This window comes from Leuciscus leuciscus (assembly GCF_965113295.1).
Source record: "Leuciscus leuciscus genome assembly, chromosome: 22".
NCBI classification, from domain to species: Eukaryota; Metazoa; Chordata; class Actinopteri; order Cypriniformes; family Leuciscidae; genus Leuciscus; species Leuciscus leuciscus.
This window is the reverse complement of record NC_138746.1, coordinates 18,300,838-18,445,016: the sequence shown is the minus strand read 5'-3', so window position 1 is coordinate 18,445,016 and position 144,179 is coordinate 18,300,838. Positions and strand designations below refer to the sequence as shown.

At 38.6% G+C, this 144,179-nt stretch overlaps 3 protein-coding genes and 2 long non-coding RNA genes across 7 annotated transcripts in view; 4 read left to right on the top strand and 1 right to left on the bottom strand.

Annotated features, from left to right (window-relative positions):
• Window positions 1-19,970: 19,970 nt before the first annotated feature.
• Window positions 19,971-26,172, bottom strand: osr1 (odd-skipped related transcription factor 1). Its single transcript, XM_082153165.1, has 3 exons — window positions 25,913-26,172; window positions 21,786-22,466; window positions 19,971-21,024 (listed from the first exon to the last, which is right to left on the bottom strand). The coding sequence occupies exons 2-3, from the start codon at window positions 22,445-22,447 to the stop codon at window positions 20,892-20,894; spliced, it is 795 nt and encodes a 264-aa protein (XP_082009291.1). The 5' UTR covers window positions 22,448-22,466; window positions 25,913-26,172; the 3' UTR covers window positions 19,971-20,891.
• Window positions 26,173-56,030: 29,858 nt separating this feature from the next.
• Window positions 56,031-62,014, top strand: LOC309487297. Of its 2 annotated transcripts, none has more exons than XR_014201817.1 (2): window positions 56,031-56,189; window positions 56,505-62,014. It is a non-coding gene; the product is annotated as an uncharacterized lncRNA (long non-coding RNA). The 2 variants fall into 2 exon arrangements; XR_014201818.1 differs by lacking the exon at window positions 56,031-56,189 and adding an exon at window positions 56,213-56,306.
• A 1,984-nt stretch (window positions 62,015-63,998) lies between these two features.
• On the top strand, window positions 63,999-90,088 carry LOC309486398. Its single transcript, XR_014201522.1, has 4 exons — window positions 63,999-64,396; window positions 64,532-64,682; window positions 74,561-74,678; window positions 86,989-90,088. It is a non-coding gene; the product is annotated as an uncharacterized lncRNA (long non-coding RNA).
• Window positions 90,089-117,427: 27,339 nt separating this feature from the next.
• Window positions 117,428-130,451, top strand: utp25 (UTP25 small subunit processor component). Of its 2 annotated transcripts, none has more exons than XM_082153728.1 (14): window positions 117,428-117,609; window positions 121,154-121,345; window positions 121,451-121,490; window positions 122,297-122,483; window positions 122,578-122,835; window positions 123,014-123,102; window positions 125,149-125,347; window positions 125,451-125,644; window positions 126,026-126,242; window positions 127,496-127,698; window positions 127,935-128,117; window positions 128,377-128,486; window positions 128,683-128,928; window positions 129,391-130,451. In XM_082153728.1, exons 1-14 carry the CDS (start codon window positions 117,443-117,445, stop codon window positions 129,647-129,649), a joined length of 2,544 nt encoding a protein of 847 aa, XP_082009854.1. In that variant the 5' UTR covers window positions 117,428-117,442; the 3' UTR covers window positions 129,650-130,451. The 2 variants fall into 2 exon arrangements, with proteins under 2 accessions (XP_082009854.1, XP_082009853.1); XM_082153727.1 differs by having other exon boundaries at window positions 122,575-122,835.
• An 8,004-nt stretch (window positions 130,452-138,455) lies between these two features.
• Window positions 138,456-144,179, top strand: part of syt14a (synaptotagmin XIVa) — a 44,894-nt gene continuing 39,170 nt past the window's right edge. Inside the window, exon 1 of the mRNA XM_082153082.1 lies at window positions 138,456-138,471. Coding sequence (XP_082009208.1) covers window positions 138,459-138,471 — 13 coding nt within the window. The 5' untranslated portion in view covers window positions 138,456-138,458. The remainder of the gene's footprint in view (window positions 138,472-144,179) is intronic.

The window sequence follows — 144,179 nt, the reverse complement described above, 5'->3', positions numbered from 1 at the left end:
TCAATTAAACATTTCTGTATTCAAATAGTCTGTGGGAGACCCCTCCTTGTGACCCTGCCAGAGTGTGTGTGTGTGTGTGTGTGTGTGTGTGTGTGTGTGTGTGTGTGTGTGTGTGTGTGTGTGTGTGTGTGTGTGTGTGTGTGTGTGTGTGTGTGTGTGTGTGTGTGTGTGTGTGTGTGTGTGTGGAATGAAATATCAGTGCTTTGATACCGAATCTCTGTTAACTTTGGCCAAGCTGAAGGATTCTGGGGATGCTTGCCCGTATGTTCCTGTACCCCTCTCTCATATCCACCCACAGACATGGGTACACAGACACACGAATATTTATTGACATATATAGGAATGCACACTTACACAGTAGAGTATATGAACCCCCACCTAGTTCCAGGTCACTCAGTTCTAAGTCAATGGGGTTTCTTTTCTTTTGAACGAGATGGTGGAGAGAGTGAGAAAGAGAAAGAGAAAGAAAGAGAGATTCCAAGTGAAGACAGTGTGAAGGGCTCTTGTGGTGAGCAGATATCTCATGTATCTGAGAGAAAAGAAGGAAAACACAGCTCCCACTCTCCTCTTTTTCTCTTTCTCTCACTTTTTCTGATGGGGAATTAAATCTACTTAAAGGGATAGTTCACCCGAAAGAGAAAATTCTGTCATCGTTTGTTCACCTTCTTGTTGTTCCAAACCTGGGGTGCATTTCCCAAAAGCAACTATGGTCGCAAGTTCCAACGTTACCAACTGAGTTCAACAGAACTTGCAACCATAGTTGGCTAACAATGCTTTTGGGAAACGCACCCCGTATCACTTTCTTCTGTGAAACACAAAAGTTTAAAATAATGTGGTCAACATGCTTTTACATGCAATTACAGTCAATGAGGACTGACACTTTTAATCTTCAAAAGGACACAAAAGTACCATAGAAATTTTATTAAAGTATACCATTTGACTTCATCGGAATAATTCGCTTTCATTATAATAAAAAGAGTGGCCACTGGCCAGTATATTATTAAAACAACTTTTTTTGTACTTTTAAATACAGTTTTTCTGACTCTAACTTAATATGCAGAGACTTCTATAATTAAATCATTTGTTGGTTGATTTCCCCCAAGAAGTGTAAATACTGAATCTATTGACCATTGCTTGGCTCAACCAATGGCAAGGGCTTGTGGCGGGCCTATCGTTCGGCCAACCAGTGGACGATGGGGATCTGTTTGGACACTAGTTGTGACACACATTAGTTGTGTTCGACTTTATGCGGCAGAGACTGTGCATTTGACTTGAAGCAGTGCATGCTGGGATCTGAGACCAGACTTGAGACTTGGCTCCAACAGCAAGTCACTGTGACGTATGCCATCAAAGTACCCCAAGAGAGATTCCCGTGCCAGTCGGCTTGCTCATTCTGCACAGTTTCTCCGGAGCGGCTGTACACGCTGTGATGACAACACGTTTCACGTGTTTTTATAACGGTAAAAACTCTTTTCACATAATCCCAATGTTATATTTTGTCATGTTTTATCAAAATGGAATCGAAAAATATAAACCGACATTATTGATATTTAAATAGGATAGGCTAAATGTTGATCTTTTGCATCTAATCCATTTCATATGTGATAAAGTATGCAAACACCCATGTGGGTCACTGGGGGAAGTGGACATGAAATTAAAATTCACCCTATCTATTTTCTAAATGCATATTATTTATCTTATTGTGAACAATTCATTCATTTTTTTTTTTTACAATTCAATTCTTAATCAAAATGTCATTAGTTTGCTATAGACATATGAACGCAAAGTGAGATAAACGCACCAAACTAGAAATCATTTCAGACACAAATGAAGCTAAATAAAAAATTTAAAAACAAGAAAAGTCTGCCATTTCTGGTCCACTCCAAAGATTTTGTCTGCATAAGCCAAGTTAGTCCCTTTATTACAGTCGACCTCAAGCTAGCATTCATATCTGCCATCAACAACAGATTGATAGAACCAAGTCCCCATAGTCACAATATAAACAACAACAAAAAAATCTGTTGCTACAGAAAATTTCATTGTAACTGTAACTATATGTTTAAACACAATGTGTGTTAGTGTGTGTGTGTATGTGAGAGTGTTGGATGTGTGCGTGCGTGCGTGCGTGCGTGCGTGTGTGTGTGTGTGTGTGTGTGTGTGTGTGTGTGTGTGTGTGTGTGTGTGTGTGTGTGTGTGTGTTCAACTAGAGGTTATTCATTTCTTTGGTTTAAAATTTTCATTTAGCTTCATTTGTGTCTGAAATGATTTCTAGTTTGGTTGCGTGTATCTCACTTTGCGTTCATATGTCTATAGCAAACTAATTAGATCTGACGCAGTGTTAACAGCGAGAGAGAACAATCAGAAACAGCAGCAGTAATACGAGTACATAGGTTGCAGGGGGGGTAAGTGGATTGTAGGACATTCATTTGTTTTCGGGGGATGGAGGGACGGTCCTGTAATGAAAGTTGTATAAACAAACACCTCCTCCTTTCTTGAGGAACCATCAGGGGGTCCAGAGCCAGACTACGATCCCCTGGGACCTCACACCTCTCCAGGTCAGCACTTAACAAACTACCCCTAATTTACACCGCCAAACCCCCATATTAGCTTTACCCAGCAGCTACAGTGTACACTGACTCAAATTAACACACAAATTACGTTCACTAATTGCTTTCATACTAAACTTTGCCTCTCCGAACTGCCCTGAGTTTGTTTCCAGCAATTTGTTGTGCTGTAATAGAATAATTGAATCCTTTGGTAAAGAGATCAGTTATGGATGTGTTGTCCGGGCTACAGGATTATTGTGTTTGTATATGTGTTTGTGTGTGTTTATGCTCATGCCAGGTTGGGTCGACCCACCTTGTCTCTCACGGACCCCTGGAGGGGCATGTGGTTTTGCTGGACTCATGTGTGGATATTGGGGTGGTCTGTACCAAACGCTTTGAGTCTGGCTGACTCTTCCCTCACCTCTGCCTTATCAGTTGAAACTGACTGCTGAAGGGAGAGAGGGCACGCTTCTCAAGTAACAGTAAATACCGCACACACACATGTATGGACTCTTACAAGCTGACAGAACCAATAAATAGGAAGTGTGGATCAGAAGTGGACATGTGGAGAAACTTCCTGTGCGTATGCTCATGGTCACTGAAGCATGGTAACCCCTGAAGTTATGAAAGGATTGCATTCCATTGGTCAAAGAGCTATGGAGGGAAACATTTAGTCCACCTTAATAGTGTGCAAAGTTATCCAAAACTTTTTTTTTTTTTAATGATTAGTCTGCTTTTCATTACTGGCATAAAAACATGAAATTTTGAGCAAAACTACGCTCAAAAAAAATATTTTTTTTCAAAGTTGTAATTAAAACAAAGATTATTTAAGTATTTTTTACATTTAAAAAATGTATTATTATTTGTGAAATGCACTAGCAATTTCTTTTTTAAAGTTGTTTCAAAGGAAATCCTTCCAGTTTATTTTCAGTGAACATGATGTAAAGAGATCTGATGTTTGTATCCCATGTCTCAGTGTCTGAAATCTGAAAGTGATATTAAGACAAAATCACAAAACAACTGTCCTTGTCTTGTGTCCTTGTTACAGTGTAACGATACATTTGAGTACTGAGTAATATTAATTATCTAGATGTATTTACTATTTGGTTAGGGTTAGGATTTTGTTTAGGGTTAGTTATATGTAGTCATGCATAATTCATAGTTATAACTATAGTAACTACATGTAACATTATTGCTGCCAAATAAGTAAATAATTAAATTAATATGCTGCTTAATCAAAATAATTGCAATAATCGCATATCGCCCAATATAATGCAAATTCAAGATCATTACAAGATCATTGTGGCAGATGAGTAGCATTGCAAGTACAAAAAGTGGTTTTAGAAGTCAATAGATACGTAGAACTTAAGTCTATCACTGGTCTGTAATCAAGTTTGTCAATCTGTAAAAGGAAAATTTGTATTCTTGCATTTCGTCAGTGCTACTTTTTAAATGTTGGTCTATGTAGGACTTCAGACGAACATCTGTAGTCACTGCATCATACACTGGCTTTTCAGTGTCTTGCAGTATTATTACAAACACATCTTGAGACGTTTTTGTTTTGCTCCCTTCAGTTGTGGTCTGTCTAGCTATTTTGTATTCAAAAACACATCCGATGTGAACAGCTCCATATTCATTCTGTGTGAATTCTGTTTATATAATTTATATGAATATATATATATATATATATATATATATATATATATATATATATATATATATAGTTGTAATCACTGAAAAGAAATGTTTCAAGTATGTGTGAATGGTCAGACTCATTCATGCAGAGAACTACCCTTTTGGCTGAATCGTTTTAGTATTGTAGCCATAGATTTGACAAGGAAAATAACCCCCACCCTTGTGTCTTGTTATCTGAATGGTACCAATCCAGAGCAGAGCAGGAACTTGTGAACTCTGCTGACATCAAAGTGTTTCATCTTTACCATCATCAGAACATCATCTCATTGGTTTTGCTTATCAGCTCACCTGCTGGGCTACAGGACCCCTGTCATTGCAATTTCACACTCTGGAAAAATACAACAAAAACCCTACAGATTACTCTCTTGTTGTTGTTGTTTTGTGCTGTAAAGTTATTTTAAACAAAATTATCTATCTATCTATCTATCTGTCTGTCTGTCCGTCCGTCCGTCCGTCCGTCCGTCCGTCCGTCCGTCCAATTTTTGGGATTTCGTTATTGTGACTCTATTGTGGTTAGGGATTCAAAAATATCTATAAAATTGTTTAATTATATTACTATATGAATAATTATGTTTGCTTAAGTGTACTTTTGCATATTTAAAACAGGTGATCCTATCCAAAGTTTTCAGAGGATTTAACATAATGCTTCAAACTGAGGAGAGAATGTCACAAGAGCGACATTTCTGTAGTACAGAATAAAAGACGCTGCATCAATGTTTCCCTGCTCATTTAAAGGCCTTGAACTAAACCAGTGGTATTTCCTCTGATCAGGAGCAGTGGGGACAGGTTCGCCTCGACAGCGGCTATTTTTAGTCCAGCAGGAGAAGAGCTCTGAGATGACTCAAAATTAGGGCAGCGTCCAACATTCTGATCAAAACGGAGGAAATCCAAAACCATCTCGAGCATGTCCATAACTGGAGCGACCATTCGCCTGAGGAACGGCCTTTTAAAATTACAAAGCACCGAATCAGAAACAGGCAACATGGATGCCAGGTCTTCAACCAGCAGCCGTACTTGATCTCTGTCACTGCTAGTAGCCAATGGGGCTTCTCTGTTTGTATGTCTGGAAGGGTAATTCTCACTAAGCAGTGAAGATTACGGAGAAGCCATTATTCCATTCTGAAAGAAACAGCATTAAGATTTTCCTGCACGTAAACTCCAGGTATTAACTGAAGAGTTTAGTCTGGTAGCATTTGGACAGCTATTAGAATAATGGAAGAGCATTAGCATTGAAGTTAGATGGCTAATCAGTAGCCAGACATGTTGGTAGCATTCAGAAGTGTATGGCAAGCCGTCCCACAAGCCAATTGTCAACCTTCCTTGATTCAGATACAACATTAGCATCCGAAGAAAAAAGCCATTTGTCCATTGTCCAAATTTCCATTTGTTTAATAATGTTTAAAAAGTCCAGTATTCAAATATTTTGGAAAGAAAAATCTTTTTTCTTACCTGTACATGAGAGAAAAATCGAAAATTAGATCTCTTCAAGAACTCTTTGACATCATGATTGTTTTTCCTAGTAATTTGATTTGTCACAGATTTGATTAGATAATTAGCCTGCAATTCAGTTCAATTTCAATTTGAACACAAACATTTCTTAGCCAATTCTTAAAGGCTAAATGATCAGTGCCTTGCTGTCTATTTTTTTTTTTTATTCTCCTTAGAAATTGTTGGAGAAGTGTCTGAGCCAATGTTGACTCTTAATCAAAACATTTCTAAGGACTCTATTCAGTTCCCTGAGCTCTGAAAGACCAATTGCATTTTCCTCTGGCCTACTATTTTTTTAAGTTTGGATGAACTTAAAGTTGAAACCTTTATCTAATGCAGTCTGTTTCCCTAAAGCATGTTGACTCTACAGGTCTCTATTTACTTTATTGAGGGGTGAAGACGACCCCAGGTCAAACCAACCTAAACATCTGAACTTAGATTAGAACGACTGATACTGCCGCACTTTATGGGACATCCTGAGAACACTTTCCCAACTCTGCCCCCATCTTACAAATCACTGTCTCCACTCAAGCAACAGAAATAAGGCTCGGCTTCCTGCATGCGCTGCAGTCCCAGAGGCCTTTCTCCTGTAACAAATGTTTCCTCTTTAAAATAGCATTTGTTTGTATCGGGTGTCTGATGGAGGAAGATATTCATATGGTTTCTTCTCAGAACTCATTACTGTGAACAACATCACCTGCACCACAAAAAGAGGTAAAAAAAAAAAAAAAAACTCACAAGCCAAAGAAATCTGAAGCTAAATCTTCATTAGTATATATTTTTGTGTGTGTGTGTAATAAAGCTTATATGTTAACAAAAGAGATCAGTAAATGTTAGTCAACTGAAAGCTGGTTTTCATATACAGCAAGAGAGCAGCAGTAACTGTTTATAGAGAACTTGCCACATGAGGTGTTATATCTCAGAAATGTAGGTTTTGATAACATTTTCCAGCTACACACATGGTTGGGGCAAGTTGTCACATATTCATTTGATGCAACTGACTACATAAGCATATTGTATAATAGGCTCTTTAGCACCAGGTTCCGAATTCCTTCATGTAGTAGAGAATGTCACTTAGAAAGGGTTGTAAATATGTAACTTTAAGGGCAAAATGGTGTAAAAAAAAAAAAAATACAGTTAAAATTATACAGTAACACTACAAGAGCACTCCCAGAAGTCCTTGTGCGATGAATCATATTTCATTATAGTTTATTTTCCATGTTGTGTTGCATGTTTATTATTGGAATATCTGCTAACACTTTATTTTGATGCTCCCCCATCAGACAATGTACTGACTATAAATAACTTTGCAAGTATGTCAACTTATTCTACTAACCTGAACCCTAACACTTAAACCTATAGCCTAACAGTCTACTACAGTCTACTAATACTCCAATGAGAGTTATAGTTGATATGTAGTTGTAAAGTTACTTAGTTAGTAGAATGTCTAAAGTGGACCATCGGAATAAAATGTAACCCAAAGGCCTTTTTATGGTGATTATAAGTGTGTTTTTAATAGGTACAAATGTAAATAGTAGTTTGGTATATTAATAGGATATAAGTTAATTAAAAGCAATTTTATGAAATATAAAATAAAAAATAAATACAGGCACCAAACTGCCATCCCATAATGGCTGAAAAAATACTATAATTTTTTTCTGTAAAAAAAAGAAAAGAAAAAAAGTGATGTTGTTGGTTTTTTGCCAGAAATGTTACTAGTTTTTTTTTTTTATACATCGAATACAAAAATGCTTTTCATCTGAACCTTTTTTTTTTTAAAGCACTTTATAAAGGTTGTTATTTTTTTTTACTATTCCTCATGCACTATGTGTCCAGAATATGTGATGCATTTACATTCAAGACATTTAGAGGACTTGCAAAAAGTTATTTATCATCAAATGCAAAAGCAGTTTGAGAAGAATGCTTTTAGATACACTTTTTTTTTTTCGTCCGCAAAAGAGCTTTCCGACTTTCTCTGTCTCTTCATCCAAGATGTCCAAACTAAAGGCATCTTTGCTCGGCAAGTGTCCTCCACCCAAAGTGCCCTGCTTGCTATTATGTGTGTAACCCCATCCAGCTGTCTTGCATTCACACAACACAAACTGGACGTCTCAGCACGAATAGCGTAGGCCCATGGCGTTTAACAGCGGAGAGGAAAAGAGACATACGGAACAGTTTCAGAGCTCTGATGAACAGAGAAATATAAAAGCTGCGGAGATTTATGGGCTGAAGAACGCCAGAGCAGCTTCTGATGGGAGCAGCCTGCCTGTGACTTCTCAGATCTCGGGAAGTTCTGGGTGGATGATCAATTGCAAAGTTTGAAATCGCTAAACAGAAACTGATGGTTGGAGCGATTGAAATCGTCCCTTTTCTCTGTGTCGCAAGACTGTTAGCATGTAAGGTATGTTCTGGCTAAACGCAGATCCTGTCTTCTATCTCTGGTAGACCTGTCCAGACCTTTTCCCACACTCTTTTTTTGTCTTTCTATCTCTAGTTCCTGTTGTTGGGAAGTGTGCCAGCTTGACCAGTGTGGTGCCAGAAAGACTTCACTGAAGAGAGAGAAGGGTGAGAATGTTTGAGATTGTAAGGGGAGTTCACTAGGAAAAAAGGATAACTTGTAGTAATAATAATAAAAATTATAATAGCAATTATGTGGTTATTAAAATCTGATTTGTGTTCTGCTGCATGGATCATACTCTCTCTCTCTCTGTTTAATCTATCTCTAGCTACATGATCTTCTTTAGCTCTCTCGGTCCTTCTGTTCTGTGGTCTACATTTTGCTGTTTTTGCAGTCTTTGATCTTTTACTGCGCTCTCTTTTCTACACATTCCCTCTCTCAATCTCTCTCCCTCAATAAGTAAACTGTTTTTATCTCCCTTCCACCTTTTTTTATTCCCATCTTCCTTCTTTTAATGGGTCTCTCCCTTCCTGCTCTTTGGTTTGTTCTAGAGCTGAGATTTGGCAAAGCGGTGAAGCTATAACTCTAACAAAAATGGAACACTTTATCATCTTTCTCATTGAATAGATGACGCCATAATCTCTGTGTGTCCCAAAAAAAGTGTTCATGAGAATGTGGCGCTTTCCTAACGGTTTCTCAATTTTAATATCAGTAGTGGTTACTATAGGGCTAGTTGTCACACTTTTTAGGTCAATTTCTGAAAGTCTGGGCTATGAAAAGCTTCTTTTTTTTAAATCACCATTTCCTCCATTATTGCCCAAAAAAGGTAGTGTTGTTCGCCACTTTACGTTGTCGCAATGGAAACCTGCCATTAAACAGCCTATTATAGACTTTTCAGCAAGCAATTATGAAACACACAAAAACGAATTAATGTAACAGCAAAAATGTCAAATGTAACAAAATTAGCAAGAATTTTTTTTCTAAATCTGACAATTGTATTATTATTGTTGTAAATATAATAACATATAATATAATATTTCTTATAAATAAAAGTTATTGCAATTTTAGTTTGGCTGTTGTTTAGTATGGCTGTTGTATTCTTCTTTTTCTTTAGTGTTCGTCGGCTTGATCGGAGTATGTAAACTGGTAAGCTTGAGATCATTGTGCAGCGTGTCGAGCCACGGCTGCTTCGGTCGTCCCTTCGGTTGCTTTCCACTGACTTCCAGCTGGAAGCCCATTTTGGCAAGATTCATGTAGCTTGTCAGATATTAAGGCAACACCACACCGTTGCCGAATGTCATCATTACAGTCGTGGTCGAAGCACGTGATGCCGGAGATCCATTGCAGAATTTTTGTTTCCATGACACAGAGACTGCATTCTACATCTTTCGTCACGGGCCAACACTCAGCACCATAAAGAGCAACAGTACGACAGTACAGTACAGAATGACAGTATGGTCGATTTTCGACTTGAGACGATCACTGGTCTTCGATCTTACCCTGCTCGTTCGGGTCTGTTGTCATGTACTATATCGTTTTAACAAGTTGCCAGCCGATTGCTCCATGCCTGGACATTCTGCCCGAGGCTGGCTTTCACTTCAGCAAAAAGTATTACGTTGTCTGCATAGAGAAGTGTCCATGGCGCTGGCAGCTGTTGGTCGACCGTCTCGTGTGACGACGTCCATCACAAGAATGAATTGGAGCGGTGATAAAGCCAATCCTTGGTGGACGCCCACAGTAATATGGAACTCCTTCGTTGTTCCGGCAGTTGCCCGCACTCGGCTTTTTGGTTCATTGTACAGCAGCTTTACCCCTTCGATGAGTTCTTCAGGAACTTCATGGGTTCTTAGTGCGTGCCAGATGGCTTTTTGGGGAACACGGTCGAAAGCCTTTTCAAGGTCGAGAAAGGCAGCGTGCAGGGGCTTTTGTTTCTCTCCATGTGTCTCAAACAGGAGCCTGGTGGCATGAATTGCGTCAACTGTCCCACAGTTCCCAGTTCCTCACAAATCCGGCTTGATAGACTGTGAGACGAACAATGTTATGAATTCGCTTATCCAGGACCCGTGCAAAGATCTGCATGGTGTGTGAGAGCAATCGAGGCGATAGATGTCACGTTCGTCTAATATAATATAATAATTGTGAAATATATGCTATTGCAGTTTTAGTTTGGTTGACTTTTTTTTTCTTTTTTTTTATCTACATGTAAATTGCTGTTTATTTACTGGAAGGATCTTTGGTAATCCAGGCTTTAGTTGAGAGATAATCAGACAGTAATTGCTCACACCTTTGCTCCCTCAATCTCTCTTTAAACTCTACAGGAGCAGAGGCGGATGGGGGGGGCTGTCAGTGGGGAAGCATCCCTACCGCTGACCCTCATCAGGCAAATCACAGAGAAGCCCTAAATCATACACACACACAGAAGCAGACACTCGGAGCCAGAGGTATCGCTCAAACATTAGGGGTCATATTTACATTTGAGCTGTACCTACAAAAACATGCAAACACGTCCCTCTAGGAGGGAGAACTCTCACGCTGTGAATAGGAGAAAAGAAAACATTCCCCTGTGGTTCAATGGGGCGGCCGGGTCTGTTCACTGAATCTGCTTCTAATTTGAAAATGAAAATGCAATCCGTTCTGTACATACATGATTTTACAAGAGAAACACCAACAGATCATTAACTATCCATTTTGACGGTAGTTATAGAGTCAGTATGTTTGATTTGTATAGGTGCAGCTTTAGTAAAAGTATTTCCACCAGCGCCAGTGCTCAGAAAGCGTTGATGGAAATCTTCGTTACGGCTCTGAGATCGAGCATGCTGACTCACATAGACACAGGCACACCCATTTGCACGTACGTACACACACACACACACACACACACACACAGCTTCTGCAGATGAGGGATGCGCTGAGATCTTGTATTACTGAGCATCAGCTGCTTTCAGGGGAAAGTATTTATTTGTTGGTAGTTTTTTTTCCCTTCTTCTTTAGTTTCAAAAACAGCACATATTCCTGGCAAAGATTGCCTTCCTGTACTTTTAAACATAATTAAACAAACGTGTCGGTATTGCAGTAATCTGTCCGCTGCTAGCCAACTTCTAAACCTGCAGAATGTCAGGCTCAATCCTGTTCATATCACCCCGCAGGACTCCAACAGCTCACCGTGTTCAGTGGAAACATTTCAATAGAGCCGTTTCAGGACGACCCTTTTTGACCCCCGCTTTCAAACCCACCTGTTTGACAGTCTGCAAAGAAACAAACCCAACAATCTTACATTTTTAAACCGTTCTTTCTAAAGTAAATATGTGTCCGTTTTGTCCGTTCAAGATATTGAAATGAAAGCGTTTGCATAAAATTTGCATATAAGACGGAGAACACTGTGATACTTACACCACTAAAACGGCAGAAAGATTTAAATTCTTTCATGTCACAGTCAAAAACATATTCCAGCAAAATGACTTGTTTCATATTGTTTTATTATGATAGACGGATTGCTGCTCACAGCTTGGTCTAATATCTTTGCGTATTAGGGCAAACACATGCCAACAAGTGTTGATACAAAAAGAGAAAAAAATAGAGAGTAAGAAAATCTCCGGCCTCTCTGCTGTCTTGTAAAATGCATGAACGCCTACATTATTGTGCAACCACTCTGATTTATTTTGGCTTTTATTTTTATGGCTCCATATGTACTTCCTCTCTGCATTAGAGGGCCAAAATATGAACCATCAGTGGCAGCCAAGCCGAAGTTTGAATTCTTCAGCAATGTGCTAAACATTCGGCGGGCCCAGAAAGCCTAAACAACAAGGACGGTTAAATGCTACCCACACTGGTATCAGTTATTTACGGGCTGATGCAGAACAAGAAACTCCAAGTGTTAGAATACAGCAGGATGTGTCATGTTAACACTCTTGCAAATACCCTGAGGATTTTAATCACGCATATGCCTTATACGCTACTGTTCAAAAGTTTGGGCTCAGTAAGATTTATTTTTTATTTTTAAAGAAATCAATATTTGTATTCAGCAAGGATGCATTAAACTGATCGAAAGTGACAGTAAATACATTTATAATGTTACAAAATATTTACATCTCAAATCAATGCTGTTCTTTTGACATTTCTATTAATCAAAGAATCCTGAAAAAAATGTATCAGGGTTTAAAAATAAATAAATAAGCAGCACAACTGATTTCAATAATAATAATAAATTTTTCTTGAGCAGCAAATAAGCATATTATAATGATTTCTGAAGGATCGTGTGACACTGAAGACTGGAGTAATGATGCTGAAAATTCAGATTTGCCACCACAGGAATACATTACATTTTAAAATATATTACAATAGAAAACGTTTCTTTTAAAACTATTTCACAATGTCTAGAAGGCAGACAGACAGATAGACAGATAGATAGATAGATAGATAGATAGATAGATAGATAGATAGATAGATAGATAGATAGATAGATAGATAGATAGATAGATAGATAGATAGATAGATAGATAGATAGATAGATAGATAGATAGATAGATAGATAGATAGATAGATAGATAGATAGATAGATAGATATGGTCTTAATTCCTTTGCTTTGCTCTCACACTTTAGTTAATTATATGGATGTGATGCATGAAATGGAGAACAAGTACAGATATGATAATTGTATCCGTCTTCATGAGTTTGTGAGAGCGTAACCATCAATCACAATAACTTTGGATCATCTTCACCTCCACCATGTGTGTAGTCTGTGTTCAGCCAGGCCTCTGATTAGTACGGTGAGAGTGATTGTGTTCAGGTTTAATGAACAGATCGCAGTACGGTAGACGGCACACACCATCTCTACCATGTAACAGAATCCACTGTGACAAATTGACCCAACTGCTCAACAAGAGGCCAGCAGAGTTCTGTAATTCTCTCTGAGACCTGAACGGTGGAATATGTGCTTTTTTTTCTTTCTTTCTTTTGACTCCATTACTACTGAACACAAACTGATACTGGCAAAATTGTTTATTCCTCTTTTTTTCTTGTAATATGCTTGTCTACTCGATCAGTTATAGACAAACATTTGATTTCTGGCCTATTTTACTTTTCTTTCTTTCTCTGTGTATTAACATTTTACATACGTAACGTTACAACAGAGCATCTCTTTACACATGACCATCAGATAAAGAGTTCACATACATCAAAGCAATACAAATCTGAAATTTATCTGAAGATCTGGACAGGCCAGAGAGAATCTGCTGAACCTTTTTGTCACATTTTATGTAGGGAAAATCGGTTATTATATCGGTAATTATGCTGAACTAATTTAAATGAAAGAGTAAGAGTAATATAATCCCATTGGCTCTTGAAAGCATATAATTTAGCCCAAATACCTAATATTTAGCAAACAAGGGTGTGGAGCATATGTACAATGTTGTAAATTAAGTGATTTCCCTAAGATCTCATTTTGGTTCGAAAAGATCTCTTTATCTGTTTGCAGATGAAATACTGTTCTGATCTCAGTCCAGCCCTGTTCTCAGTTCTCATGCCCCTCTCAGCTGGATTCTTGTCCCCTAGATTTGTTTTAAGATGGAGGTATTTACCATTTGCGTCTCATACACAAGTAATGATTATTTTAAACATGAATCCAGCCACTTTAGAGGCAATAAAAAGTAATGTTTCTCTTGTTTGCAGAGCAAATTTACAGGTGGAGTTTCAACATGTGACACCGGTGAGCCAGGGTTCATGTTAGAGTGTCCCTAATGACCAATTAAGCGATTTATTTAATCGTTTGCCTTATTTCAACTCAACCTGCCAAACAGTAATGTGTTGAGCCAGAGAGTACGGGGGTGTAATAACTTGTTTGAGGCTGCGCATACAGCGAAGGGTCCTTCCAAAGGTCTGTGAAGCTGGCGCACTAGTGCTTCAAATATCAGACTGAACTAGAGTAAGACTCGTTCTGCCCATTTGTCCCGGTGGGGAAAAAAAAAGTTTTATGAGAGGACTCAATGTGCTTATGCTATTTGTCTTTTCTTCCATTAAAAACGCAGGGTAAATAGCACCACACAATACAACAGCTAATATAAGATGTTGGTCATGAGGAATTCGTCATCGCTTATTGAAAATGACACTTTTCCTTTTCAACAAGGGCTTTTTATTAATGAAGCACATTGTGTGCTGTCAATAGCCCATGAGTTAGAAAAACCTTTCTTCAGTGGGTGTTATGAAGTTGTTGTGGTGTGTATCCACAGAATATGGTTTTGTTTGCAAAGCAGATACATGTGCTTTGTGTGAACTATTGGGTTGCCGTAAGACATCAGCTTGTGCTTTTAAACGGGAACAAACCGAAACGGGAATCACGGGGTCACACTGATTTCAAGTATATGAAACTTTATACCTACAGGACACTAAGGACATATGCTTAATAAAAACAAACTGCACACAAGTTTTGCGTTTGATAATATCGACGGTTAAATTTAATCAAACGGCAATGATTAACTGCAAACAGTTTGTGCCGTAGCGCAAAAATCTAACTATTTATTCACTCTATTTTTGCATTGTGAAATGAGAGGTTCTTGGTTGAATAGGGGTGAGCTCCATTAGGGGATTTAAAACTGGAACCAAATAGCCTCTGATTGTCCAAATGTACAATATCTGCCCTTCAGCTTTGATATGGAGGCTTGATAAATTAAAGGCCCGACGCAATGGTCTTTAAACGAGCTGAAATTACCAAGCAAACTGCAAACAGGGCTGTTTTACCCTGCAGTCTTTGACCAATAATGCCTTGGATTTCGCTCCAGGGGTAATTGCTTTCCTTCTTTCTGGCACGCTTTAACTTTTCTCAAGGCTCCGCACCCAGTCAAATCATACTTCAATTATATTCCCCCTTGTTTCTTGAAATTATATCATAAACCGGTTTTATTGCTGTAAATTTGTATTTCATCAAATAAAAGCGAACCTCGGGCATGGGAACACTTCTGTGTCGGGATCAGACAGGTCTGAGGTAATGTGCGGTGTTGGACAAACATCCTCCACCATCACTGCAAATTTGATATACACTTTATGAGAGTTTATTGATAAAATGAGGCATTTTAAGCTTTTTCATCTTTAATTTGATCCGCTATTGTTGGTCTGTTTTCTGTGTTTTACGGTTTTGTTACACTGACCCACTGCTTCAGTTCAGCTGGAGCCGCTTTACTCACTGTTTTCTCTGCCCATGTACCTCTCACATGGGATCCAAAAGCATTTTCCTGCTTATTATTGGTAATTTCACTTTCAAACACACATTTACAAATGCACATTTGAAACCAGTTCCGGCTGATTTGTAATTTTAGTCTCTCTATTGATAGCTCAGTAATTAAAGGGCCGCATTCGAATTTCTGCAGGTGAAACATTCTGCTGGCTTTACCGCAGTAGTGTAAGGAACTTTAGAGGTTTACAATATGGTCATGATCATGTGGTTGCCCTTACAGAAGCCACACACTCGGTGTATATCATTATTGGAGTGCTGTTCTGCAATTACACTTGCCTTTCCTGCCTGATCTTTAACTAGATGAAATGTCTCTGGTTAATAAAAGTTTCAGATTCGGTCTACATTTACTTATATACTCCCATTAAGCCGTTTCGTGCATCTCGGAGCCACAAACCTCATTTCAGAGTGGAGTAATTTGTCTTAATTTAGACGATTGCTTCTCCAATAAACATCACCCTCAGAAGACACTCTCCGAATGAAATCAGCTCCGAACTGCATATGACACCCAATCGAAATACTGTTGTTTAAATTTTTACCTCAGACATGACCCCGAATCCGCGCCGAGTTAAATTATGTCTGTAACCAAAAACAAAGATGTTGAGGTTTGTTCTGAAATCGTTGGGCTATTACGGGGCCTGAACGTTTCCCAGCCCGGTCAGCTCTAATGAGAGCTAAGCTTTCACTTGCGCCTCTGCATAAAATAAAAGTCACATCAAATTTAAGAGAAATATCTGACCGAGCTGAGGTGCATTACAGCAGCTGGCACTTACACAGTCAGATTTTTATTTTACTCAGCAATGTTAATAGTATTATTATGATATATGGCTTATTTAAGCTTTAAAGCTTTATAATGTGTGAATGTGTGTGTCACTGATTCTTTGGGTCATTCCAGGGGGTGTAGGAACAATTTGAAAAGTGGGCTGGACATATTAAGGCCTTTGAAAAGCACTGATTGTCTCCCAAAACTCAACAATTTATGGATTATTCCATTGTCATTCAATTTGCTTTTAACTAATATACATCATAACTTACACTCTCTTTCACAGCATCCTCTTTCTCTCATAAACTCACGCAATGATTTACCCCAAATTCACCTCTTGCACTGGCACTCTTTCCTGTTGTACTGCTGAAAGATTCATCATGTGTATAGTGTGCAGTTGACAGTGACATTGTGTCTATTTGTGTGTAAAGGTGACATGACGTGAAGGCCAAGCACGGTAACTCATACTTGGAATTTTTCCTCTTTGTTTAACCCATCCAAGTTAGTGGATAGTGAACACACACACACACACACACACACACACACACACACACACACACACACACTGCAAGCCGTGGACACACACACACCTCAAAGTTGTGTTCATTTAAAGTGAATATTCTAATGCATTATTTGTGTTTTATGAATTATGTGTGCCTTAATTTGTTGTAAATGTATACATTTATAGGGGAGAGCATGGGTAATGCTCAATAAATTTAATAATAACTTAGACAATTAAATTATTTAAGCTTCTTTAAGAAACCAACCCTGTTTCAATACAAATATCCTACTTACATGTATTTCTCAGGTGTATATGAGCATAATTTTTACTTGGATAAAATGATACATAGTCTACACAGTTATCTTTCCTAAAAATGTCATATTGGCTTCTGGTCTGATTTTGTCGCAGTATTACAAAAAACTAAAAGTTAAAAGTCTTCTGCTTGAATGTAACAGCTCAGAAATGAGCATGAATACATAACAATATAATGTCTTTATTAAAGCATGAGCTTCATAGTCTTAAGATATGTCTAGTGTTTTGAGAATGTTTTCTGTACTTCAAGCTCAATTTAAACTGACTCAATTGAAAGTTATAAATTTGACACTGGCAATGACTGATAGGTCAAAGTTTAACGATATTTTCAGAATAAATGAGCAAAATGAGTCAAATTTATCGGTATAAACTTTGCAAATGTGTGTGTGTTTGCATTTGTGTGTGTTTTTAATGGCCACATCTTGCAGGCTTCACTTCCTCTTCCTCCAGTCTGAGGAAGCCATGGACACAGGAGGCCTGTGTGTGTCCGTCTGTCTGTCAGTGTGTCCTCTCTCCATCCTGTTGGCCTGCGCTTCACCCTATCCTGTGCATGTGCACTGTGGCCCACTCATGTGTGTGTGTGTGGGTGTGGGTGTGTGTGTGTCACCTGCTCCTGAGTTTTAAATGTGTCATCGTAGAGCCACTGTCTGTCACAGCAGTTGACCTCCTCGAACATCTCACTAAATCATACATCGACCAACAACATTTGCTGAGAATGTTCTCACCGCTTGTGTGTCCAGCTGATGTATTCGGTGTTGCAACACTGCGTGAGCAATGTTTAGACTTACAGGAATATGGTGGTGGTGTTATTATTTGATTCAGTTGCATCAGCGCTCACTCATGGGGTGTAAAATGTTTTGAAGTCGAAGCAACGGGGCAAGTCTGAATGTGCGTGTGTTCCTGGCTCTCTTTCGGCAGAGGGTCAGTTAGAGATGCTGATGGACTGATGTGTTCCGGGCAGGGAGAAGAATGAAGGACGGGGCACACCTCCATCCTGTAACCTCCCTCTCTCTCTCTCCTCCTCCTCCTCCTCCTCCTTCTGTCCTTCTTTCTAACCCTTTGTTGACTTGCTCTAAAAAGTGATTGAAGCAAATCTAACAAACTGATGTTGCTGTAATAGATACCATATCTGAAGCAGCATAGAGAGTGTTTGTTTAAAAAAAATGATAAATACTTCTGTCAGAACTTATTTTATGCTCCAGACTGATCTTCCTTTAAACTTTAATGAGTTTTTATGGATATGTCTTGATTTTCCAAAGCTTATGACACCAAAAGTACCTGAGAATTAATCCTGATAGGTCATGAAATGTTTTTGGCGGTTAAACCACCTCATATTTAAATAGTGCTCGTCCTCAGAATTTTGGGGGGAAAGGGGGATTTTAGGTGAACGTTTACTGTTACAGTGGTTTTGAGATTGCAGTCAACTTGGGAAGTATATAATTATAAAGAAAAACATATTGACTTTTCCTTTGGAGGAATGTTTTTTTCCTCAGGCTTAGCTCTTCAGTTTCAGTCTCTCTTTTGGTGCGCTGGATTTTAGTTTAGAATTTTAATTTTTAATTCATACACAGTGCGCTCTTTCTCTTCATATCTTCCTTTTTCCTGCTGTCAGAAAGATTGAACTTTAAGGTGTGATATTTTCACACATAATGAAACATTTTCCCATGTCTCCCATCTGATGATGATATTTTCTTTTCTTTTTCTAAAACACTCAATGAGTTTTGTATAAAATTAGTAATATATTGAAGATTTTTATTTAATTTTAATATTTTCTATTTTTTTTTTTTAAATCATAAAGTTTGTCATGGATAATCCTTCCTCAGAAAGATGAATGCATTTGTGTGTTATCATTGGTAAAAAAAATATTTTCAGGGGCCATTTGCACGAGGCCGTTTTAATCTAAAAACGGAAAACTTTTTATGCGGTTTGGCCGTTCATTTACACGAAAACAGCGTTTTGGGGGCCTGAAAACGCAGACTTTTGAAAACTTGTTTCAAAGTGCTAGTTTACGATACCAATACTGTTATTGTCCTCGTGTAAACTACAAAAACGCAAATTTGTGAACACGGTGACGTCATGCGCATGCGTATTACGTGTTCAGTCTATAGGCGCGTATAGTGTTTCTTTACAAAGTGACATCGTCAACTACTGGCCTGGCAGTATAATACCGTGTTTTTACATATAATACTATTATTATTAATATTATTATTTTTATATTATTATTTTATGCTAAATATATATTCATAATTATTATAATTTTTTTGTTGTTTGAGAATTACTTCATAACACAGCATTTCAGTTCTCATCATGCTGTAAGATGATTCTGAGAAGAATTCTGATTCCTCTGCCCATTGACCACTTCTTGCAAGCCAAGGGCGATGATGTCAGGGCGAAAGTAATCATGACTGTGCACGGAAACTCACATCATACACAAACCCACACATATGCTACACACTCACAATTCCTGTGAACAAACCCAAGAGACCAGCTCTGGGTGTAGAGCAAGAACTGTATCACAGATGTTGTGAAAGTGTTTGGCACTTTGCTCATCATAGCAGAGGCAATAAATCTGATGTTGTGGTCTGAATTTGGAATGGTGAGTTTTTAAAGATTCTTCCCCATTTGTGTTTTTAAATTGTGCGTGGGTCCGAGCGCCGCTTGAGAAACGCTGTTTCTGTAATGAGCCAATTCATCTGGGCCTGTAAGAATGACTGGCTCTGATGATCCTTGTTCTTTGAAGCTTTCTGCAGCTAATTCTGGAGTTTAAAAATAGATCCGCCCAAGTTCACCTTGTTTAGTTAGAGTGTGTGCCGAGTAAAGGATCTAACACTGCTGATAATTCTAGAACAAGTCTCTTTTTTTGTCTCTCTAAACTCCCCATTTAACCTCTGAATTGTGTTTGCAGGTGTGTCTGTTTACACTGATTTCTTTATGAAACATGAACTTTCATGCCCTATGATCTAAAGCTCAGAGAAAGAATAGGGATGCTCATGAGGACAGCAGCAGATGTCATCCCCCAGGCCATTGTGAAGTCAATCCATGTCTACAAACCGCAGATCATTATTTATTGATTTATTCAGTCGAGTGTAGAGCACATTGTTTATCCCTGCTTTTTGTTTAATGTTGAATTAGTCTGTGAAGACAAATCCCCTTTATTTGTGCCCGTTGTACCCATGTATCACCAGATTTAACATTTCAAAAAATGTGCTGAGAAGGATTTTATATATGGTTAGGATTTGCATTACGACAAACATGCATTTGATACAGAAATGACTATTTATTTTCAAAAATAAGTTTAAGGAATCCAGTGATACATGTAAATAAACAATAATCAGATTAAAGTGCCAAATATCAGTTATACAAAAAGGAATCTGTACAAAAGGAGGAATTACATGATTGAAGGTCTTTGGTGAGAAGGAATGATTGTTCGACTGACTTTGGGTTTTAAATGCGAGAGCTTTGGTGGGCTCTCAGTAACTGCATAGGTCCGAAGAGTCTGCCTTCATCAACGACAATGTCAACAATATCTAGAAAAATCACTGTGTACAAAAATAAAACAACAGATCATTCGGAATGGAGCAGTGCAGATTAAAATCACAGATCTCACTATAGCTGTTCTCTTTGGTGTCGGCGCTCTTCTTGCTTATTTGTTCTTTCTTAAACAAATCAATCAGTTTGATTGTCTTAAATCCATGTTAAAGCTTCTGCTCAGTCCCGTGATTTCTCATTCGGGTTCTCCATTCCTTTGTTTCAGTCAAACTTTAAGGCATCATGGCTGTAGGTTATGGAAGGATGCCTTTTCAGGAAGCTCTTAGGTCAAGCCTAATCCATCTTTGGTGCGTGAAGCCGTGCGCAGAGGTCCACGGCCCTCAGATGGAGTCTCCGTGGCCTTGGAATGACAATGTTTTTGGCTGGAGTCACTAGGTTTTGTTTTATAGTGTCCCCATTGATTGAAGAAGATGCCCTCACTTTATCTTGGCTGGTTTGAGCTCCTTGACCTGCATGTGTAATGTTTTGTGGACAGCAAGAGTTCTGGACTGACAGAAACCCTTTCCACACTCCTGGCATTTAAATGGCTTCTCTTTGGAATGGATGTACCTTTAGAAATGAGAGAGAGAGAGAATAGTTGCGGTTTGTTAATGGCTGTAAGCATGTTTACATCTTAAACAACAGATTTTAAAGTGGTCTGAGCATTTTTCTAAGATTGCATATCCTGCGTTTCAGTATTCTGCCAAAAATGTGAACTATTGAAATGATGGCAATTTTAAATTGAAGCTAGTGCAGTAGTTATATCTGCCTTGTCATGACAAATCTTTGGGTCTGCAAATGTTAATTAAATCTCATACATGATGCATATCTAGCGATAATTGTCAGTGAGGAAAAGAGCCAAGATCATTACTGAAGAACTGAAGGAGATTGTTCAGCATGTCTCAACTAATTTAGATCATTCTTATAGTACTGGAATATCGAATGCCATAAATCACCAGAGCAGGTGTGGTTTAAAACAAAACTGATTTTTTTGCATCTGTTGTGCTTGAGGCTTAACTTTAACCACATCAACTCTAAGCTCAAATTGTCATTTTATATAAAAATCTGCATAACATTTAATATTTGCATTTATATGTGTGCATATAAACTTTTAATAACAAGTATTTAACATTATACCCTGTTATTTTCTAACTGGAATGATGGGAGAGTATTACCAGGTGTGGTAATGCATGATGAGGTCATGATTGGAACAGAATCTGCAGGAGGTTGGGAGTTTGTGGGTGGGCAGGAGTTTACGTTACTGTACGCTTTATGTATGAATGGGCAGGTATAAGCAGGAATGTGTTTCTAGATCAGCTGTAAACCCTTACCTGTGGTCTCTCAGGTGGTCCTGCCTCCTGAAGGCCTTGTGACAGATGTCACAAGTGTACGGCCGTTCGTCTGTGTGCGTGCGCTCGTGGATCAACAGGTTGTAGGACTTAGTGAAGTGGCGGCCACAGAACTTGCACACAAACTCCTTTTTCGTCTTGGACGGAAGTCGTCCCCGGCTGGGTTTTCTTTCCGGCGAGGAGAGCTTGGCCACATCCAGCAGACAGCCCAACGAGGGCGAGCGAACGTGCCCATTGTTAATGCTCAGATCTTCCGCCTTCAGGGCGTCGTCCTGCGTGGCGGCCGCTGCCAGGTTGGCAAAGTCAAAACGAGGTTTGCTTTTGCTGGATGCTCCAGAACCAGGCCCGGGGGATTCCTGCTTGGTGGGCTGGACGAGATGGGGGAACAGAGGGATCGAGGGTAGAGGGAAGCGGGCGTCCACCAGGCCAGGCAGCTTGGAGAAGGTACAGCGGGGCAAAGTGAACGGTGGGTAGCCCAGAGTCCACTGGTGCAGGTGGACGGCATGCAGGGCACTGAAACTATATATGCTGGGCATGTGGTCGGCGGGCAAATGCAACCCGTTGGAGGTCTGAAGGAAGGAATAGTTCGCCAGCTGCAGAGAGGGATGAAGAGGCACGGGTGCTGGGAGCGTCTTACTGCCCATGTCTGATTCCAGAAAGTTTCTGTTAGAGACAAAGACAGAAAGAGAAATGAGTAAAGTAAGAGCAAATAACATAATATCTCAAAAATAATACACCTGCAGACATCCATTGAGAATATGCTCACTATGTTTACATTTTCTGTTATAGTATAGGCCTGTATTATGCGTTACTTGGAAACAGTTTGTTTTAGGTCCTTACAGGCTGAAGGGACTTCCCTAAAAAGAAAAAGAAAAACACGCGCGCACACTCACGTCAAGACATAAACTGCACATGTCAAGTGAGACACCTTGTCTGACATATTGAAAGAGCACACTTCAACATGAGCACAAAGCAATGCTCAAGCCTGCCAGATGAGTGTATGTGCGTACATTTTGGTGTGGGCGTCTTCTGAAAACCGAAAATATGCCTATGGCCATGAAGACGAAAGACAGTAGGTGACATATCTGCCTCAACTGTTTAATCAGGTTGGATGAGAACAGACACAAAGCACAATAACTCCTCTTTGTCTCATCAGGAACTACAAGCACACACACTCAAACAAACAGGCTTGGTGTGTGTATACAGTGTTACTCATATTGTCTGGAGATTTTTTTTTTTTTTTTCACACAGTTTTATAAGTAGGCTACCACGTGAAACTAAACAGTGTGTTGTGTGTTATATTACTGTGAAAACAAAACGAGACTATGCCAGATATGGTTTTAGTTATGATGGATGAGGTCAAAGCGCTGCAAATGTTGTACAACATTTTAAGTCATAGCCTATACGTCATGTTTCTAAAGGTCAAGAAAGTAAAAAAAAAAAAAAATTTAAAATTTAAGAAGGAAGGTAGGAAGTCATCTCTAGCATTTTATTTTTTTATTTTTTGCAAAAAATTCTGAAATGTAAGTGACGACGCTTATCTTGTGTGTATTTCTGTCTTGAATACTCATCATGAAGCGGAGAGGGTCTGATCTGCGGTAAATAAAAAGTGAAATAGCTCTAATTAGTCTTTCTGAAGCTCAAAGCTCCCCCGGGGATTTGGACGCTCTGATCATGGCGCAGAAGTAATTGACTTTTACTTACGGGGGTCATTAGAGGAGATCAGGACTCGCTCCCGAGAACAGGCTCGTACCCTTAACCCTTTGAAGTCTACATACCTTTAAAACGAGTGAAGGAGGGGAATGTGTTAGGGAACTATCTGCTTAACCGCTAAATCTAACGCCAGTTGAAAGTTTTGGGGGGGACTAGACATTTCTGAATTGTGGGATTTCACAAGTGCTTGGACATTTTTTTCCGGTACATTGTTGGCTAATTAGTCGGATTTGCGCGCTGTGTCTGGATAAATCTCCCAGATTCTGTCCCCCACGCCAGGCAGAATCAGTGTTGTGGGGCTAAAGACGTTTATCCCAGACAAGGTGGTGAAAGAGTCTCAAAAATCACACCGCAATTTGCTGAGCTCGTGGTCGGCTACCCCCATCCACCCTGGGATACAGATCTCAAATGTGACACGTCCCCCTCAAAATGTGGTGAAACTTTATATATATATATATATATATATCAAAACATATTGTAGGCCTAAAGTAAAATCTGATTTGTTAAGCCTAATTTGAAACATCCATGCATTTGTAAACACCCATCAGTGTGTAAATACTACAAGAATATTGTCAGACGCATGGCAAGTGCCTCTGTCTATCAGTGACCCTCCTTATCAATAACTGTGATTGCTCAGCTTTCATCAGTTGCGCGTTGAGCGCGCGGAGGTCATAAGTGTTTTATCTCTCGGTAGGTGTGAATGTGCGCCTGTCGCGAGTATGGAGATCTGAGAAATCTCGACGTGTATTACAGGATTTAATCACGGTCTCGAGGCTCATGCGTTAACGACGAATCTTTGGTCAATTGTCCAACGATTATCAAGTAAGTGTATGTTTTCCTTTTTCCGCGCAGCCCCCTGAGAGGATGTGATCACTTAACCCTGGAGAGAGGGAAACACACCATTCATTAAGCACCGCCAAACAGTTGACTAAATATACAGATATATGTAAGTATTGTGGAGAAGGCCTAGTGCTTTATTGTGTTTTCAGTTTAATGTAATACGCATGTGTCTGTACTATATCATAAGGAAAATAATTGACAGTGTAATATTTGAAAGCACTGAATAATGGCTAGAGCATATTGTCAGATGCATACTGATGCACTTTGTGTAATCATATCAACACATGTAACAGTTAAAGCTGAAAAGGTCACAGTACAAAATACTTATTAATTTTAAATGCCTAATCTTTGAACTGATGCAATATCGAAATTCGTTGCATTTTCTCTCTAGAAATTAAACAAATTGTGCAGCCTATACCTTAAATGTTTTTATAGGAGTCATTTCTGACAGGGGGCATCCAACAGATGTGGTCATTAATTTATGACAAAACCATTTTAATATTAATATTTAAGGCTAAAATGCCAATCGTTATTAATATCTAAAATATTTCAATTGTTGGGTAGATTTAGATTATGTTTTGTAGAACACTTTAAATGCAAAAGAAAATCATTCTGGGACAAGAAAAACATTTATTTATACATTGGCATATTTTAAAATATGCCCGTATTATTTAAAACAAAACAAAACAAATATAGGCTTAGTACATATTATTTTAAAAGGAATGACGTTTCGTTTTTATTAAATATTAAAAAGGTCGCAGCCGTTTATGATTAATTGTACCTACTGGATTTTTCTGGGAGACAAAATATATTTTGTTTTATTTATGACCATTTTGATGCTTCCGGAAGACGTTAGGTGAACGAATAGCGCTTAAAATAAACCGAAACAAACGAATAACTGCTAATTTTCTCAACACCGAGCATCACTGTAAAACCATTCAAACCACACGCGAACCACGACTCGAGATCACCGACCACAAGGCCTCGCATGGCTTCGAAAAAATCAAGTTTTCTACATATGCATAATACAATCTAAAGATTACAATTTACGTGAACGAATTTGTTACAGTTTTTGAACGAAAAACATTTGGTGACATGAGAGCTGCTTCAAGGCTTTCCACAGACGACATTTGTAAATCTTAATTTTGTTTGAGTAACATGTATGTATTGTAAACAAATTATTTTATTCCCACAACAATATTTAAACGTATTGACACAATTTATAATCAATAAGAATTTGCAATGCGCATCCCACCTGTTGATCACTGACCCGATCCCGATTAAAGACCATCATTTACACATTAGTTACTTTGCTATGACTTTTATCTGCATTAAGCAACAAATTACTTAGACATTGCAATGAAATTAATTCAACAACTGTTCAAAGAATTTTCTTTAAACAGCTGAAGTGTTACAAGTTGTACCCGTCATGCTTTACAAGCAATTTCTCGCTTTACTAATTCATTCTTAAATGTTTACGTCTTGTGCAGGAAATCATTGACAGTGCAATAGTAAAAGCTTGTCAGAAATATTCCAAAAAGCCAGAAAATATTTACCAGGTCTTGGTGAAGCAGGGCGATCCAAAATAAGTTTTAGAGTCACTTAGTTTTCCCACAGCGTTTTTAAATTCAGTGCAAAACTCTCAGGCGCATCGGAGAAATGTTCGTCTTCCTCAGCATGTTCTCGCAGCAGAGACACGGGAAAACCCTGAAGTTCGCACAGCTGTGGTCCAGCGGTTGTGCGCTGTAAGTATTTGGTTACTCGGGGTAGAAACTCTCTCTCTCTGTGTCTTACTCTAGCTCTGTCTTGTGGTCCCAAAGTCAAACCGCCTCTTTATTGTAACCCAACCCGCGACGTCACACAGCCAAACCCCCAAAATACTGAAGTGAAGTTTCCTCCACTGGTACAGCAGCCCTCAACGCTGAAGGACCAAACACATGCAGACTTTTATCCCAGGCATACATGCTCGAGGACTGAACTGAACGCCACAGCAACTTTTGAAACTTTTACGTTGGCAATAAAGGTTTTCCACCACTTGCGCGCTGAAAAATAGAAATAATTAAAATGTGAACATTTTGCATTAAATATGCTACAATGACAAACAGCCTACTTTTTCCACATTATTATAATAATAATTATTATTATAAAGAAGTTTTCACTTATAAGCTGAGCTTAGAAAAGTCTAATTAAATAAACGCTCTCATCAATAAAGCATAAAGTCGAAGCATTCTTGTTTAAAGTGAGCTTCTGTGCGAGGTGGGGGCGGCAACAAATCAAGCTTCACTTTGTATTAATTAAGGTAAATATACAACTGTCACCTTTAACTTGTGCTCTCTGCGAGAAAGAAATGAGAGACCAGTTTTAAACCTCCCAAAACCATTAGTCAATTTGTCACCCCGACCCCAGTGAAGACAGATTAAGAGCACGAGTTTCATTTTAGTTACACGGGAAAGGTGAATTCAAGAAGTTCGAGCACTTCTCTTTGATACTAACTGAAGCGCGGTGGAAATTCTTGGTATAAACGTTTCATCTTGGGGTCAAACACACCTAGGTTAGCGTAAACTGCGAATGAGAAAAAATGCACGTAATCTCACAGTTGTGTATATAAGAGAGAAAGAAAAAATAATTTAGTTTAAAATGAAAATAGACAAAATGGTTTAAATTACATGCGTAGCCTACTTCGATTTCAACTGTTCTGCACGCATGTGACTTTTTAAGATTTAGGCTAAATGTTAAAAATACATAAAATTCTCAGTTCCCCTCTATTATTATTTTTTAATGGAAATAAACAGTACATTTTCACTAACTCTAATTTGTTGACTCGGGAACTCTGTTGTGACGTCACCCCACACAAGATAAGATGAGATGCAGGTTGCAGGTTCCTTAGAGTGAGACGCACAGAAACACTCAGTGGATCAGAGCTGGACAAGGACGCTGGTGCGCATCTGTTGCGCGCTCAATACGCGCCACCTGGTGGCGAGAGCGCGTAAAATTGCAATCCAGCTACTGCAGAGGCGTTCAGCCTTACTCCTACCTTCGTGCAGAATCAATCATGTTCTACCTGTAATTTTCAAGTGATCCATAGACTTAGATTAGCGGGTTCAGGTGTTTTTGCTGAGAGCTGTAAGTAAATTTGGCACCCTTTATATTCTGAGTCATTGTTTTTAACTTGTTTGAAAAACCTGGAGCAAAAAACAGAGAGTAAACAATCGATTGATTTAATGGGAGTGTGTATTCATGTGTGAGGTGTTTGGAAGGTGTTGTGTAAGCTTAGACGTTGGCTTAATTCCCCATCTCACACAAGAAGGGAATGTTATTGTAAAAAAAAAAAAAAAAACTATTGTTGGTTTAACTTTAAAAATTAAGTTACCTGCATGGTTGCCTTAACATTTTGAATTCATTGAAATTAAAAGTGTGAGTTAATGCAACAAAGGAGATTGGTTTAATAAATAGAAACTCAAAATATTATGTTATCTGAACCACATTAATTATCTAAGTTGATTTGACAAAAGATAAAAAGTTGTGATAAGAAATCGTTTTAGTGTAGGCTAATGAATAACAAATTATCCTTAGGCCCATTTTCCTGATCATCTACACAGAGATACGTTAAATGCTGAGTGCAAATGCCCATGCAGTTTATTCGGCCGATTTTGCTCTGTTGGTTTAATCAGAATATTCTGGCTGTCTGTGAGTCCATGTTGCATCACTGCACAGCGCAATAGCCCTGACCTCAGGAAATTAATCAGCAAAACCTGCCACGGAAGCCGTGCGCCCACTCTTCGGCTGCATATAATAAAAAACAGCAGCTAGACATCATTTACATTTTTGGAGGGAAAAAGAAAACAAACTGTAAAGAATAGATTTGGTGCGAGCGCGAGCTGCGCATGTTTAATGCGCGGCTCACACAAATACGCTCTGCACATGCACATGAACGCACACACGGCTGCCTGAAGATAAAAAGAACTGTTTACAGCTCACTTACATATTTCATCACGTCTATTTACATCACTTTCGCTAATCTAAACACTTCAGCCACTGAAAGTTTAACATTTCAAAGTCTGTGAAGTCAGAGAGCTGCTCTCAAATTCTGAACTACTGACGGCTGTCTAAATACAGGCCCCCTGCCTGCGTCTATCACGCTCTTTAAAGTCCTGATAGATAGGCTACACATTAACGTATTTTTTCAAAGCAAACCTGAGTTGTAAGCTAAAGGCAAAACAGCCTGCAGTCTGACCAGTTCCATTTCAATTTTACATAATGCTTTACTGATTTTCCAGCCAATCGCAAGAAATTCGGCATGGATCTCAATTCAGATTCCAATTGGAAGTGAACATCTCTATGCCCTACTCACTCAATGACAAAACATGACCATCAATTATTAATTTATTTCCTTGAAGTGACCATTGCATGTTCCCTTCGCGAACGGACCTGTGGAAGGGCCCTTCGTGAAGGGATTCAGTTTGTTCACTTTCGTTTGGAATGCTCCTATGGCGTCCCCTTCCCGAAATTCCCTTCAAGGGTGCAAAAACGCAGTTCTCTCTTGCCTCCTCTGAGCCCATTGAGTTTTAACAGCCTAAAGTGGGGTGGGATTGGTGGGGGGGTAATAGAGAATAAATGGGAGAAAGTCACGTGAGAGGAGGCAATGCCTCCATCGCGTTATGATTGGATGATTGAATATGATTGGTTATGATTGGTTTGGGTGATAAATTCCACCTTTGGTTTTCTCTTCTTGTTGTTTTTCTGGGGGGTGGTGGTGGTGGATGTGTTAGTGAGCAATCAATCTGCTTGGTGAAATCAAAGTTACATCTTCATGTTTGTAACCAGTGTTTGCAGAGCTTTATGACTGATGATCCGGAAATAAGTTGGTAGGCCTATATAAGGTGTATCACGCTACGCTACATCAAACTCTACTGAACGAATTTCCCAAAAAACGAATTTCAGAAAAATATGTCACCTGACCAAGTAAGTAGCCTATCATATCTGCCGCTGTGGTTTGTATTTTGTTTTGACAAGGCTTGGTCACATTCCCTTTTTCACTCTTCACTGTTCAAGGTTACTTTTTGCTTTGACAATGTGATTCCTGTTGTTAACAAGAACTGTCAATGTTAAAGGGATACTTCAGGATTTAGCATTAAGCTTTGTATTAGTAGAAAACCTGTAGTATTTTCGAATTACCGTGCTTTCCATCCTCATATCCCCCTGAGACGAGAGATGTATGTATTTTTTGTCTGGAAAAAGTCCTCCGATGACGCAAAAATCGTCATTTTGCGTCATCGAAGGATTTTTTGGCCAGAGACTAAAGACTACAGCCAGTAGGAGGGGCTGTCCCGCATGTTTTCAACCCGCCCATAGGAGGTGGGATCTCACTCACAGAATGTACACATAGTGTCAGCCGTCTTTTTTTGGAAGCTAAGCTAGAAGGCTCTTGTTCTGTGGAGAAAGCTGAGTAGTAGGAGAAAGCTGAGGTAGGGGTTACCATACTCTTTTTCCCGGACATGTCCGGCCGTCGAGATCGTCCAAAATGTCCGGGATTCGGCTTTTGCTTTCTGCAGTCGCCATTCATTGTTTACATGCACACCTTTTGTTTCAATCTAACTGAATTCATTTCGATTGGTGAATCTGAATGTAGTGTTTACATGAACACTAAACAAGTGATCGGTTGATGTGCGTTTTAACATTGCTAAGAAAATTCCCGCTCCTCTGTGAGAGATAGCCTACGAGACCGGCTCATCAGTAATCACGCCACCGGCCTCGCGCCATTCTCCCGCGGCCCCCAGCCTCGTCCTGCTCGCCACAGTAACATTATGAATGGCGACTGTAGAATGCAAAAGCCGAATCCCGGACATTTTGGGCGATCTCGAAATCCCAGGCAAACTCGTCACGGAGACTCACTAGTAGCCTAGCCTTGTTGTTTTCAACTGCGCTCTCTTACCGGTAGGCGTGGCCTCCTAGGGCAGCGAAGCAAGTGCATTCTGGGAGTTGTTGTCTTTCATCCACATAAGCCAAAAATACATTTTCTGGCTTTTCTCAGTCTAGAAAGCTCCAAATTCAAAAATAATTTCACATTTCTTCTACATAAATGACCTATTTTAAATACACATTCATCTTTCCAGAGGTGAAGTATCCCTTTAAATTCTAGCTCGCTGAATAGTTAAAATTCTACTGACCACAAACTGTAGTAGCAAGCCTTGTTTTCTGTATTTACGGACATGACGTAACCACGCAAGAATGAATAGAGTGGTGCAGGGATGACGTCAGAACCCGGATGACTAATATGCCGATGGTTCCTTCGTGATTTTCCAATATACTGTAAAAAATTGTTTTCATGATTTGTTATCGTAACTTTTTTCTTTTGTCAAATCAACTTAGATAATGAATGTGGTTCAGATAACATAATATTTTGAGTTTCTATTTATTAAACCAATCTCCTTCATTGTATTAATGAACTCAAAATTTCAAGGCAACCAGGTAACTTACTTTTTTAAGTTAAACCAACAATAATTTTTTACAGTGTATGGGGTTTTATAATGGGTTTTTTTTCGGTTTGTGTAAAATAAAGCCTGTGGTAGACATAACTTGAATATTTGATGTTTAGTTCTAATTACTGACACCCATACCGAAAACGCGAATTTTAAAGCAGTTACAGTACGTTCATTTTTAAAAACATACACTCTAAAAAATTATTTGATCAATAAGTTATGACAACATAACATGTTACATTGCTGTTACATTGCTTTAACTCATCGAAATAAGTTAAGCAATTTTCAACTGTTTAGAAGTTATACAAGATTCAACTCATATTTTAAGTCAGTTTAATGTAATTTAAGTTTAAATGAAAAGTTAATTGCACTTAAAATGTGAGGCAGCAACTTTCTTTTTTTTTTTTTTTGACAGTGTATGTTTTTAATAAATTACTAGATAAGACAGCTTGGGGTGTGAGTGTGTGCACTGTACGTTGTAGAACAAACCCCCTATAGGAAAATGTTGAAGGAACCAACGGCGAATTAGACTTCCAGGTTCTGACGTCATATTCATATCATATTTCTCCGCGAAATATATATATAATAATCATAATTACAGTAATAGGCTTCATCCATTTAATATTGTTTAACACAAGTTATTAAATAGCTCAATAACAAAATTTCTGTATTTTTAGGCAAAACTTTCATAGTTTAGGCAAATTTGTATTTAGCTATGTTTTATTTAATTGTGGTCTGATAATTTTTTCCTTTCTGTAAACTTTTCTGGTTTCATTTTTTATTTTTTATTTTTTTGTCCCCAGTAATGATCTTACCAGTCTCACTAGAATGCAAAAATCAGGAAGAAACTTATGCATTAGCTTATAATAAAAGCAATCACAGCTGTTCATATATTAGAGAAAGAGAGCTGGAGAGATGTATAGGGCTGGGTTGTGAGTCAGCTGGATGGAATGGGGCTTGGTGCTTCTCAGGGAGGTAATCCAGCACGGCTTTACGTTCAAACTGAAACCGCAAAGCCATAACGATGCCCCTTTAGGTCACTTATTCCCTCTACAAAAACAACAGGCTTTTAATGGCTAATGAAGAACAGAGGTGTAGCTTCTCTGAACCTCTCGTGGTTACGTGAAACTGCTGTGTTTTTAGCTCAGATGGCTTTGGAGGTGATTGAGATAATTGAAAGCGCTCAGAGGCGCTTCTAATACTTTACGGGTAAAAGGCCGTGTTTAGACTTAGGAAGGATCATCTTTTGACAGACCTCTCAATGGTGACACACGCCGGATGGTATTTATGAAGGAAATGATTATGCGTTTATAGGAAATGTTACAGCTGCTGCTGATGATGATGTTCGCAATGAATATGCACAGGTTTAGTGTTCAAATCCTTGATGAATACGGGTCAGATGTTTGTTAATTCATTTATGCTGTGTAAAGTCCACACTCTCTTTAAGAACATGTTGGCCACTTTCCCGAAGAGGGTGTGAACCGAAGGCACTTGGTTTGACCCGTTTCAACAGTATCTGCATTTACTAAGACTTGGCTAAATAATTACAAACATACACCCTGTGGTCGAATTTATGAGTCCTATGCTCTTATCCTAAGCCCGTCCTATTGAGTTTCATACCCCTGAGATAAAGCCAACATTAGAACATCGATTAAGCATGAACAAAGTCATGGAGTGTTTTAATTCGATTATGTTACATAATATCTTTAGCCTCCTTTCCACAGAAGGACTTGTTCGAGCAGACATAAATTCCTGAGGAAAATTTAGTTATTTTTGTCCTCCAACCTCATTTTATGGAATCTGTATGTTTCTTTGTGCCAACATTTACGAAACACATCATACTTTTATAATAATGCCTTTCAAGTTGCACTTAACACATAGAAATAACTAATGAATGTAAAGCCTCATTCTGTTTTTGATGATCATTTTAATCACTCATTTATGTCAGTAAACTATTTTTTGTATGTGTATTTTTGTGTTTCTATAACTGAAAAACTTCTATAAAATCAGTTTTATTGGCATAATTGAATGAGTCAGATTCATGCAAGGAATTAAAAACAAGTGAAGGTGATTTAGAGTGTTATCCTCTTAATTTTTCATATATTAGACAAACAAGTTTTAAAAAAATGTAGTTTAAATAAATGTAGTGCATTTATATATTTGTCATGATGACCAAAGTGCATGTCTGAATCGTTTTCCTATTCGACAAGTCTGTTCTTCATTTTTGCTGCAGTATGTCAGCATCCCTTTCTCACTTTCTTACTCTATGTTTCATCCTCTATCTCCGCTGACCATGTAAAGAACAGAAAAAACATCAGATGGAGCATTTGACCTTTTAAAAAAATATCCGCAGGACTTCATGAAAACAAATTCTCTTCAGCTGAGGTCTCTTTCCCTCATGTCCAGCCTGAAAGAGTGCGAGAGAGGGAGGGATAACTAGAGCAAGTGAGAGAGGGAGCTCGAAGGATAGATGTGTAACACCCGTCAGTCGCTCTTCTGACCCCTGTATGGCCAGTGATAAATGTTTTTACCATGGCTGAGCAGAAGTGTCAGCACGGGTCAAGCTCTGTGTGAGCTGAGGGAATGTTCTGCGCCAGAGAACGAGTATGGCTGAATGCAAAACATTTCAATAAAGTCGTAAAATAACAGTGTTATCAGATCTTAGGCAAACTGGAGGGAAGGAACAAAGCTGCGCTTTGATAAATTAAACAGCTGATGCTTTCAACGAAACACTCCCAGTCTCCGATTTATGCAAATGATGTTCGTAAAAGTTTCATAAAACATCACATTTCAACAGCAAATACTTTTGGCCTACATGCGGCCACACAAATCATGTTTAAAGTCACCATGAAATCAAATTTTACTCTTCTCTTATCTTCTTCCTGCCCTAAATTTCTTTCTTGTTCGAGAAGCCGTTTCACTCGGATATACAGTACGTCGCAATAGGGAAGAAAAGGGGGTGTCCAAGTCCTGCTCCTGGAGAGCCGCTGTCCTGCAGAGTTTAGCTCCAAGCCTCCAACCCCAATTAAACACACCTGAACCAACTAATCAAGGTCTTTCTAGGCATACTAGAAACTTCCAGACAGGTGTGTTGAGGCAAGCTGGATCAAAATTTTACAGGACAGTGGCCCTCCAGGATCACAACTGCCACTTCATGCCGACATTAAACATAACAATCAAAATGTACATCTTAGATTTGTGTCAGAAAGCTTTTTTTAACTGAAATGTCATATAATTTTGCCCAAAACACAAGCGTATGAAGTTTGTGATTGACTTTAGAGGTCATAACTGTGACCCACACTCCAAATTAGTCTCTCCATTCATACTCTCGTCTGTACAGTTTCGAATCCAGGGTGAATAGCTGTCAGGGGCCAGAGTTAAGATTATGAATACTGTTAATTCTTCTTTCAAACACTCAGAAATACAGAAAAATAAACATGTTTCTGCATATGTCCGTGTTTAAAGGTCAGAAACATTTTACAACTTCTGTTCTGCCCACCCACAGAGCCTCAAGAGAATTTTGGTTTGTGATTGGCCTATTTTGAAACCGAGTCTCTATATAGGCTAGAGTATGCCTGAATCTGGGAATGGGTTGGTAAGACCTGGTGGGACCTTCCACTTTAGAATGCCAGGAGTGTGTGTATGTGTGTGTACACGCTTTACTTTAGACCATCAGGGAGCTGTTGATGAGCCTTTCAGCTGTGCTTGGGAAAACATAGCAAATCCACTGCTCTCACCCCAGAGTCCCACAATCCAGTGTGTTTTGCCAGAGTCAGAGTTTATAGGTACCGATCGGCTCGGTCTTTAATCTGCTGATGATTTAAGATCTGCCGACGGACGCTCCGCCACTCTGTGGGTTCACTGCACTCATGGCAGGGCGATATAAGCGGCGGCGAAAGTTAAACAAAGCGGGCAACAGTAACACGAACATCAGAGCAAAGGTTTAAAAATTTGTATAATTAAAATTAGTCCTACCTTTTAGGAACAGCTTGAGGACTTGATGTTTTCCAGATGTCACAACTTCAAAACGCTAGTATTTGCATCTTTAGCCAGGAGCGAAACACTTTAAACTTGACCTGGTTGACTGAGACATGTTTTGAGCAGTGTAAAAAATGATTTTACAGTATTTGGCCTTTGACCTTTTAAAGATGTGAGGTCCGGTTTAAAGCTGTCAGGGTCATTTTGGTAACAGTACTGAGCATTTGGTGCCTTGTAGCACTGTAAACACTGAGCGAGATCTGATGAGACCCAGGACTCTCTCAGCATGTTTGATTTAGCTATGAGGTTTGGCTGCTTCATTTCAGCAGATTTGTTTCTCTACTTAATATTATTTTTGTTCTGATATTATGACAGTGTAATTGCCTCTAAAAATCCCTGCTGTGGGTGAGACCAGGGATAGCAGTCCAATGTCTTTTTATAATAAACCTGAATGGTTTCAACATCTCTATGGCACACAGAAAACTGTTAACAGGTTGGTTAATGTTACTTTGTCCCGTGATCCACAGTTAATAGTAAGAACATCTGGGCTAAGATGCAATATTAGAACTTCATGTCCAATCAAAAACATTAAAGGGTTAGTTCACCCAAAAATGAAAATTCTTTCATCAATTAATAACCCTCGTGTAGTTCCAAACTCGTAAGACTTTCGTTTATCTTCTAAACACAAATTAAGATATTTTAATGAAATATGAGGCATTTCTGTCCCTCCATTGACAGTCCACACAACTACCACTTTGACGCTTTAAAAAGTTCATAAAGGGATCTTTAAACTAATCTATATGAATAGAGTGGTTTAATCTACCGTGAAGAGACACGATCACTTATGATAAACAGATTTAATTTAGGCTTTTATTCACATATACACACGTTCATCAGCTCACAGATCAGTTGTGGTAAACGGAAGCTCAAGCATGTTTGCTTGACGTGCGAGAACCAATAAGATTCATTCTCGTGTTACGCAGCACGTTTGAGCTTCAGCAAGAACCAATAAGATTCATTCTCGTGTTATGTAGCACGTTTGAGCTTCAGCAAGAACCAATAAGATTCATTCTCGTGTTATGTAGCACGTTTGAGCTTCAGCAAGAACCAATAAGATTCATTCTCGTGTTATGTAGCACGTTTGAGCTTCAGCAAGAACCAATAAGATTCATTCTCGTGTTATGTAGTACGTTTGAGCTTCAGCAAGAACCAATAAGATTCATTCTCGTGTTACGCAGCACGTTTGAGCTTCAGCAAGAACCAATAAGATTCATTCTCGTGTTACGCAAGTACGATTGAGCTTCTGCAAGAACCAATGTGGTTTGTTCTCGCACGTCAAGCAAGTATGGTTGAGATTCTGTTTATGTTCGCTGATCAATATTTATATGTGAATAAAAGCCTAAATTCAATATGTTCATCATATAAAGTGATCAAATCTCTTCAGAAAATGTTGACTAAACCGCTCAATTCATATGGATTAGTTTTACAATCTCTTTGTGAACTTTTTGAAGCAACAAAGTGGTAGTTGCGTGGATTGCTCATATTTCATTTAAAATATCTTCATTTGTGTTTCGAAGATGAACGAAAGTCTTAGGGGTATGGAACGACATGAGGGTGATTCATTCATAACAATTTCTTAATTTTGGGGTGAACTAACCCTTTAAGATTTCACTGTGGATGGAGTTGCCCAGGGTTGTGGTTCCCGTACAACGACGCAACTCGCTGCTTAACTCTGTAGTGCGATGCATCGTTGAAGTAATTAACTAGCTAGTCACGACTGTTTCCCGAAACCTTATTGTCGCAAATTTGTCTTTCAACCACGTTGGTAATGATGTCACACAGGAGGTGGAGTAATTACTTCTTTTAATGAATATGTTTGAGATCAAATTAATTCTAGATGTTTTGCTATAAATTACAGACATGTCATCTGAGGACTAATTATCATTTTCTCAGTTATTTTGCTTTATTTCCAGATTCAATCATAGGCTCATTCTTAAATAGAGCACGTACGCACATGCGGACTATTCAAAAACGTTTTTTTAATATTTTTGGACAAACTTAAAGATGTTAATGACATTTGTATATATTCGAAATAAAAGATATAGATTGTACTGAATGTATTTAGCTCAAGATAATGATTTATTAAGCCCACATGTCTTGTAAACTAGAAACTCTGCTTCTAACCACAGGTCGAGAGCTGTCGTTCCAAACACACAACTCTGGATTTGCAGTTTGGATGCAGTTTGGATTGCGAATGTTCGTTGGAACTATGGTTTCGGGAAACACAGACTCGTTGAACTATGCTGAAAACGAAGGAACTTGCGACCATAGACGGCTAATGATGCTTTCGGGAAACACAACCCAGTTCAACTTTGCAGAAATAGAACAAAGCGATCAACAAAAGGTTCAAAAGAAAGAAATAGCTAAGTTGTCTTTTTATCATGTCAGCCCTGGTTAGGACACGGTTTTAGAGAGGAGGTGCTAAATACATTTATTTCGGTTGGTTTGACGACTGGCCCCTCACTTGTTCTTTCAGGTGTTGTGTTGTAGGCTGGTGGGATTAACAGACATGTGAAATACATGTTTAAAGCTCACTGAATAGATTTGTCACAGATTTGTCAAAGTTCCGTTGCTCAGAGTAGCATGTCTGTGAGCTCACGAAATGTGAGAATTCTCCTATGTACTATTGAAAACTCTCTCTTCCTCTTTGCTTTTATTTAGCAAAATGACCTACAAGCACAAGGGACTTTTAAACTCTGAACATACGTTTTATTGAGACATTACAAACATCTCTCTCTCTCTCTCTCTCTCTCGTTTTCGCTTTTCCTTCCTCTTTTACTTTGTCACATTGGCAGGGTTTCAGAGTAACCTGAGATCCATCATTTTAAATTATGTTTTATTAAATTGGTGTTTGCATCAGTTGTACTGAGGCCCTTGTGAAATGACGAAAAATGCTTCTCTGGAGGGTGTCTGAAATGGGAAATTGCAAGATATCATGAGACCTCATTAGAAACCTACATGTGCATGTTGGTGAGGGGATTCAAAGCAAATAGGATTTAATTTACCAGGAAATCAGAAACCTTATGTTAAGGAAAATATCTCAGAGTCCTTAAAGGGCCTTCTATGCTATTTAAACAGTTAAGCAGTTCTAAAATACAGAAACATGCGTGCAGAAAAGATGCATGCATGCACTCAATGGCTAGTTTGGAAAGATAACAGTTAAGTAATTTATTCCAAATAAGGAAACTTCATCTACTTAAAGTTTTATATTGTTTTAGATAGACATGACCTGATTCACTAAGTTGATGTTTCTTTAACAGGTTTCAAGCAGCAACTATTAGGTGTGTAACAATGTTTTAATAGTCGCTTAGAAAAGAATAAGACAAATCCTAACAATCTCTCTCTGAATAAATGACAGGAGCGCTGAGTTCTCACGGCATACTCTCCCATTTCCCTTTTCAGTCCTTCGTTCTCTCTGTTTTCTTTAGTTCTGTTAAACGTGACAGTTTAAAGTAATAAATACGAAAAGGAAGAGGGATAATATAAAAAAAAAAGATATAGAAACAGAGCGAGAGTTTGAGATATATTTATATTACTTCTCTGGACTTGTTGGGTAAAATCCATTTATAATCCTAATAATTATCTAACTAATTGACTTGCATATGAATATATTTGGATGTGGTTATAAGTACGTTCTCCAGCTTTTTGTTGGTTGGATTTTTAGAGCTGGGATTCAAATCTGGCGTAAATCACTGCAGCACAAACCATCCACAAAAAAAAAAAAAAAAAAGTTCAATCATATTTCATTTAATCATCATAATTATTTATGAGGGTGGTATTTCATTCGTACATCAATTGTTTACAGATATAATTCTCATCATTTTATTCTCTGTCTCATAATGACTGATCTTTATTAATCCAAAAGTGGCTTGAAAGTCTGGCTCATAGATCCAATGATGCTAGGTAATGGTAGTCCTGGGTTTAAACCTTTAGCCAGTTAGATTTGTTACTACTAGCCTACACCACCCCAAAAAAGTGTAACACTCAGATCGTCAAAGGTCTGGTGGTATATGTTCCGTGTGTGTGTGTGTGTGTGTGTGTGTGTGTGTGTGTGTGTGTGTGGAGAGAGAGAGAGAGAGGATCTTGGCAAGCATGCAGAGAATAATAAATGATTATACTGCTGGCAGTAACAGTGCTTGTAAATCATGCTGTTTGGATGCTCTTATGCATCCAGTTACCAGATGAGAAACAGGGAGCTTGGTATGGTTTTCTTATGCATTAGCAAACAGTAAAACACTGAATGATAATCTACTGGTACTACTATATATATGCATAGTTTTTTTTTTTTTTTTTTTTTTGTAGCCATACAATAAGGTTAATTTAGTTAATTACATTAACATTAGTTAATGCATTTTGTATTATGAAATAACAATGACCAATATTTACAGCATATTAATCTATAGGTTTATCAATATCCTATTCTTCATCAGTAATTCATTCTGATTCATAAAACATGAAATATTAAAATGTATGTATATATTAACATTAACCAAGATGATTAAATGCTGTAAAAGTGTTGTTCATTGTTATGTCTTGTTAGCTTTAATATAAACATATGACCTATTTGTAAAGTGTAAATATTATTTTAAATAAATATTTTCTGGAGGACTAGCCTGGCTGATTCTCTTCCTAAAAGAAAACCTCATATTTTCCTTCTTTAAAGGAGAGCACAATGAAAATATCTGCGCATGTGTGCAAGTGTGCTGGCATGCTTTAATGTTTGATGAAGAGCATATAATATGTGTGTCGTTCCATGTGATGTAGTGCACTCGGTACATATGTATGTATGCGTGTATGTTCTGCTGGTGTTTGATGTAGAGTGTGTTCTACCTGTGGAGAGTGTGTGTAGTAATCAGTCCCATCTGTACAGACTCAGCCAGTAGCCAGATTGATGTCAGGGAGTGAACACACACACACACACACACACACACACACACACACACACACACACACACACACGCACAAACACACACAAAATATGAAACCTTTAATGGTGTACATGAGAGTACTTTCAGAGCATGTGTGTATGTATTTTCGTGTGTGTGTGTGTGCAGGTGCATTGGCTGCACAAGATCCATCAGCTGCGCCAGTGTAAACAGGTCCCATGTGCAGGAGATCGGTATCAGTTATCTGAGGAAAGTGGCATTTAACTTGAAACTCAGAAACACTGAGTAATGACACAGGAGTGGAATATGTATAAAATGAAAGAGAGAGAGGCACTGGGGTGTGGAGGAACTTGTTGACAATATGTGTAAAGCACCATCAGAGGTAGCTGTGATCCTTCATTTGAATTTATTACACCATAGGTTCTAGCTATTTCTACAAAAGCACCACCTGATAATAATAAAGTCTGTACTGTGATGTCTAAAATACCAGCGTAGCATAGTGGCCCCTAAAAGTGTGGACACTTAATCAAACTTAATGTCTGAATGTCATTGCATTAGATAACAAAATGTCAAACCTAGTTTAATCTAAATAATGCACGAGGTGTTCTCAGAACTATAACTTTGCTTTTTTGAGCCATTTTTGCAATTACTTTTAATCAGCTTGTCCTTGGGTCATTTTTAGTAAAGTCAGTTTCCATTGAGTGTCCATGCAGAGTGACCTCCAGGTGTTAGCTCATCACATAAAACATGTTTCACATTTGGCAAGTCTCATTTCACCATTTTGTTGTATATTTATTAGTGTGTTTAGTGCTCTACAAGTAATGTTGAATATGCACAGTCTATTGTATAGTACATCTCTCATGTAGTACAACTTTCCAAATAGGTTTTGTTTTAATGTTATAATGATTTAAACTTTTTTTGCAAAAGTGTGCTATATTTTTTCACAATAAAATTCATTATTTGTATTGAAATTTAGTTATCTTTAATGCAGTTACATCGATAAATTTAAGTGTGGCATAAAGTAAGTTTCCAAATAATTTTGTCTTCATTGTTTTATATTTTAAAGCCTAAAATCGTATTTTTCTTAAATGTTTTTCTTGAAAAGTTTGCTATATTTCTTTACAATAAATGGCAACTGGGTGCTATAATTTGTTACACTGCCGTTCAAAATAAGTACTGTATATGCTCACAAGGCTGCTTTTATTTGATCAAAAATACAGTAAAACAGTAATATTGTGAAATGTTATTACAGTTTAAATGAACTGTTTACTATTTTGATAGATTGTAAAATGTCATTTAATCCTGTAATTTTCAGCAGTAAGTGTCACATGATCCTTCAGAAATCATTCTGATATGCTGATTTGGTGCATTATTATCATTGTTGAAAATGGTTGTGTTTTCTGGAAACTGTGTGTGCGTGCGTGCGCGTGTGTGATACAGTAAATGGGGCCACTGTATACATACCACTGGATTATACATGTAAATATTCTTTCCGTTTTCTAATACCATCAGTCTGTCTGCTTTCATCATCACTAAAGAGCTTTTTTTTACTGGTTATGGATATTCTTCCACACAGAACTCTTTATTTTCTCTTCCCTCTGATATAATTGTAGAGCTGTTGAATCGCATAGGGTATCCTTTCCCGAAGGCCGCTCTATGGGTTTTGAGTTTCATGTCCAAATGTGTGAGGAGTGAATTTATTAAGCTATAGAAGACTTTTCAGGCATTCCTTCTGGTCTGACTAGAAAGAAGGATGTGGAAAAGAAGGAGAGAAGAATTGCTTTGTGGTTAATCTGAAAGATTAGTGAATAGTTGAGGGATGATTATTGTGCAGTTGAGCAGAGGTTCGAGCAGCTTTACGGTGGGAACGTCCACTGTAACGGGAGGCTGCTGCCCAAAAGCCCTGACCTGAGATCAGATTACGTTCCCTACATTTCCCCATCCACAATTAACTATCAGAGGGAGCAGAGCATATAAAAGGGCACTCAGAACATTCACTTTGTCTACTTTCTCAATTGATTTTCCATTGTTTTCCTCCTCAGATGTAAAACTTAAAAGCACAAACAAAAGTTTTCGGATTTTATGAAACTCAATAAGCGCATATTTCCTGAACCGACTCTGTTTTTTTGTTCTGTTCTCTCCACCGTGAGTGCTGGGAGTTTATGGGTTTACATTAGAGCAGAATTCATGGACTACAGACACTCATAAAAGTGACAGTATGCAGCACCGCCATATAAACTCTTACAAGCTCAACTGCACTGAGGCTCTCAGCTACTGGGGTCGATTTAAGAAAACCTCTTTCTCTCCCCCTCTCGTTCTCGCACTGTTTACTTTACATGCCTTGGGCTGAAATATGGGAGGGAAAATAATTGAAAGCAAAGTAATTTATTAGCTGTGTTCTCCAGTTCTCTGCTAATGCCAGTGCAATAAGTAGCAGCTAATGTAGAGGGAGGAGGCGGGTGGGCTTGCAGCGCTGACGGATGAGTGCAGCTATGCTCCGAAACATTCCTGTGTTACGGCCGAACCCTGGAGAACTGTATTCTGGTCCAATGCATTCCAATGCTGTGTCGCATTCACACATAAAACAAATGTATCCAAAAACAGCCCTCCTCCCTGACTCTGTCTCTCTCTTTCTCTTTTCCTGCCTTTTTTTGTTTGTTTTGCGTTTCTGTTTGTATCAGCATTTGTTACAGCGTCTCTCTTTGTTTACCATCACAAAAAGAGCATCTGTGTCTCTGGAAGAATATGGAATTTACTTCATATGTTATTTATAGCAGTGTTCTCTCCAGAACGTTCACATTTTCAGGTAAACAAAATATAAATATCACAAAAGTAATGTCCAAAAGTGCATGAAAATAACATCCAAGAAGCCCCAGAGAGCGATGCAGGATGCTATTAAGTACAGTTATGAGGATTGTTATCTTTTGAAAGGAACAGAGAGATAAGATTGATAAATTAGGAGAAAGAACATTGCGAACTCTCCATCTGAGTATGACACATCCTGCACATCTCAACACTGGTTGTCAAACCAAACAAACCTAAATGGATTTTTGTTGAGCTCAAGCTAGGTCTCAAATGTTGCCAGAAGAAACAGCCATTTATAAACCCTCTTTGCACTGCTAAATGTAATACTTGACTTCTGATTAGTCAGTTGTGAAATTCAGTAGTCAAATTTTTCGTCCGTATATAGTAGTTTTTCGTCAGTAGTCGTCCATATATATATACAGTAGAAGACACAGCAGACCTTGTGCTCTCTTGAAAGAAAACACAAACGCAAACACAACTGGTGCCATCTTACGTCTAAGTTATTGTTTCCTTTGGAAATATTTAATATTAATATTATTTTAATGTTGCTGCAGTGTTCACACTTTGTAATGGATTATGTTGTTTCTAGCAAATAGACAAAATATGGGTTAAATTATAAAATAATTTCAACTCAACTCAATTAATGTCCACATTTTTACTTATTTGCAGAGTAGGATAAGGATAATGTATAGTCAGCAAGTCATTATTGTGAAATAAACAACGACAGGATGACCAAGACCCTCACAGTAAGCGATTGACTGAATTAGATGAACACACTCTTCCCAAACTTTTCGCTAACTCATTTGGAAATGAGACACTTCTAATGGAGGTTTTTCAAGGAGAACAGTACTTCCTAATTTTGTATTCAACGTGTAATTTATCTTTGTGAGTTATGTAGCACACCATTTAATATTGGCCCAACCTCATGTGTAGGGTTGAATCTTCATATTCTGGACTTTTAAACCTGGGCTAAATGAAAAAATAGACACATTCTGTGATTTAGGAACAGCTGATTTTGCCAAAACTAACAGATCACATTTTGCCTTAATTCCTTCTGTGTTACAACAGACCCAGAAAGCCGAAAGCTGGACTTGGATTTCATTCAGATTTCCGAGCGGCACATAGAAAGCAAATGCAGTAAATCTAGGCCGGAGTGGAAGGCCTGTTATTCCTCCCATCTCCAAAATAAATGAGCTCACTAATTAATAGCAAGACGAGATCATGTAAATCCTCTCCCATTGTTTTGTTTCAAAGAGAGAACAGCATGTACCTAACCAACACAGAGACATGCCTTTACATGCAAAAAGAAGATGAGCTAGAGATTTGGAAAGAGAGATAAAAAGTGAAAATAAGATAGAGTAAGGAATTCTCATGCACAGAAGGACATATCCAAACACAGTAAACAAACATGTCTTTAAAATAAAAAAAATGTATCTATTAATATTACCATGAACTGCATCGGCACAACATATGCAAAATTTCCAACATGACATATGGTGAATATGAGAATTGACAATTTTAGACAAGGTTTCAAGATGTCTCTTGAATTTCGATGGTTTCATGCTTTTGGCTACCAATAACAATTGTGTGGTCATCACAAAGCATATTTATTATCTTGTTTCATGGTTTTATTAATGGTTTCTAAGCATTAGGACACATTATGCAAGCTTTCCATGTTGGCATCTGCCTAATTTAACTGGCTGAATGAAATTGCGCCAAAATACTGCAGGGTTTGTGTGGATGCACAACCTTTGAAGTCAACAATAAAAGATGTGGAAAGAGTTTTCTCCTCCCTCTTAAAAGTTGAAAAGTCTATTTATGTTGCCTGCTTATCGTACCCTTTCCTTATTATATGCTTAATTGCATTTTATGACTTACATTTTGGTTTTTTCCCCTTGCTGTCAGGAATTGGACCTGTGATCCACTTTCAGGTTGCAGCCCTCAGTTCAGAACCGTTATGTTAATAAACATCACTGGGCCCATCATGAAACTCTTTGCCTTAGAATCACAGATTTAGACTTAGGTTACATGAAGTATTATGCGAAATCTGTCATCACCAATGTTTGGCCTGGAGAACAATACATATTTACATTTACATTTACATTTATTCATTTAGCTGACGCTTTTATTCAAAGCGACTTACAATTGCTAGATATGTCAGAGGTCGCACGCCTCTGGAGCAACTAGGGGTTAAGTGTCTTGCTCAGGGACACATTGGTGTCTCACAGTGGATTCGAACCCGGGTCTCTCACACCAAAGGCATGTGTCTTATCCATTGCGCCACCACCACCCCGTTGTGAAATTCAAATTCAATTCATAATCATTATGGTAAGGGGTTGTGCATCTCCTCTTGCCTACAGGTACAAAAACATTCCCATAGTGTTCTGTGGTGAATTTGCACATATGTTTGTAAACGAAAAGTTACTGGGTGCATCTGTCAATCCAGATTCAGTGTTTACATAATGAAAATGTTAAGCAATCCAATTGTTCTTTACTGACTTTAATATTTGAGAATTTTAAGTTTTGAAGTTCCTATGGTGATGACAGAAAACCTCTCCATTCATATCCCTCATGTGGCTAGGCATGCGAATGCAAACTCCTTCACAGAACGAGAATAATTATCAGCAAAGGTGGTTCCAAAGCCAGAATGTTGGAGACCTTCAGAGCATGAAAGGTAATTCAGTGTGGGGATTGCTTCCCCACATGGTGTGAAGTATTTTGAACCAACTTTATTTGAGTCTCTCACATTTCAAAATCTCTTTGTGAGGGTTTGAATCTTTAAAGAAGAACTTAATGGAAAATAAATGTGTTCTCTTCAAGCATGTATATATTAATATAAAAACACACAAAATAAATGAAGCAAGGATGCATTAAATTGATCAAACGTGACAGCAGAGTTGTTGTTTTTTCAGGAAAGTATATTATGTTTTTCAGGATTCTTTTATTAAGAAAGAATCCTGAAAAAAATAAGGTTTTCACAAAATATTAAGCAGCCCAACTGATGATAATACTAATTAATATTTCTTGAGCACCAAACCAACATATTAGAATGATTTCTGAAGGATCGTGTGACACTGACGACTGGAGTAGGACGCTGAAAATTCAGCTTTGCCTTCACATGAATAAATGTCAAATATATTTTAAATAGTTAAAATATGTTATGATAAATATTCAGCCAATTGGTAAGCATAAATCTTACAGACCCCAAACTTTTGAACAGTATATCATTATTTTTAATTAGATAAACATCAAACATTATTATAAACATTAAAATAAAATACACTTTTTTTTTGCAATATGTATTACTCCGATTATTATTACACTCTGATCACTCTGATGTGATATTCATCTCTCGTTGTGACCACAGCTAATTGCTGCTTTGTCTTGGTTTGTTATTGCGTGTTAAGGAGTGTCGGTGGTGTTGTTCTGACCTGTGGTGAACTCTGGCTCACTCTGCTTATTCCCAGGCAGTAGCAGCTGAAGTTTGGGGTCAGACTGACATCACAAGTATCATAAAACTGTGTATGGTTTTCCTGTCTGAGGAATAGAACAGCCTGTTTACAAGTGTGTGTGTGTGTGTGTGTGTGTGTGTGTGTGTGTGTGTGTGTGTGTGTGTGTGTGTGTGTGTGTGGTCTCTGGAGCACAGTCTAAAGGGAGATTCAGAGCACTCATATTGTATATTGAGAACTCAGAAGGCAGAGATGACCAGTGCAGGTGTTTCTAAACACATAGTGACATGCACATTACAGCGATTGTGAATACACACATGCTGTGGTGGAGAGTTGATGCATCTCAGATAGTAAAGAAATATATCAAATCGTGTGTGTAATTCATAGGCTTATTGCATTGGCATGTATTATCCACAATTAAGAACATCTGGGCTAAAATTCGTGAGAAATTCACATCGGATCAAAAACATTAAAAGGGTTAGATCACCCCAAAAATCATTTACTTAACCTCATGCTATTTGATACTTGTATAACTTTCTTTCTTCTGCGGAACACAAAAGAATATATTTTAAAGAATGTTTCAACTGTTTTTGTCCATACAATGTAAGTCAACACTGAAAACAACATTGGACTTTTCAACATCATTGTATTGCATAAAAACATTTCTCAAGATATTTGTGCTCCCCTAATGATGATGAATTGAATCGGTGTCTCGTAGAACACAAATTAAATTCTGTTATATAAGAGTGCATTGATGCAATACAGTTATATTTAAAGACATTTAAATATTTACACTGACTTTTCGTCTCTTGCTGTGCGAATGGAAAGACCAACTGGTTCAAACATCATTTAAACCACTTCACATAACAAATGATCAGATGAATGACCTACAAAAACATGACATGTGCCAGAGTCTTTAAAATCTTTACCAGACACAAAGATGCAAGGTAATGTACACACTAAAGTAACATACAACACATGACATGCCTGTGTTCTCATGAGTCCTCTAAGAGTAAAAAGTGTTGACACAGATAAATGGAGGACATTCAAATCAAACTACTGTGTATATGACTAATGATCCATTAATGAGGACCTACTCTTTTGTAAACATACACAGAGCCAGCGTTTTTAAAATCTTTAACACATGTGAATGCTCTCACTGCTGCCTGGCCAGTAATGTGCTCTCTGATTGGTGTGTAACACCTTCTTTAGCCAATCACATTTTGCGGTTTTGCATCTGCACATGGCATATGTGGTTGTTATACTAAAATCATTTGTAAAATGAGCCTTGAGGAACGTTTTATTGCTCAGATGTTTCCTCCTTTCATATTTAAGGAGACTCAATGGAGTCTCGGTTATATTTCATTTCAGTATCGACTTTGTCTCAGGTGTTTCAAGGAGAAAACAACGCTCATTTGAGACAGCTGTTGACACAGTAAGAGTATAGAGATTCATGTAGATTACATATGTAATATGATCTTGGAAAATGTTGAGGAGTGTTTGAGTTTTGCATTGTTAAGGTCTCTTCTGAAAAGCTAGATGAGACACAAGTCTCCATTCTCCCCATAATCTCATTGGTCTAGAACACAAGTGTCAAATTTAGTTCCTGGGAGCCACTGTCCTGCAGAGTATAGCTCCAACCCTAATAGAACACACGAACCAGCAAATAAAGTCTCCAGGATTATTAGAAACTTGCAGGCAGGTGTTTTAGAGCTGATTGGAGCTGCAATCTCCAGTACAATGGTCCTCCAGGAGAAGAGTTTAACACATGATGTGGTCTTGGAGATAAAACTGATACACGTAATGATTTTCCTACTCAGTTTTTTTGTCTTATTTCCAGTACAAATATCTAAACATTCTTAAATCAAGATAAATTTACATATTAAGTCTTGTTTTCTGAAACGAATTTCAAAATTAAGTGAGTTTTTGCTTAAAACAAAACTCTGAACAAGAAAAAAATATCTGCCAATGGGGTAAGACAAATAAGTTTATATTTCTTATGCTGTTGGCATATACAGTATTGTGTCATGTTTTAAGCATAAACTGAATTTGAATGCATTTTTAGGAAAACAAGACTTAATATCTTAAGTCATTTACTTTTTCTAATTTACTTTTTATTTAAGATTGTTTAGATATTTGAACTGGAAAACAAGACAAAATGCCTAAGTACAAATAATCTTCTTTTTTTTTGCAGTATTAAAGATCTTATTTGTGATTTTTCTTTCCTTTAAGTTGAGCCAATGTTGTTTAGTTGTGGATTGATGGAAGACATCTTGAAGACATTTTGTGACTGTCTCTGTAGCCTAGGAGATACTTTAAGCTTCTTCTGGAAATCTTGACAAAATACAATGGTTTTGTTAAAGCGGTCCTTTAGACCAGATTTCATATGCTGATGAAGGGTCACATTCTTCCGTTCTCTTTCATTTTGAACAAGACCAGACAACAATGCATCCCTCATGTCTCGTTTTGAATAAAACATATTGAAATGACAGTGTCCGTGCCCACAGTCCCGCCTCTTTTCTACGTTTTTCCTCTTTTCTAAGTTTAGCAGCTGAGAAGCACAAAATGAAGTCATTTCTTAATTTATGAGCTTCTCCTGTCGGATCCATGTGTTTTGAGTTGTGCTTGGAAGCCATCTTGTGAATTCCTCAATGGTAATGGGGATTAGGAGGGCACAGCTAATGTAAACAATGCCTAAATTCTTCCATCTGATGTTGCAGTTTATCTCTGATAGAATAAAACATTGACCCTCTGCGAGCTTAGCAACCGATGAATACTCAGATCACAACATGGTCATTTTGCTGTCACCCTTTTCCTACTAAACTATCTGTTCTAATTGAACAAAAATGTCAATCTGGTAACGGTTCAAAACAGAGCTGTTTGTAGTGGAAACGAAGCAGCATTCTTCCATTAAATATTTGAATACACAAGCAATGAGCGCTTTGGAAACTCAACAAAATGCAACAGGGAGATAAACAGATGATGTTTCCTGCGCAATCGAGAATGAGCTCTTCCAGTCGGTGAGAAGAAGTGATGAATTGTTCGGATTTCATTTCTTCAACATGGTTTGACAGCTGCGCTCTTTTCATCTCCACACTTCTGCATCTAAACGGTGGAGTTTGATGCTCTGGCCAGGTGTTTGACTTACTGTCCAGCTCTCCGTGGGTAATTTTCCGCATTATTGTAATCAATGACATAATTGAGGAGGTTGAGATGTTTGCCCTGTCTGCAAATAGCCCCAATCAATGACTGCGCTTCAATTGGGCCAATTAAAGAAATTGTGGTAACATGAGACAGATGGAGTGGGTGCTTAGAGGCTGGGCTCCTCAGCATCCCCACGGTCCTTTTCATCCGTTTCGAGGGAAAGAGTCAAGTTTAAATTTTGACTACTTGGAGTTCTTGATCCAATCTCCCCAACGGCTGTCTTTAACTACACGTCTTTCTGTATACCTGTTATATTTGTTTTTATAACATTTTGGCTGTCTTCACTATTCATTCGTTACAGATCCCTGAAGCTCAGATGACTGATTGGATCTTTCAGTGGTGTTGGCTGAAGGTGAAGCTGTTCTCTTGTACACCCTCAGAGGGATGAGACTCCCAAAAAAAACAAAAGTAAGAGAAAGCAGTGATTGGATTATGCGAGTGTTAAATCACACCACAAACCCACAAGCACACTGTTGCAAAAGCAAGATATAATTTCTGCTTGTTGATCAGTAGTTTGAGTTTCCAGTTCATATCACCTGTTGAAATGGGCATGTATCCTTGATGTTCAGGGTTCCAACAGCGGTCTGCTTCTGTGATCCTCTGATCGGGAAATTCTGTTTGAAGTGATTTTACCACAGGAATTGCCAAGGATCTGTGGTTGGACTGGACTCATCCGCAGTGTGTAAAATAATCTGACAGTCTAAGATTCCAGAGCTGGTAGCGGTTTGGTGGGAAACGCTTAATGTTAAACACTATCATTTGAAATAGTGGACTGTAGAGGAGTACATGCTATAGGTTTACATTGTATGTGAGTAATTGGACTGGGAACTAATTATTTTTTATTATTTAATTAATTACATAATGTGCTGATTGATAAATGCAAATCATTTTTTATCTTTGACCAATACTTTGCATACACTTTTTTCTTTTCTTTTTTTACTTTGAGGTACTTAGTTATAAAACATATGTTTAGGATGAAAAAATCCTTACATCCATTCTCCAAACCACTGATCCTCTGTAGGGTCGCATGGAAGAGGAAAACAGTTCTTTTAAAAACATGTTTTGAGACTCTTGGAAAGTGTGGTTTGGCAAGGCACATATGCAGTAACGTACATGTTGTGTTAATTAGTTAATTCATTCAATAATTGTTAATTGACATCTTGCATTGATAGCTAGTTGGTAAAGAAGTATGGAAGAATTATTTTATTTTTTAAATGTGCATGAAATGGTTGTAACCAAAAACAAAGAGTGAAATATTTTAGAAGACAGTTGTGGTAATAATTCATACCATCTGTCAAACTCAGCTCATGGGCTTTTGATGAACACTTGTTAGCGCTCACTAGAGCTGTTCATAGAGGTCCTCAGGTGGTCGTGTTACCTGACATCAGTCTTTAAATTTTCTCGGATATACAGTTTCACCGTTTCATCGTGTATCAAGGTGGTGTCCATTCTTGCCCATGCGGCCTTAATTTGACTGCTGATCCCACTGAAGATTCACTGGTTAAATTCAAGGCGTTCCTACAGTTTTCATTATGACTGTTTCATAACGAAGTGCTTGCTGATTTATGTCATTCTGGGGAAACATGTGAAACGCCGCTGTGCTTCTCTTCTCCTTTGAGTGAAGATCCGCTCCATAATTTCAAACAGAGCTGAATTTATACTCTAGAAGTACACCATGAGTATATTTACAGCCTAAAATGTCTATGAACAGCTTATTTAGAACATACAGTGGCCCCAAAATATATTTTGATACATTCTGGACACTTACGTCATGCTTAAAAAAAACGTCCTTGCATTAAATTAATAAAATATCAAACCATATGGAATTTGCAAAAAGAAAAGGGAAAAAAAATGACTCAGTTTTCTGAGCCATTTTTGCAATTACTTTTAATCAGCCGGTCCCAAGGTCCCATTTCAGTGGATGTATGAAGTCAGTTCCTCTCGAGTTCACACAGGTGTCCTAGCAGAATAACCGCCGGAGTAGTTCATCACATTAACTTTGAACATGTTCCACTAACGTCTGACAATCATAAAGTGTCTTCATTTGGAATGATATATTGAAGGCTAACAAATTTCTTTTTGTGAAATATTTTTCTTGAAAATCTTTTATTCACTTATATTACATGCTTATGATATGTTTATTTAATGAATGCCACCTGGTTGAATAATTGTTAAACAACGCAAGGAGATTCATACACTTATGAATGTGGCTAAAGTGTCCAACAGTTTGTATTTACATGAATAAGACCATGAGAACGTGGACTCAAACGTGCCCTCAGCAACATGCTGCCTTTTCTCTACTGTGCTGTTTTTCATGAGGTATGCAGTTCTCCTCTTTTGAACTCTAAAGAGTTCTAATAGCCGTCTTGATCTTCCCTTTTTCAAAGAAAGAAATGTTTGAAAACTTTTCCAGCCTGAAAATACTGCTCCATGACCCTTAAAGTAGGTCTAGTCTCAAAACTAGAAGCAGCTTAACTGCTACTTGACACCCTGAGTAATAATATGAGAGAATATGGATGAGTGAATTAAACCGTTGGGGGGTTTTGCTCTAAGACTCTGGCCCAGCTGTGGTCAGAGGAATCTGCTAGTGTAAATTATTTGCCGTCCTGTCCCGAAAATGAGATAAATGCATTCATTAGACATAGCAAACTGTGCTATGTAGGGTGCCTTGGTCTGGCTTTGGGCCATAAGCTTTAGGGAGAGACAAACACAAGTTGTCCGGCCAAAACAGAAGCTTCATCACCCTAAGGCATGCTCAGAGCTCTCACAGACAGCGTGCTCCATTCACAGGACATTCTTCTGTTCGCAATCAATCTCACACCCTGTAGGAAAATTAGCAAGGCTGCATGTTGTGAGAACGGACAGCTGCAGGCAGCCGCATGGAAATGAATAAGAATGAAGATCCCATCCCAGGAAGCACGAGAGAGTTCAGATGGAAAGAGAAGGCAATCGGTCTGTGATTTTATTTATTATTTTTTTAATCCAAGCAAACACTCCAGTTTTCTGATGTTATATACACAATTTATTAGAACTGTCAAATTGAGGGATTTTTTTTCTCACACTGACCCCCGGTTTCACAAACAAGGCTTAAGCCTAGTCCTAGACTAGACTAAAATACATGTTTAAGCTGTTTTAACTGAAAACAACTTCCACTATCTTAAAATATGTCAGTGCTATTGTTTTGTCTCAAGATGTACACCAGTAATGTTTTTTCCTAAGGCATGTTTATAAAAGCTATAAATATCCTAATTGAACTAAGGCCTAATCCAAAGCCTGTCTGTGAAACCGGGCCATTGTGATACATTTGTTTGTAATATTAAAATATATGACCAGCTGAACTTTATTACTGGTAGATTAATTGATAAAAAAAGAAAATAATAATCATTTGTTGCAGCCCTACTTAGAAACCCTATAAGGTACAGCACTGGGACGTTTGAGGATTTAAAAGGTTTTACACAAAACCCAAAAGTTTTGTGGGCAAATATCTCTAAACTCATTTTCAAATGTGATGAATGAGACAGGACAGATAGCTATTACATCACTAACTGGTGTCAGTGTGGAATCCCTATGGACGTTCTGTGGAAAGCGTTTGCATTTGTTTTGTGTTGATTATCATCTTGCCTGCGCTTGCTTGGCCTCTGCAGGTGGTTGGCCCCTCTTGGCATGGCTCTGAGATGCTGGGCTCAGTTAACGTAAAGGCTGAAGCATGCGTGTGAAAATGAACTGCTGGAGAATGTGGCCAGCCCCACCGCACCAGCTGTCTGCTGCTTTAGTCTCCATCACAGTGTGGAAAGAAACGCTGTGCTGTCCGTGGGTGGAGCTTGTGAGGCTTTATTCTAAAAAGAGTGTGTTTGCTGTGGGACCTGATTGAAATTGCTTACATTTTTCTCTTTTCTTTTTAAGGCTGTCAGATTTCTCCTATAGGGGGGGGGGGGGGGGGGGGGGGGGGGGGACACTGTGTGTGTGTGTGTGTGTGTGTGTGTGTGTGTGTGTGTGTGTGTGTGTGTGTGTGTGTGTGGTTGTTGTTGTTGTTGTTGTTGTTGTTGTTTTGTGCCAATTGTTTACACGTTTATCGTATTAGTACCTGCTATTTCAAGTATGAAAGTTAAATATGATTTCTATTAATTGTATAAAGTCTACTTTTAGTACATTTATACTGTGTGTACAGTATATATAGGCCATAAATGTAATATAATTTAGCTTATTTATTTATGTAGTTTAGGCTACATTACATTATATTGTTTTAATGTGTTTGTTTTACGTTTCAGAACGATTGTGGGGTGAACTGGCATATCAGAAAGAAACAATATGGTACTATTTACAAGTTTAAGAAATTACACCATAGATTTAGGAATTTAAATGAAACTGCAGGTCTTTACCACTGTTGAACATAGATTGAGAGAATTTAGGCTCCGTTTAAAAGTTGTATTTTAAGTTTTTATTTTATTGTATTGTAAAAGATTTGTAATGTTTTTTTATTTATGAATAGAATGCTCTTATGCTCACCAACTCTCTTATGCTTACAATTTAAAATATTCTACTTGAATATATTTAAAATGTAAATTATTCCTCTGATGGCAAAGTGGAATTTTCAACAGCCATTACACCAGGTTTCCCCTCCCCCCCCCCCCCCCCCCCCCCAAAAAAAATCATACTGACCCCAAATTTTTTAATCATAGTGTATGTGCATGAGATGTTAAAACAATCCTTGGTGGTGGGCATAAAGTATGTTGTATGAAAAAAAGTCAAATAAATGTTAATAGAAGCATTTGTGTCTCAGGCCAAAAAAAGGCCAATGGCCATTGATGCATATTAGGTTTCAGCACCGCAGACAGCACTAAGTAGGACTTCTTTATTGCACATGTGGATCGAAACTCTTAGACAGGTAAGTTTCCTCTTAAGATTTGTGTTAGTCTTACACAGCGGTATTTATACTGAGAACAACATGGAGAGACTCAGAGTATAATAACAGAGGTGATTTTCCAGCTCCCATCTGGACAGCGCTTCCTGAGAAACGACCTGAACGACAACAGCAGTGATTCGTGAAGAGAAGCGAGCGCCGCTCACGACGCAATCTTGAACTTGTTTCCCGTCTCCCACGGGAAGTCCACAGTGGATTCTGCTGCTTTTCTCTCACTGATGGGGCTATCCTACGGTTAGGCAGCATGCAAAACGCCTAATTTTAACTGAAACCCCCAAGATACAGGCCCTTCTTCACAACCCGGCACTGCTCTACTGAGAATCCAGCAGTTTTATGAATTAGTCAAATAAGTGTGGAGCCAGGACTTATTGCAGTATGATATTCTTGAATTTGACTCTGGAGGACGGTTCATGTCCACTAGACTCATCTCCACTTAAGACTTACTTTGACTCTGACTTAATCTTTTGGGGGCTCATGGGGGTGTTCTCTGGTTCACCACATGAAGGATGTGTGGATCAGAATGCGGATGATGAAACACATTATCACACCGGGCTAAAAGATAGAATCCTGAAGTTTTCCAACAGCTTTCGTTGCATCGTACTTTTCTATTGACAGAGCACATCATATTTCTTCTGCCTATCCAATTACTTCACATTTGAGCATCATAAATACTGTGGAAGAGAGACCGAGGGAGGAAACTTTGAAGGCCCATTGTTCCTGTGTGCTGGCTTGGATCAAACTTCCCCTACCAAATCTTAATCTGAGCAGTTATAAGTGACAAACTGGCTTCAGATTAGCAACACGGGGCAAATTTTGCCAACAGCTCTGATGGAGGAAAGGAAACTGCTGAGCTCGTAAGTCATCCGAAGAGTATTCCAGACAAACTCTTTATCTGACACTCAGAGAAGTACTGAAACATGTGTCTCGAGCGCAGGCTAGATTTTTGACTTTAAGGGTCCCTGTACATGGAAAGTTTATTTCTGCATCGTGTGTCAATCTTTAGATTTATTACGTATGGCTAATTGATTTTATTGCAGGAAAGAGGAAAAACTGCTCACATGCATATGTTTAATGCATAACCCGGTCTTGACGTGAACGCACTTTTACTGGCAGTGACTTGTTCGTGCTAATTCTCTGAATCAGTCAGAGCTTCTGAAGCTCTCAATGGGGACTCAAAAATACCACACCAAATTGAATGAATTTTAAATTTGCCATACCGTAGTACTGAGATCCATGTGGAATATTTGAAATATGTTAAGATGAGCATGGCTCATAACTCACGGTGAAATATGGGGATGATGATCCGTGCAGGTTTAGCTGTGCTAAAGAAGCCCTTGTCTCAGAAACTGCACGTGGACAATGTGTTGAAATTGTGGGATATGCGATTAGGAAATGGATTTGAAAGGGCCTGACCGAATGGATTGGTTCTGCTGGACGTGCGTCCCACTTGCTCCTGGTCTGAAGGAGCATATGCTGTACAGCTCAGTGTATCAGATGAAACCTGTATATCACCGCAAAATACTGCCTGTGGCTGTATTTGTGTCAAAGAAGTTTACAGGGCTTTATAAATTAAACTGTAAAAATGAAATGTGAGTCTCACTATACATTCTTTAATTCAAGGAATGAATGTGCATTATGGTCTCATATGGATCATAATGATTTTAAATTTGGTTTAATTGAAAAGCATACATTTGTTTGATCATTATAACTATCCAAACAGTTTGATTTAAATGTCATATGGAAAAAAAAAATCCCCCCCTGAGGTCCATTTATAATGTTTTTAAAAGTTGTTGGTGCGTATGTACTTTAAAAGGTCAATTTATTTTTTCAACCTTTACTCATATGCTTAGAATTAAACAAGCTGTTTTGTGCTGCTGTGCCTTTGAGATGCATGTGAACTGAAATACAGTGGTTTGCTGCCAGGAACGGCACAAGTTTTGTCAGATTTTACTCATATAATTTGTTTTGTTGTTGTTGTCTCATATCTCTTTGTTCTTTCTGCAGATTATATCATTACACCAATAGGTGACAACAAGTGACTGTCTTTATGAGTGAGTCACTGAATCATTCACTGAATCAATGCTAAATAGATGTTTTTATTAGCTTAGTTTCAGTAAATGCCTCTTTTTTTGGACCATGGAGGTTGTTTTGAGATTTCAAAAGTTGCGGTATGTTTTCATGATACTTTCATCCATAAAAATCTTGATATTATTATCCATTGATATTAATATTATCCATTTTGCTGACATAAGAAAAGTCAGTCTTTTGCTGAAAACTGTTTCCCACATTGCAACTCGGCTCATATCAGATGCCACCCTGACACCTGTCAATCATGGAGTCTGATTTTGTGCTCTCTGGTTCATCAGGGCGTGACTCTCCCCCGTAAAACACACACCGTGTGATGCACAACTTCCCTTTCCTGCCGACACACAGCTGCGTGTCTGAGGCTTGGCGCTCCGCTCTCGTAAATCAAGGCTTTCTGCAGCAGCAGGATCCAATCAGGCCCAGGTGGAGGCCCAGGGGGCAGCTCGGGGGCCAGGCCTGGGGAATACAAGCTCTGTGCTGGACACCAGAAGAGACTAAAGGGCCAGTACAGGAAAAAGTGCAGAGGACCCAAGCTGGATCCCTGAGGGATGCCAACACGCTGAAAGATCTTGGGGAAGTTCCATCATCACATCCAGTACTAACCTTAAGTTTCCCTTTTACTCTTCCATACACACAAACACACATTTTTGTGTTATTTTGTGTCTTTCCCAGTGATGTGCCCATACATACTTCTTTCAACAACTTATCCCCCAAACACACAAAGACATACCAACAACCCTCTGCTGGTGTCTCCTCACAGGAGAGAGGGTTTGCAAGGGAGGGGTGAAGGAGGGATGTTGATGAAAAGTGGCACAGGCCCACGGAATGTGATCAGGCCTCCACATCTGCAGGAAAGACGAAACCGGCCTCCCAATTTTACAATGATGATGTCAGCCTGCCTACATGACAGTGTGTGGCTGAGGTGCCAAGTTTCTCCTCTTTTGCTTTGTGTTTTTTCTTTTTCTTCTCTACCCTTTTTTCACTGTCTTTTCTGCTCTCTGTGCTTTTTTGTTTGAACAAACCCCCTTCCTTTTTTCTTTCTTTTTTTGTTTTTGTCATTTTTCCTTTTTTATAGCATGTAATTCGCATGGGACAGTATTAACCATGCTTTCATATGGGGGAATTGAGAGCTGGTAATTTCTAATTTCAGAAAGGACTAAACATATACTGTGTTTGGACTGTAATCAGCTCATCTTTATGATAAGCAGCACAGCTGACCTCAATGATTGAAACAAAACTCACAGGTGTAATATGTTTCACTTTCTGTTTTTCTGTACTAAAAAATAGATATTGTGACTGGCTGAATACAAGGGCCAATTATATCCTAAATTATGTACAGTGAGTGACTAATGTGAAGATATATATTATTTGCGTTCTGTACTAGGATACATGGCTAATTTGAATGCTCTTCTCCAGGATCAATAGGAAATTGACACAAACATATTTTAATTGAAATTGCTTTTTCATGCTTTCCAAAGACAGTAAATGTGCACTGTTAATTGCAGCACTCAAATGAAACTAAGTTTTGTGAATAAGGCACTATTGAGGAATAATTTTGCATGCTGAAAAAGAATGAATATTACTTAGCCTATATTTGAAAGTTTGGAAGTCAGGATTTTATTCTTTTGAAAGAAGTCTCTTTGAAAGAAGGCTGCATTTACTTGATAATAAAATACAGTAAAAACAGTGTTATTGTAAAATACTGTAACTATTTAAAATAACTGTTTTCTGTTTTATTTTAATATAATTTAAATTGTAATGTATTCCTGTAAAGGCAAAGCAAAATTTTCAGCATCATTACTCCAGTCTTCAGTGTCACATGATCCCTCAGAAATCATTCTATACATATTTGGTGCTCAGAAAAACTTTCTTTTTTTTTATCACTATCAACGTTGAAAACAGAAATGTTTTTGTAAAAACTTCAGGATTCTTTGATGAATAGACAGCTCAAAAGAACATTTCTTTGGAATAGAAATCTTTATAAAAAAAATACATATTTTGAACAGTAGTGTATGTTTAAACTGAATTTTGGGTTAGTGAATAATATGCAGATTTTTACGTGGAAAATACAACGGGGAAAACTGGTGCTGTTGTTTAGCAAAAGCACCTTCTATTAGATATTTTGTATAGTGATGCATATTGATATTTATTTTACATGAAGGAAACAAATAGTCTAAATAAGTATTATCTAATGGAAATGGAAGATCTAACTTAAATAGTTGGTATGATTTTTATAGTCTGGTACTGAGAGCCAAGGTAGTTGCTTAGCCAGTTGGTACAGTTGTAGAAGACTCGGAAATATGAAACAGACAGTGAAGAAACTTGAATGAATGAATTATACTCTTTATGCATTTCTCCTCAAAATACACTTGTAAACACCATTGAAGCTGGTGACCGCAGATGCAGGGAAAGTCCCTCTGATTGGCATTTGGTGACACTTGCCACCCAGGGCAGGTCAACCCTGCAGAGTCTAGCTTGGTAGTGCTGATGACAATTCCCGTATGTTTTTCTTGTGTGAAGTCTCTCTTTATGAGAAACAGCTTTTCTCTTGCTCTTTTCGTGGGAAAAAGGATCCAGATTCCACTTCACCGAGAATGTGTGTGGTGAGGAAGCACGCGTTTCATCATTATTTAGATCAGTTCGCTTTCATAGAATATTATTATAATTCTTTTCTGCTCAAAGTGGTACAACACCAACATAATGAAGTCATAAATTACATGCTGTAACTTTCCTTTTTCGGGCGGGAAAAAGATGACTTTCATCTAATTTTACCTCAATGAAATAAAGATGGAAAATTTTTGCTCTCTTTGTGCCAGTAGCAATGGCTTTTAAAATAAAAGCAGAGAGCGAAACATAGTCCCTTGACAAGATGACTGGGATTTTGCCAAAAAAGAAAGTGGTGAAAAATCCATTCTGCCTACCTGGGGGTCAGATGCAGTTAGCTTGATGCTTTGATCAACAGTAAAGAAAAGTACTTTCCCTTCATTTAAAATGTCCAAGCAGCAGCTGTAGAGGGATTATATTTACATATTAAGGAAAACAGGACGAGAGGATGGAGAGAAGGAGACATGGTGAGGAAGGTTTGTGTTACAGGCCGGGGCTCCAAATGGAAGCATTTTACTGAACTGATTCTGCTGGGCTACTTTCAACACCAATCAGCATTACAGTGTTAAAAGAGCTAGAGTGTGCACACACATACTCGAACACACACTTACATGCAAAATTCTGTTCACAGTTTGATGTAGGCTACACAAACATACACAATCTGTTTGTTGTACATTCTGTACACACACTCATTCCAAACATTCCCTCTAAAAACATTCACACAACACTCTGTGCCCATTATTTCGTCCACAGTTTCATCCGGTATGTCAACAGGCTTTGGATATAGCTCTCACTGGAAAAGAATTTTCGTGGATTGACTTCTCCATAGATCCAAGAGCAGCAGCAAATGTTTTATTTTAAGGAAGGAAATAACAGGACGTGTTTCTTTTCTAATTTGAAGCAGTGACAAGGTGCACCCGACAGCTTTTGGAAGCTTTCGCAGTCCGGCTAATTCAGAAAGTGTCCTTGGCACATCTGATATGCATTATCGTGCGCTGGAGTCCCTGGCGCTGAAGGCCGCAGGTGTGAGCGGGTGTACTGTTCAAAAGAGTAAACAATATAATGTGTGGTCATAAACAGTGGATGTTATTTAATCGTGTTTAGAGCACATCTCTCATCTCTAAAGCTCAGACTGCTGGATGCATAAGGTGCCGAAACCAACAGCAGGTTGGTTAACTCTTTGATTTAGGTTTTCGTTTATGCGGCCTCGGTTGTCATTTCTCTGAATCACGAATATGACCACACACATGTTTGAGGAGGGTTGCCTCTGTGAAAACGGTTCGGGACCCTATAAGCACAGGCTGGTGACAGCTCTTCTCCGTATTTGGCTATGTCCTGCGAGGCTTCAACAGCATGATTGAGTTATTTTCTGGAACAATAGCACAGGATAATCTCTGTGTCCTTCACATTCATCTCGGAGTCTATATTCAAAGGAGGAATTCTCTTTTTCTCTCACTGGATGTGTGTATTTCACTCTCTCTCTCTTTCTTTTCCTCCTCATCTGTTCTACATTTTCTTCTAATTGCCATTTTTCAAGTTACAGTCATCTGTTATTGTTAGGGTTAAAAATGTCAATCACACAAGTACCAGAGTTCTGCATGTGTATGTGTGTGGGTAAAATGTCTTGTTTCCATCTTGTTTCTACTCAGACATGTGGAGATGTGGCAGATGTGTCCTGTTTTTGTTTCAAGGTGATGTTGGTGTAAGAAAAGGCTCTTGCTAGCTTGTGGTTTTGCATTGGTACATGGTTTGAGCAATTACATCGTTTTTTGTTTCTACATGAAGTCACACCTTTTACTAAAATCTGAAGGAAAAATGTTTTGTGTTTCATTAAAATATCTAAGAAACGGAAATGCGGATAAATAAATATACAACAACCTCTCAAACTAAGAAATTAGGTTGAGTAAACTCTGCTATATCCATATGATTCGGACGTTGATGTTATTTTTAGTAAAAGATAACAACTTATTTTTATCTTCCCGTCCATTTCTTTCTCAGCACGTTTATGCGGGTTATGGAAAGCATGTGTGGTTGAGGCAGATATGTTACTGGGATTCATTTAGCCATGTAAGTGTTACTAATCAGATCCTGACTACTTTTGTTTTTCTTTTCTTCTTCCTTTCCTCTCTCGTTTTTTTCTCCTCGGTTTTGGTGGGATGATGCCAGCTTCCTTTTCCTCTCACCATGTCAGATCATCTATAGGAGCGAAGCAGACCAGGAAAAGCTCATTAAATGGCTAAGGATATTGAGTTTATTCGGCCCAGTCGGAGCTGGTAAAAAGGGCTCGTATACTGTGGGAGTGGGAAAAGAGGGGTCTCGCACCAAATCAACCTTTTTTGTTAACCTAGAAAAGTCTGTCCACATTTCTGTGTGTTTTTCTGATTTTCTTTTAGTTGGGTGTATTAAATAGGCCTTGCAGTTTCTCATGTGTCACAGAATCCCTGTCATTTGCGGGAACAACCATCCACAGTGTTTTCTTAATAGGATGACCAGCTTCCTGGCACAGTCCTGGTTTCACAAGGTGTGTCCTGATAATTATAATATTAGTAATAAAATGCTGATGAATACGTGTAGCCTATATACATTTACATTGTTTCTGTGTTATTATTAACATTTTGTGTTAAAGTTATCTGATGAAACTGAAATAATGAAATGTTTTTAACAATGAATATGAAATACAGTTTTATGACATCCGGTTTTAAAATTAATTCATTCTGACAATACCTGCTTTTGTTCTTTTAAGTCATTTGAGCTGCAAAAAACTAAAAAACACAAAAAAAAACCCGGTGAAAACAAGAAATCTAAATGTTAATTTAAAATGGTAAAAACCATAATTATATATCTTCTCAACTGTAATGGGTCAGTAATATTACCAAAGGGGGTAGCATGTATATTGAAAATAGCAGAGGGCCTAAAACAGACCCTTGTGGCACTGTGGAAAAAAAATGGTAACGTCAGATACGTACGATTTAAACCATATTAATGTCTGTCTCTGAATACCAGTGTAATTTTGTAATCGTTCTAAGAGTACACAGCACTATGAGAGGCTTAATAATGACCAGCCTGAAGGTTTTTTGTTTTGTTTTGTTTTTTGTTGTTGTGGAAAGTAATTAATACTTTTATTCAGCAATGATGCATTATACTGATCAAAAACTGATTTTTATTTGAAATAAATGCTGTTCTGCAATGCTTTTGAACTTTCTGTTTACTAAAGGACCATTTTCTACAAAATATTAAAGGGTTCATTAACTGAGTATTAAAATTTTCCTTGTCTTTTGACAGTTAAGAGTTTGTTATACTATAAAAATACCCTGTAAGTTTCAAAACTCATAACTTCATTGTTATTCCAAAAACAGCTTTTATTGAAACCAAGGCCAGAAAACGACAGGATCTAAAATGTGGAGACTTATAACGTCACAGGGCAGCAAAAAAATGCCTTTGCAGAAGAATTTCAATGCCTATGTCCACATCACCATGTCTTTTGCGCCGCCCACTTGAGCGTTAGTGAATAGTTACATGAGAACGAGAAAAGATCGACACAGGATCAATACCATTGCCTTCCAAAGGATCCTAATGCTAGGATAGTGTTTTGTTGTTGTTGTTGTTTTTACAATGTGAATGTCTCAGCAGTGCATTATTTGTTTGTATTCTGTGCATTTCACTGATTATTTGGTAAATGCCGGCGCAGGCTTTGTAAACAGACTTAAACAAAATGGATCTGCCAGCAACGCCACAGACATGTAAGTAACCATGTTTATTCTAATGCCTGATCTGTGATCAGTGATTTCTGATGTATAATTATTCAAGTTTAGACAGATTATCTCTTAAAATCGATCAATGAATGCATCAATAAATCAGTGACTAAACTATCAACTTCATGTTGTTTCTCTAAGTAGGATGAAAATAATCTTATTTAAACTGATTAAATTACATACAGAAAGCGATCAAAGAACGCTCCCTTTCCAATCTCCCAAGCTCTCAGTCACACAGCATTTAAGTTTATCTGGACACTAGCCAAAACTCGTAATGAAATCAATGACACTGTTACACTGCACAACGAAGCTCTTACTGTATTTACATCGTGTTTGCATTACAGGTGGAAGCATTTGTGAGAGTGCAGAAACTGCGTTGCAATGATGAGATCTCTTCATTCACGCGATCAACAGACTGACTGTCATCTGCTCAATGCTCATCACTGCAACATTTTATGTGATGGGAATACATCTAACTTTTCACGATTCGTTAATATCGATAGCTGTTATAGTAAAAACGTAGTAAAAAAAGATTTTGAGAGAGTTCCACTTGTAATACTAGCTATTTCATATGCAAAGATGTCAGCCAATCACAGTAGTGGGCGTTTACACTGAAGTTTCACAGTAGACATGCCCCTTCAAACAGAGCATTCAAATCAGAGGCCAAAATCAGGCTTGGAAAAATGCCTTTTATTTCTAAATTATGAAACATTTTGATGTAAAATGATACTAACATTATAAGGGCACCCCAGGAATCATTATAAAACAGTTTAAAACTGTTTTAAACATTGATAATAATAATAATACATTTTCTTGAGCACCAAATCAACAAATTAAAATGATTTCTGAAGGATCATGTGACACTGAAGACTGAAGTAATGTAATGTCGTAATTACCGTAAATTCGAGATGACAACACATGACGTTCTTGAAGCTGTTCACGTCCTCGGACTGGGAATTATTTGTTTCTATGGCAACACTATCAACGGCCAAACAGTGATCAGGTGGTACAGCGGTCACATGGTACAAGTAGGAGCTCTCAGGAAATTCCCAGTTTACAAGCTGTAATTCTGAGTTCTACAAGGACAAACGCTTTTTACAAGTTGGAATCTCATATAATTACAGAAAATACAACATGGTGTGAATGCATCTTAATACACACACAAACATAAACACAGTAGATCTTTACCTTTTTTGCAGTTCAAATTAATTATTTTTGTCTAAAACTGCAAGTATACAAAAAATGACACAAGCTGCCACTTGACATTTCACATAACATGTGCATTTATTTATTTAGATTAATCTGGTCACCCTGTTTCTTCCATTACATATCTCTCTATAGAATGGATGGAGAATAACTGGAAAGACTGACTTTATTTATTCTAATTGCCCCACTGGTCTTATGCTACGTACATCCCATTCCAGTGTTCCAGCAACCATCAGGTGTTTCATTTGCTTCCCTCAGTGCTCCCTGGGAAATGCGGTTTGCAGGACACCCACACAATCAGGATGTTCATTTCACACTGTTCATGCAATGGGATTTATGTCATAGATTTAGAAAAAAAAAATTCCTCTCTCTCTCTTTCTCTTCTTGCATTAAAGCATGTTTCTAAACTACTAGTCAGAAATCCAGCCCTCTTTCTGTGAGTCTGCCTCCTGGAACAGTCACTGGAAATGACACCTGCGACACAGCCGCGATGGCTATAAAATGACAAATTCGAAGAGGGGAAGGAGAAAAAGCGAGAATGAAAGAAAGAGCAGGAAAAAAAAGTGTGTGATGGGAGAGCAGGGTTTTCTCAGCGCTGGTTGGAGCAGATGGTGAGCACATTTTGCACATCATTTGTGAATGATTTCAAAATCTATTTATCTATTCCAAAGAGATCGCTGGAATCCCCATCTGCCTGTCTTTTTTCTTCTCTCTTCTATAATCGTTTCCATCCCTCCATCTTACAGCGTTGCAAACGGAGAAGTTGAGGAGGCTGGCTCGAAGAAGAGCGCGAGAGAGAGAGACAGAAGACAGAGAAAGAGGGGGCCTCCATCATAAAGAATGTAATACTGCCACTGTTGAACATCGGCAGGGAGCTACAGGCAGAAGCCCTTCAGAGTGAGTGATTGACTTTAATGTAAATCACAGGTCTGACAGACCACAGCACAACAGGAATGCTCAGAACTTTGCGTGTGTCTGAGCATAAGTAAATACGCATGAAACTTGTACATAAACATGTCACTTGCTTTTAAGAATTCTGAAAGACCCCTACATAAACATACTTACCCGCAGCCCCTCTAACACGCGCCATAACCTGCTTTAGGTTTGCAAGCGTTTAAGTCTGCATTATATTTCCATGCTGCTACATGTGTCTATTGAATTAGCATCTTTAAAGACACTTCATCATTAAAATGACCTGCAGATATTCCGAGTCAGATATCGCTAAGCATCCTGAACATGAACAAATCATGGTTAGTGATTATGTTTGGACGCGTGTGTTTGTTTTGATTGGTCGCTCCAGCATGCTGGCATCCAAGCGTGACTTTTCATCTTCCTGCAGACCTACGTACAAAGTCTGTGCTTTAAAAATAATGCTTGTCTAGCACGCATCCATCAACGAGGCCTGCACTGCTGTAATGTTTTGTCCAGTCTTTTGGTCTCCTGCTGTCCCCATCAAACACATCAGCATGGAGGAAAAACTATTACCACTTAGAGGGAAACAGCGAGAGGAAAGTGCGTGCTATGCAGTCCACATAGTGAAGCGCAAGGTTATAAATCTCTCTTTTATTCAAGGGCCGACGCTTTGGTGTTAAAACCCAAAGCGTTGCATTGGGAAAGTGCAACAGATCTAAGAGGGCTCTCTAGAAACGGACAGCCATCAATTGCTTCTCTATGAGTTTGGAAGGAGAGAAACAGAGTGATCGATCAAACTCCTGTTGATCGCACTGACAGATATTTCCCGCTCTCGGGACATTAAGTGATTTGATATAGCAGATGCCAGGATTAAGACTGTTTGCAAGTTTCTCAGTGGGATCAACGGAAGCATTTTCTCTGGTCTGAAGGCAACATGTGCAGTGTTTGTATCTGTATATCCTCATCTTGACACTTTATAACCTACAACAAAATTATTACAACTCATGACACTTAATTATCCTGATTTAATATCCTGTGGTTTCTGATGATACTTGTTACTGTAACTGCCAGGGAAGCACAAGCTCATGTTGTCTTAAGCCTTTCACTATTACATCATTTCCTGTGTGGGCATCCACAGATGATGAAATGATCGTCGTTTTACCCACTCTAAAAGCGGACAGGATGATAATCCCAATGAAAGCATAAAAGTCTACATTATATCCATAAAAAGCAACTGTACATTTGAAGACTAAATGCATTTGCAACAATGCGTTTGGCGAGAATCCCATCGCAAATTCAGTGCGTCACATTAGGCTGTTTTTTTCTGTCCTGACTATTCCTAAGCTGCCAAAATATATTTTTCCAAGAGTTATATTCCTGTCCTTGAGAAAGACAACCACTACAAAGGCTAAAAATGAGTAGGAGAAAAAAAGAACGAAATGAAACGCTGAAACATACGGGAGTTCGCTGAGCACAAAAGACGCCAGCGATTTAATGGGTTCCATATCGGAATTTCTCTGACTGCCAATCACAGAACAAAATGACATCATCTTAAACTCTGTTACACAACAAACATGCATTTAAGCAAATAATCTAATAGTGGAATCATTGCTGGCGTAGACAAGACAATTGATGTGTTCCATATCAGATCTTCATTACAGTAAAGAACCAGCTTTTGATTGACAGCTGAAAATTGACTGGTGTAGGAATATTTTCACCTCATCACAGACATGTAAAAAAAAACGGGTTTGCATATTGAGGGTAAAATTGTGCAAAACAACGACTGGTAATTGTTACAGAAGATGTACAGTACTGCGCGGTCTAACAACAGATTCAAATTTCACTCTGTATGATTTATCGACTACACATTTCTTTTGGATGCTAAAGGACATTAAAGACAATAGATGCTACACTATGACTTTTTGGTACAATGTATTTTTTGTAAAGCTGCTTTGAAACAACGTGTATTGTGAAAAGTCATGTACAAACTTGAATTGACTTGACTATAGTTTGAAGATGTTTTTAGGTTTAAGCAGTATGAAAAGGGCCATCTGACATTTTCGACTTATTGGAACAAACATAATGCATTGTGAGGAATGTTTCAACTGTTTTTGTCCATATAATGAAAGTCAGTGAGGTCCCAAACAACACTATGCCCCTTTGACTTTCACTATATGGCCAAAAACATTTCTCAAAATTTCATATACAGGCATGCATGACAAATGATGAAAGTTTTAATTTTGTAGTAAACTATCCCTTTAAAATAACTTTTATTTGAAACGCCATCACCTTCATCAGCATGTCCATGTATAAAGTAATGCCACACTCTGTTGGAAAACAGCTCTTATATTCAAGTGTGTAAAGTGCAAGCGGGCTTCCAAATAACAGGTGATTTTACAGAATCGCCTGCCATAGTCTTATGCAATGAAGTGTTTATTACGTCAGCACTTTTAAGTCAGACCACTACAAACCTCCAGCCGTTCTTTTGTTTCATGCCATGGACTCAACAACTGGTTGGGAATTGCAAAGTTGATACAAATAGCATCCAAATTGGATGAAAGCATCCAAAAGTCAGTTTGAGATTTGCAGGTGGTTCAAATTGAAATGTAATCAGGCTAGACTTTATTGCAATGGGTATTAGAAACCATTCTATAAAAATATTAAATGTCATTATTTAAATCTTCCAGTTCAGTTGTGCAAATTGCAGGCGTTGAAAGCTTATATGCTTATGTAACCTTATTATTTTATTCTGAATGATTCCAAAGCCCCCACAGCCACCTGGAGTGAATAGACACCCAGCAATATTTTAATGTACAATTACTTACAGTGAATTAGAATAAAAATATATCTGCCGGACCACCCTAGCCTCTTAAATCAAACCATATGTACATATATTGCTTTAAGATCAAATGTAAAGGGCGTGATTTAGCAATCAGTCGCTTAAATTTCTCCAGAGGGCTGTTTTCACCCAATAATGCAACTGGGCTGTGGTTCAGGATGAACACCCCTCTGAGGAATGCTGGGAAATGCAGTGCACTCTGGTTAAGAAAAGAAGGAAGAATGAAGGAAGAATTTTCATTGGAAAGTTCCAAACACAATTGCATAGGTATTGTTCATACGGACTCAGACAAGTTCAGCTTCTTTCTTTTTGGCAAGTTTCAAGACTTTGGGATTGCCAAATTTTATGGGTTTTGTTCTGAGTTTTCATACCCTAAGGGACTTGAAAAACAAATTTGATTATCTAAATTGTAATGGCAGACATCAAATGAGTAAATAAATAAATGCAGGTTAAATGTTCATAGCATTGTCTCATGGTATTTAATTTTAGCCAGATGCTTTGAGAACAAGCACAATCAGTCTGACAGTGAACTTGTAAATCTCACTCAGCTGAGCCAAAATAAAATCCAATATGATTTATCTATATATTTATTCACTAATAGTACATTCAAGTTTGAATGCATTTCTTAAAAACAAAGTATGGTGAGTTTTAGTCTTAATTTCTCTGTTTGCCACTGATAAGTGGCAACAACCAGCAGCATTAGCAACTCCCGATGAACTTGAGCTAATAAGGAATGAAAGAAAACTTTATGATGGTTATTTTTGGTTAATTGCATTAGAGCAACAGTTCAGATTTAAAACGAGTAATTTAATTACATTTGCATTTAACAGTTGCCCAGGGAGTAGTAGCATGACCCTTATTGGGTTAAACGTGTGTGTGTGTGTGTGTGTGTGTGTGTGTGTGTGTGTGTGTGTGTGTGTGTGTGTGTGTGTGTGTGTGTGTGTGTGTGTGTGTGTGTGTGTGTGTGTGTGTGTGTGTGTGTGTGTGGTAAACTTGTAACAATACAGACTTTATTCAGTATGTTTATATGTACACTACCATTCAAAAGTTTGGAGTCTGTATCATTTTTTTAAAGAAATTAACATTTTTATTCAGCAAGCATACACTACATTAATCAAAAGTGACAGTAAAGATATTTATAATGTGACAAATGTTCTTTTGAACCTTTTCAAAGAATTCTGGGAAAAAAAGAAGCACTTTACTCAAAAATATTATGTGGGAATATGTGACACTGAAGACTCCAGATGTGTGGCTGAAATTTGTACAATATAAATGGGTTATTTTAAATTGTAATATTTCACAATATTACTGCAGGTTTTTGTATTTATTTTTTATAAAAGACCTTCCCCTCCCAAGTGGTCACAGGAGACACATTTGAGACATGTTGTAAGTAGCAATGTGTCTTGTTTGACCACATGTGATCAGATCACAAAAGACAGCTTTTAATACCATTTATAAACAAGGCTTTATAGTGTTTCTATCCCAATTGTTAAGACTCTTGACTGAGAGTGAGAGTGAGAGTGAGAGTGAGAGTGAAGTTCTCCATTGTCCATAGCAGAAAAACGGCCAAGAAAATGCCCCTAGCTAATTGTCCCTCTGTCCGCACTTACATCGAAAACTCACTAAACAAACACAGATGCATGTAAAACAAACAAGACTCGGTTGTGAAGAAATAGTGCTGATTTCTGCCACTGCGCTCAACGGATGGAATCACAAGCTCTGTGCTGGTCTCAGTCCTGTTAGAGACGCTCGTCGCGGCCTGATGGTTAATTTAGTCACACTAAGCTCCCGGTGTCGTGTTTGTCAGTTCATCAGAATGGTGTGCGAGTTGGAAGCTGAACTTGCTTTCCGAATGACTGCATTCCCTGGAGCTTGGCAGATGAAATCTGGAATGCTTATACATTCTTTGTCCTTTCTTAAATAATTTTTTCACCTGCAGTAAATTGCATGTTATTTCCAAAAAGTATCTCTCCTATGGTTTACGTAAGCTCACAAAATATGCTACACATTTCACAAGACAGTAGTTTGGCTGGCCGAAGCGCGCTTGGGTGGGGAGGTACAACATTGCTGCGCAGACACTAAAAGAACAATTCAGAACGGTCCAGCTGAAAACACCCACTTCACTCCCTCGGGTCTTAACCCCAATATGAGTCCAGATGCTTTTATCAACTCTACACATACATCCAAGCCCAAGCACCTAATAAATACTACGAAGAGGGACAACAGGATCACGAGGTCACTCAAAACATTAAGTGCGTGTGTTCAAGTGTGTCTGCGCAGGAGATGATGACTGATCTTTGTGTTAGTTAGTCACGGTGTGAGAATGCCCGTGAGGTTGTTTTGATTTAGATTTGTTCATGTGCGTGGGTTTGGGGTGAGGACGTCGCGAGTGTATGTTCAGTAGGTTCCCATCGAACCAGAAGCTTTGAGTGACCTGATCTCATTTTCACCAACAGCATTAATCCTGTTGCTTTGCTCCTGCTTCTGCTGCTGCCACATGTGGTTTGTGTTTCTCTCCCAAAGAACCGACCTACCTATTTCCTGATTTCCAACCCCCTGATTGATAGCCACTCTTTTTTGCCCCTTCCCTTCTTCTCTGATTCCTAGGTCTTGATCTGCGAAAGGCGAGATGGGCATAGATCTCGGGTGAGAGAGGTTGAAAAACGAGCGTCAGGCAGAAAGGTGTCCTTGGGAGACCCTGTAGCGTTTTATAAGGCGAGTTGTTTGAAACGCCATAACGTTTTATGAGGTGAAACACTGGTTTCACTTTAACCTGTTAAGAGTAAACCTATAGCAAAGGACAAGATTACATCCAGATGCATTAAACTGACCAGCGGACCCAAATCGAAACACGTGCACACACACACACACACACACACACACACACATGCACTCCTGGGCTACAAACATATCTCCTTTGACCTGGGAGGTTATGTCCCAGTTCGGTAATATATTCTCGATAAGATCCTCTCCTGTTTCAGAGCAATCTAAGACTATGATAACAGAAAAATGGAGGTCCTTGTCTGAAAAACCCCTCCCTAATTCATGAACCGGTGAGGTCATATAATTAACAGCCTAGTTATCATAATATCAACATCGTCCGTCTCCAGTAGGATTGTGTTGCATTGGCGCAAATAGAGGGGGGAAGAATGTTAACACTAATATTTATATACAAATAAGAGCTAATTCATTTATGGATTATGTTTATGCTTTATCACTACTGTTCAAACGTTTGGGGTCATTAAGATTTTATTTTTTTATGAAATATAAAAAAAAACTATAATAACAATATAATTATTAACATTTCAATAAATTCATATTTTTTTAGAAGGTATTAGTGAATGAGACCAATAGCCTCCGGTGAAATTGTAGCTAAAACTATAGATTAAAGTGTCAAGTTTAGGATGCAGAAGTGTGTGTGTGTGTGTGTGTGTGTGTGTGTGCGTGCGTGCGTGTGTGTATAAAAAAGTATAAAAATCATTATGTCTATGGAATGTCCCTATCAAAAATATGCAAACCCAATGCACGGACGTGTGTACGTGTGTTAATAATTTAGATTAATTATATCCATTTAAATATCTATTATATATTTGTCATCACTTTATAAAGTACAGTGAGCATTGCATAGACCCTGTGAGTCAGGATGCAGCTTGTGTACAGTATGCATTTGCCATTTTTAATGCAAGACTGCCTTACAAAAAAATGTGGAGATCAAATGTTGCATTAAACAAACTCTGTAAATTACCCAAACATTCTGATGTGTATTTATAACCTTGTGTGTGTTTGTGATTCTGGTTTTATTTGTGGGTTGGATTAAGGGAACGGGCATTATGTCTGCAGGGGCTGAAACACAATCAGCACAGTAAAACAAGATCAGAAACTGGGACCAATTTCAGGTTTACAAATAATGACGTTAATAAAATAGGCCTAACTGTTGGACTACTCCAAGTCTTATTCATTAAATATCATGGCAGCTATTTGAGATATGAAATACGGTAAGGAGCAGTGATACGAGCTCTTAAAGTCAATGTTGTGGAGCGCTCTATAATTGATGTCAGGCCACCGTTAGAAGTGAGCAACAAAACGTTTGCATGATAAATAAACCTCACAGGGACAATGTCCTACATGTTCCGTGGCTCAGAGAAGCATGCTAATTATTTTGGATGATTTGTTCGTTGTTATTATGGTGATTCAAAGAAATAGGTTTTGGTCTGAAAATTCATATAAAACTTTATTAGGCTTATAAAGTGCCCACTTTGAAGTCATGGGCTTCTGTATGCATAAAGTATCTGAGAGAGAGGCAGAGAGAGAGGCCAGATCTTTGTCCCATATGACCCAAGTGTGACCTCATTTCCCCATTAAAACATGCCAACTCTGGTCTCACACAGTAAGAGTCAACACTGATCACTTTTTTATAAGACAAACATTGGTTATTCATGGAAAAAATGCACTATTCCTTTGCAGACATCTGTAAACCTGCACACCGTGGAGTCAGTATGAGTGAGTGCATGTTCGAAATCAGTAATGGTGAGAGAACATTGTGCTTAATACGTTTTTCGTCTTCAAACCAAACTTGGGTCTTCAGTCGACAAAGTTTAAATCCCGTCTGGCTAGCGCGCTTCCCATAATGTTTAAAGGGATACTTCACCTCTGGAAAGATGAATGTGTATTTAAAATAGGTCATTTGTGACCCTGGACCACAAAATCAGTCTTATGTGTAATTTTTTTTTTATTGAGATTTATACATCATCTGAAAGCTGAGTACATAATCTTCCCATTGATATTAGGTTTGTTAGGATATGACAATATTTGGCCTAGATACAACTATTTGAAAATCTGGAAACTGAGGGTGCAGAAAAATCGAAATATTGAGAAAATCGCCTTTAAAGTTGTCCATTTCTATAGGCGATTGTGCTGCATCCACTCACAAAAATGTTTTTTTTTTATATATATTTAAGGTGGGAAATTTACAACTTATCTTCATGGATCATGATCTTTACTTAATATCCTGATGATTTTTGGCATAAATCGATAATTTTGACCCATACAATGTTTTGTTGGCTATTGCCACAAATATACCCGTGCGACTTAAGACTGGTTTTGTGATCCAGGGTCACTTTTATGTAGAAGAAGTGTGAAATTATTTTTGAATTTGGAGCTTTCTAGACTGAGAAAAGCCAGAAAATGTATTTTTGGCTTATGTGGATGAAAGACAACAACTCCCAGAATGCACTTGCTTCGCTGCCCTAGGAGGCCACTCCCAAGCCACGCCTACCGGTAAGAGAGCGCAGTTGAAAACAACAAGGCTACCAGTGAGTCTCCGTGACGAGTTTGCCCGGGATTTCGGGATCGCCCAAAATGTCCGGGATTCGGCTTTTGCGTTCTACAGTCGCCATTCATTATGTTTACTGTGGCGAGCAGGACGAGGCGGAGGCGCGAGGCCGGTGGTGTCATTACTGAGACGCACCGGTCTCCTATCTCTCACAGAGGAGCGGGAATTTTCTTAGCAATGTTAAAACGCACATCAACCGATCACTTGTTTAGCGTTCATGTAAACACTACATTCAGATTCACCAATCGGAATGAATTCAGTTAGATTGAAACAAAAGGTGTGCATGTAAACAATGAATGGTGACTGCAGAAAGCAAAAGCCGAATCCCGGACATTTTGGACGATCTCGACGGCCAGACATGTCCGGGAAAAAGAGTATGGTAACCCCTACCTCAGCTTTCTCCTACTACTCAGCTTTCTCCACAGAACAAGAGCCTTCTAGCTTAGCTTCCAAAGAAAGACGGCTGACACTGTGTACATTCTGTGAGTGAGATCCCACCTCCTATGGGCGGGCTGAAAACATGCGGGACAGCCCCTCCTACTGGCTGTAGTCTTCAGCCTCTGGCCAAAAAATCCTCCGATGACGCAAAATGATGTTTACACTACGAAAGCAACCGGTCGAATGCGTTTTCAACTATCTCTGGAAGTGATGGGGGTGGTGGTGGCGCAATGGATAAGACACATGCCTTTGGTGTAAGAGACCCGGGTTCGAATCCACTGTGAGACAACAATGTGTCCCTGAGCAAGACACTTAACCCCTAGTTGCTCCAGAGGCGTGCGACCTCTGACATATATAGCAATTGTAAGTCGCTTTGGATAAAAGCGTCAGCTAAATGAATAAATGTAAAAATGTAAATGTAAGTGGTGGAAAGTGGACAAGCTCAAAATGTTTTAGACCCCATTTATGCCTGTATTAAGCATTGTCCATTTGTGATCCGGTCGACGACAACACATGTCGTAATTTATAGCAAAACATTTAGCATTAATTCGATCTCAAACAGATTCATTAAAAGTAGTTATAACTCCACCACCTGTGTGACATCATTAACCAACGTGGTTGAACTACCAATTTGCGACAATACAGTTTCGGGAAACAGTCGTGACTAGCAAGTTGATTTCTTCAACGATGCATCGTACTACGGTAGTGAAGCAACAAGTTATGCTGATTAGCTTCTCTAAAAACAAAGGGTCAAAAGGTCAGTGAACACACTGTACAATACAAAGGATATCACACACAGTACAGTATATATATATATATATATATATATATATATATATATACCATATACTTAATTGAATTCCTGGTTTCAAATTGAATTTGAACTGAGATAGCAAACATAAGGAATTACAATCTAAATTTTTACATAAGGAAACTGCTCCTCCTGACTCTCCTTTAAAAGTAAAATAATGTGTAAGGGCAACACAAACCTGACCCTTTACACCTTTACAGAAAGGCCCTCGGGCTGATAATGTGTGAGCACAGAATTCTAAAAAGGGACTGTGACTCCATTTGAATAATGATACAACTGGGAAATCTGACTTGCATAAATGTTTTTGTATACAAACAGCTCCACAGAAACCGTAGTGTCAGGTTTCCAGTTCTGCAAGGTAATCAAGCGTAAATGTTTTACAGCTCAGCGCTGTCATCTTAACACTCTCCATAGAAACATTACCTTATTCTTCCACCCGCCAGGAAACTGTCCAGCTGCACCTGTGGGCAGGAGCTGATGAGATTAATATTTACACATGGAAGCAAAATCTCACTAACTTACTGCAGGCTTTCCCGTGACTTTCAGGAATACTGCTGTCCGGTAAGGTATCATGCATATTCGGTTACATCTGATGTTTTTGATTTGATTTTCGCTCTTATTTGCAACACAATGCTTATATTTAAGTTTACGTTCATGTAACATTTTAGTATATTCTTTATAGACCACTGGCAGGTTTATCATATTCAGACAAACACGTAGCGAGGAACTACATCACTTACTTCAAAATTATACATGGCTGTTAAAACCACTGTAAATCAATAAATATGCTTCAAGCGTATAATGACGTACATCCCACTCGTGAGAGGTAAATTTAACATGTTTGTCTCTGTGTGTGTATTTGTGTTGGCATGCACATATGTATGTGTGTGTGTGTGTGTGTATGGTCAATTGTTTTTCTGAAGCTGGCTCTCTCATTCTCCAGTGGAGGGCAGTTCGGGGTGAGTGCAGGTAATAATGAGTCTCTCCTGAGACTTTATTAGAGTTCAGTAAGACTCTCTGGGCGTCTTTGTGTAATGCGGACATTCCCAATATCAGAGCAGATGCCTCCCACTCTGCCTGGCTGCTCTACACATGCATCCACAAAAATACATGCGCACATATACACACAGGACCTTAGAAAAACATTAATCATTTAAACTGGGGCCTAATTCCAGCTACTTCACCCGCACGCCAATCACAGCGGACTGAAATTGATTGCAGATTTTGGCTGATTCAAAAATGAGAGGGAAAGAGGACACAATACCAGGTAATTGAGCATATAGGTGAATCCACACCATGTGCAAACACAGCACCGCCCTCCAATCAGGCCTTAAAGGAGTATTTCACCCCAAAATGACCATTCTGTCATCATTTTCTCAATTTACAATACAACGAAAAGTATAAATTATTTTCTCTTCTGCGTTCTAAAGAAGAAAGTCATATTGGTTTGGAATGATATGAGGTTCAATAAATTATGACAGAATTTTAATATTTAGGTGAAGTATCCCTTTAAAGCCAGTTTGCGATGAATTAGTAGTATATTTTTAAGAAAGTGGGGAATTTTTCTAAAAGGGTCTAAAGGGGATTTTTAATGTAGTTGATTGCGTACAGACGACACCATTGTCAAAACGATTCCCATTCACATGGATCTGCGAAAACGACTAAAAACGCTGTATTCTTCTGCCAGGCCAATAGATGGCGATGAAACAATATGGACTGAACGTAATACACGTGCATGACGTCATCATTTTCAGAGATTTGCCTTTTTGTTGTTTACACAGAGACTGTTTTCAAAAACTTGCACTATGAAACCCGTTTTCAAAAGTTTGCATTTTCAGCCACCCAAAACGCTGTTGTTGTGTAAATGAACAGCCAAAACGTATAAAAAGTTTTACGTTTTTAGTTGAAAACGGTGTTGTGTAAACAGCCCCTAAATTTATAACGATCAGCAGGGCCTTTTTTTTAGCAACATTTTGCTACCAGATCTTTCATTTATCAATTACATTTTTCAGTGAATTGTGCAATAAAAACATTCTACACATCTGACATTATTCTGTGGTTTTTAATGACTTCTCCAGGCTCCTGACATACTCATTATTCTATTTATCCTACAGCATGCTATGTATGCATTTGGGAAAAGCATCAATTCACTTAACTGGGTGCAGCTGAGACCATTTTGTCTGTTTAAAATAAATGTGGCTACCACTGAGATCACATGAACTCATTAAAAAAATTTTTAGGGCAGTTCATCAACAATTCATGTTTATGTTAAAAGCTTTATGTAGGAGGCAAATATTGCATCTTGTGACATGCATCATTTCCACCAATTATGAAATTAGCCAGAGTCCAGGAAGCCTATTTACTGAGTAGAATTGTGTGCAGTCGATTTCAAGGGGGGCGAATGCACATAAAATGCTGTTTTAAAGTGAGACCTTCCCCTGCAGGCATTCCTTTTCACCTCTGGATTTCACATGATGTGAATGCTGGACAGAGTGTCAAAAGCGCTTGAAGAGATGAAATTTTGAAAACGAGCTTTTGCATGGCACTGCATGAAATGAAGGGTTCTCATGTTAAACTGTCCAGCTGTTAAGACCATGTTTGGAATCATGAACTATATGTTTTGGTCACATCTGAATTGAAAAGAAATGTAAATGAATTTGAAACGAGTGGGCCGATGCCTGTCACCTTCTTGATTAAACCTCTGTTTATCGTGGATTTGTTGAATAAAGATACCAAAAGAAGGTGATTGTTGACTGTATAGAGTATGTGTAGATAAATAATTAATAAATTGTATATTTAAAAATGAATATAGCAAGAAAACAGGTTGCATCAGATTCTAAATGATGGAACAATAATGAATGTAGCCAAAAGAAGCAAGAATTTACATTTGTAAAACAAACATTTTTGGACCGCGCACAAAAAAATTACGATCTGTGTCAGTCAGTTTGGATACTCATGCAGTTAACAGTATCCCTCAGCCATGTCCTAGTGTTTCCTGTGGCCCCTGTTCTGTGTCACCGCTCCCTCAACATACAGTAGGCACTGTGTGGACGCAGAGAACAGACACCTGGGTTTCTCACAGAGAGTCGTCAGACTCCTTCAAGTCCATGGAAAATCTCTGGTGTTTAACTTGAGTTTGAGCTCTGTGTCCGTGAATTCTAAATCAAGTCCGTTCTGGCAGACTGTAAGGGTCTGGTTAGATCAGGTGCAGGATGTTTAAAGTGAGACACCTGCAGACACTCAAAAACATTGTTTCAATAATCTTGTAATTGTCTGATTTCTGCACAATTCTGGATTTTCACATTGTTTTTTTAGTGCATTCTAACCTCATTTTAGATGCAATTTGTAGTGCAATTTGAGAAATGCACAGCACAAGTCTGTATATGAGCCAGAATGTGACTTGGCTCCTTAATGATCAGGTTATTAAAGATGTTTTATACATACTTTGACTTGTGCTCAGCTGTGGGGGCAAATCATACCAAGCACAGTTGTAACCCCAAAACCAGAACGCAAAGTTTCTGTTTCCTTGGATCGCGTTCAAAACACACAGCCCATTCTGTCGGAGTCTGTGCTTCCAGGCTACCTTTGCATGAACGTTTTCAAGCTGGGAAAATTTGTAGCAGATGCCACCTGTCTCATCCAATCAGTCAGCCCGACGGTTAACCATCCACCTGATTTGTACAGCAGCCAAGCGTTGCCCTAAAAATGCTACACCGGGGTCAACTCGAGGTGTGTGTTTTACTGTAGCTCATGCAGAACACAAAAGGGGTCATCATGAAAGTTTAGGGAACACATGTCAAATTTTATCATGAAAACAACCTAAAAGTATTGCAATTTTAGGACAATGACAGTGTTTCTTATGGATATTATATCTGCTGTAGGCATATAGCATGGTTAGAAACCTGTTAGGTCACTAAGTTTTATCCCCAATAAGGAATTGCTTTCCTCCTGAGGGGAAAACTTTCATAATGGCTCATTATAGCATTTCTGGGTCTGAGAAAAATAGTAAATCTCAAAGAAAACACTGCTAATGTGACTGTTTTTCATTTTTCATGTTATCTGATAAGCTAGCTTTAGTAATTCATCAGGCCTGACAGGCAGAGGGAAGGTGCTGAAATGTGTATTAATGTAGCTCAGTTATGAGGAAATGAGCTGGAGTTGTAGCCAGCTCTGTGGTGGCGCACTGCGGCCTGCCAAGGGTGGAACGGACCTCTAACATGAGCTCCCCATGCTCGGCCTGTCCTCTCCAAACTGACATCGCTGACCTCTGCTTGATGACTCACTCTGGCCAACAGAGGACAGCGCTGCCTTGCGGCGAGAAAACCCTGATTATGTCAGTATACAGGCACTGTGAAATAAATACAAGGGCTGTGCAGCCGAGCCGTTATCTCTTTGTGAATCTGTACCTGTTGCAATCACAAAATGATCTGTATCTGTGTTCGGAAAGAATTGGATGTGGGCAGGGATTAAACCAGAAGTGATTCATAAAATTACTACAAGCCTTAAAGAAGAAAAAGGAACTCAAGAGGTTCTTGGAAGCTTTGAATATTAGGGGTTAATAAGGTTTAAAACATTAACGTTTCAAAATGTAACATGATATTTAAGCAATATCACACAAGCAAGACTGCTGATGTTTGGAGGGGGGAAAAGGAGGATTGCGAATATGGCATTGCTTTTATACAACAATTCAATAAACAAGAGGTTAATATTGAGCAACTTACATTTTGAGCATAATATTGCCATTGTCTGTTTTTGCTTCACCAACAAAAATAGTTCCAGGCAACACCACAGCAGAAGTGCATAGTAGTGTTTTGTTGCAGAACGTATCAGCGCTTTTGAAGGAATCGTTTTAGTGAATGATTGACTTGACTCACTAATAAATGATGACCTCATCCAAAATCGCATACTCTCTGAGAAGGTACTAGGAGTAAGTACATTGCAACCATTAAAAATGTGTGTTCTATATAAAATGAATGTCTTGACTGTCATTTGCAAATCCTCTCCTGTAAAGTGTCCAATGAATGTGCACTTCAGCATCATACTTTTTGCCTACTATTTTATGAATACTAATACTAAGGACATCCTACTCTTTCCACATAGCCTACTGTTTTTAACTTACTATATAGTAGGGAAGCATGCATATTCTGATGTAAAAAGTGATGTAACACAGCTGACATTTTCTGTAATTTTTAATTACATCTCCAGGCTCCTACTCATCGCACCATTTATCCTAAAGCATGCTATTGGATGTCCATAAAATTGTATGCATTTGGGAAAAGCACTGAATCACTGTGCCTTTCCAAATAAGGAAATAATTATAATGCTTGCTTGTATCTGCTCTAAGACAAAACACTGATATGGGCTGCCAGGAAAGTTTATTTTAAGTTTACCTCTGGATTGAACTCAAGTTCTGGAGGACCTTCCTTAACTAAAGTTGAAGAGTGTGAAACAGAGGTCTAGCTGAAGAGTGATCGCCACCAGTCAGATGAGAATTCCCACTTGAACAAGGGACTTCATGATGCACTTGTGACCTCATTCTGTCTGTGCTTAGCAAGAGTTAATCGAAGACATTTGTCTTTTGACTGACCCACTCCCCCCGTCCCCCTCTGTGGTGGCTGTTTCTGCACAAATCTCTAACCAATCATACTGGTAATACCACCGCTGTTGGATAATTATTCCTCTGGGGACCAGGGAAACCTATGCTATGTACTTTCCTTCCCTTGTTGCCCTCTGTCAGGCTGGGCCGAGCGGATGGCAGGCGGGTAAACAAGTTGCTTGAGTTTGTGCCAAAATGCCCTGGAAGCCTCATTTTGATAAGTCCCATTCAAGAACAATTTTCCTCATTTCTCATTGGAAAAGAAGAACTTGTCAAGCAGAAACTTTACAACTAAAGTAATGACACTTTAGGGATATCCCCGCAAGACAAATAGACGAATAAAAGTTTATGCTTTAGACGTAAAGCTAATCTGCGTTGGAAAGCAATGTGTCCGTGCATTTGAATGGAGGCTGCGGCTCAGCTGCCAAGCCAGATGTCAAGGCCCTGCGTGAAGGATGTTGGACGTACAGATCACGGAGAATTATTTGGATTGCCCGTCAGGCCACAGAGCAGACACACATCTGTTTTTATTCAGGGATCTTGAACAATCTGTGCACTGCGCTGGCTCTGCAGGCGTGGAGCAGCGTCCCTCTGCGGGATTCACCTACCCTGAGAACAATACTCTGGACCTGCTTCTGATAGTATTTCAAAATGCCTGAAAGATAAGGCTGAAGCTTTGCACCCTCTTTCTCTCTTCGCAGAGGCTGTAATTTACGGTGTGCTCCCTAAATTAGAAGTGCGCTGAAACGTTGGTTTCCCAAAAGGCGCATTTGTTCATTTCAGGATAAGCGAGAGAGGAACACCCGGGTCGAATGCTCTCGGGGTAGAGGCACGGCGAGAGGAGGTCTAGTTATTGTTGGGACGCCACTGTGATGAAGTGTTTAGAGTTGTTTTTCCTCTTGGCCCTTTTTGTCACAAACTATAAACTAGAGCCGTGATCAGCCAGGCGGTAAGTGTTTCCATCAGCGTTTCCTGGGTGAAAAAGCAACGACCCTTCATAACACTGTTTGGCGGCCGTTCCAGCGCTGCATGATTTTGGAACCAAAACGCCAGGAACCAAATATTTGCAGTCGGTAGGGCTTGTCTGCAGATTCACCAATTAGGAAAAAAAACACCAAACAGCTTATTTTCATTTTGATCGTTGATACTCATGTTTACTTTACAGCTCATATTAAAAGTCCCAGTAGATTTCACTCCTATTTTCACAACCCAGGACGGTATTCTTTTGCAACCCAGTCTTTCCAAATAGTCTTTCCACGATTCTACGTTAAAGGCACAATATGTAAGATTTTTGGTTTAAACAATGTTATATATTTTGTTGACTTACATGTGTATTTACATTATCCCAAATGTTTCCAACAATGTTTAAATCCAGAGAAATCAGCTATTTTAACCAGTGTAACGGCCGTGTCCTCCTGTTAATGACTTCATATCTGCGCTACCCTTGTTTTCCGGTTTTACTTGTTTTACTTCCGTCGAAACCATGGAAACACCAAAGATGCTTTAATATATTGGGCCCTATTTTAATGATCTAAGCGCATGGTCTGAAGCGCACGCCGCAAGTTCACTTAGGGCGTGTCCGAATCCACTTTTGCTAGTTTAACGATGGGAAAAATGGTCTGCGCATGGTCTAAAAGGGTTGTCCCTATTCTCATAATGAGTAATGGGTGTGTTTTGGGATTTACGTGCGTTAAACCAATCAGAGTCTCATCTCCCATTCCCTTTAAATGCCAGTTGCACTCACGCCATGGCAGATTCGCTATTTACATGACGGAATTTGATAGTGGAAAGACCGAAGTCATCTCCAGAGCGCAAACGGATCTGCTTGTGCGCGAGGTTAAAGCCCACAAGCAGACCATCTACGGGACAAGCCAGATTCCACCATATCTTTATGTACACAATAATAATCTTTTACATTGTAATCCTTTTATTTTAAATATTTGGCATGTTTGTGTGCTGCTGTGTGTCCCTGTGTGTTTAATAAACAGAGTGTACGTGCGGTGTGGACCCGCCTATAGGCGCACATTACTAACTCGCTCATTAAATAACAAAAAAAATATTTCTGTTGCCTCAAAATAGCAACGCGCCAACAATGCGCCATAACACACCTCGTTTTCAGACCAGCATGCCCATGGGCGCACAAATGGGCGCAAATGCATTTGCTATTTTAACAACGTGGTGTAGGACGTGAAAATGATAACTGCGTCGGACTGAAACTAGCAAAAAACACTTGCGTCGCGCTTGGCGCTGCATTGCACCGGGTTTATTAGACAAGTGAGCAACTGTTAACTTTATCGACAGAAAACCAACTTTTTTTAATGTTTTCATCATTTATTTTGCTACTTTTTTTACACTTTTCAAATAGAGAAGGATAAACGAGAATATCAGAATGTTCCTGTGATGTATTGTACATCCATTGTTGGAGGATAAATAAACTATAAGTTTGAAAATTGTGTTTTAAGATAATTTATTTTCTGATAAGAGTCTACAGGGCCAAAAGTGCCCATAGTTGAAGAAACACCCCTACATTTGCATTGCATTTATGTTCTAAGGAGATCTACAAATTAAATTCCAATTCGGCACACAAATCACTCTCAGCTTGCAGAAACACATTCTAAGCGCTTGCATGGTTAGTATTTCCAATCAAAATGCATTGGCACAATTTACAAACACTGGCAAGCTAAAAAGGTGAAGTAGTTCATTTAATGATTAAAGCCCCCAATCAAACATATGTTACACTACAATCACTCTGCAGTGAACCAAAGCTGAGCAACGCAACACAAACATCCTTGACAACGTTTTTTTTTTTACCAAACAGATTTCCACACGCCGTCTCTCATTCAAATAATATTCTGCATTCAAAAAAGCCCATGGGAATGTGATTATTTCATTAGATTTGAAGGCTAAAAAAAAAGCCTCTTTTGATCTTTTTTTTCTTTCTGACTGGCATATGGGACATCCTGGAATGAATTCAGCCCTTGTTGAGTTTTCACGAACCCATATTCACAAGTAGGCTACTTTATATAATTTTCTTTCTAGTCCATAATAGCTTGTTGTAGTCCAAATTGAATGTGATATGGGATGATGTACAGGAAGTAAATGGTAAGAGAATACATCTTTCTACTGAATTGTCCTCGCGGGCTGCAAACAAACAAAAAACAAATGCAGCACGAACAAATTACTCTTTGAGTCAGTTCTTTTAGTGAATCGGATATACAGCGCAACAAGTGATTCGCGAACAAATTACTTATGGTCCGGATTTCTTGGCCCAAGCAAAATCACGAGGTACAGTCTGACTAGTCCTACTGAATGACGTCTTTTTTTGCTACCAGCAATACCAATGGTCAATAAAAAATAAAAAATAAATATGGATACATTTTCAAATGTAATGAAAACTAATATGGTATGTGTTTTGATTTTTGCTTTAGATGCATGTGGTCAAAAGAGGGTTAAAAACCTGAAACGTTTAATCATATTAGTGGATTTTTAGACCTTATGCACCAAAGAAATAAGATCGATATGTCCTGCGCTGTCTTCCTGTTTCAGTGGAAATTACATCAACGCATTAAATAATGCTGCGCATTTCAAGGCACTTCAGTGGGCCTTTTAAGAGAAGGCAGAGAAGGGAATGTTGCAACAGGTATAGGACTGATTTACGGCATTACCACCACCTGCAAATGTAGTATTTAATAATAGGCATTGAGTAATATTGAGTGACATTGTATATTGTCTGAAGAAAATAAACAATATCGATGTTTTCTTTCTGTGGCTTTCAGGTTTTACAATTTGTAATAAGACTTGAATAAGTGTCCTTGTGTGGGTGATATGGGAATGAGAAAATTGTGATGCAACCGTTTGTATTCTGCCAATTCGACTTTCTCCCACATCTGTCATTGAAATAATTTCACATTTGTATTCCGTTACACATTGTTGATAGTGGTTATATGTGCTCCATGTTTCTGGTCATTTGTCAGCTAAATGAAGTCTTTCAGAGTAAGTGTAAGTAATATTATATTCTTGGGGAAAAATCAATCAATCACATTATGGGGACAGTTCTTCATGATGTGTGTTTATATATCCACCAGAGATCTTGCAATCTTCCCTCTTTCAATGACAAAATAATCATCTCTGAGTCTGAAGCATCTCCCTGTGTGTGTGTGTGTGTGTGTGTGTGTGTGTGTGTGTGTGTGTGTGTGTGTGTGTGTGTGTGTGTGTGTGTGTGTGTGTGTGTGTGTGTGTGCGTGCGTGCGTGCGTGCGTGCGTGCGTGCGTGTGTGTGTGTGTGTGTGTGTGTCTGTGTGTGTGTGTGTGTGTGTGTGTGTGTGTGTGTGTGTGTGTCTGTGTGTGTGTGTGTGTGTGTCTGTGTGTGCCTGTGTGTATGTGTATGTGTCTGTGTGCTTGTATTGCCTTACACTGGATCAGTCCTTATCACCACCAATCTCACATCAGTGCCAGATGCCTGACCGTGGTCAAAACGTCATAACAGCACTCCTGAGGGTCGTCCATCTCCAAGCTGTGGAGAAGTGTGTTTTCTGTCGCCCTCAACTCTGTGTGTGTGTAACCACGGTGATGAACTCTGATGCCTCCGCTGGGAGTTTAGAGTGAAGAAACCTTGAGGTGTTATTCCTCAGCTCTCACAGGAGGTGTGTCTTTGCTTGTGTTTAAAAAGGTGTTATTCTTTCGTTCGTTGGGGAGTTGCTAAACTTTGTTCCTGAACCATGATTTAAACCTTTGTAATCTTCCGTAATTACAGAAAAATGTGTGCACTGTCTCAGCTGGAGATGTGTGGTACTGTGTTTCTTAATCTGAACAACTTGTGGTCAAAGGGAGATATGTTGAACAGGGTGGAGTGTGATGACGAGATGTATTTAAATCCCATCACTCCTGATGACGACTAATAGCATATTATATATGTATATGAAGAGTTCAGACGCAAAAGCCTCTAAGTGCCATCTGAAATTTTCTTCTAGAATGATCATTTTTATCAAGCTCATATATTTAAGTTCAGTCATTTGACTTAAATGACAATTAATAGGTAATTTTCATTGCCATTTAAGTCAAATTACTGAACTTAAATATACGAGCTTGATAAAAATGATCATTCTAGAAGAACATTTCAGATGGCACTTAGAGGCTTTGCATCTGAACTATATATATATATATATATATAAAGTGTGTGCGTGTGCGTGTGCGTGTGCGTGTGCGTGTGTGTGTGTGCGTGTGTGTGTGTGTGCGTGTGCGTGTGCGTGCGTGTGCGTGTGCGTGCGTGTGCGTGTGTGTGTGTGTGTGTGTGTGTGTGTGTGTGTGTGTGTGTGTGTGTGTGTGTATACTGTGCATCTCCCTGCTGTTAATCGTATATTGATTAAAATAATGGGTTACACTTTATTTTGATAGTCCACTTGACATTCTACTAACTATAAGTAACTTTTCAACATGTCAACTAACTCTCATTAAAGTATTAGTAGACTGTAGCAGTAGACTGGTAGGTTATGGTAAGGTGTTAGGGTTCGGGTCAGAATAAGGTGACTTGTAGTTGCCAAGTTACTTATAGTCGGACCAACAAAATAAAGTGTTAGCAAATATTAAGCAGACAGTCTACTAATACTCTAATGACAGTTAGTTGACATGATGCTGCAAAGTTACTTATAGTTAGTAGAATGTCTAAAGTGGACAATCGAAATAAAGTGTCACCAAATATTGATTGTGAGGTCAGTTACAGTCGTGACTCAGTCAGTACACCTGTTGCACCTCATCACGGTCACACATAAACACCCATACACACATACATTCACACATACATGTCAACCACTATGGTGTGTTACGGCCCAACTGCCTTGCTACATTGAATTTACCTACGGTAATACTTCATCTTCGATTCTTCACCTTCCTCAGCCCCGAGCCTAATATTCAGCCCATCGCCAACCTGCCCAGCAAGATACCTTTCACAAGACTGTTTCTCAAGATGATGTTTTATTAACAAAGTTTGGGAGAAGCACTTCAGATAATTAATCGAATCGTTATGGGAGGAGCTCATCTAGTCAACTCAATTAACATCAAGATACAGCAGTTTTTACCACTGTTCTATGACAGTTTCCCAGCATCCCTCCACCACCCCATCTCCTCACTTAGTTCTATCCCAAACCTGGGATAGGGGAGTACTCTGGGTTCAGGCCAAATTCCGAGCTCGGAGCCCTCCCCTCGGACAGCATGCCAAATACGCATATCCTTTACTCTATCTAATTATATGTAAGTGTGAACTCGTGAATTAAGTTTCTATGCTCAGTTGTCTCTGATCGACTCTCCTGCTCAGTTTGTTTTTGAACTTCGCTATCAAATAAACCTGTTGCATTATCCACGTGAGTCTTCTCTTCTGTTCCATGACAGAGGTGTTATTAATCACATTCATTTTTCATACTGTATGTACTATGTACACTACAGTTTAAATGTTTGGGATCTGTAAGATATATATATTTTTTAAAGATATATTTCGTTTTTGTGGAAACCATGACTTTTTCAGGATTCTTTGGTAAATAAAGAACCAAAGAATTTATATATATATATTTATTTTTTTGCAGTGAAGTCTTAACTGTAACTTTTGATCAATTTCATGCATCCTTGCTGAATGAAAATATTAAGTTATTTAAAAAAAAATATGACTGACACCAAATGTTTACATAGTGCCTTAAAATCTCGGCTGATTTCAAATGGTGGAGACAAATGTTTGGACCCTAATGGGACAGTTACATACCAGCATACTAACAAGCCAAACCATGACCTTTTGACTTGCAGAAATATTTCAAAGTCCTGTAATAAACATGAACAGGTGAATCTAAAATAATATTTTGATTACCGAAGAGCTACAGTACACGTCTATGGGCTCATTCATTATGATTTAATAGGGGTGTATTTTGCCTGTGTAGCTTTTTATTTATTTTCCATTTTATTTCACTGTTTGGCATTGAACACAGACCCAACAGCGGGATTCATTCTATCCTTCTCCTTTTCTTTCTTCTCTTCTGCCTATTAATATCATTACAGCAGCTCTGATCCACATAAACTTTTACATTTGGCTCTTTTAATAGCTGCCATTTCTTTTATCCTTTTACTTTGACGTTATTTTCCAGAAACTGTAATAATTGAAAACAAGAAAAAGAGCTAATTAATTAATAATTCTGCTGGGGAACCCTAAAAAAATGCCAATTGTTTTCATGTGACACTACAGAGAGGCCTGGGTGAGCCGTAAGCTATTCTTAAGTGTTTTCATTTTAAATTACAGATCCTGTGAATAGACGCCACGGCAAAGTGAACTGTGAATAGGCGGAGAACAGTAAGGACTCCAGCTCTGACCTGAGGGGAAAAGCAAAGCCGTGCCAAGAACAAAAAGAGTGCAGGATGACAGCGACTATGCTGAGCAATCCCACATGAAAAGCGCCAGCCTGCCTGCATGGAGGGAAAATGGATTGCCTCTGTAAGATCAAAACTCCAGTCTCCTGATGCAAGAGGTGATTTTGCATTTGCACGCTGAGTGTTAGGACCTCGTTAGTCCTCAGACAGATGTGTAAAAGTAGAACACATCGGGTTAATGCTCCAACGCTGATCACTCATGCCTGTAAAATACAGCGAAATGCTTTTGATAGAACTGATGCACTTGACTCAGCTTTACCATCGTCTTTGTAATGCTTCCTTTCCTCTAGTTTAAATCAGCCTCTTTCCACCCCCTGGTAGAATGATTGTGGCATTGAGTGTCTAAATTGCATCGTAATGAGAAAGCTGGAGGTGCAGTAGATCTCTGCATTCGCTTTGGTGGAATTATTTGGCCCCATCCTCAAAGGCAGGTTCACGTTTATGAGAGACTCTGGCACAGGCCTCTGGGGTCTAGTACAGGGACTGCTGTTGTTGTTTTGTAACAGTCTGACTTCTGAGAGAGAGAGAAAAGGACTCTGTGGAGCATGCAGAGTAGTTAATGTAAGCCATGTTTGGGTGATAGTTATTTGTTTATGAGTGTGACTGTTGGTAACCTAATATTAGTGTGATTCAATCCTAGAAAAATTAGCATGTTCATTAATTCTAAGGAGACAGGAAATCCTTTACATTACATCACTAAGATCTGCTGTCATCCTCCCTCGGGCTCAGCGGACATGTGTTTTTAACGTGCATTAGAACGGTGAGACATCTCTGAGGTTTGAGAGTGCTGTGTTATGGGCGTTTGTGTGTGTGTGCCTATGATGTGTTTCGGAAGATGGTGTAAGCTTGTAAACAGCGAGTAATGGTCAAAAACAAGAGGCATTGTACAACAGCGTGTCATACACTTGCACTTTCAAATTAAGTGTGTTATCATGCACGTTAAAAGTTAGATTTAAGTCAGACTAAAGCAATTAATCGTCTTTTTATAAATGTGAATGCTTTAGCCCTACTGAAATCAGTCCTGTTTTAGTCGAAAAAACGGAGATACCACGTAAGATTTATGCCACACATTATTTTTCAATAGAAATATAGAAAATTAGTCTGTCATGCTCACACTCTCAAACTACATAAACTTTAAAAGTTTGATTTCAGTCCAGCTAAAGCAATTAATAGTTTTAGTCCGACCGAAATCGGTCTGGTTTTGGACGTAAAAAAAAAACTGACATCTCTCATCCGATTTATGTCCGACATTTTATTTTTCAATAGAAATGTCAGAAAATTCGTTTGTAAACTCCAAAACTAAACAGTTCATTCATTTGACATGTTGACATATAAAAACAACATTCAAGGTCATAAGAGGTTCTGACCTTCTGCTAAACTTCTCATGTAAAACGATAACAGCATCTGTGATGCTTTGCTGTTCAAAATATTTCAACAATCAATTTGCCAAATCCACAAGCAGTAGAGCCAGGCAGTTCTCACTACACTTCCCAAAACCACAGGAACAAGCAGGTCCCTGGACTGCTCTGCATCTCTTGTCCTGACATCTCTATCCCACCCAGGCCTCCGACCAAAGCCCAAGCGGTTACGGCAACTCTGCGCTCTCTTCTGCTGGTGGAGTGAGGAAAATAACAGTTTAGAATCGCCCACAGATCTCCGGGGAGTGACCAAATCCATGGATATCCAGATCCTAAACCAGAGAATGTGGGTGAAGAGGTCGTGAAATGCCTCAATAGAGTTGTTTTAAGCTCTTGGAAAATTCACATAATCTCTTTGCTCACCTTGTAAAACCAGGTTTGGCACCTCAGTGCTAATGAGAAGCGACGTTTTTGTTGTGTCAAATTGAAGCTGGATGCGTATAGGAGAGAAAAGAGTTTATGTAGAGATTAGAATTGATCCTTTAAGTGCAGCTGTCTGAACAGAGGTGCTTTATCACTATTGAAGCTGGCTGGCGCTAATGCTACATCCATTATCTTTCAGTAAAAGTGTAAAGACTCCAGGTCTGTCTGACAAAAGCCTGACTCTAAGTTACTCAACACGTGAGATTTTCTTCTTTAGAACTGCACCTGAGGAGGAAGGTCTTATTTGAACATTTCTTATTTTACAACTGGACATTTAAGGGCAAGATATGGAGAAGAGAGGGAAATAAGATCAGGAAATGTTTGAGTCAGATTCATATTGTCCATATGAGCAGCATGGCTCGCTGTGGGTTAACACCGCTAAGCTAAAGCTCTGGCTTTTAATAAAGATGTGTTTTGAAGATGTGATGTTGTGTTTTGTCTCTGCAATTTTTTTTTACTATTAATGCACACATGCATCAGACAGACACCTTTGGCCATTGAGTCTCATCTTGCTATTTTTAGCATCTTGCGCCATGACTGCCACATTTTTAAGATGCCATGTTCAAGTTCATGTTTTTCAACATTGTATATTGTTGATGTAAGAAATACAGTAATAAAGTAATCAAATGTGAAATAACACTGGATAGTCTTCATTGAAAAAATTTAAAACAGATTGAAGCTTAAAATTAAAGTTACATAATTTATTCAGTAAAGAGCAAATTTTGACTTTCTCTTTTTCTTTTGTTCTCTGATAGACAGAATGACAGACAGCAGGTTTATTAGGCTGCTGTCACTTTAAGAGCTTATGCACAGATCCAATATACTGTTCCACAAAATGTGTTTTCTTTCTCACAAATGTACTGTATGTTCCAAAATTGACTGTGTTTACCTAAATGCTTGCCAAGACGGCATTTTGACTTAATGTTGTGTGTATTTGACTATTTAAGCGCAATAAACCACGAAAAAGAACACAATTTGGTACTCGCGAGCTGTTTGAGAGGCCAAGGCAAAAAAAAACGTTTAAGTTTAAGGTTTTCATCTAATATTTATATTTTAACAATAACAACACTATTCTGCTTTTAGAACTGTTCTGACATTTCTGGAGCTTGACAAAACCTGATCACCATACATTAAAATGGCATTGTCCTTTAAAAACAAGCATGATCTCATGCTCCTTTCTTCAGAGAAGACCAATAGTCTAGAGTGCTGCCACTAAGACAGGATTCACTGCGGGGGGTTCAGAGGACAGCCATGAGTCACTGTAATCAACACACAACAGACTCTGCCATGATGTCACCTTAGTTCAAGGACGATATGAGAGGCGCTGATGCTCTTATTATTTGGGTTGTTATGGCGAGAAAGCGATAAACAGAGATAATTAAGGTGTGTTGTCGTTCCAAACCAATGTAACTTTTTTTTCTGTGGAGGAGAAATGTTAAAGTTAAAGCAATTACAAATTTTGACTGAAGCCACAGATGCAAAAGCACCATAAAAGTAGTAGAAAAGTAACGTGAAAGTAATGCATACAGCTTGTGCACTATATTTCAAGTATTCAAGTCAATAGCTTAACGTAAGAAACAGATAATTGAATCAGTGAGTTAAACTTGACTTGATCATTCAACGTTCACCCCAAAATGAAAATTCTGTCATCATTTACTAACCCTGATTTTGTTCCAGACCAGTTTGATTTTGTTTCTTCTGTTGAACACAAAAAGAGATATTTTAAAGAATGTTGGTAACCAAACCAACTGTTTTGGTGACCATTAACTTTCATTATATGGACAATAAAATATATACATTTTATGTTCCACAGAAGAAATTAAATGAGGGTGAGTAAATGATGGCAGAAGTTTAGATTCTGGGTGAAATCTGATTGAAAAGAAAGATTAATTCACGAATCGGAGATTCCATGAACTCTAATGAATGTTTAAAGATGGATGTCAAGACTTTCAGTGAAGATTTTCAGTTTGTTCTACACACAAAACAATCATATGGCTTTAAGATGAAGTCACGTGGACTATACTGTTATGATACTTTTATGGAGTTTTGTGTCCTTTTTCAAGCTTGGAAGTCTCGATACATTACATTATTTGCGTGGAAAGAAGTGTTTAAAAATTGTAGTTGCATGGAAAAAAATCGGGTTTGGAACGACATTATTTGGTTGAACTGTTCCTTTAAAATGCTATAGGCTAGTTAAAAGAAAAGCAGATATGTAAAACAAAAGTCTCTTTGAAAAGTGTATATTGGCTGCAGCTGCTTGGAGACAGAATGGTTTAGTAACACACACGCACTATATACAGATCCAATGCCGTCAATATGTGCTTACTTTGTATGTGAATGATCATTTTAAACACGAACAGAACAAGTAAATCAAAAGCAAGTTAGACGTTTTCCTCTACTCTGTTGACCATCATGTGTCCACTTCTCCTAAAAATTCTTTTGGGAAGTCCCTCAACAGAGACGGCACAAGAGAGAGGAAAGATTGGATCACTAAACGAGTGTGGTACTTCCCCATCTCTCTCGCTCTATATATATATATAACTGTAAATGTGTGCAGCTGTGCTTGGATGGGAAACAGCAGTATTCTGAGGAATGGAGAGATGAAGGGAAGACACATGTTAGAGTAATCTCTTCGTCTCTCTCTGTGAGTTACGAGCTCTCTTTCTTTCGTTCGTTCTCTCTTTCTTGCATTGAAGTCACAAAAATGGGAGGGTTTCTTGAGGTGAGACAGAAGAAATATGAATTCAACATCCTTCAGAGCCTTTTGGAAGGAATCAAATTTATTTATGCTTGTTACTTCCAAAATAGCATGTGATTATTATTACTATCCTTCATCTGAAGCTGTTTTGAGTGCTACTTTTAAACATCTCTGGCATTGTAGCTCGAATCCTCAACTGAGAGAAAGAAAGTGATGTTCATTCATGACATCACATCAGACATATAAATAACCTGCTTGCTGTGAAAGTATTTCTGCCGGTTTAATGTTTTTGGACACCCCTCATTTCTGCCTTCATAAAAAAGAGAGTGAGGAGGGGCAAGGGTGCTTTCACTCGCCTCTTACATCTTACAGTTAGCTCATGGTCTGCCATGTTTGATCACATCCTGGCAGGTCGTAGCGCTAAGCATGTTGCTCGCAGGTGTTTCGCATTTTTACGCGCAGTGTTGCATTTATGGCTCTCTAAGACATCTCCCTCACTCCCTCTGTCTGCCTCTCAGTGGTTTTAGTGGAAATGGATGTGTCATATAGTGATGGGCATATGGATGTTCTTCTGAGGCCTGAGCAATATCCCAGCGCCACCTAGTGGATAAAATCAAAAAATCATTCCAGGAAGATTAGATGAGGGTTAGATCTATAGATATAATGTGAGTGTGAGATACAGTTCGTATGAGTCGTCATTAAAACATCTCTTCATCTTCTTCTGTCCTGCAGTACCATCTCATCCCAGCCTGGTATTAATTACAGTCTATAGCTATTATTAAATCAGAAGAAAGGAGCAGGCCAAGTTATTCTACTCAAGTTGCCCAATGATCAATAGCATTTTGAGGTATTAAATGTCTTGATTTGATACACATGTCCAAATCAGACTGAGAGACTGTGGTAAATCACTTATGCCAGTTGGTCAGTTCTGTTCAGAGTAAGTCGAACGCTTCAATTGGGTTTCAATTCATCTAATGTCGTGTGACAGTTTGTCATCTTTTCCAAAGCATGCTTAGCGGATTCGATCGGAATTCCAAATGGCTCGGATTGAATGACAGCTGATTTGTAACCCTGCCAGAGCTTTGCATGTGTGTCAGTTGTTTGATGGGATAGTTATTTGATATGGGTGGTATTTTTTTTTTTCTGCTGGTATGACTTGGGCTGCTCCGTAAATTATTTTTGAATAATCCTTTTATCTTAAATACATTAATAAGTAATGTACAAAGTAGATAATCAAATTAATCAAAATATCATTAAAATAATCATTTGGAAAATTGAAGAAAAAAAAATATCAATCTATCTTTAATGTAATGTATATAGTTGGCTTGGGGAAGAAAAGTCAGTCAGTCTCCAGAATTTAAGGAGGCATAAAAAATCCAAACACCCATGGGGTGCAGCCAATGTTCAACATGCCCAAAAGATTTCATCCAACAGTAGCAACGAGAGGGAAAATACCCTGTTATTTCCAAATGCAGCAATGAGCGTGACGAATGGTCCATTTTCCACAAGCAGAGCTGAAGAGAGAGAGAGAAAGAGTGCATTTGGACCAGGGTCTTTGCTTTTTCTCTGCATGGGCTCTCAGCGGGTGGTGACACAGGTAAACCCCAAGTCATCTCTTCACAGTAAACCTCATTTATAATTTTATTTCCAGTAAACGCATTTCCTGTCATTTCTGCAGAACTTTCTGCTGTGCTTATTTGAGTTCCACATTAGTAACTAATGTTTGTTTTTTCCCCACAAAAAATCAATAGTGAACGGAGATTGAATTCTTAACAGATAGGAAATATGTTGTTGATTGACTGGGTATAAGGTTGCATATTGAATATGTCTTATTTGGTGAAAATATGTTATGATTTGAGTGTATGACCCTATGGAAACAGTGGAATAGAAAGCAAATCCAGTGTGTCAGGACTCCAGCTGGACCTCTCCATTTCTTCTCAAGGATGTTTATCTAATTAACATCCTCACAGCATTGTTCTCAAATTCTTGATTAGACTGTTGCAGATGAGGCCTAAGAGAGATCATCTTCAGCTCTGTGGCTGATTCATTCTTCCCCTACTTAAAAGTGAGGAGTGTTGTAACACATGGCGAATTGTAACACCATCATTTAAACCCATTAGAAATGAGCTACAGGTGTGAAATCACAAACATGAACAACCTCCTGAGGTGATTTTTGAGGTAAGGCAATTCCACGGCTGAATTATAATTTGATTTGCGATCATGTAAAAGGATGTTAAATGAAAGAACTGGTATAAATGAATCCAAGGGTTGTTTTTGCTTCATTTGATAAAACATCGAACAGGTTTTTCATCTTCATCAAAAAAAAAAAACAAAAAAAACAGTATCATGTATAACCAATGGAAGCCTGTGTGTTATGTATTTCTTAACAATTATTTTTGTTGTTTTTAATTAAGTTTCCACTATACCATTCAGAAGTTTGGGGGTAGGTAAGATTTTTTAATGTTTTTGAAAGATGTCTTTCGTTCACCAAGAATGCATGTATTTGATCAAAAATTTTTTAAAAAATACCGTAATTTTTTTTATATTGTGAATATTATTACAATTTAAAATAACTGTTTTCTATTTTAATCTATTTTAAAATATAATTTATTCCTGTGACGCCAAAGCTGAACTTGATTTCAATAAATATTTTTTAGTATATCATCAATGTTTAAAAAATGGTGTTGCTTAATATTTTTGTGGAAACTGATTTTTATCAGGATTCTTTGAATAGAAAGTTAAAAAGAACATTATCTGAAAAGAGAAATCGTTTGTAACCTTATAAATGTCTTTACTGTCATTTTTGATCAATTTAATGCATCCTTGGTGAATAAAAGTAAAAAAAAAAAAATTTAAATGGAAGTGGGGAGGTGATGCAGGAAAAGTCCTTCAACAAATTTTTTTCAACTCATTCCGTAGTGAGGTAGATTTGAACAATACATTTGACATAAATTTAAGTTTAAGCAGATCAATTTGAGAATCAGCATTTGAGAGAAATGAGAAACCACTGAGTTACAGACACTGGAAAATATGCTACTCTCATATCTGAAGCTGGGACATATGCAGCAGATACCCATCTATAAAAACTCTTTACAAGGGGAACAGCACACCTTGCTTTAATTTTCAGTTTGCACCTGTTCATTAATATGGCTGCCTTTCTCTCTCTTTTAAATGATTCTTCTATCCCACTCTTTTTTTCTCTCTCTTTCAGACAAAGACTCCTGCAGCTTTAACACCTTCTGTGGCTCTTCAGGAGAACCAGGTGCGTCTGTGTTGAGGAGAGCTGGCACCACTGGGCGGGTGATTTAGGGAGCCGAGCAGCACTCCGGCACGGCCCAGAGGTGGAAGATATACGTGAGATTGGTGTTAACAGCACTAAACAGCCTATGAGTCAGATCATGGTGTGTGGAGTTTAATAAGATGTGCATCTGCAGTTGATTAAAGGTGGATTCCATTAGATAGAGATGTGTGTGTGTGTGTGTGTGTGTGTGTGTGTGTGTGTGTGTGTGTGTGTGTGTGTGTGTGTGTGTGTGTGTGTGTGTGTGTGTGTGTGTGTGTGTGTGTGTGTGTGTGTGTGTGTGTGTGTGTGTGTGTGTGTGTGTGTGTGTGTGTGTGTGTGTGTGTGTGTGTGTGTGTGTGTGTGTGTGTGTGTGTGTGTGTGTTGCAATAAGGAGAGATTTGTGGCTAATAATAATCAGTTACAATGGAAACTTCAGTCTCACTGCTGTTGTTTAACAGGAGGTATTTTGTACCCCTGCACCTGCTGGCTGAAAGGTAAACATTGCATTTTCCATTGTGTATTTTTATTTAAGAGTCTAAATCTGCCCTTCCCTTAGCGAGTCTACACAGGATATCAGGCTATAAGCAAATGATGTGATTCACCACTTACCTATTTAAAATGATGACTGCGATCCAGACAGCCTAAAGCTGAGGAATGAATTAACTGTTTGAAGTTGGCTGATTCTTACATTTGCATTAATGTCAATCAATTAAAAAATTGCTTTCTAGCTGTCCAACATGACAAGCTCTCATGTTCAAAAACACCGCGGAATGGAAAAGAACGGAGGGTCTCTAAATGAGTTTTTAAAAGTTAACCGCTTCACTAAGAACGGGGTTTAGTGATGGATCGGTCATGAACGATTCATTAATATGACTCGGGAACATCGAGTTGTCTCTGAGAGTAATTCGTTCATTTTGTGTTGAGCGCATATGCGCAACACCCTATAGGTTCTGTACAGGAAACAGAAATGATTAGTTCATCTCTCAAGTCTTCGGGTTCGGGTCCGAGTCGTTCGTTCATCCCGTGACAGCCCCATAGAGGCTATACTGTCTGTACCGGAAAGAGAAATGATTGGTTCACCTCTCAAATCTTTGGATCTGACTCTTTTAAGTCATTCGTTCTTTTGTCACCTGACGTAACAGCATATTGAGTGGTGCTGGTGCAGGTATGACGTCACTTTGTTGGCCAACCGGTAGTTAGCATCACACTTCCCTCGAGAAAAACCCAATAGGATTTTCCCATTGGCATTTGGATTATCCCTAAAAATAAGCTCTGTGATCAACAAACGTTTATGATAATTGCATTTTTTGTCCATCAAAATAATGATCACAGATGAACACAACTTTTAAGAATTTGTAAGCCTAAATGCAGTCACCAGAAGTAAAAAGCTAAAGGTGGGCTATAATAGAACTACTACACCACGGTCCCACGAAATTCAACGTCACCACCACTAAGCTTTTTTAGATGAAAATTCAGTTTTTATCTAAAAACATTTTCTCATAACATTTTAGGTAGAATAGTTTATAAGAGCACAATTATGAGCATAACGAGGCTGTAAAAGCAGACTGAGCTTACCTTTTCGGTGTGATGAAGTTTACTCTCCGCGACAACCTTCCCATTTAGCCTCTTGTTAGCAACCACATTTTTCAAGACACGTAACAGTTTCAACAAATCACGAGTGGGGTAATATTGATGTATAATGTCGTAGAATAAAGTGTTTTGAGCTTGTGTTCTCCACAGACCTTATTTCAGCCATTTAACCAAAACCCCATTAAAAAAAAACATTGACTTCGGGGCAATGGAACCGTAAGTGCTAAAATGCTAGCTCGTTTCTGCGTTTTGGCTTACAAAGTGATGTCATACCTGAACCCCTATTGGATACAGACATTAGTCAATAATTCCCAAAATTCCTTACAAACAAGGGTGTAGTCTGTTTTTTAAACTCTTACAGCATGATGCATTTCTGGTCTCAAATTGTAGCTTTTTTTATTTCTTACAATCTATCATTTTTTGAATTTCTGTCATGATGGTTCTTTTCCATAACATTGAATGCGTTAATAAAGAGTAGGTAATGCTTTAAACTTTATCCATATGATGGGGAAAATCACTTTGATAAAGCAAAGATACCTACATATAATATCATACATATAATAACATACTGCATGTTGATACAGTTACTTAACAAAAGACCGAACGACTCAAACTCGAGAGGTGAACTAATCAATTCTGTATCCAGTACCTACTGGATAGCTTAGTTTATGGGGATGTCAAGAGATGAACGAACGGCTTAGATCAGGAGGCGAGGTAAACTAACAGACTGCATAGCCTGAAGACCCAGATAAGCAATGAATTATCGTTTCTGTTTCTCATAATTTGTCCTTGTCCTTGCATTGCAATTCTTTTCTTATTCTAAATGTGATCAACATTTGATTTGTTTGCGGAATTTGGCTATTAACATGTAACATTTTAATCCTATATTCTGCTGAAATGAATGAAATGACTTGAAAAAAGATTTGTTCATTTTGATGAACGAGATTCAAAGATCCGAGTCAGTAAAATGATCCGAACTTCCCATTACTAGTTTGCGTTTTCCACCGTGCTACTAGTTGTATGAACTTGACAAACATCTTGCTGCTTTTTTAGCATCTCATTTTTAGTTTATAGTATGGTTGGTACAGAGCCCCTAAAGGGACATGGTGATGGAAAAAAACATGAGATGGGAGGAAAATATTTGGGTCCGTCAGTAGTCAGGGCACTGATCAGAGAGTCGGACATTGTAAGGACGTCTCAGTCGCAAAATCCTTCCAGTGTACTGAAATGTTCACTCCCTAAAAAGTCCCTTAATGCGCTGTGAAAACCAGAGAGCATCGATGCTCACTATGTTCTCTTAACGGAAGTTTTGAAATGCGAAACAAAAAATCACACAAACAAGCCAACCCACCACACATAATTGATGTTTTAAAAAACAACTTTATTTTATTATATTTCAGCATAAATATACATCACTAGAGAGGTACTGACCTAGCTAACATTTATAATGAATTTACGGCTAAAATGTTGCAGATAGATGTAACAATCAATGTATTTATCATAATGTACTTTAAATAACATTAAAAAAAAATCAATGTCAGAAAAATACTAGTTCCTTTTCGTGGTCACTGCGAGTTACATTGTGAATACGAATGGGGTTTTGCTTAGAAAGCCTCTCACCTTTGAGAATACAAAACGAGCCAATGGTAAGAAATGGGTCTGCAGAATTTGCATAGCGTAACTCCGCCCCACCTCGTGGGTATATAAGGAAGTACGCTGGCAACATGCAGTTATGTGTTCGCTTCAGAGCCAAGAGTTTTCTTCACTCCCACAAGCCATTCTGAATTATCTTCACTCTACGAGACGAGCGGCTCTCCATTGTGTTGGTGCAATGGCGCATTCCAGCGAGATCACTTTGCCTGCTGCTGATCTGTGCAGTGATCTGCCGACAGGGTGTGTGCTTCTCCCTGGGCGCTTCAGCACTCTGCTGAGCTTTACCTCTCTCTAAAAGAGCTGCATGTGGCACGTCTTTTTCAAGACGGCTCTCCCTTGTGTTTTCTGAATGTGGGCGCGTGATCCATCTGCCTAACGGTCACGAGCGCTGTTCGGTGTGTTGGGCTTAATCACGCTCGGCAGCGCTCGTGGATGAGTCATGTTTTCATTGCGGGAACATGACCATCGCGATGTTTAGATCGAGTGATCTCCGTGTGGGTAGAGTCCCCTCTACCACACCCCAATCTATCTCTTCCTCGAGAGGGGATACTTTGGCTGGTGGCCAGGGTGATCTGAGGGTTACAGTGTGGCATAATAATAATAATAATAATAAATTTTATTTATAACGCACTTTTCATTCCGAAGAATCTCAAAGTGCTACAAAAAAGAACAACAATAATAACTACAGAATACTAAAAACCATAAAAACAATAAAACAATCAGCACATAAAAGCCTTTCTAAATAAAAAAGTCTTCAGTTCTGCCTTGAAAGTGTCCAAGCTCTGTACTTCTCTCAGCTCACTCGGGAGCTGGTTCCAAAGCCGCGGTGCAGCTGAACAGAAAGCTCGGTCCCCCATAGTACGAAGTCTAGTGGTCGGGACCTGAAGAAGTAGGTGGCCTGATGATCTGAGAGTGCGGGAAGAGGATTTCAAGGTGATGAGTTCTTGTAGATAAGGTGGTGCATGTCCAGTAATACATTTGTGTGTGTACAGCAGAATTTTAAAGTCGATCTGGAATGAAACAGGGAGCCAGTGGAGTGAGTGTAAGATGGGAGTTATGTGATCAAATTTTCGGACTCTCATGAGGACTCTGGCAGCGCTATTTTGGATGTATTGTAGCTTCTGCATGTTTCTGACAGAAGTCCCAATGAAGAGTCCGTTGCAATAATCGAACCGTTATATTAACCGACAAGTCTTCCTCGGGCCAAGCCTCCCTCCACATCGCAAACCGTGGAGCTTCCTTGTGTGCCAGGTTCCTCTCGGGGACCCAGTGTTTTCATTCGGGGTTCCGGCGGATGATGTCATGTCACTCACAGCATCACAAGGCGGGCTTGATTCCTCTGGAAATGAGGATTTGACTGCTTTGCCTACCTCGGGAGTGTTGCACTACCAGCACTCGCCCCCAATGCCTTTCTTCCCGGACATGCATCAGGACACCACGGGTCCGTTGACTTATCGCGGCCCGCGGGCGTGCCCTTGTCTGTATGTTCTCTGCCACTGTCGTGGGACCCGGGGGCAGGTGCCTGGAATTCGCGCCGGCCTACTCTCACGTGATCCTGAGACCCCGGCCTGGATATGTGCCCAAGGTTCCCACCACTCTGTTTAGAGATCAGGTGGTGAACCTGCAAGCGCTGCCCTTGGAGGAGGCAGACCCAGCCTTGGCACTGCTCTGTCCAGTATGCGCCTTCCGTGCCTACGTAGACAGAACGCAGTGTTTCAGGAACTCAGACCAGCTCTTTGTCTGTTATGGTGGGAAGCTGAAGGGAAAGATTCTCTCCATGCAAAGGTTATCTCACTGGACAGTGGACACCATTGCTTTGGCATATCAGCAGCAAGGTCGACCATGCCCCCTTGGTGTAAAGGCACACTCCACACGGAGTGTGGCTTCCTCTTGGGCTCTAACGCATGGCGCCCCGCTAACAGGCATCTGCAGAGCTGCACGCTGGGCAACACCTAACACATTCGCGAGATTCTACTATCTCTAAGTGAAGCCAGTATCCTCCCGTGTACTCGCTTCAACTAGCCGGTAACTAGGCTCTGCTCAGGTGTCTTCGCTTGCTTGCCATTCCACTCCTCGGACTGGATACATGCGATATTCTCCTCAGGTGAGCTTCCCCGAGAAGCCCTGAGTTCCTCCAGCAAAGTTGATGTCAACGCCAGAGTTATGCCTGCGGCAGCTTTCGCGTTGGCTAGGTGCCTCCATGTGCATGGTTCCCCCCTTGGGCAACTCCCACATGTGTATTTCCACTGTAAGACTCTCTCGAGCATGTGTCTTTCCCTTGGCAAGCCACCTTGCCACCCCTGGGGTTGAAAGATTCCACCCTGCAGGCTGGATACCCCAGTGTTCTTCCATATGCAGCCCACTCGCAGGTCATATGTGTATTCTGTAAGTCCTCCCTTCGGGCAGGCATTGTGTTGCATATTTCCACTGAGATATGCTTCCCAGTGTACCTTGGTATTCATGTGTTAAGTAGGAGTCCTTCGTCCATGCTAATCTCACGACAGGGAGCTTAGACTTATGTAGGGCACTGGAAGACAGCCGAGGTGGCGTGATTAGACTGGGAACCCCATTCGTCGTCACAACGTAAATCATGGTGACCGCGAAAGGAAACGTCTCGGTTACCTATGTAACCCTCGTTCCCTGAGTAGGGAACGGAGACGTTACGTCTCCCTGCCACTTCCGCTGTACCGCTGGAGTTCAGTCTCGGCTCCTCAGCGAGAAAACATAACTGCATGTTGCCAGCGTACTTCCTTATATACCCACGAGGTGGGGTGGAGTTAGGCTATGCAAATTCCGCAGACCCATGGCATTTTCTTGCCATTGGCTCGTTTTGTATTCTCGAAGGTTCTAATATCTAAGCGAAACCCCATTCGTCGTCACGACGTAACGTCTCCGTTCCCTACTCAGGGAATGAGGGTTACATATGCAACCGAGACGTTCTACTGTTGTTCTTCAATACAAATAGTGACATTGTACAATGAGGATGTTGTCATGTCACCATCACTGTCCTAATGTGTAGTGAGTCAGGATAATTACTGTGCTTACCAGTGGACGAATTTGTGCACACGACATACTGATTCACGAACTATAGGGAACTAAGGAGCTGATTGAGACGCACCCTTATTTTTCAATGCATTTGCGTTGAGACTAGAAAAAGCAGCACTGTGTTCTTTCTCGAGGGAAATTAATATAAAAGCATTTAAATATTATTTTGTCCCTTCCAATTTTATATAATTTCAATCACTAGAACTTCTGTGGGGTTTACCTGCACCGCTCTTACAGTACTAGCTGATATATACGTTACATTAACATAGAAAAACTATAAAAAACTGGAAGACAAAATTGCTTTCTGTGTGAACTGACCCTAAAATAGAATCTCTTTTTCCTACAATGAAGTCTTTTGGGATTTGCAGTGAGTCATTTTGTAATATGGCTCTGTTTGTTTATGCTAAGTATCAAAGAAACAATCCTATTTAATCCACTCTGAGATAAACACCTGTAGCCAAAAAGATTCTGCATTGTTAAGGCTGGTCCTGCTCAGCTCTGTATGATGTCCATCCGTATGCAAAGTTTATAAGTGACTATGTATATCCATAAAAAACAACAGCTGGGGAATGCTAACAAGAAATGGTCTAAGACAGTTGGTTGATGTCAGAAGACATTAATTAGGGCATAGCTGTGTTATTTTCTGTCTGATGCAGAACACACCACATTTTAAAAGGGGAAGATTTTTTTTGTTTTGTTTAGAGAAGTGCTGACCCATTTTCAGACGAACAGAAAGTACATTGTGTTTAATTGTTCGGCTTTGTTTGCGTTAGTTTATGTGAGAGAAACCTACAAACATCTGCCGGCCAAATGAGCTGGTGTTTCATCAGTCGAGTATGCTCTGTTCTGAGCACACTTTAAATGAGATGCTACACAACCACCGCTTGGGCACACATGTACAATTTTCTAAAACAGTGCTTATTATCAGTGTGAATGAGATTTACTGCCCATATGCTGTTGGAACAATTAAACTACAAGAAGTGATTTTTTTCAAATCTGTGTGGTAGAGGACTCATTGATACTCTTCAGAGGCTGCACTGAAAAACATTTTAATCAGTGTTCCATTAAAATATTAAAAAAATAAAATAAAATAAAAAAATATTTATTCACTTACTTTTTAATTATTTATTTATTTATTGCAGTATGTTTGGCCACTATAGTTACAACCATGCAATGTTTAAATGCCAGTAAAAATGATGATTGCATTTTCTGTGGATTGCCAGTTTTCAATAAGTCCAAACAGCCCTTAGCAGCACAAAGCCCACCTGTACAAGAGAAAGCTTCTCCTACCTGGCCAACAACGCTCCTCACGGTTATCCGCTATTCTGTTTCCCCTTAGCTTATCATATTGTGCCAGGTCTCTTCTGTGGTTAGGCCCTGGGCAGCAGTGTGTTCCCCAGCAGGGCCCGAACTAATTTATTAGCCCATAAAAGCCCGCGCAGCCTCCAGTAGAGCTTTGATATATTCATCACAATGTGCTGGCTTGTAAAAATACTCAACCCCCTGAGAGATTTCAGCACTTTGTTTACAAGGACCTGTTGCAGGAGGGGGCGGAGGGAAAAACAGAGGGATGAAAAAGACGAGAGGAGGACTGCAGAACAGGTGTTGCTGGAACAGGTAATGGCTTTCGGCTTTGAGAAATCTGAGTTTTGATGCTTCCCAAATCATTTTTACCGTCAGGCGTCTGGTCTAAAACCAGAACCTGCTGAGAAAGATAGCCTGGGTTTGATACAGACACCTTAGCTGTGTGAAGTCCAGTTCCTAGACCGGATTAATAAATCCCATTTGTTATTGACCCAGTCAGGAGACATAAAATTTCCTTGCCTTGAGACAAGAAGGCTGATGTTGGGCAGTAAATGTTACTTTCTTTCTTGAGACTACACACAAACATGCCAAACAGATGTATTAAATCTCCATATGTGGATCTGCAGTGTAATTCGCAGCATATAAGTAGAGCAGCTCAACACCACCACAGATTATTGCAGATGAAAGTTGCCTACAGCACTCGCATCGGCTGATTTTCAGAGGTTTGACTTGAGGTTAGAGTAGGTGACGCTATAGCAACCAATTTGAAAACACTACAAATGCACTGCAAATTAGAATTGACTTAAACAAGTCACCTTTGACCTTTAGGATAAGAACTGCCCTGTTTCTGTGGCTCTGACTCCACTAAGTTCTGCCCAATGATGATGGTTTTGGCATGACACGAGGAGCAGAATTGCTTCACCCCTCCCTGCAGATGTTAAGTGCCTTCACAGAACTGTACTTGCTCATGGCCCTTTATGTCCGGGGACATTAAAAGAGCGGGACCTAAATCTGGCCTGACATTACACAGGCAGTGGTGGGTACTGTATGTGTAGGCGATGTACTAAACCTCATGTGATTTTGGTGTACTTCGCCTTCCACCCACGCGGCCTTGACGAGGTCTCGCCTTTGCCGACAGTAGCTGAGCGTAATGGCAGCTCTTGGCACTGGAAGCTGCCTGATTTCGCCAGACAGCGCTGCTCCCTTCTCACTGCTGTGGTTTAGGTTTGGCTCATGGCATGTGGGGGATTTGAGACATTGGAAAGGCATTTCCCTGTGTGACCACAAAGACTTGCCCTCCTGTGTGAGAATGAGGCAGGTTCTGGCACCTAGGCTCCGCTAATGAAAGATTTAATTTCAGTTAAGGGCTATAGTAGGGTCACTCACTTTCCGTCTGACATAATGCAGATCTTGAACATGCTGTTGTTTTATTTGGTTACCTAGCTGTGTTGTCCCAACCACACAGGGAACGATTACAAAGGCTGAATCTTCCTACACTCGTAATTTCCGCTGTGTCTAATCGTCTCCACATCCACCATAAGGCCTGAATTATCCGATGTCTGAATCAGCTGCATTCTGCCACTTCGTTTGATTCGTTTGCGGCTATTTTTGCAGTCTCACACAAAATGAGAAGACTCTCTGCTTCCTCTCTGAGTTTCCCATGACTCCCACCTCAAGTTCACTGTCCATGTGTGAACACGTTTTTGATTCTCTGTTCGCTCGTTCTCTGCACCTTCACCCAAATAAACCCTCGGCGCAGATCCGAAGCCAAAGGAAATCTAGTCATATTTGAGATAGACCCATGATACATGATCCTCTCACAAATATTTTTTGGGTTACATCAGGACAAGCTCCAAGAAGTTTGTATTAATTTTGAAACTAAACAGAGCAGAAGGTATTGTGAAGGCTCTCACGTTAGCAGTAAGTATGCCGAGGGAGGAAAGGTCAGGCATAGTTGTAGCAAATCCTCATGCTAAAATGGCAAAGTCATAACCTCTATTCAGAACCTAAGGACTGTGGTCTGTTTTACGAGTGTGTGCTGTGTTCAAAAGCAGTTTGTTCCTGAGCTTTAATAGATTTAGTCTGTAGGCAGGGTCACTGGTTCCCTTGAGGGAGGTTATTGCCTTGTAAACTGTGTTAACATGTATGTTAATGTTACTGTATTTCAGTACAGGATATGAAGTCCCAAAAGTCCTGCAGCTGCTACATGAGACTCCATCTCAGACCTACAGCTTTTAATGATTTGTTTGGCACCATGCTGGAGCATAGTTAACGTTTTTATTATTATTAGAGATATTTCAAGAGTGATATCAGAAGTTAGGCCCATTTCTGGCAATGTGACAGTTAGCATTTTAACCAAAGTTTTGTCTCTACATGGTACATGTGTCTTGGTCAATGACATGACGCTTGTTTGTTTTCCTATAGACCCTTTTACTGTTTGTACACAATGATGACGTATGCGCACGCATATTGGCAACGGAAGTATGGCGAGAATCACCAGCATGTCAAGCTACGCAAGCGGATTAAACAACAGACGCAAGCATTTTTTATTATGTCCTCGCTCCAATCAACACGTTTAATCGCCTGCAGCCACTCTTCTGAAACGGCCGTGATCCTGTCGCAATAATATAAAACTTAAGCCCCTTGGTGGAATATCGATTAGTGCAACCGTAAACGAAACAACCAGACATTTTGATGCTGGGAAACCGTTTTGATAAACTTTCGGAGTTGCTAACACGATAGAGCCAGTGGAGAAAAACACCACTTCCGTTGCCAAAATGCGCGCGCAACTATTTGATCACGTGGGCTGTAAAAGGGTCTATACATTAATTTATACAAGAATAAATAAAAAATGCAATTAAGATAAATAGTGACAAGAAAACCTCTTAGATGAAGAGCATGTTATTTATTTCTGAATTAAATTGAATCTTGACATTTTTGTAAAGTAAAACAAATTTTGGGTGATACAGCCATCCTGATATCATAATGAAGAAAAAAAAAGTCAAATTAAAAGAAAGAAATTAAGTTTGATATTATCTCTGTTATTATTTCCTGAAATAATATTTTAACTCAATAGGTTTATTAATATTTGATTATTAATATTAACTTATCAAAGTAATAGTATATCAAAGTCATATCATAGAGAGGAGACAAGTCAAGTCACCCTTATTTATATAGCGCTTTATACAATACAAATTGTTTCAATGCAGTTTTACAGTGATAACAAGAAAATGATTAAATTATGCAAATAGTTCATTCGACTGTACAGCAGCTCTAAAAGAAAAGTACCATTGTTAAACTGTAGTCAGTTTAATGTTAATTCAGTTCTGTTGTAACGATCATCAATTAATAAATTAGTTATTTACTATAAAGCAGTTCTGCAGAAAACAGTGATGTCATCGTCCAGCTCAGTTCAATTCTTATTCAATAGTGTCAGTGCAGTCAAATCAATAATATTGTTGAATATTAAGGATCCCCAACTAAGCAAGACAAAAGAGACAGTGGCAAGGAACCCAAACTCCATCAGGTGACAACCTTGGGAGAAACCAGGCTCAGTCGGGGGGGGGGCAGTTCTTCTGTGCATCACAAGTCAGAAATCAGATGGTGAAAAAAATTTATATTATTAAAACGTAAATTAAAAACTTCTTAGTCATACACATTTTTGACTAAGATGTGTAAACTTCCACGTATGTGTGTATATATATATATATATATATATATATATATATATATATATATATATATATCAATCTTGGTTAAATGTTTTGACAACCTATGCAGCAGATGCACACCATATATCAAACTATAGCTTGTTAATTGACTTTGTTTAGACAAACGATAAGAAACAATCAACCAGATGCAATTAGCACATGGTCACATGAGGTCAGCCTTAGGAGGAGTTACAATCATTGTACCAAGAATTAAGGCTGCCGTAAACGTCGTTTAAGAGCATGGAGGAACCTTGGTGCTCCAGACGGCTTGATCGGCTGATAAGCGACCACAGATTGCAGCTGCTAGCAGTAGCTCTGGACTGATTTGCTGCTCGGTTAAGGGGCAAAGAAAAACACCAGCCCTGGCCTGCAAGTATGTTGGCTGTAAAATCTGGAGCATGTTTGCTTTACTGGTGCGAGCTCGGACACTGGTTCGCATTCCACTGACCCCCACTTCACTGTTTTCACAGGAAATAAACAGAGGCTTGTTGCGGCAGCGTTATCACTCCCGGTCTGTTTGGAGTGCAACCAAGAGCTACAAATCTGCAGAGCCGCCCAGTGGTGGGCGAGGGTGAAATAACTCATCAGGTAATGTGCACAGTCGTTTTCAAGGGGTGACTGAGTAAAGGTGGCTGTATTAAGTGTGAAGGGAATCAGGGCCAAGTGTGCAATCACCCTCTGATTAGACTGATCTGATTTTCCTCCACAAGTGGGGAAAAAAGCATTCTGCATTTCTGAAGCAGCATGTCATTCACCGAATGTGCAGAACTGCCTTCAAAACAGGCAAATCTAACATAGGAACGGTGGCGAGCATTTACCAAGTATGGTAAGAGCTCCGGTACAAGTTAATTTACATCTTTAAAGTCAGCATGAAATGGAAAAATTGTGAATGATTCATTCATGTTTAAGTTTGTTTTTTTGTTATTGTTTTTTACTTGTAATTTTTTATTAAAATGTCATAACTCCACTTTCCGGTGAAACAACAAAAATCTGCCAAGCTGAGATCAGCAAACTAGCTTTACTTACTTTAGGGCTTTTTTTCAGCAGAGACACAGGTTTTACGTCCTTATACCCTTATGCACTATTTTAAGGGGCAGCCATTTGTAATGTTGTAGTGGAAGTTACCATGTGTGCTCATTAAATCCCATAAAGCACTGCAATAATGAGTGTACGACCAAAGGAAAGGACCAATGTACTGAGGGTCTAGCCGAAGCTGGTGTCCACACTCCACAGTGTCTAAATTCACTCACTCGTTTTCATTCACTCCTTCAAGTGGACTTCGGTATATTAGTGAATAATAGGGAATAGTGAATGAGAGTATAGGTGGTGATTTCAGATACAGTCCTTGTTTTTCCACTGTTTCAGACAGGTATCATCATAGCGCTCACCTGAGTCTGGAATGTTCTCTGTTTGTGCCATATTTAGAGCTCTTTCTCTCTCCTTCAGTCTATCTTTCTCTGTTTTCCAGTTTCACTTTGGTATTTTGGAGGATTTTTGTGGTTAATCAAGTCAAGGAGATTTTGTTGTTGATTGTTTGGAGTTTTCGAGGTGTACGCTGCCGCTTGCCAACCCACAGTCGAATCAGCGTCCCTGGCCACATCACACACACACATACTGAGACTCTCTCATTAGGTCATTATAGTCCATGGCTCCCTGCACACTCACATTGATCTGTGTGTACACAGAGTTATGGGTCAGATTAGAGGAGAGCTGTACAGTAATATCAACCACCTCAGCTTTAACACTGTGGTAACCCAGCGAAGCTCATTAGTTCTGTCCCTTAAAGGCAGACCATTTGCATTTCAGTCTCAATGTGGGAACAATTTAGCCGTCTAATTGGACAGATCAACGAGGGTGCCGTCACCAGCTCTATAACTCCTCTCCCCTGCTTTTTTTTTTTTTTTTTTTTTTTGTATTCTGCCTTTCATTATCTCTGTTATTCAAACTCTGGATGATTTTAGCTGCAGCTTTGAAATATGTTAACTTCAGCAAAATGAATATCTAAACATTTTCTTGATTACCCTACAATGGACAAAGAGATATGCGCATGCCAACTGCTATCAGCAGAGCAACATTTCAGAAAGATAAGTCCTTGTATCTGGTTACCTTTCTAAATCATAAAGTAAACTATTTTCTGTTTGTATTTATGTAGACGGACTGGAGATGTTTTCGTAGCGGGATGGTTTGGCAACGGCGGGAATCCCAAGTGAGGGAGAAAGAAAAATGACGGGTAGCGGAGAGAGGAATGAAGTCTTATTTGGCTAGAGACTCACAACCACCCACCCACCCACACTCACCCAGAAGAACAAGGACCCAGTTGGCTGAAGTTTCTGATAAACCACTGCAGTGTGGGAAAGCTCATCACTCATCTTCAAATGGTTATCAGAAGAAGAAAAAGAACTGCATACACTGGGAGTCTGTTTCTGAAAAACTTCCAGTAGGAACCTGTGCTTGCACTTAACATGCATTACACTGCCAATCAAAGGTTTGGGGTCAATAAGATTTTTTTTTTAAGCAACACAACTTTTTTCAACATTGATCATATTAAGAAATGATACTTGAGCACCAAATCAGCATATTAGAATGATTTCTGAAGAATCATGATTCATGTGACATTGAAGACTGTAATGGCTGCAGAAAATTCAGCTTTGCCATTTGCATGAATAAATTACATTTTAAAATGTACTATTTTCATTGGTGGAGCAAAAAGTAAGCTGGTAATATTTTCTAAAACATAAGCTGCTCAATATTAACTTCTTGTTTATCAAACTCTGAGTTGGGGGTAACGCATAACAGGTAACATGAGTTACGTAATCAGATTACTTTTTTTCAAGTAACTAAAGTAACATTACTTTTTCATTTACAACAAGTTACTTTGCAACAGTTACTTTTTCAAATAAGTAATGAAAGTTACTTTGTTTTCCCATACCCTGTCCCCATGTTGAGAGAAATCAGGAGTAAGTGCAGAAGCGTTGTGTGCGCTGTGTATTCCTCAAAATTAATGCAAACTAAGAATATTACACAAACCTGCAGCAATTAAATATGATAATAATATATAATATAGTAGAACCAATGTCTGCTGACCTTCGATGATCCAATTCAACCGTATACGAAGCAAAAATGACTTTGGATAAACATCAGATTTGTGTACAATTGCCAAAAATATAACATATAATATAAATATAACTACCATAAAAAGTTACTTTTTTAGAGTAATGAAATATTGTAATGCATTACTTTTAAAAGTCACTTTCCCCAACACTGATTAAACTATTGTATAAAATCTCTCTCTTTCTATTGATTCAGCATGTCTATGTGTAAAAAACTTTGATTTAAAAAAAATGAATGAAGCAGTCAAGAATTTTATAGACAGACCCTTAGCACTTTGTCATACTATTTGTTTCAACTCTTTTTTTATTGACTGCCGAATCAGAACAAACAGTAAGACAGTTCTTGTTACTGAGCAGTTTGGGAGGAGGATGGGTTTCTTTCATTGCTCTAAGGGAGTATTTGGCTGAACATTTGGGTGTTCAGGCCTCAAGTACTGTGAAACTGTCTGAGACAACAATTTTGATCAAAAAGCTCTGATTTGAACTTAAACTGATTGGCTTTCACAGAAACCAGAGAACTCCAGCTGAAGAACTACTTGGCATCTTCTATTGAAACCCATTAAGAAGAAACTGAACGTGTTACTGTTCCTGTTTTTCTTGTCACTGCTAGACCTCTAATACTGCTGTAATCTTGTTAAATTGTTCCTTTTCTCGTTATCGTGCTCTCCTCTGGAGTTTTAGTCATAGCTTATTTTCCTGAGAGACTTAGAAATATGATTTTCAGAGGAGTGAAGCATTCAGATTGTAGTATTAATCAGACTCAATTCTGAGATTAGTGAAATCCCTTGTTAAAACAAATGACTGACCTCAGCCGAATGCAGACTCTCATTGTTTTCCATCAGACAACAGGGAGAGAGCCTCCGACCTTCGCGCCGCTTTCTCCATCTTTTCCTCTATCTATCTCTCTATCGCTGACATCACAGTGGAAGCCTTTGACTTCCTTTTCCCTGGACGGCCTCAACTTCTGGAAATCTTGCGTTGAACTTTTGATGTCTTCCGCAGTTTTGGCATAGCTGCAGGGTGTAGGTGATTGAGAAATCTCATCTCTGGTCACAAGAGACCCAGACATCATGAGTCCTGAGTTGTTTTTGTTGATAGGATCATGGAAAATGTGAATATGTACAGTTTCAGATGGAGCTCTAATCAGAAGCCTCAGAGTCATCTCAGACTCAGCCTGCCGCACTAGACTAATTTCATTGAGATTTGTTTTGATTTGTTTTGATTTTTGTTTTGAGATTTTATCCACAAAAATGTGATATGTGAGGGGAGGGGAGGAGGGAAAAGAGAGAGTGAACGAGTTAGTGAGACGGATCCAGATGGATGCTATTTTTGATTTATGGGAAAACATTTCTGCTTTTTACCTTACTGCAAAGAACCAGATTACAACGGAACAAACCCCAAGTACTCAGATAACATCACAGAGTAATCCCAATCTGGCAAGGGCACCGAACAAAAGAAAGAGGGAAAGACAGGCGTACAGAAAGAGAAGAGAGCGAAAACAAGAAGGCCAAGAGAGAATTATTGGGGGAAATGGAGAGATAGGGAAAGAGAAGTAGTTTAAAAGAAAAGAAAAAAGATGACACGCTGAAAAGATGTAATGTTGTAGGTATGCTTGTCATCACTTGGTGGGATGGATGTTCGAGCTCTCATAAAGTTATTATTCTTATGAGGACCTCTGCTGGAATAAACAGGTAATTCACCACCAAATTTGACAACAATTTTGAATAGGTTGTTTTAGAATAATAGCCAGGAAATATCTGAAGATAATTCTTCATTTTAACATTAACCTAATGTTTCACACTGTTCAATTTGTCGTGAGTAAGTAGGCCTTATTAATCCTGGATTGTCAGGTTTTCGATATTCCACACACGTTAACCCTACAGTAGGTTAACATTCTCATTTTCTTATGGATGTACAGTACGCAAAATATCTGTTCTGGTTGTTTAAATTCTTCATAACTCCAGTAAATTCAGTTGTGTCCTCTTTTTAACTTTTTCCCATAGATGCTGAATCTAAACACTGTCAACACTTTTACATAGCACATGAATGTTTAATGAGGTAATTTAACTATGGCCGTTTTTGATTGATTGGTTAAACAACTCACTGTGACATTCTAGCACTGCATTGTTTTACACTGTAAATCTTTGTAATTCAGGTACTGACCTACTTAAAGTATGTTGATTTTAACCCAGGTGGGAAAAATTGGCTTTACCTGGGGCTCAAAAAGACATTAACCTAGAGTTAGTTCACCCAAAACTGAAAATTTTGAAATTTTGAAAATTGTTCGAAACCTGTAAGACCTGTATGTTCATCTTCGGAACATAAATTAAGATATTGTTGATGAAATCCGGGAGCTTTCTGATCCCTCCATAGACAGCAATGTCATTGCAACTTTTAAGGCCCAGAAAGGTATAAAACATTGTTATGTGAGGGTGGATTTCCTACAGTGGTTCAGGCTGCAGGACTGTCGAATTATGACTAAAGAAACATTATCAGCAAGATGGTAGAAAACTGTACATTTCTGACGTTGCTGTCTATGGAGGGATCAGAAAGCTCTCGGATTTCATCAAAAATATCTTAATGTGTGTTTCGAAGATGAACGAAGGTCTTACTGGTTTGGAACGACATGAGGGTGAGTAATTAATGACAGAATTTTCATTTTTGGGTGAACTATTCCTTTAAGTAATGTTGGGGAAAGTTACTTTTAAAAGTAATGCATTACATTATTGTGTTACTCCCTAGAAAAGTAGCTAATTGCAATACTTAGTAATGAAAGTCCAAATTCAAAGTAGTAAGGAAATACAAATGCACACTTGTAAGGTTAATAAAGTGAGATTAAATACATAAAGTATATGCGTTATTTATCATACTTTATTGGTTTGCATAATATTCTGAGTCTTTATTGATTTTGAGGAAAACTGAAAACAATCATCATTCTTACACAACACCAAATTTGCACCTCTTGATTTCTCTCAACCTGGGGACAGGAGAGCTGTCAGTCAATAAATGGGAAAACAAAGTCATTATATTAAAAAGTAGGCTAACTCAGATATTTTGCTGAGAGATTAAAAGTAATGAGTTACTTTTACTTAAAAAAGTAATCTGATCATCTAACTTGCGTTACTTGTAACGCATTACCCCCAACACTAGAGTTAAATTAAATTTGGAATGAAATAAAATTTCAAAGTGTTAATAAATCAAAGTTTATTGGAATATATTTTACAAGAAATACTATTGTCTTTTTTCAGTCTGTGTTATTCAATGTGTTACTTGCTGTTTCTTTGTAATTAATTTACTAGTAATTTCTGAGAGAAAATTGTTTCTACTCCAATTTTTTTCAGTGAGTGAGAGTAATGGAGTTTACTTTAGATAAACTCAGGGATTTGATGGACAGCATGGCAGCGGTTTGGAGAGAGCAGAGGAGCAGGTTTCACACACTTACAGTAGAGCCTTTGTTTAAGACCTTATTATTGTTTTTACTGAAGCTCTACCACAGGGAGCTGAAACACACCCTGCCCTTCAGAGTTGTGATGAGTGTAAATTTGAGAACTGTCAATATTGATTTTGCAAAGCAGACATTGATTTGTCATGACTTTGTCAAGAACCTGATGGTGGATTTCATCATATTCTGTGTTTTTACTTTTTTCTTTGTTTTTCCATCATACATGCATGCAAGTGTACAATGACAATAACAGGTTTCTGTTTTTCATTGTCCATTCCAATTAATGTAAACTCCGGATTATGATTCCTCTTAACATTTATGTGTGCTGTGGACAGTTCCCAATGTCTTGACCAGATCAAAAATAATGACACCAAACTGGAAATACAGATTTAAGGAAAATATTTTGAACACATGTAGACTGAAGATAAAAGTTGATGGAACAGTAAGAAGGTCAGTGTTGAGTCATATAAAAGAGATGGTTGTAGAAATGAAGAAAACACACAAAAAGTTTAATCTCATGAGAAATCCAATATGAGGGGGAAATGGTTCAGGCCTGAAACCATCCACATTTTGTTCATTCCAACACGTTATGTTTGCAAGCATATTTCTGCATATAAAACACAGACGATTAAAAAAATATCACAAGATAACCGAATACCCTTTCATTACTCCTTCATAGGGCAATTGTGCAATTGGAAATTGTGTGTGTGTGTGTGTGTGTGTGTGTGTGTGTGTGTGTGTGTGTGTGTGTGTGTGTGTGTGTGTGTGTGTGTGTGTGTGTGTGTGTGTGTGTGTGTGTGTGTGTGTACTTGTACAACTATCTTTGTGAGGACCAGTTTGAGTTTTAGACCATTGGAGTGAGGACAAAGAGAGTAAAGTGAGGACATTTTGGCCGGTCCTTACTTTCTGAGACCCCTTTAAAGGCCTGTTTGAGGGTCAAGACTTGGTTTTAGGGATAAGGTTATAATTAGGTTAAGGGTAGGTTTAGGGTAAGGGTTTGGGTTAGGCACTTAGTTGTGATGGGTAAGGTTAGGGTAAGCAGCTAGAGATTGCATTGTGTCAATTAATGTCCTCATAAAGATAGATGTGCAGGAGTGTGTGTGTGTGTGTGTGTGTGTGTGTGTGCGTGCGTGCGTGCGTGCGTGCGTGCGTGCGTGCGTGCGTGCGTGCGTGCGTGCGTGTGTGTGTGTGTGAGAGAGAGAGAGAGAGAGAGAGAGAGAGAGAGAGAGAGATTAATAGACTGTAGTGGTTATAGCCTGTCTAGAGCCTTTCAATTCATGAAGATCATTGTTGATGACGTGTGCTGAAACTTCCCTTGCTTGTGCAACCACGTTCAGGGTCAAAGGGCAAAGTTTAGAAGCTGCATAGTGGGTATTAATTTACAAGATGGCTATCCTGACTCTGTTCTGTGAGGATGGTTTGATGCTGCCTTCACTGATTACACCATTGACATTCAGAGGAGATGACAGTTTATGATTGAGCTGAGAACCTCCTGTTGACCTTGTTGTGCCCTTGATGGAGTGAGTCTCCTGGGGGTCTCTACTTTAAGAACCCTTGCCCATCTCCCCCTGTACTGCAGAGCTTTGGCCCTCCTTTCTCAGCTCTAATCAGGTCTGTTTCAGTCCCGTGGCTGAGATCCCTCAGTAATGAACCACAACTAATTGGACAGATGCAATCACCGTGACAATCGGGTCGTCATGGATACCAGGTTACCAGGGCCTGATATTTGATAAATAGGTGGGAATGAAACACAGGCTGGAGCAGCGATATGTCAGACACATAATCATGTTCGTGCGATTGAAAACATATGAAAGCCTTGGACATGCATGTGGACATTTGCACACTCCTGCCTGACTCAGACTTTCCAAAAAGAGGTATGGTATTACAGAGGAATTTAACGTATGGTCCAGTTTTGTATCATGTATTGAACACCCCTTAAAATCTATAAACACAGCTTTAAGATGTGGGCTAAAAAAAGTTTTTAGAATTTGTGCCAGAATGCTGCCAGGAACTGTTCAATTTTTTTAGCAGGTGATGAAAATTGATTCTGTTGACTGGGGCCTTAAAGTATATGTTGTTCAAGCTAATCAAAAGAGCTTTTGAAAAGTTAGCACTATGCTAAGCTAGTAGTTTAAGCAGCTAGCTTGCTAACAAAGTCAAACTGACAACTAAAAGGAAGTGAAATCTTTCATTTGATCATTTTTAGATTCAGTAATATGTGATTTAAAAGACATGAATTAACATTTACAATGTTAAAAGGGACACAAAAATGAAAATGCTGTCATGCTTTGCTCACCCTCATGTCGTTTCATGTTTGACTTTTTCTTCTGTAAAGAAAATATATTTTGTTTGACTTTCAATATATGGACAAAAACACTGAAATTTTTCACAATATAATGGTAACACTTTAGAATACTATTCCTTCATTAATGAATAATTACATAGGAACAAATGAGTAACGCACTATTAACATTCTAGTATTAACTAACAAGAAACTCTGATTAACGATAATAGCGTTCAGTCGAATGTGGTAGTTCACTATTAGCTAATCAGTAACTATTTTTCATATCTCACTGAAGACTACTAAGAACTACTATGTACAGGTTCATAATTAATATTAATAATGCATAATGTATTATATAAGGTAATGGTAACCCATTAGTAATGAATTAAGTATTACTACATCCTTCTAAAGGAACTAATAATTCGGATCAGTATTCTAAAGTGAAAAGCTTGATATCTACATATTGACTGAAGTCATTATAAGCTTTTTAACACTTGAGTCATTACTCCAAAACTTACAAAAACCTACATCCTTCTAAATTATTTGGATTATTTGGATTAAAGTAAAAATTATGGGAATTAATGACTAAAGTGTACCATATCCATCGGAAGGAATTACTATTCAAAATCTTCCAAAAACCCCAAAAGTCAAAATGACTTAAGTCAACAGTCAGGTAGTTATCATGTTTTTCACTTTAGAATACTGATCCAAATAATTAGTAGTTCCTTTAGAAGGATGTAGTAACACTTGAGTCATTACTACTGGGTTACCATTACCTTTTATTATAAATTATGCATAATTCATGTTAATTATGAACCTGTAGTAGTTCTCTGGGAGGTATGAAAAAAATTGTTACTGATTAGCTAATAGTGAACTACCACATTCAACTAAGCGCTATTACTTCCTAATTTGTTGATCAGAGTTTCTTGTTAGTTAATAGTAGTTACTAGAATGTCAATAGTGCATTACTCATTTGTTCCTGTGTAGTTATTCATTAATGAAGGAACCGTATTCTAAAATGTTACCAATATAATTTGTGAGTGTGTTCCACAGAAGAAAGTATGCAGGTTTGAAACTACATGAGGGTTAGTAAATGATGACCAGTCTAATTTTCTGAGTGAACCATCCCTTTTAAAATGAGATGCACAGTAAATCATTTTTCTATCATTTATAATCAGGCACAGAACAGTCTTCGGTCTCTTGTGAACCTAGTGTACTCAAGACGAATAAGTGAACGTTTTTCTTTAACATGTCCTTCCATCTGTTCCCTCAGGCCTGCTTTCCCAGGGAAATATGATGAAGGGAACGAAAATAAAGTGAAATGAAAAACAGAAGAATAAAAGAGCTACAGCTCGGAGAGCTCAACACAAACTGTTCCTACTGCGCAGCTACACGGCCTACTGTTCTACCACCTCAGGACACTGCGAGAGAGAAAGAGGGCAAGAGAGGAGAGGAGGAAAGAGACCCCGACAAGGACATGCCGATTCCACCCAAGAGAACAACGCTGGAAGAAAGAAAAGCGAATAAGAGATTGGATGACAGAGTTCCAGCAGAGAAAATAAATGAAGAATTTAGGTAGAGTGTTGACTTTTTACTCAACAAGTTCTTGGTTAGAAATAAAGAGGGAATGGACAAAAAAAGGAGGGAGACCAGAAGCAGAGTTTATATTGATGTAGTGAAACGATACTGTGTGTGAATGCAAGAGATTAAGTATGTGGTTTCTGTGCCACTAGCGACACCAAACGGACCTGCAAAAATAATGATTGTTTTCAAACAAGTTTCCCACTCACCCACCCCTTCTGCCATTGGTCAATCAAATGGATGGCCCCACCCTAAACTCATGCCATTGGTTGAGTCATTTGCTGTGTTGGGCTGGTTGGAATTCTCTAAAAAAACAAACAAAAAAAACAGACATGTTTTGACAGAATTTAGAGAAGTCAGCCTAACTATGGTGTATTGAGTCCTCTTTGACTCCAAGGCTCCCACTGTTCACAACAATATTGAAGGATTAAAATAAGTAACTACAATAGTTATAATTAAAATTACTTGAATTCATTTTTAGAATTCCAGAAGTTTGGAGGTGAATAAAAAGACATAAAAAAGATTTTTAAGTCATTTTACTGTAGGTCATCTTGAGGCCCCCTTGGAAGTTTGCTAAGGTCCCCTAGTGGGCCCCAGACCCTGGTTGATTCCACTGCTTTAGAGTAAGGTTCACAAACAGAAATACAATAATATTTTTTTATTTTTTTATAAAAAAACCTTGGATCGGTTTGCAATTTGTTGAGTATGACTTTTTCCCGTCAACATAATTTTCTACTTGTCTTAAACAGGTGCATTCTGCTGGATGGAATAGTGATGGAATAGTGTAATGAGGTGGAGTGTATCAGGAAGCTTCAAGCCTCATTCCACAGAGTCAAGGAAACACAAACCATTAGACAACACTGTCTTTCAGAAACCAGACAATACCCTTTTCATCAGTGAACAATGTGTGTCTGCACATACAGTATTTGCTGACAGGCCGGCACGCCTCTGCAGGTAAATTGCATTTTCCTTTTCTTTTTTTTTGACATCCTGTTGGCAGCTTCTATCATTCAAGTGTCTGTCCGTTATTGCAACACTTGGCACAATTCAAATGAAAAACACTATAAAAAAAGATGCTTATATATTGGCAGGTGAAACTTGTTGATGTTCTTAATACTTGAGTTGTTGTGAGATTTCCTTCAGAGAACAAACTGACACTGTTGTAATTCTCAGAGTCGCTTTAAATGCAAGAATAATTTCAGTTTATATCTTTGTGCGAACTAGTGGGCTCCAGAGACGGTATACATGTTAACGTTAGCACTCTGAGGACAGTCCATGGTACATTCCTGCCCTTGAGATTCATTCAATGTAAAGTTTCAGAACATTTGTATGAAAGCCGCAACGCACGCAGGCACAAAGGAGTGAATTAGTTCTAATCATAAAGTTGTCATCGCTGGTTTTGGAATGTTCTGGGTTGCTGTGGGCATTAAGTGTGAACCATCACTCATTTAGACAGATTACATTCCATCTGTGGTTAACAGACTATCTAAACAAATTCTAACAGGTGAAGTAATTTAATAAAATGTGTGCACACACCAACACACACACACACACTCAATTTACTTAGCTTTAGCTAATCTAATTAGGGTCACACCATCATTTTTGTTTTTACATTTAATTTTTTGCATTCCAATTGAGGACATCCTTGACATACAATCTCTCTCTCTCTCTCTCTCTCTCTCTCTCTCTCTCTCTCTCTCTCTCCCTCTCTCCCTCTCTCCCTCTCTCTCTCTCTCTCTCTCTCTCTCTCTCTCTCTCTCTCTCTCTCTCTAGAAATGTTGCCTTGCTAAAGATGCATTAGCATTAGCCCTGAGTTCAGGTCACTGTTTACTGAAACCCCAGGTGTGGGATGTCCGTGGGATCTCAGTCGGACATTTAGGCACAGTCCCAGCGCGACTTTCTTCAACGCATGTCAGCCAACTGACTTCACAAGCGCAAAACGTCCAACAACAACAATATACAAAGATTTTATATATCACCCTATGCTTACGTTACCGTCTACATCGTCTGTTTGCTACTATCCTGCCCCTAGTCTACCCCATATCACATGTATTGCGCTGCCTTCCATCTTTAGCCCACTATCTGCCCCATGCTAACACATAAGCCACTATCTGCCCCAGGCTGAGTGTTTCTGTAAAACTAACTCTGCTGCCAATTATTGGCGAAAGGCTGTTTCATTTTGATGTGGGTAATTTAACAAGAGTCCCGTAAACGTCTGCATTTTTCTTTCAGAGTGCTGTAGTTTTGTCTCTCATTTCTTTAACAAGCTGGAAAACACTTCAAGAGGAATCAGACTCCAACACATGCAAACCAGCTGCAACAGGTCAACATAAATGATCAACAACGGGATTTGAGTGTGTTGGATCCTTTACTGAACAGAATAAAGATTTTCTGTTAAAAAAAATGAAGCCGTTCCATTAAGTTGGAAATTGGATAAATATTTGCTCAATTAAATGCAATTTGGGCAAGTAAGTGCTATTGATATGTGTGTGTAATTATCGTAATCTGAGAATGTTTCTATAATTGTGCAATTCATTTGATGCCAGTTTTGGAACAGGCAGAGAATATTCTGAACACTGCTCTTGCACTTCTAATGAAAATTAAATGCTGCTTTATCCTCCCGTCTCACCAACATAAAGTACTTGCCTGTTGGAAACAAGTGTGGGTATCTGCAGGTAGGAGTAATGGGCTTGTCGAAAGGTAGGGGCGTGGAGAAAAGCCTTTATAATTGGTTGTGAAAGCTGCTTGTATGGGGTATGGGGTAGGATTAGGGCAGGGGTGTCCAAACTGTCCTGCAGAGTTTAGCCCCAACTTGCCTCAACACCCCTGCCTGGAAGTTTCTAGTATGCCAAGTAAGAGCTTGATGAGCTGGTTCAGGTGTGTTTTATTGGGGTTGGAGGCTTGCGGGACAGCGGCCCTCCAGGAGCAGGATTGGACACCCATGGGTTAAGGGTTAGTTTCTGTATTATTCATGTCATAGACCTCAATGTGAACAATTCATCTGATATGTTCACTATCTGTTGCTACTTCCATTTCATCGCAACTTTAACTGCTGCAGCCAGATCATTGACATAGTGGCCTGGTTTCACAGACAGGGCTTAGATTAAGCCAGGATTAGGCATATAGGCCTTCAGTTAGGACATTTAGGTAGCTTATCAACATGCCGTAGAAACATTACTGGTGTACATCTTGAAACAAAACAATGGCACTGACATATTTTAAGATATGGCAGTGCAATTTGCTTTCAGTTAAACCAGCTCAAAGATGCATTTTAGTCAGGGACTAGGCTTGAGCCTTGTCTGTAAAGATGGGAGTTCAAAGTTCAAATTGAGAACTTTCAAAAAAACAATACAGAGTACTGACTGAGTACAAACCACTTTTCGACATCACATTACATGATTTAAGGGAACATTTAGCAAATAAATACAAAACAAGACAGAACTTCAGCTAAAGTGGATGAAGTAGCCTTTTGTTGCACATACAAAGCTTTATCACAGGAAGTGGTCACGAGACTCTCGGCCTACAGTAGATCGGCTGCGCTTCGTCTCTTTGGGACGGCGTTTTCGGTGGTGTTCACGGACACTCACCTCGCCTTCACGCTGGCACCCAACCATGTTTTTCTAACCTTTGGTGTGTTTATGACTCACCCCTGAGCCGAGATGTGTGTGGTTCATTTGTTTCACTCCCCTTGTTTTCACTGGCCTCCAGCCCTGCTGTTATTCATAGGCACCCTAATCACCAGCGGGGAATATGCTTTATAATCACAGACCACATGTTCTCAGAGGCTGGGGGGGGGAGGAGGGTCTCTCAGGGAGAATTAAATAAATAAATATATAAATAACTTTTAAAAAATGTCTCCGTATTTGGTAACCACACATCTGTTTTCATTGAATGTTATGGAACAATTTTCAATGATCAAATCAATTACATATATTCTTACACACGCTCCGGCCAAGATATTTTCGGCTGCAGTCGAGTTAACGCACATCAAACATCAGTTCTGCTCTGATTCTGATGAACACCCGATACGTCTGCTGCACCTGAACGGATGGTGAGATCCATTCCTCCACGCCTGCAGTGTTTGTAATTAGTTAAAGCTGTGTGACGCACAGCCGGAGGACAAGTCTGATTCGTTGACTCTTAGGGGAATGATAGAGCATTTTAAAGGCACTAATCATATTGTGGCAGAACATCTACTAACGTAACAGTGAGAAAATCTCAAAATGAGGTGAAAGATAAACCAATGATATGAATCTTTTGCTTTGACAGGTGCTCTAAAACATCATTGAATCAAGCCCATGAGTGCTTGTCTTATTCCTTTGTGTGCGCAGTAATCCGGTCTGTGTTTGTGGAAACAATTACACTTTAGAAATGATAAAACCAATTATTAAAATGTTGGTTTGAATTTTGGTTTGAATTTTTTAATTATTATTATATTATTCAACAAAGAATATTTGCAATCTTGGGGTCTTTCTCGCTCCGCTACCTTTATTCCAAGCCGACAGGTGGCGACAGAGTGTGGCGACACACTAACTATCCGTGAAGAAAACACAAGCGCGAGTCACACACGTGTGTGTAGAACAGAAAACATGGGCAAAAGAAGGCGAGGAAAACAAGAGGTTACAAATTTAACTAAGAAACAGAAGAAACATCTAAAAGAATTTGGAGAACAGCACCCTTTTCACGATAAGTAAGTATCCCAATGTGTTGTTCTAAAAAAAAGTAGACAGTACGAGTTAGCATTCAAGTTAGCTTCAAGTAACGTACTCATACTCATAATTGTTTTGCTTTTTAGTGTTGTTGATAGACCGGAGAAGACTGAGATTGTGCGCTTGGTAAGTAATGATAGACTAGTATTCTTTCTTGAGTGGTGACTGACTTGATCCTGCGAGTCAAACAACCTCCTTCATATTCCAGTTAATGAGCAGCATTTGACAGCAGATGGTGAATCTGAATGCATGTACACGACGAGTAACATTACATAAAGGAGAAAAAGGGAGAATAAAATATGTTTGGCTAGATCTGACAAGTATGAAAGCCCATTTCCGCCACGTCAAAAAAAAAAAAAAAAACATGCTTTGGTCCATCTTAAAGGGATAGTTCATCCCCAAATGAAAATGTTGTCAATACTTACCCTAGAGTTGTTCCAAACTTGTATGAGTTTCTTTCTTCTGTTGAACACAAAATATTATACTTTAAAGAATGTTGGTAACTAGATACTTGACGGTAGCCTTTGACTTCCATTGTAGAAAAAAACAACAAAAACAAAACATAAGTCAATGGGTCCATTAACTCTCTGGTTACCAACATTCTTTAAAATAGCTTATTTTGTATTCAGCGGGGGGGACGGGGGACTCAGGTTTGAAACAAAATGAGGGTGAGTAAATGATGGGTGAACTATCCCTTTAACTATGACATTACTCAAAGTCGTTATGTTTTTTTCCCCCAATATCTACTTTTTAGAAGTGTTATAATTATGTTATAAGAATTAATTCCTTTATGTGGAGAAATGGTCTTGCATAGATAAGGGAAGCTGTCCCTGGTTCAATCGTAATAGTTTGCTGCTCAGGTTGAAGTTCTGATCTTCTTGTTAAAATGGCATGTTTTGTTTGAAACCATCCAATTAAAAGAGTTTCTGCAGCCTAACAGGCCACAGCGCCGTGAACCTGACAGTGAGGAAGACAGTGATGGAGAGCAGCAGTCTGCTTATCAGAAACTGCTGTCCACCATGATCCAAGGGGCCGATGACAACAGTGAAGATGAAGAAAGTGAAGATGAGGATGACGGAGAGGAGGTTGTAGATGAGAATGACGGAGAGGAGGTTGAAGGTAAAGTCTCTTACTCCCTTATATTTGTTATCAATTGCAGTGCTTCGTCTGAAAGAGTCTAATGGGCCTGTAATTAAAAATCATTCTCAAGTAGGAGAGAGTGGTGGTGGAGAAGAAGAAGAGGAGGAGGAGGAGGATGAGGAGGAGGAAGAAGGTGATGATGCTGAGGAGGGTGAAACACCTGATGATTCACAAGATAGAGAACACCCTGAAAAGACAAATGGAGATATAGAGGAGAATAAAGAGGGAGAGATGGAGGGAGAGTTTACAGATAAGCAGAATGAAGCTGCGTTCTGTTTGGAGACCAACTTGCCTGCAGAAGAAGAGGAAAACATGGGAGAACAGGAGCAAGGTGAGACATTCCCATGATTTTTCACTGCAGGTCTTTAAATTCTGACCTGAGATCATTAATAATTGCTATTGGTGTGGGATTTCTTGTTTTGTAAACTCTTAAGTATAGTACTCAAGATGGCTTGACATGTTGAAAACCTAGGCCCAACTATGCCTCTGTGACTCTCTGGTTGTTGTAGACATGTTTGTGAAGCACCAGGAGATCGAACTGAGTGAAGAGGAAGTAGGCCGAATTTCGCAAGGATCAAAGATCAAGACTCAGGTTAAGGTATGCCAGTCATCAGTTTTTATTTGCTGCTTTGATTATATGTGTGTGTATATATATATATATATATATATATATATTAGGGGTGTAACGATACGCGTATTCGTATCGAACCGTTCGGTACGAGGCTTTCGGTTCGGTTTTCGGTACGCATTACGTACCGAACGGTTCGTTGGACCATTTTTTCTGCCGACCAAAATTTCGTTATTTCAAATGAAGGCGCGTCGCGGGTGGCAAGCGCGCTCATAGAGGCTGGCGCGACCACAACGTCAACTGGCAAATGCAATGCAAGGAACGAAACTGAGCTACTCTTATTGTGTTTGTGTGGACCGTTTATCAGTTTTGACCTGTGAAGCGGGACTCGCGAGCCCTATGCGCGAGCCTGATCAAGCAACACCACACAGCGCTAAGAGATCCAGACCAGTAAAGAAAGCATTTGAATTTCAAATGCTTTTTGAATTCGCCACTGAAGTAATAACATCGCTGCGAGATCTAGTGAGAAACATGCACATTTCTCTGTTATTAACGGATCAAACAGCGCTGACGTGGAAACCAGGAAGAAACATCGTGCCATGAATGAACTGGCCGGTGTCCACAGATCAGCAACATTCACTGTGGAATGGATTTGCTGTAGTAACACTAACTGCAAGGTATGGAAGTTTGTCAGGAATAGTGCGTGGGCTATAATGCTTTCAAGTAACATTACGTCTGTTTTATTTTGACATTATGAATACAATTACTGCCCTCAAATGTTAATCTGAACTAAAATAAACCTTTGTTTATAACTAGCCTACTACTACAATATTACATTTCATTTTGTCCAAGGAGCTGTTTTGTTTTATATGCTCATAAGAAGAGTCAAGTATAGCTCCATTATTGCTCAGTAAAAAAAAAAGCAAAAAATAAATAAATTCATACTTTATGATGTTAGTTTCATCATAAATAAAAAAAATGTAAAAAAAAAAATTTAATTCAAGGAAATTTCTCTGGCATTTATTTATTTTTGCTGTAGCCTATGGAAAACGTACCGAACCGAACCGTACCGAACCGTGACACAAGTGTATCGTATCGAACCGAACCGTGAATTTTGTGAACCGTTACACCCCTAATATATATATATATATATATACATACATACAGTACAGGCCAAAAGTTTGGAAACATTACTATTTTTAATGTTTTTGAAAGAAGTTTCTTCTGCTCATCAAGCCTGCATTGATTTGATAAAAAATACAGAAAAAAAAATGTAATATTGTGATATATTATTACAATTTAAAATAATTAGTTTTCAAATAATTAGTATACATTAAATTATCATTTATTTCTGTGATGCAAAGCTGAATTTTCAGGATCATTACTCTAGTCTATCACATGATCCTTTAGAAATCATTCTAATATGATGATTCATTATCAAAGTTGGAAACATATATTAGGCAGCAGAACTGTTTCCAACACTCATAATAAATCAGAATATTAGAATGATTTCTAAAGGATCATGTGATAGATTGGATGTCACATGTGATAGATTGGATGTCACATGTGACACTGAAGACTGGAGTAATGATCCTGAAAATTCAGCTTTGCATCACAGAAATAAATGATAATTTAAAGTATAATAAATTGAAAACCAATTATTTTAAATTGTAATAATATATCACAATATTAAAAAAAAAATCTGTATTTTTGATCAAATTAATGCAGGCTTGATGAGCAGAAGAAACTTCTTTCAAAAACATTAAAAATAGTAATGTTTCCAAACTTTTGGCCTGTATATATATTACAGTGTGTATACAGTTTGTGATTTGCTGCTCAAGAAACATTTCTTCTTATGTTTTGTTGCTTAATGTTTTTGTGAAAACCATGAAACATTCTTCTTTAGGATTCTTTGAACACAAAATTCATAAAGAACAGCATTTTTTTTTAAATAGAAATCTTTTGTAACATTATGAATATCTTTACTGTCACTTCTGATGAATTTAAAATGACCCTTACTGACCCCAAAAAGAACTGTAAAATGTCACCATTAATTCTTTCCTTCTCCCCCTCCAGTGGCCAAAGCTAGGTGTTCTGCAATGTGTGTGTCCACTGGAACGTTTCAAAGCCGTGGGGCAGCCCTCATCTGCCCCTCTTCCACCCATTCACAAAACCCTGGAGGCAAACTGGCATTTGTTAAACCAGCCCTTCGGACCTGAAGGAGGCGCTGTGACAGATGTCACAGAGCTACAGAAGGAATTGCTTGGGCTCATGGGTATTTCAGCAAAATCTAAATAATTTATATTCCATACATCCTAATTTTTTAAATTAACACTTTGCTGGGGGGGTTTTGTAATCATCTCCCATTGTTTTTACAGGTACTTACAGGGATGTGTATTTTACAAACCGCTCTCCTTTGAGGGAGGCTAAGGAAGTACGGAGTGCGTACTGTCTTCATGTGCTGAACCACGTGTTAAAGGCAAACACTCGTGTGCTTAGAAATAATGCCAAGTTGAAGGAAACTAAAGATGTGAATGAGGATTTTCGGGATCAGGGCTTAACTAGACCAAAGGTACCACTGTCTTCAGATTTATACCACCAGTGTGTTGTTTATTGATTTTTAACTCTTTCCTCGCCATTGACAATTTTCCAGCAATCCATGTTTTCACTGTTATATGATATGGCCACATTGACGAATCTTCTGAAAGAGTATAGAATTTACGGATCAAAAAATCAGGCTTTGCTTTTTCTTTTGATATATTGCATGTTTAGATATTCACATAACAAAATATTCTGGGGGACATGAAATTTTGTGACAATGATAGAAAATTGCTGTCTGGAAAAAAGTTAAAACTAGGTTGGTTTTCAATCAGTTTTAGATAACTTGTTTACATGAATAAAATAGCTTTAAATCAGCCAACCACAATCTCATAATTAACTCTCCATCTTCTAGGTTTTGATTCTGGTGCCGTTCAGAGATGGAGCGCTGCGAGTGGTCCAGACCTTCATAACACTATTGGAGCCCAAAGGCAAGAAGATGGACGCCAGTAACAAGAAGCGATTCAAAGAAGAGTTTGGAGAGGAGTCAGGTGAAAGGCCATCTAACCTGCACAGACCTGACGACTATCATGCCATCTTCTCTGGAAATGTGGATGACCATTTCAGGATAGGTACAAGAACCGAAAATCTTAAACTATAATATACCATGTTTGTTTATGTTTGAATGTTAGAGTACTAAACCCTAACCAAACATGCAGAGACGCACAAACACAATGAGTTTTTTCCTTTAAAAATGTAAGAAAAACAACTATAGTATACTTTTAAATGTCATCTATCAAGCCTGTGTAACTCTCAAACTTAAGGTTTTATTTGAATTAAACTTAGGCCTGGTTTCACAGTCAAGGTTTAGATCAAGCCAAGATTAGGCATTAGTTTGATAGGACATTTAAGTAGTTTTTACAAACATGCCTTAGAAAATAACAACTGATGTGCATCTTGAGACAAAACATTGGTACTGACATATTTTAAGATGTATTAGTGGAATTTGCTTTCAGTTAAAACAGCTCAAACCTGCATTTTAGTCTGGGACTAGCTTAAGCCTTGTCTGTGAAATCGGAGGATATGGTATTAAAAATAATGCTGGATCAAGCCAATATTTAAAGGGATAGTTCACTTTGAAATTAATTTTTGGTATGTTTTAGCTTACCTCAAGGGCATCCAAGATGTAGGTGTCTTTTTTTCCGCAGTAGTTTAAATTTTGATATTTTTAGGTCAAACCGTTCTTGTCTGTCAGTCATATAATGCAGGTCGATGGTCACTGTCTCAAAGAGCATGCACAGAGTCCAAATTAAAACAATTCCCCATCGTCCAAATTAAACAATTCCCCATCGTAAGTACACATTGATGGCCTAAGACACGAAACGAGCGGTTTGTGTGAGAAAACGAACAGTATTTATATCGTTTTTACCTCTTGAACACAGCTGCGTCCAAGTGATCTGAGAGCGCGGGCGGGTATAGATATATACACTAGATGCCGCATTGGCTACGGTTTCGCAGTAGCCAATGCGACATCTAGTGTATATATCTATACCCGCCCGAGACAGTGACCATCGACCTGCATTATATGACTGACACAAGAACGGTTTGACCTAAAAATATCAAAATTGAAACTACTGCGGAAAAAAAGACACCTACATCTTGGATGCCCTTGAGGTAAGCTAAAACATACCAAAATTTAATTTCAAAGTGAACTATCCCTTTAAAGTTTCCCTTTGGGTTCCCCTGGTGACACAACAATTACGTAATTCACTTTTATCCCTTGATGCTATTAGAATGAAGAGTTTAACTTTATTCACCTTTGGTTCACCTCTTAAATGTATCCTTTTATTGTGCATAATGTTCATTCTTCTCTCTGTGTGGGCAGGTGTGTCTATCATGAAGCGTAGCATGCGTCTCTATTCTCCGTTCTACTCCTCTGACATTATCATTGCGTCTCCACTGGGTCTGCGCACAGTTCTGGGTGTCGACGGTGATAAGAACAGAGACTTTGACTTCCTGTCTTCAATCGAACTTCTGATTGTGGATCAGGCGGATGTGTTCCTCATGCAGAACTGGGAACACTTGCTGGTGGGTTTCAGTTTTCTAAAAGTTCTTAATAGTTTTCATTTAAATGTTAGATTTAGATAATTGCATTGTTGTCTGTTTAACGAGTCATATATATATATATATATATATATATATATATATATATATATATATATATATATATATATATATATATATATATATATGCATTTTATATTTGCTGTCAAATGAGCTTTTGGCTTTACTTAATTTTCCATGATCCTTTGTGTGTGTTGCAGCATGTGTTGAAGCATTTGAATCTGCAGCCGCTGGACTCTCACGGTGTTGATTTCTCTCGTGTGCGCATGTGGAATCTGAACAACTGGGCGGCACATTACAGACAGACGCTGGTGTTCAGTGCCATACAAGAGCCTCAGATCACCAACATCCTTACCAAACACTGCCACAACTACAGGGGCCAGGTGCACAAACAAACACCCTGACAATTATTCATATTTTGAAGTATTTGTATTTTTGGGCAGCTAATCTGATTGCCTCTGGTCTTAGGGTTGTTTTACATCATTGCTGAACTCATACAATATATTTATATAAGTAGATGCATGTTCCCTTAGATGCATGAACTAATAAAATATTAGCCCTGAATGGAATGTTAGATGCTTTGGACAAAGACATCTGCATAATGCATAAATGTTAGATAAATAATGTTCTTCCTTCTCTCAGGTGTGCAGTAAAACCATTCCAAAGGTGGGCTCAATCTGTCAGGTTCTCGTGCAGCTACCGCATGTATTCCAGATGTTTCACTCTGACAGCTTCATGGACCAGGACGCCAGGTTAGAGACGGCTGCTGTTTTTCATTCTGAGCACTAGAGGGCGTCAGTTTGCAGAGGAACCTCTTAGAGAAAACTTTAGTGTTATAGTTATGATGTGAATGTTACATACACGTAACATACATTTTATTGTCGGTCAACCTATGATGTTTGAGTATTATTTGCAAATATTTTAACTACATTACCCATGATTCTTTAGGTTCCAGTTCTTTGTGGAGAAGATCCTGCCCCAGTACAGAGACTCTGTTATGTCCCACACTTTCATCTATGTGCCTTCGTACTTTGATTTTGTTCGCCTGCGAAACTACCTGAAGAAAGAAGACGTCAGTTTCGCCAGTATCAGCGAGTACTCTCAGAGATCAGAGGTGTCTCGAGCACGACATTACTTCCAGACTGGAGAAAAACAGTTTATGCTCTTCTCTGAGAGATTCCACTTCTACAAGAGGTGTGTGTTTGTATTCTCATTTGCATACTTTATACACATTATGGTTCAAAATTTTGATCAAAGATATTTTTTTTGAATAAAATTAATACTTTATTTAGCAAGGATACTTTAAATTGATCAAAAGTGATAGTACAGACATTTATAATGCTGCAAAAAATCCAATAAATACTGTTCTTTTGCATTTTTTATTCATCATAGAACAATTAGTTTCCACAAAATATTAAGCTGCACAACTGAAAATAAGAAATGTTTATTAAGCAGCAAATCAACATATTAGAATGATTTCTGAAGGATCATGTGACACTGAATTTTCAGCAGCAGTTGCTCCAGTCTTCAGCTTTGCCAACACAGAAATAAATTGCATTTCAAAATAAATTATAGAAAAATTGTTTTAGATTGTAATAATATTTCACTATATTTGTTTTTTGATGTATTTTAATTGTATTATTCTCTTTCTCTCAGGTACACTATCAAGGGCATCCATAACCTGATCTTCTACGGGTTGCCCGCATACCCTCACTTCTACACTGAAGTGTGTAATATGCTTCAGGCTGGTGTTAGAGAGGGTGGTGGTTCTGTCAGCTTCACCTGCACGGCCCTGTACTCCCGATATGACACGCACCGGCTGGCTGCCATCGCCGGGGCCGACCGCGCCGCTCAGATGCTCCAGTCCAAAAAACCAGTGCACCTTTTTATCACAGGGGAGGAGAAAAACACATGAAGGGGGACTGTGAAAATCTAATGTGACATTTTTTTACCTTTCAGAGAAAGAACATAATCAGTGTTTGCGGTAATGTACAGAAAGATGTTTTCCCTTCAATCCCCCTAAAATTAATTCATCAGATTGAATGTTATGATGATGTTCTCATGTCCTTTTGTGTTCTTTTCATTAATATAAAGTCTTCCTTTGCTGTATTCACAGCCTAGACCATTGGCTCCCAATGTGTATTAATGTGTGCCAGTATTAATGCCAGAGATTGAGACTAGTTGAAGTGTCACCTGTCCTGTTAGAAAAGTGCTTACTTTGATCACGTACTGTGCATGAGTTTTATATCTTAACATCCCAGAACTAAACGTTTGGTTTGTTGAACGTTGTGAAGCCAAGCAACTCGTGCTGACATGTGCTCTTCTAGAGAGATTAGGATTAAATCTCCTTTGAAGTTAGTACTGAATTATGGCAAATGTCATCTAAATTTTTAAATGGGGTAAACAATTAAATATCAAATATCAGCTGATACTGACACAAAAAAAAGCCAGTATCGGCTGATATGTTGCCAATATGTGACCCTGGATTACAAAACCAGTCACAAGTAGTAGCACAGGTATATTTGTGGCAATAGCCAACAATACATTGTATGGGTCAAAATGATCTATTTTTCTTTTATGCCAAAAATCATTGAGATATTAAGTAAAGATCATGTTCCATGAAGATATTTTGTACATTTCCTACCGTATATAAAACGTTTATTTTTGTGAGTGAATGCAGCACAATCATGAACATAAATGGACAACTTTAAAGGCGATTTTCTCAATGTTTCGATTTTTTTTTTTTTTGCACCCTCAGATTCCAGATTTTCAAATGGTTTTATCTCGGTCAAATATTGTCCTAACAAACCATACATCAATGGAAAGATTATTTATTCAGCTTTCAGATGATGTATAACTCTCAATTGTAAAAAAAAAAAAAAAAGTACCCATGTGACTGGTTTTGTGGTCCAGGGTCACATATATTCAATAGTAATTGCACATTATAAAGTATTTAATAAGGTTTCAGACTGTATGCAATAATATTTTTCCATAGTGTTTTTATGAATTTATAGCTGTCATGGAGTGTGACAGTTTAATGAAATTGTATTATGTTTATATGTTTGGGTCCTGTAATAAAAAAAAAAGTAAAGACTTTTTTTATTAGGGATGCTTAAAATTGAACAAAAGTGACAGTAAAGACAATTATGATGGTACAAAAGAGTTCCATTTCAGATAAATGCTGTTTTTATGACGCTTTCCACATAAATATTTAGCAGCATAACTGTTCAACATGAGTGGACTATTGGTTGCTGAAAATTATAAATGCAGCGTTTGTGAGCATAAGTGAATTCGTTCAAAACCAAAAGAAAAAATTCAGACCACAAACTTTTGAACGCTAGTGTAAACTTTTTTTTTATTAATAATACAAAAAAAGCCACTGCTTGTAATTGGGCCACTAAAATAAAAACTGCTGTTCAGCAGTGGGCAAAATGCTTAATATGAAAATTAGTGCAATCTGTATCCAGTAATTACTGTTGAGTAGCAAACACAATATATAAATATGATTTTTAAAAAAAATAATAGATCATAATCCCTGCTTTTAATTGTGGCTTGTTAAATGACATGAGCATGAGTTCACCTCTAATGATCACACTGGAAATGACTGTGATTCATCTAATTACCTCCTGATGTGATCGTTTGGTTGTCAGACATTCTAACTCCCCGGTGATCAGATGCACTCTTCTGTTTCTGCTTTCTTTACTTAGCTATTGTTCTGTTTCTCTGTCTCTTCATTTGAAAAATGGAGCAGCTGTTGGGTTGCACAAACGAGCTCTCTCTCTCTCTCTCTCTCTCTCTCTCTCTCTCTCTCTCTCTCTCTCTCTCTCTCTCTCTCTCTCTCTCTCTCTCTCTCTCTCTCTCTCTCTCTCTCTCTCTCTGTAGCTACCACACGTATATACTCACATGTCATAAATAATAAAAGAATGAGTGTGTGAGTTGTTTGGTTAAGGTCAGCATCTGACTGTATCAAACAAAACCATTGATCCGTCCTACAAATCTCCCAGTTTTTCCCCCCTGAACACACAATCCTGCTGTGATGCTTTCTGAATCCTCTCAAAACTCCATTGGGATTCATATACTGGCCTCTGACCTCTCACAGCGAAAACATTATTTCTGCTTAGCTTGCATATTAATATACTGTATCATTTTATAACTACAGAATCTGAGGAATTGTATCAGAATAAGCCCTCATGTTGCATGGATGCAAGGAAGTACTCTGTGTTAGCTTTTTCATTGAGTGGTATGTTATGAAATATTAAATGGTAAAGCTGGTGTTTTAGGTGCTTTAGCTAAGGCTGCGTATTGTTGCATACAAGCGTGGAAGAAGTGTGCGTATCTTTGTAAGTCTGGTGTGTGTGTGCCCACCTCTGCTTCTGAGCCCCATTGTTCTGTATTTAGAGTTTTTGGGATTGTTCATGGGTGTTTTTTATAAGAAAAAATATTTCATACAAGAATTCTCCATGTAGTCACATCAGAAAAGCAGTTTTCAGTTTTATTCCTCTCGCATGGTGCAATTTCAGTCATATTTTTCATTTTAACAGTAACTTTAAATATTTGTGCATCTATGCATCAGGCAGATTGTGCAAGAAGGAATAGATGACTTGTGAAAACAGACCTGACCAGTGAAGGTGAACTTTTTCTCAATTGCGCACACGCTTGATCTCCATCTGTGTGAAACACTCCATCTTTCTCCTGTGTGTCCAGCCTTTCTTGTGTTTTTTTGCAGTCAGTTGCCTTGGAAACTCCTCTGTGCTCCCATCATGACTCCTGTGTCTGTGTGTAGTGAGAGAGTAAAAGCTCTGACCTGTGTTTGGAGCTCTGCCCATCAGGTGGTAGGTATCAGGAGCACATTTTCTTTTCACCTGTACTTAGACTGGAGTGTTTAATCATGTTGCATTTTGCATTATACAACAGCTCTGGTCCTCAAATCTGATTGGCCTAGCTAGCGGTGTTCCAGAGCACTGATATAACAGACAAACAGCACTCGAATTTTTCACTGTTTATATCACTCAGCTGGTCTGTCTACAGGCTATGCGTTCCAGACCAGTGTTGGTATTGTTAACTAAAACTAAAAATAGTTTTCGTTAATGGAAATAAAGCTGAAATATAAAGTGTAAGATGAAAAACAAACTTAACAAAAGTTGAAGTACTAAAATTACTCAAACTAAAACATGAAGCTAAAAATCTGAAAAATGCTAAATTTAAATATAGAAATATAAAAATCACCTGATTTATCCATGAACATCATTATTTTTTTAATTCATGTGCACTCGTAATCATCTAGATAGATAGATAGATAGACAGATAGATAGACAGACAGATAGATATATAGACAGATAGATAGATAGACAGACAGACAGATAGACAGACAGACAGACAGATAGATAGATAGATAGATAGATAGATAGATAGATAGATAGATAGATAGATAGATAGATAGATAGATAGATAGATAGATAGATAGATAGATAGATAGATAGATAGATAGATAGATAGATAGATAGATAGATAGATAGATAGATAGATAGATAGATAGATAGATAGATAGATAGATAGATAGATAGATAGATAGATAGATAGATTGATTGATTGATTGATTGATCTGAGATCCGCGACCTGGTTTCGGACAATTTTCATTGGCGGAGCAAAAACAGTGTATAAAATGTGAGTTACTTGAATATTAACTTGTTGTTTATGGAACGGTGGTGTAAAATAAGTATAGTCTGACTCTGAATATATATGATTTTTGGAACAGAACTCGTGCTCCTCTGATTTTGTAAGCATGTAACAACGTTTAAATTAAGCTATAATCAACATAAATAGTGTACTATTTCTTGCTTTCTTGCTTATTTGACATCTAAGATCAGGTGGTAAGCTCCTGTGTAAATTGATAGTCACTTAAGGTTTTCTCCGTTAGAAAGCCGTCCAAAGTGAAGCTGGCTGGAGAGAATGTCTCTAAAACAGACCGTTCTGTTTTCTGAAAGGTTATCGTTTTCCCTGAAGAACTCAAGTAACTCGTCTCGCTGACAGAAACAGACATGGTTAGGAGGCACATCCCTTCCCGGTTTACAAGCCCTGGGTTCTGTTCCCAAAAAAGCAAACATCAGATTTTTCTTGCAGTTAAACATATATAGAATGTTGTTAATAAAGTGTATTTTAAGAAAAGATGCTGTTTGCCATTTCATCAGTAGCCTACGTTCTCATCTCTCCCAGAGAAATGACCAGAGAGCTGTATTGATTTGTCTGAAGTCAGATCAATCTTCCTCTTCATCTCTTCCTGAAACTGAAAGGGTTAATAGGTGTCTGAGTGTTTCTATGACAACACAGATGAGACTGATGAGCGCAACCATTTGGAAGAGGCTCTCAATTCAGAATCCAAAAATAACCGCACACAAAACAAACCTAAAGAGATGGCAAGGGAGGAAGAGGAGGTCAATTATTGATAGACAAAATTCTGCCCAGACATCCAAACCGTCCCAGTCTGATAACCTCTCACACTCACTGCAACTCAGCTGCTACTTTTAGACTAAAATAGATCTTGATGGTAATCTGCATCCAGCTTGGCATTTCCTTAATGCACAAAGAAGACAGGTTTCTCTCTAAAAGTTTCGCCCTGAACAGATGCTGCCTGTTTTCATTACCTGTAAAACACATTTTTGAATTTGAATTTTCCTCACTAAAATGTATTTGTATATACAATAAGATACATATTCTTTATAAAATTACTTTTATCAAAAGATGAAAAAAAAAAAAGTCTTACATATGGATGCTAGATATATCATGTTTAAACATACAGAGGATAAGATGTTGCATCCCTTTGTTAGCAAATACCCAATAACCAGTGCTGGTTGTTGAAGCAACTCCATGGAGAACAATTGAGGGGAGGATGATAGAGGAGTTCTCAAGTGGGCACCCTCCTTCTTTGACATTTCACTGATGAGCCCATGATGCCTCCAGAGGGCTCAACGGCAAATTCCGGTGTCCCAGAATCACCCCATCCGTTTACTTCCGTGCCACTAAGTTACTTTTGGCCCTAGCTAGAGTCTTGCTTTGTCATCTATAGCCACTAGCTACTTCTTTCTGCTACCCCCTACAAGGCTTTGGTGGAAAGCTGAAGCTCTGACCTCTAATCCCCAGGTCTCTGAGGAGTCTGGTGGTTGATGCCGTCACAAAGCCTCTACATCCAACCTCCACAGGGTACACTTCGTTGCTTCAGCTGTCATGCAGAGCCTCAGCAGCTAGCTCTGCATAGCACAAATGCTTGCGTTCAAAGGCTTCCTCCACCCCATCCTCCCAGTGTAAAGTAAGTTCAACAATATACACCTTCTTGAGTGACGAGGACCAGAGCACCAAGCCAGGCCTTAAGGTGGCCTCAGCAATCTTTAAAGGAAATGCCAGCTGTTTGTCGATGTCAACCAGCATCTCCCAGTCACAGGCTACAAAGAGCTGGCCTCGCTCTAGTGGTGGGGAGACACTTCTGGTTGCCTTGACCCCCTCTTGGATGAGAGCAATTGCCTGTACAGGGTTCATTACTTGAGGTTAAAGGAAATTTGTGTATTTTGTTTACTTTCCAGGATGGAGGATAGGCTCTTATAAGAGCTTGGTTGAGAACTCACCAAGTATACTGTCCCTATGTGAGACTCATATATATAAGTATATGTTTGAAGGAGGCTGGTAATCAACAAAGGTCACACTCTGGGTCTTCGCCCAGCCACTGATAATGACTGGCCGGTGTTGGATAGATGTCATATTTAGCTCTGATGGTTAAAGCTCAACTGACTGACTTCCAACATCCACAAATCCTTTCAGGTAAACTTCTTCTTCTCCACTCCTTTCCACTTTGTTCATTGCCCCTGCTTGCCAAGGGAGACACCCTTGGCCCACCGTTCAGCTTCATCATGACAGTACTTCCTCTGCCACCATCTTCTTTCGCCCTGAGGCTTGTTAAGCACCAGGTACAGTTTTGCCTGCAAATTGGTCAGGCCCGGCCCTACATCAAAATACCACGAGTGTGATTAGAGAGGGGAACGTATGCTTTCGAATCGTTCTCGCGGTACTTTGATGTCATACACCGATAGGTCTGCACAGCGCCACTTCGAGTCAAATACACCTATTTACTTCATTTATGAATGCATCAGCCATTTGAACAATTCAGATTAATGAATGACTCAATGACTTACTCACTTAGACATTTACCGCCACCAACTGACAGTTTTAGTTTCTTATTTAGAGTATCATTTTATTTAAAAAAACAACAACAAAAAAAAAAAACATATTTTGGGGATAGTTTGCCCAAAAATAAAAATTCTGTTTATTTACATTTACTCATGTCATTTCAAACCTGTATGACTTTGTTTCTTTTTCAGAATATAAAAGAAGATATTTTGAAAGAATGTTGGTAACCAAACTGTTTTGGCCTGTAGCTAAATACCAATTCAGATGCAGCTTCTGAAAAAAAAACAAAAAAACATGGCCATTGTAGCCTAAAAGTTTGTGTAATAAATTCTATAATATAATATATAAAAATAGAAAACTAAAATGTGATAATAAAACCAGATACCAGATGAAATATAGCAAATTCTAATTAAATCAATTTGTAATTCTTTTATTTTAATTCTTTTAACTATGCATTTTAGGGTTTAAAATGATATCATATTTGCCATGTTCCTACTTTCATATGTTTGTTCGAGCATTTGATCCATTGATTTTATGTGTTGGGATCATTATCTATTTTTGCAGTTAGCTAGTGGAGGTGTGTGTCTGTGTGTCCTTGCATTTGCTCTATCAATTATTAACAGTCAAATGGAGAATAAATAGAGAGATGGTAGCAGTCAAAACCCATTATTCCAATTTAAACCCAGAGAGAAAGAGGGATCCAAATTATTTAGTAATTTCTGTGTCTCTTAATTGTCAGTGACATTTCTGTGATGTTATAGCTTTGAGAATTAGAGTAGATTACCTCATACACATCATTAAACCTCAGTCCCCGGCTCCAGTTAACACTGAAAGTTTTTTGTTCCTATTTTTAGGCTGGTATTTAATGTAAAATGGACAGGAAAGACCGAGGGGTCCAATGAACAGATACAAAAGAGGGTATGAAATGATGGTATAGATGGAGAGAGACACTGATGGGGAACTGTTATTTCTAGCATGATGGCACGTTATTGTGTTCTTAACCAGAACAATGGGCACATGGCAACAGCTGGTAACCATGGCGACTTTTAAGGTAGCCGGATGGGATTATGATTACGATAACAGTGCCAATACTGTCAGGTTCATATCTTATGAAGTCCTTATTGGTATTTCAGGCACAATGTGTTTTTCTTTCCACGCTCTGAAAGGACAAAACTGATTTCCCAAATGTGTTTTTCACCCTCTCCCTTTCATCGTTTCTCCAGTAAGTGCTCTGAATGGCTTCCGGTACTTTCAGAAATCTAATGACATCCCAGTTGACAGGAAATACACAAGCACTTCTCTCAGAGCAGAGTAAAAAGCGAAGACAGAGAAAGCCCAGTTTACAACAAATAATACAGTTAGCAGTGTTGAACAATGTCTCACAAATTGGACATGGTTATATAATCATATTAGGTGCTAAAAGATAAATAAATAAATAAATATATATATATATATATATATATACATTTTTAACTTCAAAATATCTCTAAATCATTTTTAAAACAATGTGGAACAATATAGAGCCTGTGATAAAGCTGTGTATTGACATGCTTTTGAATGCAGATGCTTTCTAAAGGTCACTGTCATTAGGCGAGATGCCTGCTGTTTGGCTATGAATTTTTTAAAAGCCCTGGAGCTGGTAGGAATATTGAATATAAACCATCACTGCTAATATTTGTTGCAATTCATATTTGTTCTGTGCTCAAAGCAGAAAGAGTTAATATAGTACTAGAATCAGAGTAGCCTATGTCCTGTCCAAAACTATGATATACTGACTACATTATCCCTATTAATAGACTGGATGGATGGATGGATCAAATGGATGTTTGGATGTTGTCAAATGTGTTTGAATGAACACATTCTATATTCTTGCTATGGCCAGTGGTTATTATTTCGCTAAATACTGTGATTAACAAATCAGAATCAAGTATTTCATAGAGCCGTATTAAAAATAATCAAAAATGTTATCATAAAATATTTTTGATATTTGCTCTTACACTCACAATTAACAAGCAGAAAACGTGCACAGTATAACGTAGGCCTAATAAACGTAATAAATCTCTTGCCGTGCCGTATAAGATTTCACCATTTACTCGTTTAAACAAGACAAACTTTGACATAGGCTATAAATTAGATTGATCGAAATCAAGTTAGCTACCTGCGCGATTTGTATAGCCTATGTGCATTTCTGAAATGCAAAACTTGGACACAGTTATCAGAGTACTGTTATCAGAGTAGGGCCTACCCCTCATAACAGATCACTCTAAATTGTAATGTAGACATATGAAACGATGTGTATTGTGAATAAATAAATGTATACAAATAAATATGAATTGAATTTAAATCATATTTAGGCTAGGCTACTGTTTGAAAACAGTTCATCAGCATCCTGCTAAGGGGCACAGCAGGAACCCAACATAGACGTTTTTTATTTTTATTCCAGAATGTACCATTTGATGCGCGTCCCCATCTCCTCCCCCTGCGCACTGGAGCGGTCGAGCCCACCCCGTCTTAAGCGCGCGCCATGGTTCAGTCCAGACCAGAACATCATGGCGATAGATGGTAAGTAGGCCAATACCGCTCTCCCTCTCTCTCAAACTCTCTTCTCTTTTGAAACCTCCGCGCTCTTCTGTGCGTGCAGTGGATCAATTCGAATGTTTTCCCGCTGGTTGTGGCATTGAGTGTTTTTGAGTGTTTTTGTGTGTTGGGACGCTAGTGGTAAAGTTTGTGTGTTGTATGAAGTGAAGTGATTGTGGTGCTGAAAGAACAGCTCCCGCACTGGCGACTCCCTGATCAACTCGCATCGCTATTTGATGGTTTCTTTCACTATATAGTGCGAGAGAACCGGCGCTCTCAGCAGGTGCCCGTCTATTCATTGAGGAAATCTGATGGTTTCACTTCTACATTGGCAGAGTGCCGCCGTGTGTGATGTAACTCGGAGATATTATAGAAACCGTGCCTCTTCTAAAGTCACTGTTCAGTCTTTTAGTGTTATTTGACACACTCATACAGGTTGCTCGAAGAGTCGCGCGATGTCTGTTTAGCAGAGATTTTCTCGCTGAAGGTTTACGTCGCTCTCTAATCTTTGCACTTAAGCAGAATTGTCTGTTTGCATATGTAGGCTACTAATTGTAACGTGTTCATTTCATTGCGTTCTGTTTCTTAATTGCCTTCACATCGAGAAAAATTGAAAAAGCATTTGCTGTTTTTTTTATTATTATTATTTTTTTTATCTATGTAGTAGCCTATATATTGCATGTAGGCGGTGTTTGTAATGTCAGTTGGCTCAAGTTTATAAAAATGTTCTTTTGTATTTAAAGACTGTTTCTCTCTGTGAGACTGGCCTTTTTTCTTTTTTTTTCTTCTTTTTTCTTTTCTTTTTTGCAAGCCAGTACCAACACTCCCACACACACATCCTCCACACCAGAAGAGATGGAATTATTTCATATTGAATGTGCGGTGCTTACAGTTAATTTAAATTGTGCTGGTTAAGGGAGATTGGTAACATTTTAATAACATTTCTGATTTAAAAAATGTTAGATCTTGTTAGATAATGTTAGAATTAAGATCTGCATGCACATTAACTTAGCTCTAAATGTTTAGTAGGATTTGGAAGGAATGCAAATAGATTTTAAAAAAAAAATTTTTTTTTTTTTAATGGGTATTTTAGCTGATAAAAAAACAACAAAAAAAACATTTATAAACTGGTTTAGCTAGCAAAATGGGCCATCAGGTAAAGTGGGACAAATGGTAGTTTCATGGTTGATTGCCTTTTAAATAATGTACATTGTCAAGTTTTTATATCTAACTGATCTGAACGGGTACATGGAAAATCACATACAGTATGATCGCCTGCGAGGTAACTTTTTGAGTGCATTGACCTAATAAAAAAAAAGAATAAAAAAACACATCAGTTTTCATAGGATAAAATTGCTTTAAATATGTTATTGTAGTATTTAAATTACAGCAAACGCATTTGCTTTATTAATATGAAATCCCTGTCCCACTTTTGCTAATGATGTGTCCAAGTTAACCTGGAAAAATGAAAACACTGAAAAATGGTCACATAGAAGTTACATCAAATATTTTTGACTATTTGTTGTGCTGAGAGTAAAAAAGCTTTTATCAGTGTTCCATTGAAAGTCTATTTTACATTGTTCACCCTAAAGAAAAACAGCAAATTCGGACATTCGACAGGAACTGAACTGAACTACGCTTTTGTCTTCATTGTTGTGATGTCAGATGCATAATGTCATATCTCGACCTTACCGATATTAATGTTTGTAGCTACAATGATAAAAATACCTTAAGCTAACAGCACTGCATCCAGGGTTTGCCAGAAACCCATCTGTAAGAAAGTGTAAAGGGGAAAATGTCTACTCAGATTCTGTGTAAATGATAATGTTGAAAAAAATTGCAGATGTGTCATGTAGAGATCCCAATCCCATAAACACTGCGATGCTTACAAGGGCTGGTTATTCTGTATTGTACCGCAGGTCAGTTAACCATATTGACACATTTACCGCCGTCGGTGTATGAATGAGTGAGTGAATGGGTGAATGTGAGGCAATATTGTAAAGCGCTTTGGTGGCCATTGGGTCTGTGAAAGCGCTATATAAATGCAGTCCATTTACCATTTACATCCAATCAGACCGATTCTGCCTCAGGACAATCAGATACTTTATCTCCTCTCCTCTCCCCTCTCATCTGTTGGCACTGTCAGTCCATATCAAATGTTTACAGCACTTCACTGCTGTTCTGCCGAGCATAAAACCCAAAATCATGCTGGCATAACAAAAGAGCTGCAGATCAAGCAGGATGTACATTGCTGATAAGGAAGAATAGGATGAAAAAAGAGGCTTTTGAGTATTTGTTTAACTGTTATCACTTCAGTGAAGTGTGTTGCCCCTGAAAGAGCTCTAGCTTTTGTTCTTTTCTCTTTGGTTCCCATGAATCTCTTGAATGTAAAAACTCAACATTTTTTACACTTTTTATGGCAAACATCTGGTGTGTGTTGTTGTGAGGTTGTATTTGCAGAGGAAGTGTTTGGTGAGTTGTTTACTTTTCTAGATAAATGCTGTAAGGAAGAGAACTTGATGGCCGACATAATGAATTTTGAAAACATGGTGCATTAATTTCACATGTCACTTGCAGCCTTTTGTTTCACACGAAGGATGAATTTGGAATGTACTGGGAAGTAATTCAACCATAGCCAAAAGAAGGCACTTTATCATCAACTCTGACAGGTGAATTTCAAACTCTGATGGATCTCTGTAATAGACCTTTAAAATCCTCAAATGATGCATGCAAGATTGCTTTGTTCTGAAGTTGTTTTTATTTCATCTGAAGGTGGATGAGTCTCACTGCTCACCAGTTCATCGTCTCATCAGTTATTTGGCTCAGCATTAGAGTGTTGCCTCATTTTACCTGTACACGAGAAAATTAGCTTGTCTAAATCTGACAACACGTTTTACAAGAGATGCCATTTCAGAGCGCTGGAGGCAACTTAATCTCAGCTCCTTCAGCTCCATTGCTAATCACATTAAATAGCTGTCATTTCCCGTTAACATCAGAGTGACTGTGTCAACAAAAAACTATTGGATATAATTATTAAAATAATATGTGCATTTTTAGATCTGCTACAGTATCTGGTTTCTACTTCTCTGCAGAGGTATTTGATGGTTTTCTTTATTTACACTGGTTGGTTGAAATTAAGCGCTGGCAGCGATCTTTGATCTTTAATCAAGTTAGTCAAGCTCGCATCAGCTGACTCTCAGCTGATCCACATCTACCTATAGGAATACAACGCCTATCACTGTATACATATATAAGCTCCTTCAGTATTATCAGCAGCTATCGCGTTTCTCAGGAGCGAATTACCCTCCTCCCTCCTCAGCTCCTCCTCTCGTCAGTCAGGATTTGGCCTTCTGTGCCCTTTGAATCAGAATAAATTTACCCTAAGGGGGGTTATTGCTGCTCTCCCTGCTCTTATCCATGCTAGGCTGCATGGATGCGCATGGAGTTCTTGCCCAGAACAGAACCTATCCGCCAATCCTAACTGTATGCTAACTGTCAATCGTATTTGACGATAGCGGTCCTGACAGAAATCTGGTTTAGAACTGGTTAACAACCGTGTAGAATCAGTAGAGATGTTCTGTGTTTTCTGTTTTCCATTTAGTTCCTTTGACATTTCGATAATGTATAATATCTTTAATTTCTGCCCGTGGGATGTTGATGTCTCTGCTTGGCCAACTGTGGTTTACTTTATCCCAAAGAGAATCTTATACACTGGATTTCCAGCAGTACACGTTATGATTTGCATTTTTTGTTTCACACCAAATGCAACATCAAATTTCACCTTTTCAACACTAATTGATTAAAACTAAAAGAAATGCTAAATGAAAAACTGACAAGACTTGCCTGTACTATGCCTGTAGACGGACATTTACATACAAACCCACACGCTGGTCTTTAGGGGCATCTTTGTGCATGAAATCAACTGCGTCAACTGCAGCGCAGTCCTCAAGAGTCTGACTTCTGCAGGGTCTGTTTTCATGACTCAGATTAGTGCAGACTCTGAATCCATGAACCCGATCCAATGCTTGCATAGTGTGGAGTTGGTGAAGTCCCAGCAGAGTCCAGTCGCCAAAACACACCCACAGAGCCCCACTCCTTCTCCCAAAGGCAGCGGAGGACTCCAGAGAGCGCAGGTGTAGGGTCGTAATTTCTGTGTAGTGCTGGTCTACTGGGCGCTGATGGAGAGAGCTCTTTATATTTTATCAAGAAGAAAGCAAACAAGAAATTTAAATTTTCTCTCTTTTGATGTTTCCAGATTAGCAGAGTGAACGTCACTCACAGATTACGAGATTTAATTGTCCAATCAATAAATCATCCGTGAAATCAAGTGGACTGTAATAAGTGTTATTTAAACTAGCTGAGCTTAACGTTTGATTTAAAACTCTTCACAGGACTGTAAGCAGCCTGGAGGAGTTTGTGCGGTGGAGGCGTATGCCAGCAATCACAATCTTCTCTCTAATCGGTTTGGGACTTGAGATCTAGTGCAGATTTTAAGACGTGTTTGCAAATGCCCATTAGCTTTAATGTTTCTTGACTTAAATTGCTTCTCTCTCCCTTGAGGAAGAGAGAGACAGAGAGAGAGCAAGAGAGAGTGAGTGAGTGAGTGAGTGAGTAAGAAAGAAAAGGAGAGAAATGTAGACTGTAGTGAATAGGATCTACCTTAGAGGACCAAACTGTTAATTGCGGCGTTGTGTGTCAGACTGGTAATGTGTGTGCAGGAGAGAGAGAAAGAGTGAGACTCTCTAGGGCAAAGTTGTCTCTTCTCTGTCTGGTTATCAGTCTGGGTCACCGTTAGTCAAGACAGCTGCATGTAACCGATGCTGGAACCTTCAACACAACCACAGAACAGAAAGAGAAAAGTCTTGCAAAGAAAGATGGTTTTAATATTCAGACCAACATTGCTTTAATTGCTTTAACAGTTCAGTAAATTGCAATACTGAGTTTTATTTTATTATTATTTATTTATTTATTTATTTAACAAAATATTGCCTGTAATTTTATTTTTGTTCTTCCAATGAAAATGGTTCCAAACGAAGCCACAGCAGAATAATCGGTGTGCGTCTCTGAGGATCACACAATAGTGGCTCTCTGAATGAATCAGTAATTATGAACAAATTGGTTGTCACGAACTGGCGGTGTAGATAAACACAAAGAAGGCTAATTTAGTTCAGACAGTCTCTTTACTTGATAATTCACTAGATACATGAAGAAGGCAGGAGAAAGTACTATTCACAGAGGAGACCGAACAATGAAACACGAACAGAACAGAACTTACAGTAGGCTAAGTACAAGTGATAATGAGGGAGATTATGAGCGCACAGCTGAACATAATGAGTAACCAAGACAACAAACGACTAACTCAGGCAGAAGGTGGTGAGACACAAGAAGTCTAAACTAGCAGAACTGTGACATTGGTAGATTCATTGACTCATTTATAGAGGCATTTGCTTGCTTTGTAATAGCTCACTTATGAAGTCACTTATAGTTGTTTTTGTTCCTGAATGTAGTTTTTGAACAAATTGGTTGAGTCAATGATTCAATAACTCACTTAGAAAGACATTTACTTGTTTATTTCTTAAATGAATTCATGTTTTTTAACCCATCTATTGAGTCAGTGATTCAATGAATCACTCAAAAATCACCAGCTACTAGCTTAACAATGCAACCTAAAGAGACTGAAACACTCTGTCACT

Coding starts and splice junctions, on each gene's coding strand:
- osr1 (XM_082153165.1), bottom strand. CDS start 22,447: ATGGGCAGTAAGACGCTCCCAGCACCCGTGCCTCTTCATCCCTCTCTG. Junction 21,025..21,785: donor GACCACCTGAGAGACCACAG/GTAAGGGTTTAC, acceptor TCATTTCTAAAG/GTACATCCATTCCAAAGAGA.
- utp25 (XM_082153727.1), top strand. CDS start 117,443: ATGAGGTGGAGTGTATCAGGAAGCTTCAAGCCTCATTCCACAGAGTCA. Junction 121,491..122,296: donor AGACTGAGATTGTGCGCTTG/GTAAGTAATGAT, acceptor GAGTTTCTGCAG/CCTAACAGGCCACAGCGCCG. Junction 125,645..126,025: donor AGGGCTTAACTAGACCAAAG/GTACCACTGTCT, acceptor TCCATCTTCTAG/GTTTTGATTCTGGTGCCGTT.